Here is a 144,179-nt window from a genome sequence, read left to right as displayed (position 1 = left end):
GCAACACGCAGGCTCCTTAGTTGTGGCCTGTGGGATCTAGTTCCCTGATCAGGAATGGAGCACGGAGTCTTAGCCACTGGACTACCAGGAAAGTGCCCACCTAAGCACATTATTAATGTGAGTGGAAGGAAATGGCAATAATATACTTGATACAGAGAAGAAAATTCAGGTGGGGAGGAGAAATGGGGCACAAGATAGCTTTTCTGATTGGGTGTTCTTGGTCAGGAACCAACTAACAGAGAGGGCATAACAACATCTAACACTGCTTATTCTATGAATGTTAAATTGACTTGCAGCCCCCCACATTATGCTATAGGTCTTCCATTTCAGGCTCCCATTGTACAGAAAAGGAGAACAGAGCCTCAGAGAGTGTCATAAGAGCTAATAATGAGTAAAGTTTGCAGCGAAACCAAATCGAGGAGGCCTACACGGTCAGAGCATAATCCCTAGTCTCCATCCTCAGGCTGTGACTTAACCACTGGACATGGGCACACTGACCCCCTCTCCACTTCTTTTGGGGAACAGACACGCAGCCGAAGAGGAAAGGGAGGAGTAAGAGACCGCACAGGCATTTGCAAAGAGGTAAGCGCCAATCAGAGTGCTGCGCTAGGGCATCTGCTGGGCAATGGGGGGTGGGGCCGCCAAGGCCCCTGAGAGCCAATGGCGTCCAGCCCCTCCCCCCGGGGGTGTGGCCACGGCTGCCAGGACTGCTGCGGCTGCGCAGAGGGCACTCTGGGCAGGCAGCCACCTGGTCGGGCCTTCTGGTCAGGAGGGCACAGCCCGCAGGCACCTTGGCAGGAGCGGGCGCCTGGAACACGGCGGGAGGCAACGGCCCTCACTGCCTGGTTACGAGGGTCTGCAAAAGACAGACACTGTCTGAGTGTGGGTCCACACTCCCCCCACCCTCCCAGACTGGGGGGGCTCTCCTCCCTGACTCCCTCTAGGGTCCCCGCAGGGAGGAGACCAAACGCACTTCTCTCAAGTGCTAACCAGGAAACGAGCTCATTTTCCCCATGGCAGCCCGGTGAGGTTGCCCGTTTTATGAACGGGGTAGTCTAAGTTCAGAGAGGTTAGCCATCTGCCACAGCTATACCGCTAGAAAGTGGCAGAGTGAGGATGTGAACCAGTCTGGAGGTCAATGGTCTTAACTAGGCATTACTGCCTAGGGCAAAGCCATAGGGTCCAGTTTTTCACCTGTATCTGAGGGCTTTTAAGCAAGTCTCTGCCCCTTTATCATTCCCAGAGGGTGGGAATCAGTGAGCTACAGGAGACCCTCCAGCTGGGTGGAGTTCCTGGGCTTCCTGGCCCCTTGGCTTCAAATCTCAGGGAGGAAGGAGCCTGGTACCAGATTCTGGGGATGGCAAGAGGCCATCCATACTGAGGGCCAACTTACCTTTCACCTTCTTGCTTTTGGGGAGGGCATCTTCTGGGGGAGACCTTCTCTTAGCTACACGCTTGGGTGGCATCTTCCTGTCCTGAAAAACCCAGGCAAAGATTCCATGTCAGAAATGGCTCTATTCAGGCAATATTTATCAAAAACCCTAAAAAAAGTGAAAAGAAATGCCTAGCAATTCCACTTCTCGGAATTTATCTGAGAAGAACCAAATAATAAATAAACCCAAAGATTAAGTTCCACTAATATTCTCTACTGTATTCTTCGTAAGATTAAAAAAACAAAAACAACAAAAAATGGAGCAACCCATGTATTTAGGAGTAGGGGATTGGCTAAATAATACGTGGCATACTGATAATAAAACAGTACGAAGCCATTAAAAGTGATGTTTTCAGAGATTTATTTACTGAATCATTGCCAAGTAACATAAGCAGATTGAAAAACAGGCCATCATCCTACTTGTGGAAAAGAAAAAGCATACATATATAAAAATATGTGGAAGGAAATACATTCAATATTAATAATGGTAACCTCTGGCAAATGTGATTATGGACAAATTTTACTTCTTTATATCTTAATCTAAGATACAAACAGCATGACATGTATTTTTAAATTTTATTATTAAAAAATTAATGTAAAGTAACCTCCAATTCAAATAAATTTATATTAAAAAATTAAAAATAAATAATTAAAACACTGAAGAACATTCAATGAACATCACAACTACTCCCAACCCCAACATAACCATAGTAACTCTGGTGATACATTACTGTTATAATCAGACCACACAAACACACATTCACAGCTATTTTCATTAAATAAAACCAAACCACACCATTTTCTCAACAGCAGTCCAGACGTTAGGAATCTACCTACCAATGCAGGGGACACAGGTTCGATCCCTGGTCCGGGAAGACTCCACATGCTGTGAGGCAACTAAGCCATGCACCACAACTACTGTGCCTGCATGCCCTAGAGCCCACACTCACGAGAAGCCACTGCAATAAGCCCATGCAGCGCAACAGCGTAGCCCAGACTCACTGCAACTAGAGAAAGCCTGTAAGCAGTAATGAAAACCCAGCATAGCCAAAATTTAAATAAATTAACAAAACAAAACCATTTGTGCCCTTTGATCCAAAATGCCACCACTCCTAGGAGGAACCTGGCTTTCCTTTAAACCCATCCAACAAGAGATAAACACTGCATATACACTCATACTAACATAGAAACACCCGGTATTACAAAGCGGGAAAGGAAATCACCTCTGGGTGACATGAAGGGTTGTGGCAGCTCGCACGATCCAGGGCAGCTGAGCCGTCAGTGCTGACTGCCTCCTTACTTCAACTAACTGCTGTTGCCTTCTCAAGGCCACTGAGAACAAACACTCTGCCCTAGTGTCTCAATTTCAACCCAGCCCAAATTGGGTCAAAAGCCCTTTTTCCTTCACATAAGCAGTTTCTGAAATAAATCTTTATTGAGCCCTGGTTTTTAAGGTTATGAAAGACGGCTGTCTAAGCCTTAAGGCTCCCAAACTCTGTGATCCCTCTGGAATACAGAGCAGGGCCCAGGCAATTTGCAGCTATCCAGATGCAAAAGCGGTAGAGCAAGTAGTGGTTAAGAGGAGCCAGGCTATGTACTCAGCTACTTTCTGGCTGTTTGACCTTGGACAAAGTTACTTAGTCTCTTCACCATTCAGTTTCCTCCTCAGTAAAATGGGGATAGTAATTACTCAAAATCGCTATGGATGGTGAGTGCTGCCATGAAATAAAAGACCCTGATGCTGAGAAAGATTGAAAGTAAAAGGAGAAGGGGGTGGCAGAGGATGAGATGGTTAGATAGCATCACTGACTCAGTTAAATTCAGTCGCTCAGTTGTGTCCAACTCTTTACAACCCCATGGACTGCAGCACGCCAGGCTTCCCTGTCTATCACCAACTCCTGGAGCTTACTCAAACTCACGTCCATCAAGTCAGTGATGCCATCCAACCAACCATCTCACGCTCTGTCATCCCCTTCTCCTCCCGCATACAATCTTTCCCAGCGTACAGTCTTTCCCAGCACCAGGGTCTTTTCAAATGAGTCAGCTCTTCACATCAGGTGGCCAAAGTATTAAGAGTTTCAGCTTTAACATCAGTCCTCCCAATGAATATTCAGGACTGATTTCCTTTAGGATGGACTGGCTGGATCTCCTTGCAGTCTAAGGGACTCTCAAGAGTCATCTCCAACACCACAGTTCAAAAGTATCAACTCTTCGGCGATCAGCTTTCTTTACAGTCCAACTCTCAATCCATATGTGACTACTGGAAAAACCACAGCCTTGACTAGACGGACCTTTGTTGGCAAAGTAATGTCTCTGCTTTTTAATATGCTGTCTAGGTTGGTCATAACTTTTCTTCCAAGGAGTGTCTTTTAATTTCATGGCTGCAGTCACCATCTGCAATGATTTTGGAGCCCCCAAAAATAAAGTCTGCCACTGTTTCCACATCTATTTGCCATGAAGTGATGGGACCAAATGCCATGATCTTAGTTTTTCTGAATGTTGAGCTTTAAGCCAACTTTTTCACTCTCCTCTTTCACTTTCATCAAGAGGTTCTTTAGTTCTTCTTCGCTTTCTGCCATAAGGGTGGTGTCACTGACTCAAAGGACATGAATTTCAGCAAAGTCCGAGAGATTAGTGGAGGACAGAGGAGCCTGGCGTGCTGCAGTCCATGGGGCTGCAAAGAGACACGATGAGCAACTGAACAACAATAGTATCTACACATTGTTATGACTATGACTAAATGAGCTAATACTGTAAAAGTAATTACAGGGTGGTTTGATCTCTAGGTCAGGAAGATCACCTGGAGGACAGCGTGGCAACCCACTCCAGTATTCTGGCCTGGAGAATCCCATGGACAGAGGAGCCCGGCAGGCTACAGTCCATAGGGTCGCAAAGAGTCAGACATGACTGAAGCGACTTAGCATGCACACATACAATTACAGGGTAGGGTAAGGGCTCAATAAATCAATGCTGGTGTTTAAACATCGGTCTGTTCCAGGTAATGCTTAGGCACAGCTAATCTAATCTAACCACCTTTCCTCCATTTTATAGAAAAGAGATAGAGACTTTAACCAAGGCTATAAATGGCAAGAGAATTCTAAGAACCCTTCTCTGGAGCCTCTATAGCTCCCTGTTCCGAGGTATATGTATATGAGGTCAACAGCCTGGAACCTCCAGGCACATTTCTGCTGGCTGACCTGGGGGAGGAGAACAAAGTGCCGAAGACAAGGAAGCAGCCAAAGGCCTAGAATGCCCCACGGCTGTGTGGGCTGAGCCTCTGCAGGCTGAGCTTCTACAGGCTGAGACTGGCCCAATTTTGACTTTGATGAGGTGGCAGTTCTATGTTTCACCCAACTTTTATTCTCCCAGGGTGGCACTCCTCCCCTCCAACCAGCCTCTTTGAGACCCCTCTTCCCTCACTAGAAATGCGCCCTCACTGGTATCAGTTCAGTTGCGCAGTCGTGTCCAACTCTTTGTGACCCCATGGACTGCAGCATGCCAGGCTTCCCTGTCCATCACCAACTCCCAGGGCTTACTCAAACTCATGTCCATCGAGTCAGTGATGCCATCCAACCATCTCATCCTTTGTCATCCCCTTCTCCTGCCCGCAGTCTTTCCTAGCATGAGGCTCTTTTCCAGCGAGTCAGTTCTTTGCATCAGGGATAAGAGCTGTGGTTTGCTCAACCCTGCTTGTGCGACCATGTTTGGCCTCTCTGGCTGTTCTAGCCTCTCTGAATTGTGTGTATCCTCATGCAAAGGGATGTAATGACCACTTCGAGGGCTGCTGTCCAGACGGAATGAAATGTCTGTGAAGGGTTTTGCAGTGCCAAGCACATGGTACGTAGCAGCATGGACTCAATCCTTCCATGAATGCTTATTACCACTGCTTGGCTCTGGACCAGGGGTAGCAAGGAAAAAGGCAACTAACCTTCTCCCTGCTCTCATGGAGCTTACAGACAGAAATACATACACACGCAGAGAGAGTATTATTACAGATAGTGTGGTGTGATGAATAGGCAAGATGATATAGTAGGAATATTCTAGGGACACAACAATGTAAATGTATTTAATGCCACTGAACCATGTACAGTTAAAAAAGGCTACAATGGTAAATTTTATGTTATGTATAGTTTATCACACACACAAAAAAAGAGAGAGTAACTGGGATAGGGGAGGAGATATAGGTCAGATAGGTGACATCTGGGCTAAGACTTGAAATACTATGCAGAGAAAGCCAGCAGGGGAAGGCCTGGACAAAAGCATGTGATGTGCTCAGGAACCTGGGGAGGCCAGCAGGGCTGCAGCTGGACAGTGATGGATCAGAGGCACATGGGGAGCAGGGGCCGGGTCGTACAAGGCCTAGTAGGGAAAACAGACAAGCCTTAAGAAGACTATCTCATTAACGATTGTTCTGGAAGGGAATGGAAGAGGAGGCAATTGCAAGCATCCAAATGAGAGAAGCTGGTGACATGATTTGGTCTGAGGCAACAAAGAAAAATACACAATTTAGGAGACAGGCTTGCTTTGCCAGTAGATTAGATGTAGGGAATGAGGGTGGGGGAGGAACCCAGATTGACTATTTAATCCTAAAAAATCCAGGGGATCCTGGGCAGGGCCCCTTTAATCCCCCTATGAACTTGGTCCAACACAAGGACTCCTAGCCTTTGGCTTAAGTAACTAGGTAGATGGTAGACTTCCACTTACCAAGAAGACTGGGGGACAAACAGGGAGGAGAGACTGAGAGGTTTTTGTCAAGTGTGAAGTGTGCAGGAACCGATCAAGAAGGGGTATTAAGGTGGCAGAGCTGGATGGGTTAAGGAGTGTGGGATACACCAGGGACCCACTCGTTCCAGTAAACAGCTCATAACCCTTGGCCAGGTTGGCACTGGTTCACTGGGTCTGGGGCCCTGTCCCGCCAAAGGCATATTTCCCGTCAGCTCATCAGAATGACCTGCAGCTGTCAGCTCTGCTGGGGAGGGAGACTGAGAAGGAGCTCGGAAAAGTACTCACAACAAGAAGCGGAAAAAACAAACAAACAGGAAACAGAATGGTATCAGCACATCGGTGCTGCTGTTGGGTTGATCTATGGGAAAGGCCTGGAGTGGAGATCAGAAAAACAAAGGCTATAGGAGGTATTCAGTGTCATGGATCATTAACTCAAAAAACATGATTCGACCACTCATGATCTTTTCAAAAAGACCTCCAGGGTCTGGTACTGACACAACTTCTGGGTTCATCTTATCTGTCACACCCTCCCTTCTCACAATCTTAGACTGCTCACTCTTCTCTCCATACCAGTGCATCTCCATCCCACACCAGCCCTATCCTACTGCAAGAACTTCTATCCAAAGTCGCCTCCATTGGTACACTACCTCGGATCCCTCTCTCAATCCTAAAGGAATCATCCTCTCCAAGAAATGAGGACAGAGTTTGGATCATAATTATTTAACCAATCTGCTCCTTCAGATGAGTCTCTTTGGGGCACTGGCCACACCTACCTTCTAACAACCTTTAACTTCTCACAACAAGCTGAAGAGGGCTCTGTCACTCTTATTTAACAGGTGAGGGAACTGGGGCGCAGAGAAGTAGATTTACTTGCTTAAGTTGGCACAGCCGGAAAGGAGAGCCAGGAATGGAATCCAGGTATATCTGAAAATTAAAAGCAAAAGAACGGTTGGCTAAAGGCGGGTCATGATCCAGGCAGCGATCACGGCAGCCTGGACAGGGCTCCCCAGGATCCCCTGTGAACCTGGCCAAAGGCAAGGAGCAGAGGGTGGGAGCCTGCTGAAAGGGACAAGACGGTGGGTGAGCGCCAAGGGGAGACACGGAAGCAGTGAGGGCCTGGGAGAGTGGGCCGGAAGAGCAACAGATCTGCTGAAGCACGCGCGGAAGGACCACAAGCACAGCTCCAAGCCACGGTGCAGAGCGCACTGGCTTTTAAGTCCAGCCCACCTGAGTCCACTTTGAACTTGAGAGTCTTCATCTCTCAAAGGGAGGACTCCAGGCACTGCAGTGTCTATGAACCATCCCGGAGGCAATGTGGGGGATGAGAGGGCACCTTCTAAAAGGTGGAGCCCTGCACCCATGACCCACATGCATGTTTTCTACTGCACAAATCAGCCCTTTGGACAGACTTCGTCTCTAACCACTCTAGGTTTTATTTATTTATTTTAATTTCTCTTAGTTCCTTGACCAGGGATTGAACCTGTGTCCTCTACAGTGGAAATGTGGTGTCTTAACCACTGGACCACCAGGGAAGTCCCTGGGTGTGTTTTCTTAAGTAGACATCGAGAGTCTGGGCTGGGTATAGGTCCTAGTCTTTTGTCACCACCCCTCACTCCCCAACAGACAAACACAGCTTCCATCTTCAAGGAGTTCAGTCTGGAAGAAAACTGAGATACAATCTCAATAGGTCAGATACAGAGTCAACTTCCACTAACAGGCTTCTAAGGTGAAGAACTGATGCTTTCCAATTATGGTGCTGAAGAAGACCCTCGAGAGTCCTGTGGACTGCAAGGAAATCAAACCAGTCAATCCTAAAGGAGATCAACCCTGAATATTCATTGGAAGGACTGATGCTGAAGCTGAAGCTCCAATACTTTGGGCACCGATGCAAAGAGCCAGCTCACTGGAAAAGACTCTTGGGAGAGATTGGGAAAGATTGAAGGCAAAAGGAGAAGGGGGCAGCAGGGGATGAGATGGTTAGAGAGCAACACCAACACAATGGAAATGAATGTGAGCAACCCCTGGGAGATGGCAGAGGACAGAGGAGCTTGGCATGCTGCAATCCATGGAGTTACAGAGTCGGACATGACTTAGCGACTGAACAACAACATGTGCCAGTCAATCCTGGAATACTTGCATCCTGCCCTCAGAGGTGTGATCATCCTGGTATTCTCAGGGGAAGGGGGCCCAGGCCACACAGAAGTGGGGTGACAGCCCAGGTCTGCTGACCACGCCCCACCAGGACCAGAGCATCCCCCATCCCCACGTCTCCCTGGGCCTGTTTTTCCATTTGGTAGACTAGACAGTCTACCAGGGCCCTCGTGTTCCTGCTATGACCCCCTGTGACCTCATCTCTGCAAAGGGAGACAGAGCCCTCTCCAACCACAGCAGCTGTCCCCACCCAGCCACCCCAGTGTCAGGAGGCAAACACTTGCCAGACAGATGCAAGGGCTGAAGAATCTCTTTGTGAGGGAAGGGAGGAGAGAGGCTCTGTTTGTCAACAAACACTGGGGGAGCAACTCCTTCCTGCCTGATGTCAGGCATTGAGCTGGTAGACCTCACCCAAGAGCTCCTTACCAGGATCCCCCATCAATACAGAGGGGGTGGTGGTGGTTTAAGTCGCTAAGTCGTGTCCGACTCTTGGTGACCCCATGGACTGTAGCCTGCCAGACTCCTCTGTCCATGGGATTTTCCAGGCAAGAATACTGGAGTGGGTTGCCGTTTCCTTCTCCAGGGGATCTTGCCCATCCAGGGATCAAACCTGGGTCTCCTCCATCACAGGCAGATTCTTAACCAACGGAGCTACCAGGGAAGCCCAAAAATACAGAGGGGAGCCTAGGCTTAAGTGCATTCATTTTCCCCAGCAGAATGAGGCTACACCTTACCCCAGGTGTTAGAACCACAGCTTTACAGGATATTAGTAACTCTCTTATCTTCATCTTACAGGTAAGGACAAGGCCCAGGGGGATTAGATGGATGGCCCAGGGGTAGCCAACTAGGCAGTTGCAAAGCTGAACAGGATTCCTGCTCTTGGGATGGCTTCCCAACAAGAGCATGGAGAAATCCTAGTTTACCTTTCCAGACTCCACTCTGATGCCCTTCTTGGGTAAAACCGTCGCTGCCTTCTCCGCCCCACCCAGCACTTGCTCTCCAGACCTCTGGAGACCCAGCCCCTGCTCGATCATCTGGCTCTTCCTCTCCTGGTATCCTGTGTGCCAATCAGACTTAAACACCGTGGCACCTCTGATGACAACACTCACCCACACCTTCCTGCATTTGCACGTGCTGTGTTCCCTGCCTGGATCGCCAGAAACCCTCCACCCTCGGTCAGCCTGAATAACTCCTCTGTTCTTTCAAAACCCTGGCCAAGAGTCACCTCGGCTGGAAAGCCATCACTCATCCTCCTGCCCAGGCTTGGGTGAACATCCGAGATCCCCACCCACACTCCCTACACTCGACTTCTGCTATAGGCACTCAAGTCACACTTGGAGCACCTTGGTTAATATCCGCCAGGAGTAGCGAGCGTCCCGGCTCCATGGGCACACCTTGGGGATCACCCTGGACAGTAATTGTGGCCCCACATGGGCCTCCCCAGGGGAGGCAGGGAGCTCGATCAAGGCCACCCGGGGCCCTTTCACCATTTTCCCCAGCCCTGCACGCGCGGCACGGAGGAGACTGCCAGCGATTAATCTGCTGACAGATGAGTTGATGTGGAGTTCCCGGCACACCTCTCCTACTGGTCAACAGTCGTGGCGGTGCGTGTTGACGCTGAGATTTCACTTCCTACGCAGACCCTCGGCAGCCTACCCTCGAGCTCCTCGAGCCGACCCTTGCCGGGCGGGATTCCCACCCCGCTCCGCAAACCGCACTCTCCAAACCAGTGCTGGACTTTTAAAAATCACTTTCCCGCTCCGGAAATGCTGCACCGCCGGGGCGGCCGCCCCGGTCCGGGAGGCGCGCGGCTCTACGCATCGCGGGCGCCGAGGTCACCGCGGCCGCGCGCAAAACCCCAGCCGGCCGCGCTCGGGCCGTTTGAATCTCCCGCCCCCGCGGGCGGCGCGGGCCGGGCACGCGAGGCGCGGCGGCGGAGGGGCCGCGCGGCCCTCTCTCCGGCGAGGCGGGGCCCGGGCGGGCGGGCTGGCTCCCGGGCGCCCCGCGGGGCGGCAGACCCGCGCGCCCGCACCCGCGCCTCCCAGCCGCGCTGGCTTCACGTGGGGCCGGCGCCGCGCCACACGGACGCGCGCGGGCAACCGCCCCGGCCCGTCGCCGCCCGCCGGCGCTCCCGGGCTGTGCCCGCCCCGCGCGCCGCCCTCCGCCCAGACCCTCCGTGCGTGAGTGGCGCGACCTACCTCGCTGCAGGTCTGCCACAAGGAACTCCTCCGCTCGCCGGCCCGGCCGCGAACTGCCCCAGAGCATGCGCTCTGCGGGCCTCCGGCCCCGACCCCGGGCCAGAAAAGAAAACAAAGAGCCCGGCGCCCCCTGGCGGCCGCCCCGGGAGGTGCCGGTGGCGCGACCCGGCTAAGGCGCTCGCCACCAGGCTCTTTCCGCACCGGCCCGGGGTTACAGAACGGGTGTGCGTCTTGAAGGCCCTAAATTGGAGCGAGTGGACTGACAACCAGAAAGACTGCTTGAAATCAGGGTTTGCCTGGGGAAAAAATATGGTACGGAAGGGACTGTACGGATAAAAGAGACACTGATCGTCCCTGCTCTCAAGGGGCTTTCCGTCAGAGAAAGATGAGAGGTCAGACTGTCAGCAACTACTCAGGGCTGTGACAAGGGCTGTTGTGACAAGGGTGCGCACAGGGTTATCTAGCTCAGCCGGGACTTAAGGAAGGTTTTCCAGGTTAAGCCCAAGAGGGCAGGGCATCCTAGGAGATGCATCCTTGCGAGGACAGGGAGCGATAAAAGCCTCTGGTGGGTTGGGGAAACTGCCCAAGTCTGACTGGGGGCACAGGGTGCCGTGGGAGGGACTTAGCGGTTTAGTCTAACGAGACCGCCTCTATCCTGGGGAAATGGGGAACTCTGGAAGGGATCTGAGCACATGAGTGACAGATTTTTGTTTAGAGAATAGGCTTGGGTGGAGGGGAAACCAAGAGTGAGGCAGGGAGGCCAGATAAGAAAGAAGAGGCTGTGAACTGAGGTTGGGAGCTAGCTAGGTAAGCTAGCTGCCTACCCTTCTCTTGTTAACATGCTCCTTGTTCAGGATGGATTCAGGCAGTTCTTCAGTATTTCAAGTTTCCTGTGGTCACCTTTCAAGCCTTTTCATTGTGTCTGGGGGTCTCCCAGGTCAAAGGAGTGACCTCTGCAGAAGGGTGTTTTCTCCATTTCATGTACTCTTGACTCTGAAAGTCATGCTATCATTCCTGAACTCTAGATGGACACTTTTGATGAGTGTTTGAAGTAAAAGTGTTAGTCGGTCAGTTGTGTCCAACTCTTGGTGACCCCATGAACTGTAGTCCACCAGGCTCCTCTGTCCCTGGGATTTCTCAGGCAAGAATACTGGAGTGGGTTGCCATTTCCTCCTCCAGGGTATCTTCCCAACCCAGGGATTGAACCCAGGTCTCCTACATTGCAGGCAGATGATTTATTTTTTTTTACCATCTGAACCACCAGGGAAGCTCCGGATGAGTCTTTACCAGCTAAATTTCTTCCATACAGAGTCCACCCCAAAGCACGCCCCATTTTCAAGGTTTCTTACCTCCTCAAGTTTACTTCTGCCTCCATCACGGACTCCCCTTTTGGATGATATGCTGTGAAATTCCTCCAAGTTTTAGCCCTGGGATCTCTGTCTCTGCTGTCTTCCTCCAAGATCTTATTCGTTCACATAGCTTGATGTAATTATAAAGATAAGTATTGTTACCTATTTTATAAAACCTCTAACTTGAACTTCAGACACACATCCATCCATTTGTTCCTCACAAAACTCTTGACGGTTGGAAAATGAAAAAAAATGCAGTTCAAAGACGTTAAGCAAGTTGTCTGGGGTCATGATACAAGTGGATGGACTTCAGAAATCTTGTTCGGGGCTGAGCCACCACCTTTTAACTGAGAGGACAGCCCATCTGGTCTGGTACTGACCTCTACGCTGGGTTTTAGTCTTATGGCTCTACGCGGAAGACTCAATATACCAAATAAGACTCATTTTCCATGGATCAAGATCCCCCACCCTCACCCTTCATCCTTCAAGCCAAGGTTAAAAGTTTCTCAAACTTCAATATCTTTTCTGGTTCTTCCCTCTCCTCTCCATGTTTCATTTTTGCCCCTCTGGTCTAAAGCAGCACCTCCTGGCCTTCATTTCATTCCATCAAGATCCCCAAGTTAGTCTCCCTAAATCATGTCTATGAGACTTTGACTTGCTTAAAAATCTGTAGAGATTCACATATTTCTTTTTTCCTTAACTTTTTATTTTGTATTAGAATATAGCTGATTAACAATGTTTGACAGTTTCAAGTGAACAGAGAGGGGACTCAGCCATATATATACATGTATCCATTCTCCCCCAAACTCCATAACACTCTCCCCGTAACACTGAGTTATGTGGCAGAATTCCCTGTGTTACACAGGAGGACCTTGTTGGTTACCCATCTTAGATATAGCAGTGTGTACATGTTCATCCCAGACTCCCTAGCTATCCTTTCCCCCCATCCTTCTCCCCAGCATCCATAAGCTCATTTTCTAAGTCTGAAGACTGACATATCTCTTCAGTGCTGTGCTAGGAGCACCAAATGCCCCAAGCTGTTGTTTTCCCGTCTCCCCCTTGGCTTCTGCACTGTCCTCTCAACGTGCCCATGCTCACTCCTGCTTTCTCACCTTTCTCACCTTTTCTACCAGTGCTTTCTTTCCTGTCTAGCTGAATTCTTGATGTATATATATATATCTGATTTTTACATATATATCAAATATATATATTTAAGGCTAAATTTTATTTGCCATCTCCATGAAGCCTTCTTTGGCCCCATTTATCTTCTTTGAACATAAATATTAATTTTTCACTCTATTATTGTTGTATTTTATTTACTGAACATAAACCATAGTAAGGAGGACAGTTGATTGAATCTGACCTAGAAATGACATAGATGATAGAATTAGAAGTGAATATTAAAAGTTATTCTAACTGTATTCCATATGTCCAAAAGTTAAGTAGAGACATGGAAGATATAAAAAGATCCAAAGTGAACTTCTTGATAATATCTAAGATGATAAATATAGTGGATGGCATTAATAATAGATTAGATATTGGAAAAGCAGTGATTAGTGAACCTCATGCATAGCAAAAGAAACTATCCAAAATGAAACAGAAAAAATTTTAAGTGAAAAGAGTATGAGTGAACTATGGAATAACTTTAATAAGTGGCCTGCTCTGCAGGTAACTGGAGACCCTGAAAATAAGGAGGAACTGGGAATAGAAAATATGTGAAGAAGGGACTTCCCTGGTGGTCCAGTGGCTGGAATTCCATGCTCCCATTGCAGGAGGCCAGGGTTCAATCCCTGGTCAGGAAACTAAGATCCCTCATGCCACAACTAAGAACCCACACAGCCAAATAAATAAAATGCTTTTTGTTTCTTAAAATATATGAAGAAATAATGGCTAAAAAACTGTTCGAAATATAAACCTATAAACTATAAGGCAACAGATGTGTGATAAAAAATAAACGTGGTCTGGAGGCTTCCCTGGTGGTCCAGTGGTTAAGAATCCACCTTGCAATGCGAGGGATGGCGGTTCGATCCCTGGTCCGGAAGATCCCACATGCAGTGGAGCAACTTAGCCTGTGCACCACAGCTACTAAGCCTGTGCTCTAGAGCCCACGAGCCTCGACTACTGAAGCCTATGTGCCCCAGAGCCTGTGCCCCACGAGAGAAGCCACCGCAACGAGAAGCCCTCAAGCTGCAGCAAAAAGTAGCCCCCGCTAGCCGCAACTAGAGAAAGGCTGAGTGCAGCAATGAAGAGCCACCACAGACAGAATGAACTAAAATAAAAATGAACGTGGTTTGAGCACTCCAAATATAAGACAGAGACTGTCATAATGAATAGGAAAAGCGAGACCCGACCACACACTGCCTGCAAGAAATACACATTCAACAGAAACACAGCTGACCCTTGAACAACAGTTTTGAACTGCACAGGTCCACTTACACTCAGACTTTTTTCAATAAATATGAACTATGTACTACAGTACCACACAATCAGAGGTTGGTTAAACTCCAAGTTGCAGAATCACAGATATGGAGGGCCAATACAGGAGCACCCCATTGTTGTTCAAGGGTCAACTCTACACAAATAGAAAAGTAAAAAGACAGAAAAAGAGACTCTGGTAACACTAGGCAAAAAAAAGCTGGAGCAGCTATATTAATAGCAAAGTAAATTTCAGAGCAGAGTATTATTGAAATAAAGAAGGTATCTGAGTCAGTTGTAGTGAGGTGGATGAACCTAGAGTCTGTTATACAGAGTGAAGTAAGTCAGAGAAGAACAAGTATCGTATTTAAATGCATATATATGAAATCTGGAAAAGTGATACTGGTGAACCTATCTGCAGGGCAGGAATAGAGGTGCACACATAGAGACTAGACCTGGGGACACAGCAGGGGAGGGAGGGGGAGGAACTGAGAGAGGAGCATTGAAACCTATACACTGTTGTTGTTGTTTAGTTGCCAAGACTTTTGCAACTCCATGGACTGTAGCCTGCCAGGCTCCTCTGGCCATGGGACTTCCCAGGCAAGAATACTAGAGTGGGTTGCCATTTCCTCCTCCAGGGGATCTTCCCAACCCAGGGACAGAACCTACATCTCTTCCTTCTCCTGCACTGGCAGGCGGATTCTTTATCATTTCTATTACTTGGGAATTACCACATGTAAAATAGATAGCTAGTGGGAAGTTGCTGTATAACACAGGGAGCTCAACCTGGTTCTCTGTGACCACTTAGAGGGGTGGGCTTGGGTGAGGGCGGGGCATGAGAGGGAGGTTCAAGAGAGCGGGGACATATGTATACTTATAGCTGATTCACGTTGTTGTATGACAAACCAACTCAATGCTGTAAAGCAATTATCCTCCAATTAAAAATTTTAAAAAAAGAAGGTACTTTCACTATGGTAAAGGAGAAAATCAAAATGCACAATCCTAAATATATGCAACTAATAACAGAGGTCCCAAATACGTGTAGCGAAAACTGATAGAACTTCTAGAGGAAATAGACAAATCCACAAAGACAGGTGGACATTTCAGTACCTTACTCTCAATATTACTGATAGGTAGGAAGAAAATCAGCCAGGATAGACTTGAACAACACTTTCAATGGATTTGAACTGATTGACATTTACAGAATACGTCATCTTTCACATTCCACCTCGATTTCTTCAGACAGTAACATATTCATGCCTTCTGAGTGCACATGAAACAATTCCCAATATACTGGGTTATAGAAAAAGTCTTGTTAAATTTAAAAAGATTCAATCAAACAAAGTATATAATCAGGCTACAATGGAAAGTAGAAACCAATAAATGAAAGATCTTTGAAAAACTCCCAATTATTTAAAAATACACTTTTGGAATTCCCTGGGGTCTAGTGGTTAGGACTTAGCATTTTCACCACCATGGCCTGGGTTCAGTCCCTGGTGGGAAATTGCAAGCCCTGTGGTATGGCCTGAATAAACAAAAATATAAACAATAAACATGTACTTTTAAGTAGCCCACAGATCAAAGAAGAAATCAAAACAGAATTTGAGAGTATTTTGAACTGAATTAAATGAAAAGAGAACTTAGCAGAACTTGTGGGATACTGTTTCTTTTGTTTTTCACTTATGGGATATTGTCAGAGCAGTATTTAGGGGAAACTCATAGCACTAAATGCCTGTCCTAGAAAAAAAGGAAAGGTCTTAAATTAATTACCTCAGCTTCTACCTTAGGAAACTAGGAAACAGAAGAAAGACCATAATAAAGATCAAAACAGAAATCAATGAAATAGAACACAGAAAAACAAAGTCATCAACCAGTGTTTGCTATGTGCCAAACATCCCATTCTTTGAGGATAACTCAACTAGTAGGTTTGGATAAGGAAATGGCAACCCACTCCAGTGTTCCAGGTTAGATGGACATCAAGTAAAAAGTAATTACATTAGAGTGATAATGTTATCATGATGTAATGCTCAAGGTGCCCACCCTCCCTTCAAGAGAGGCTGTTCTGGGTCCTTAGGGGAAAGGGAGGTAAGGATGGTGGTTGAGTTCAGACTCCAAAGATGCAAACCTTTATCTAAAGATGTGTGACTTTGGGCAACTAATCTAGCCTTGATCTTCCTTTTCTATACATGGACATAAAAAAGAGTCCTTGCATGTATAGGGCTGTTTTAAGGCTTAGAGAATGCCTAGCACTTGGCAAATCATCATCAAATGTCAGATATCTTCATAAAGATACAGGTTCTGGGACTTCCTTGGCAGTACAGTGGTTAAGGCTCCACCCTTCCACTCCATGGGGGCCTGCATTTGATCCCTGGTTGGGGAACTAAGACCCCATCCATCAGAGGGAAAGATGTACACAAAGACAGAAAGTGGTGACAGAGGTTAATAGCCAGGAAGGGCTCTCACTCCCTAGCAAACTGCACTCATGTCTGTCTCAGTTCAGTTCAGTTGCTCAGTGTCCGACTCTTTGTGACCCCATGGATTGCAGTACATCAGGCCTCCCTGTTCATTGACAACTCCTGGAGTTTACTCAAACTCATGTCCATTGAGTTGATGTCATCCAACCATCTCATCCTCTGTCATCCGCTTCTCCTCCTGCCTTCAATCTTTCCCAGCATCAGGGTCTTTTCAAATGAGTCAGTTCTTCACATCAGGTGGCCAAAGTATTGGACTTTCAGCTTCAGCATCAATCCTTCCAATGAATATTCAGGACTGATTTCCTTTAGGATGGATTGGTTGGATCTCCTTGCAGTCCAAGGGACTCTCAAGAGTCTTCTCCAACACCACAGTTCAAAATATCAATTCTTCGGCTCTCCGCTTTCTTTATGGTCCAACTCTCACATCCACACGACTGCTGGAAAAACCACAGCTTTGACTAGACGGACCTTTGTTGGCAAAGTAATGTTTATCTAAGTATTGATATTTTTCAGAGTCAAGTAGACCCAGGCACGTGGCAGATTTATACCTCGTTACAACTGAGACATTTAATGGTGTAGTGGGTACTAATTAGCTGAATACAAAGGGTGAAAACAGCTAAAATTTCCAAAGGCATGGTATGATGTAGTTTGAGTACAGGTTCTGCAGTCAACTTTCTTGCTCAGATGCATGCTTTGCCACTTACTGGCTATGTAAGTTGGGCAAGTTCCTCAACTCCAAGTTCAGTCTCCACTGCAAAATGGGCAAACACTGTACCTACTTTACAGGGGTGCCTGGAGTATTAGACGAAGTAATGCACATACCTTACCACACTGCCTTGTTCAAAGTTAGTAGTATACCTTGATAGTTTTGGAGATGGGTTTAAACCCTGGCTCTGCTATTTCCTAGTTAGCTGATCTTGGATGTTACTAATCCCCCTTTCTCTCCTGGATAGGTAGGGTTCCGAGCAAAACAAGAGCTTGATTTAGTAGGTAATTTACCTGTGGTGCTAAGACTTTATTCAATAAAACTGAATGGATCAACTGGTGTGGTCACTCACATAGAGCCAGACATCCTGCAGTGTGAAGTCAAGTTGGGCCTTGTGAAGTCGCTCAGTCGTGTCCGACTCTTTGCAACCCCATGGACTGTAGCCTACCAGGCTCCTCTGTCCATGGGATTTTCCAGGCAATAGTACTGGAGTGAATTGCCATTTCCTTCTCCAGGGGATCTTCCCAACCCAGGGATGAAACCCGGGTCTCCCACATTGTAGACAGACGCTTAACCATCTGAGCCACCAGGGAAATCCTAAGGAAGTTGGGCCTTAGGAAGCATTACTATGAACAAAGCTAGAGGAGATGATGGAATTCCAGCTGAGCTATTTCAAATCCTTCCAGATTATGCTGTTCAAGCACTGCACTCAAACAGCACTTCAGAGCACTTTATGAAGTCCCTAGTTGTTTGAAGTCAGAGAATTTTCCTACAGGTTCATTGTACTTAGCAAACTAAGTTTTCTACAAACATTAACACTAATTCTCCTTACAAATCCAAGAAGTAGGTACTTTTAGTGTCCCCATGATTCCCAGGTGGTGCAGTTGGTAAAGAATCCGCCTGTCAATGTAGGAGACATGGGTTTGAGCTCTGCGTTGGAAGATCCCCTGGAGAAGGAAATGGCAACCCACTTCAGTATTCTTGCTTGGGAAATTTGACGGACAATAGAGCTGCTTGGCGGGGTACAGCCCATGCGGTCAGTCAGATACAACTGAGCATGTATGCATACATTCTATGCAAGAGCACATGGATTGAGGCAGAAAGAAGTTAAGCAGCTTGCCCAAGGTCACAGGGACTACAAGTGGTATCAGGATTCAAATTCAGGCAGTCTCAGTTTAGCAACAACTGATATGACTATCAAGGCCTATATGCAGAAAAAAGCCAGAAGAACCTGTTTTAGTCTACTGGTAGGTGTGTTGCAACCTGAAGTTTAGCAGAAAGGGTGTGACCTAGAATACTCCTGACAGGTTTGCTTGAGTGAAAAGCCCCTAATGTTGGGAAAGACTGAAGGCAGACGGGGATGACAGAGGATGATGACTCGACAGACAGGAAGTTTGAGCAAGCTCCAGATGGTAAAGTGCAGGGAAGCTTGGTGTGCTGCAGTCCATGGGATTGCAGAGTTGGACACAACTGAGAGACTGATTTGACACTTGGATACTGGAAGAAATCCCACCTAGAACCCTACCCTACCCTGAGAATTTATACTAAAAACACCATTCAGATTTATTGTGCATCTACCATTCAAAAGCATTTATGTGGGAACGAGGCCTATATGCAGGTCAGGAAGCAAGTTAGAACTGGACATGGAACACAGACTGGTTCCAAAAAGGAAAAGGAGTATGTCAAGGCTGCATATTGTCACTCTGCTTATTTAACTTAGATGCAGAGTACGTCATGAGAAACACTGGGCTGGAAGAAGCACAAGGTGGAATGAAGATTGACAGAAGAAATATCAATAATCTCAGATATGCAGATGACACCACCCTTATGGCAGAAAGTGAAGAGGAACTAAAAAGCCTCTTGATGAAAGTGAAAGAGGAGAGTGAAAAAGTTGGCTTAAAGCTCAACATTCAGAAAACGAAGATCTGGTCCCATCACTTCATGGCAAACAGATGAGGAAACAATGGAAACAATATAAGACTTATTTTTCTGGGCTCCAAAATCACTGCAGATGGTGATTGCAGCCATGAAATTAAAAGACGCTTACTCCTTGGAGGGAAAGTTATGACCAACCTAGATAGCATATTCAAAAGCAGAGACATTACTCTTCGCCACCAAAGGCCCATCTAGTCAAGGCTATGGTTTTTCCAGTGGTCATGTATGGATATGAGAGTTGGGACTATGAAGAAAGCTGAGTGCTGAAAAATTCTTTTGAACTGTGGTGTTGGAGAAGACTCTTGAGAGTCCCTTGGACTGCAAGGAGATCCAACCAGTCCATTCTAAATATCAGTCCTGGGTGTTCTTTGGAAGGACTGATGCTAAAGATGAAACTCCAATACTTTGGCCACCTCATGCGAAGAGGTGCCTTCCCTGGTGGCTCAGAGGTTAAAGCGTCTGCCTCCAATGCAGACCTGGGTTCGATCCCTGGGTCGGGAAGATCCCCTGGAGAAGGAAATGGCAACCCACTCCAGTATTCTTGCCTGGAGAATCCCATGGACAGAGGAGCCTGGTAGGCTACAGTCCACACAACTGAGCTACTTCACCTTTCACCTTGGGAGGCATTGGGGGCAGAAGGGGAGAGGATGAGATGGCATCACCAATTAGATGGACATGAGTTTGAGTGAACTCCGGGAGTTGGTGACAGACAGGCAGGCCTGGCTGCAATTCATGGGGTTGCAAAGTCGGAAACTGAGCGACTGAACTGAACTGCGGCCAAAACGTGAACTGGACACAGGGCCAACCCTGGGGAAACAGGACCAGTCTACTTCCTAGTTGTAGATTTAGGCAATTATTTCCCTCTTCCTGAGTTCCCCCATAAAAGCAGTCAGATTAATACCCACCCCCTGGGGCTGTGATTAACATATGCCAAGTACTTAGAATCTGAGTTCAGGCACTTATTTAGGCAATAACTTGTATAAGTAAGTGAAGCCACTCAGTTGTGTCCGACTCCCATGGACTGTAGCTTTCCAGGCCCCTCTGTCCTTGGGATTTTCCAGGCAATAGTACTGGAGTGAATTGCCGTTTCCTTCCCCAGAGGATCTTCCCAACCCAGGGATCAAACCCGGGTCTCCCACATTATAGACAGATGCTTTACCGTCCGATCCACTACAGCTAGCCATAAAGCAACCCAACAGGCTGAGGATGAGTTGGCTAGACAGCATCACCAACTTAATGGACAATAACTTGAGCCAATGGAAGACAGTGGATGACAGAGGAACCTAGGGAGGCAGTCCCAGACAGGACCTATTCTTTTACCCTCTTGAATCTGAATATTTGTGCCACAGCCCACCAAGTTAAAAAAATTCCCTTATACCTGACCCAATGGCTTCTAAACAAGGTATTCCATCTCCCCATCTTGTAAAATTCCCTATTTATGGCCGCACTGAAGATAGACTCTACCTTCCAAATGGCACCCCAATAGTCCCCATCCTTCAGGGTCTCATGACTTTCCTATAATGCTGCAGCCTGTAAAAGGGCTTGACAAAGTTCTATTGTGACTTAAGCACACCCCTTTGACAAAGGAGCAGACCTCTCAACACCTGTAAATTTAGAAAAGTATAAATCTATAAAACTTACAGACAGGTTAAACACTGTGTGCTTCCCAGGTGGCAAGGTGGGAAAGAATCTGCTTGCCAATGTAGGGGGCACAAGAGACATTAGTTCTATCCCTGGGTTAAGATCCACTGAATAGGAAATGGTAACCTCTTTTCCTACCTGGATAACTAGATGGGCTGAGGGGCCCAGCAGGCTACTGTCCATGGGGTACTGAAGAGTCCACAACTTAGTGACAGACCACCTTTGAATTCTCAACCCAGTAAAAAAAAAAAAGACCAACTCAAGCTTTTATCGAGGTCCATGTTGTCAAAGCCAGTTTTTCCAGTAGTCACGTACACCATAAAAAAGGTGGATGCCTTCAAACTGTGGTCCTGCAGATGAGATGGAGAGTCCCTTGGCCAGCAAGATCAAACCAGTCAATGTTACAGGTTATCAACTCTGAATATTCATTTGAAAGACTGATGCTAAAGCTCCAATACAGTAGCCAGGTGGAAAAAAACCTTGATGCTGGCAAAGACTGAAGGCAGAGATCAAATGGTTAAGATAGCATCACTGACACAATGGACCAAAGTCTGAGCAAACTCTGGGAGACAATGGAGGACAGAGGAAGCCTTGTGTGCTACAGTCCACGGGGGTCCTAAAGAATTGGACAGGACTTGCTAACTGAACAATGAATGCATTTCCCAATAGTAGTCGTACACAAATGCCAAAATTTAACACAAGAGCTCCAGACCTTCAGCTACAGCAAAACCTACCAGGATTGACGGAACACTCACAAAGAATTCCCTGGCTGCTTTCACTGCAGGGAATCTGGGTTTGATCCTTAGTTAAGGGACTAAGATTCTACCAGCACAATGATGTGACAAAAACATAACAAGACCACACAAATACATAGTCATCTTTATTTAAGTTCACAATTACATTAGAAATTGATGGATTTCTTTAAGACATGCAGATTCTCATGGGCACCTACTTTCCAGTTTTAAGACCGATAAAGAGGTCAATCTTAAGTGTCGTAACATCAAGTTTTCACCAGATAGGAAACCTGAAAAGGTCTCCTTCCAGGTCACTATACTCTAAAACCTGCCCATACGGTCTCTGACATTTCTTGTAAATTTCAGTAAGTGCCTGGGCAACAAGAATACTAGAACTCATGGGTTTTAAGGTGCAGTTCCAGGGGTTAAATATCGTACCTATACACTTCCAAATCTCCCAGGCTTATGTTCAATGAATATATTACTCATTTTACTTGGTGTTTCAGAAGGTAAAGAATCTACCTGCAATGCAGTAGGATCTAGGTTCAATCCCTGGGTCAGGAAGATTCCCATGGAGAAAGAAATGGGTTCCACTCCAGTAGTTTTGCCTGGAGAATTAATTTTTACTTTACTAATTTCCCTGTCAAAGAAAGACTCCAAAGCATTGCTAACTGCAAAGCTGGTAAGGCTCCTCTTCTCTCCTGAAAATGATATTAAAAGAAAAAAGGATTAGATTCATTTGTACAATCTTAGTTCCCCTCTAAAATTTTTGTATACTGGATGTTTCCTGCATGGTTTGTCTCCTCAGTCATTGTCCAAAGGACTCTGAGAAGCTGTAGGAATATGCAGGCGCAGACTCAAGGCCCGGCTTCATCTCCAACGTTGTGGAAAGGGACTGTACATCACCGGGCAGAGCCCTATGCTCCCGTATGCCACCTGGACAGAGCCCGGGGAGAGTGACCTCCCGGGGTATCCACGTTGGAATATCTGAACAGTGTCAGAATACTAAACCCAAGTTAGCCTATGCACTCAGCTAACACAATGTGCTATACAGTACCATGAAATTGGTTATACTGTAATGCCATGTAATAAGTCTACAACGCTTAGGCTTCTCACAGAAAGGTTGGTATGTAGCAGACTTACTGTACCACTATTGAAGAGATTACACTTTCCTTCATCTTCATCCCTTCACACCTACACTTCAACCAAGTCAAAGTCCACAGGATTATAAACTGCTTCACACAAACTCCAAGTTCTTGTTAGCTATTGACTGTTTTATGCTTTATCTATTAGTTACTTTCATAAGTATGTTGTAGTATATGCCCAATTTCATTTCTAATATCATAGACCCGAATCCTCAGTTCTCCCAGTCTGAGCAGATACACACATTACACAGCTCACGCATGAAAACTTTGCGGACGTTGGTTTAATCACTTTGTCAAAATTAGTCCATTTGTAATATAAAAATTTCCTCTATCACGAATGTTAAAGACGTGAAAATCAATTTCGTGGAACAAAATTAGCAAACACCAATAGGTCAAAAGCAATCCGTAGATCTCCTCACCTCAATCCAGTTGTATTCGAAATCCCAAACGAAATGCTGCAAAAGAAGGAAAACCTTAACCCAACTGCACAGCAAAACAGGTTAAAACAAAGATCCAGACAGACTGCTCTACAGAGCTGTTTCCTGCATGGTTTTTCTCCCCAGTCATTGTCCAGAGGACTCTGAGAAGACGTAGGAATATGCAGGCGCAGACTCAAGGCCCGGCTTCATCTCCAACGTTGTGGAAAGGGACTGTACATCACCGGGCAGAGCCCTATGCTCCCGTACGCCACCTGGACAGAGCCCGGGGAGAGTGACCTCCCGGGTTATCCACGTTGGCCTAAATACTTTTAAGTAGCAAATGCAAGCAATTAAGGACCAATAAGTCTATCATACAAAATTATACAAAATTATACATTACCCCCAAAGAAAAAATAAGTGGCAGTTAAGCCGTTTCTAAATTAGTGAATCAAACAAAATGCCCTGTCTGCAACTCTAGTTGAAGACGCTAACACTCCAGGAGGCGGCATAATGGCCCATTAGGAAATAAGGGCGCTGCGCACTTAAGCTTTTCGGCGTGGAGGACGGCAGTCCTACAGGCCCTTGAGTTCCGTCGCCAGCACTCCTTATTAGCTATGGCCAAGAATGGAGGCGCGCGAGGCCTCTTCGACCCACCCCACGCCATTTTTTGCGAGTTGTAGTTGGCACGAACGCCGAGAATTCGGAATCATTCTAAATAGTACGGTTCCCACAGAAAAGGCAGACTGACCGGATCCCATAGCAGATGAAGCGCCCACGAAGCAGGGAGTTGGTCTCACTGACCTGGAAACAACAACGCAGGACGACAGTCTCTCCCGAAAGGACCCAGCGACGGAAGGCATCGGTATTTATAGCTCCTGGAGCCAGCGGAAGTCAAGAAATGTCTATTGCGCCTGCGCCGCGACATGCGCACTTAGGGAATTAGAATTTCGCTAAGGGTTCTGGGAACCCACTGCAGGTTAACGCCCCTAACCTGTCTCAGGGGCATCTCGCGATACTAGAGTCTTCCGCAGTACCTTGAAGGAGCGTGCATGTTACAGCAAGTGCGTGTTTTTAAGGGTTTAGGCGGATAGTTAGTAGTAGTAGGTCAGTCGCTCAGTCGTGTACAACTCTTTGCGACCCCATGGACTGCAGGACACCCGGCTTCCTTGTCCATCACGAGCTCCCAGAGCTTACTCAAATTTATGTCCATCTCATCGATGATGCCATCCAACCATCTCATCCTCTATCATCCCCTTCTCCTCCTGCCTTCAGTCTTTCCCAGCATCAGGGTCTTTTCCCAGTGAGTCAGTTCTTCACATCAGGTGACCAAAGTATTGGAACTTCATCTTCAGCATCAGTCCTTCCAATGGATATTCAGGGTTGATTTCCTTTAGGATTGACAGGTTTGATCTTGCAGTCCAAGGGACTCTCTAGAGCCTTCTCGAACACCACAGTCCAAAAGCATCAATTCTTGAGCGGTCAGCTTTCTTTATGGTCCAACTCTCATACCTATACATGATTACTGGAAAAGCCGTAACTTTGCCTGGAGGGGCCTTTGTCCGCAAGATAATGTCTCTGCTTTTTAATATGCCGTCTACGTTTGTCATAGCTTTTCTTACAAGGAGCAAGCTTCTTTTAATTTCATGGCTGCAGTCACCATCCGCAGTAATTTTGGAGCCCAAGAAAATAAAGTCTGTCACTGTTTCCATTTTTCTTCATCTGTTTGCCATGCAGAGATGGGACTGGATGCCATGATCTTTGTTTTTTGAATGTCGAGTTTTAAGCCAACTTCTTTCACTGTTCTCTTTCACTTTTATCAAGAGGCTCTTAGTTCCTCTGCTTTCTGCCATAAGGGTGTTGTCATATGCATATGACATATATGCATATGAGTTTACTGATATTTCTCCTGGCAATCTTGATTCCAGCTTGTGCTTCATCCAGCCTGGCATTTCTCATGATGTACTCTGCATATAAGTTAAAGAAGCAGGGTGACAATATGCATCCTTCACGTACTCCTTTCTCAATTTGGAACCAGTGTGTTGTTCCCTGTCTGGTTCTAACTGTTGCTCCTTGACCTGCATACAGATTTCTCAGGAGGCAGGTAAGTGAGTGAAAATCGCTCAGCTGTGTCTGACTCTTTGTGATCCCATGGACTATAGAGTTCATGGAATTCTCCAAGCCAGAATACTGGAGTAGCCTTTTCCTTCTCCACGGGATCTTCCCAACCCAGGGATTGAACCCAGGTCTCCCACATTGCAGGCGAATTCTTTACTAGCTGAGCCACCAGGGAACCCCACTCTTGAAGAATTTTCCACAGTTTGTTGTGATCCACACAGTCAAAGGTTTAGTGTAGTCAGTGAAGCAGATCTTTTTTTTTTCTGGAAGTCTCTAGCTTTTTCTATAATCCAGTGGATGTTGGCTATTTGATTTCTGGTTCGTCTGCCTTTTCTAAATCATCTGAAAGTTCACATACTGTTGAAGCTTAGCTTGGAGGATTTTGAGCATTACTTTGTAAAACAATGCCACTCTTCTCTATTTTTTAAAATAGTTATTTTTAATACAAATATATTATCAATTAATGTAATGGATTATTATTTTGAAATGTATCATAAGTATTTTAAAATCATAAATATTTTAAAATTTTCTCAGTTTTTAGTACAGTAAGTATCAATAGATATCACCTATAGATACAACAGTTCTTTGGGGTTTTGAGTTAATGTTGTAAATTATGAAGGGGTCACAAAACAAAAAGGTTTGAGAACTAGTAGTTTAGAGGAAGAAAGACAAATAATTCGACTTTTCTGGTGATATTATGAGTATTCAGTTGCCTTTCAATCACTCGTTCAATATTTCCATAGTGAGTATGACAATTTGCTAGACATTGTGCTAGACACTGGATATTGAGATGAACCACTTTTTCTGTCCTTGAGAACTCAGAGTGGAGGAAACAGACATGACAGCAAATTATCCTACTACTTGATAAGTGATGTATGGCATAAATACGGTATTCTGAGGATAGAGCAATTGAAAAATTGGCTAAAGGCTGAGAGGGTTTTCCTGGGGAGTTAAAATTTGAGCTAAAACTGGAAGGAATAGTAGAAGAATGTGTTAAGTCACTCAGTCATGTTCAACTCTTTGAGACCCCATGGACTGTAGCCTGCCAGGCTCCTCTCTCCGTGGAATTCTCAGGCAAGGATACTGGAGTGGATTGGCAGTCTCTTCTCTGGGGGATCTTCCCAACCCAGGGACTGAACCCAGGTCTCCTGCATTGCAGGCCTACTCTTTACCATCTGAGCCGTTCTTTACCAGCTGAGGGCTTCCTTTGTGGTTCAGCAGCTCAAGAATCTGCCTGCAATGTGAGAGACCTGGGTCTGATCCCTGGGTTGGGAAGATCCCCTGAAGAAGGGAAAGGCTATCCACTCCAGTATTCTGGCCTGGAGAATTCCATGGATGGTATAGTCCATGGGGTTGCAAAGAGTCAGACACGACTGAGTGATTTTCACGTCACTTCACTTCACTTACCTACCAGCTGAGCCACAAGGGAAGCCCAGAAATACTGGAGTGGGTAGCCTATCCCTTCTCCAGCAGATCTTCTCTTCCTAGGAATTGAACTGGGGTCTTCTCCATTGCAGGCAGATTCTTAGTAGAAGAATAGCAGAAGGTTGTAGAACAGTAGAAGGGTGAAGTGCGAATAATGACAGCATTTTTGGCTGAGGAACTGGCGGGTCTGTGGTCTCCCAGGAAGGGTAAGGGGTCAGCTTAATTAGGAACATCAAAAGGAGAACTGCCTGGCCTTCTCATGAGCATGAGTAGTCAAGAGCTGAATACAAAATATCTTGTAGTCCAAGCAAAGTTTAAATTTTATCCTGTAGGTATCTAAGGGGCAGTAAGGTTTTTTTGTTTTTTTTTTTTTTAATTTACAAAAAATTTCTGACTGTGCTGGGTCTTCATTGTTGGGCTCAGGCTTTCTCTACTTGGGTGAGCAGGGCTACTCTCTAGTTGTGGTGCACAGGTTCTAGGGTGCTCAGGCTTCAGTAGTTGTGGCGCACGGGCTTAGTTGCTCCCAGGTAGGCAGAATCTTCCTGGACCAGGGATTGAACCCATGTTCCTTGCACTGGCAGGCTGAATCGTAACCACTGGACCACCAGGGAAGTCCTAGGGGCTAATAAGTTTTGAAATGATTGCTATGACTCTCTTTGCCTTTTAGAACGGTAACTCTAGTGGCAATATTGGAGGATGGATTGGAAGTTATAAAGTCCCGTTAAATTATCCTGGCTTCCAACTTGAGTGGTAAATAAGGCAAGAGGAGATAAAGGAACGGAGACATTTCTGGGGTAGAGAATTCTGCAAGGTAAGAGAGAAACTTGCAAATATAGTAATACCAAAGTTTCACATTTGGGATGCTGCACATATTATGATCTCTAATTCTGATAATTGATAAAGTAGGCAAGGTCCACACATGAGGTGCATGTTTTTGTTAACCTTATTTTTTATGGAGTTGTGAACTGCTACAAACACTTCTAGAGACAACACATGACTTCAAGAAGGTAATGGCAGTTTGAGGTCTCTTTGGAGGGCTAGTAGAAGGAAGATATGGGAGCAGGTGGAGCCCAATGACTCGAGCAGTTCTGACTCATGGTTTCTCTTAACCCTAGGTAAAGGGTGGTATGCTAATCAAGACCAGCCTCTGAAGTGAAAAGTACAAAGTGAGTCATTGGTGGGGCCACCTGGATTGAAACTGGGCTGCTTGCCAGAGTGGAATACATGAGTTACAAACTGTCGTATTTTTGTGATGTCAGCTTAAGGCCTAATTATATCTGGTCCATATACAGTAAGTCCCTTTAGGGACAATTGGTCAGAATGCACTTGCTCTTCCTTGAATATATGTAAAGGATGATTACATAATTTGCTTTGACTTTGGGGAGGTAACTTCACCTCTGAAGTTCTTCACTGGTTAAATGAGTGTATTTTTACTTACCTCCCAGACTAGGTGGAATTAATAACACCTAGAGGTACATAGTGTAGGGTTCACAGTTGGCTTTCAACTCCAAAGCTTATTCCTTTTCTAGTTTATACAGACATTCACAAACATTACTGACCTTCATCTCTGGCTGTGTTTAATATTCTTACTATAACTTTTCTCCCTCATTTACTTCTCATTTAGGATGTTGAGAAAGCAATGGCAACCCACTCCAGTACTCTTGCCTGGAAAATCCCATGGGCAAAGGAGCCTGGTAGGCTGCGGTCCATGGGGTCGCTAAGAGTTGGACATGACTGAGCGACTTCCCTTTCACTTTTCACTTTCATGCACTGGAGAAGGAAATGGCAACCCACTCCACTGTTCTTGCCTGGAGAATCCCAGGGACGGGGGAGCCTGCAGGGCTGCTGTCTATGGGGTCGCACAGAGTCGGACACGACTGAAGCGACTTAGCAGCAGCAGCAGCAGTATTTTAGGGACTTCCCCTCCCCCCCTTTTCAGCTGTGCTGTGCAGCATGCAGGATCTTAGTTCCTTGAGCAGGATCAAACCTGTGCCCCTGCTTTGGGAGCATGGAAGTCTACACCATTAGACTGCCAGGGAAGTCTCTGAGGAATCATTTTTAACCTACCTTAAAACTTCTGGAATGAGGTAGAACATAAAAAAGAAATACTACATACCAAAATAATATAATTTGTCCTTTTTAATTCTAAAATACATTAATAATTAATATTGATAGGAAGACTGATATACAATGCAATTATTTATTTTACAAGGAGCTTCTGTACATCAGGGAAGCATCTTGAAGTACAATACAACAGATTTCTATTTCTTCTTTACATTATGATTGTGAATTGTTACTTACATGGAAGGAGAACATAAAATCCATTTATATATATATATATATATATATAAACACCTGAAAGGACTTGACTCCCAAAGTATCTTGTTTCAAAAGAACATGAGTGAGATGAAAGATGAATTAGATTCCTTGGTGGCACATAGGAAGCAAACAAGTAGCTCAGGAAATCTAATCCTGTTTCAAGCTTGGCACATTAAGGGAAAGGAAGGGAGTGAATGGGGTATGAAAAGTGTCATTTGAAGCCACAGAGGATGCTGGCAAAAGTCAAGTAGTCTCCAAACCAACAAGATAGAAAGGTTAGAAGAAGTTAACGCTTCATGTGTGGTCACCTTATATACAGACCTCTAACAACTTCATAGAATCATCTCTTTATCTTCCCTCAGTCATCCCAAACGTCAAGGAGCTCCAGGAGATGTAAGCCCAGTGTATCTCCATAGCCATAAAGCACTTGACAGTTACTGAGAAATCCAAACACCTCCCTATTCCCCATACAGAGAGAAGATACTACCTTTTAAGGTCACTTTAGCTTTGTTTTGACCTGATATTCTGATTCTTCAGCAAACCTTACACAGATGCAAAAGGAGGAACAGAGAAAAATCTACTGAAAGAGCACAGACAGGACAAGGACTGGCAGAAAAAGTCAGAAGAAATCTATAAAACAGCCACAATTTTCTGAACATGCAGGGGAAAAAGCCACATTCATCAGTTTAATAGAAACTTTTTTTTCCCTTCTACTTAGAATGGGTAGGAATTAGAGGGACATAGTAAGGCATGTGGTTTTCAACAAAAATTCAAAGAAAGCAACTGAATCGTCTGCTTCAGGAAATCATATTAATATATATTACACATATAAAAGGGTGTAGGGGCGGAGCCAATGCCCAGGCACCAACTGCACTGGCTGCAGCTTGGAAGAGGAGGGCTGAGTGAGGTGGAAGCTGCCAGACAGGGTGAGCAGGAGGGTCAGTGTTGGGAGTTAAGAGGAAGAGCACGGGCAGGAGAGGGCGAACAGTACTGAGGAACAGAGAGGAGCAGTGGGTCATGATTTCGCCCCTCCCACCTGCTTCTCCAAGGACCTTTTTTTGTCTAGTCCCCACACTCCCAGGACCTTGTTGTGATTCTGGCTGGAATTGTGGGGGCTGACAGCACACGAGTGCTCTCGCAGAGTTGCAGCTCTGCTTTAGGGGAGAGAATGCATCTGTTGGTTAGAATGATTTAGAGTTATCATCTGGTACAACAAAAATACAACAGTCTAAACAACTCGCGCCATGAGTCAGTTTTCTACCAAGTTGGCCTTAATATAAAGGCCCTTTTTGTTTTGTTTTGTTTTTATATATAGAAAATATATATGCTGTCTCATTTTCCCAACTTGGAATCTAGTTGCAGCTCAAGACTGTTTAACAGATAGGAAAACTGCTAAGCTCCCATCATTTCTTCATGATTAAAAAAAAAAAAAAAACAAATCAGAATGACTTGTGCCAAAAGAAGAACATGTCAGATCCTGAGCTTCTCCCGGGCTGGGTTGCCTGAAGAGGACTGTATTGCTGTGTTACCAAAAGTACAGTGCAGTGCTTTTAGCTGACATGCCAGTGTGAAATGAAGGCTTCTCCCTGGAGATGGGGGCCCCTTTTCCTAGAAGGTTGGGGGCGTCCAGCAGGTTTCCGCCCTCACCATCTGGATGTGATGGCTAGAATTTAGCATCTATACAGGTGGGTCTCACAATAGGACAGGGCTGGGAAGGCCAATGGTGCAAACTGTGCCTTAGCACAGGCAGTCATCGTGGGTGAGGTTCAGCCAGTAAAACCTGGAACCTGCAAGTGACCCAGAACATTGAGGCTGGTGAGGCAAGACCCCTCAGGTATGCTGCAATATTACAAGGTTCAAAAGCACTGACGAAGTGTTCAGTTTTGCCCAAGGCAGCACATGAGAATCCATTCCAGTGAAATGCTACATTCATCGAAGTGCTGTTCACTCCAGAACTGTAGCCCAGAGGACTCAATTCTGGCTGTGCTGGGAAGTGCTGAAGTTCTCTCCGTGTCTCTCTGCACATTGAAGCAGCCCTGTGTTGGGGGGTTGGTTAGATCCTCTCTCAAACTTCAGCATCACGGACGGTGGTAGCTAAAACAGATGATCAGAAAGAGCCAAGTTACCAGATGCTGTAGACTACTTTGCCATGACAGTTGACTCTTGAACAACAGGGTCTAACAACTGCACAAGTCCAGTCTTATGTACATTTTTTTCAGTAGTAAATACCACAGAACAGGATGTAGAGGAAATGGAACCATGGATACAGAGGAGCCACGTATAGGGAGGGCAGCTACAAATCATATGTGGATTTTCAGCTGAACTGCTTAGAGGGTTGTGGGCACCCCAACTTCTGCACTGTTCACAGGTCAACTGTATTATCTTAAAAGTAATGAAATGCTCTGTTCTAATTTTTAAAAAACTGCCTCTCCTCCACTCTAACCCTACCTGACATTTCTGTAGCATCTGATACTCCTGACCATCTTCTTTTCTTCTTGAAACTTCTTTTGACTTCTGTAACACTATTGTTTTCCCTAGTTTTCCTTCTTTTTCAATTGCTTTTCCTCAATCTGCTTTCCTGATTCATTTTCTTCTGTCTATTATTTACATATAAAGCACTTTTCTCCTGAAGAACCACTATCTTTTCTCATAAATTTGAATCTTTATATCTTCTTTTTCTCCCTGGACTCTAGGCTGAATAGCCAACTGTTTTCTAGGCAGCTCCCTTCAATGTGTCACAGGCTCAACATTTATCATTGACTTTCTAGTTTGTTCACTGTCTGTCTTCTTCTTTTAGAATAAAAGCTCCTTAAGGACAGCGACTTTACCTTATTCTCTGCTAGATCCCAAGCATCTAGCACTGTATCTATCATGTGGTGGGTGCTGAATAAATATTTTCTGAATAAATGTCCTAAACTGTTCACTGAACTCCTTATAGACTAACCAGTCCTCAAAAGTCATGTTAGAAATCAAAGAGTCATTTCAATTACTTCCTTTAAAATTTGTCCCTGGAATCAACAGAGTGCCAAATCTGGTTGATTCTATGCGTGAAATGTCTTTCAAATTTATCTTCCCTGCTTTGCACTAGCAGCATGCTCAGTCTATTTCAGTTGCTTTCTAACTGGTCTCCTTGCTGCTGGTCTCTTCATTCTTCCAAATCCGCTTCCAAACTTCCACCAGGGTTTGTTCCCAAATACACGAACCCCAGAAGTTCCAACATCCTCACATAAGAGTCAAAGCTCTCCAGAACCTGACCGTAACCCATCTTGCTAGTCTCACCTTTACCATGGTGCCCCCATCTGTCCTCTGCACCAGCTCCATGTTCTGTTACAAAGAGCACACATTTTCCTGCCTCTCAAGCCCCACTATAGCTGGCAGGTTTGCTTACAATCTTCCTTCCTTCCTTCCTTTTAATAAAACATTTATGGTGGGGCTAGGACTTCATTGCTGTGCATGGGCTTTCTCTAGTTGTGGTCAGCAGGGGGCTTACTGCAGTGCCTTCTATTATTGCAGAACACAGGCTCTAAGAGCTTGGGCTTAGTGGCTGTGGCACCAGGCTTGGTTGCCCTGGCGGCACATAGAATCTTCCAAGACTGGGGATCAAACCTGGATCCCCTATATTGGCAGGTGGATGCTTAACAACTGGACCACCAGGGAAGTCCCCTTCCTTCCTTCTGGTGCAAATAAATTCTCTTACATAATGTAAGATGTAGCCTAAACGTCACCTTCTTTATGACTTTCTTGCTCACTATGGTACTTCAAAACTCACTATGGTACTTTACTACTACTAAAAATAGCTAATACTGACAAGACCTTCTAGAACTAACACCCAAAAAAGATGTCCTTTTCATTACAGGGAACTGGAATGCAAAAGTAGGAAGTCAAGAAACACCTGGAGTAACAGGCAAATTTGGCCTTGGAGTACAGAATGAAGCAGGGTAAGGCTAATAGAGTTCTGCCGAGAGAACGCACTGGTCATAGCAAACACCCTCTTCCAACACAAGAGAAGACTCTACACATGGACATCACCAGATGGTCGACACCAAAATCAGATTGATTATATTCTTTGCAGCCAAAGATGGAGAAGCTCTATACAGTCAGCAAAAACAAGACCAGGAGCTGACTGTGGCTCAGATCATGAGCTCCTTATTGCCAAATTCAGACTTAAATTGAAGAAAGTGGGGAAAACCACTAGACCATTCAGGTATGACCTAAACCAAATCCCTTTATGATTATACAGTGGAAGTGAGAAATAGATTTAAGGGACTAGACCTGATAGACAGAGTGCCTGATAAACTATGGATGGAGGTTCGTTGACATTGTACAGGAGACAGGGATCAAGACCATCCCCATGGAAAAGAAATGCAAAAAAGCAAAATGGCTGTCTGAGGAGGCCTTACAAATAGCTGTGAAAAGAAGGGAAGCAAAAAGCAAAGGAGAAAAGGAAAGATATACCCATTTAAATGCAGAGTTCCAAAGAATAGCAAGGAGAGATAAGAATGCCTTCCTCAGCGATCAATGCAAAGAAAGAGAGAACAACAGAATGGGAAAGGCTAGAGATATCTTCAAGAAAATCAGAGATACCAAGGGAACATTTCATGCAAAGATGGGCTCAATAAAGGACAGAAATGGTAGGGATCTAACAGAAGCAGAAGATATTATGAAGAGGTGGCAAGAATACACAGAAAAACAGCACAAAAAGATCTTCACGGCCCAGATAATCACAATGGTATGATCACTCACCTAGAGCCAGACATCCTGGAATGTGAAGTCAAGTGAGCCTTAGGAAGCGTCACTAAGAACAAAGCTAGTGGAGGTGATGGAATTCCTATTGAGCTATTTCAAATCCTGAAAGATGATGCTGTGAAAGTGCTGCACTCAAAATGCCAGCAAATTTGGAAAACTCAGCAGTGGCCACAGGACTGGAAAAGGTCCGTTTTCATTCTGATCCCAAAGAAAGGCAATGACAAAGAATGTTCAAACTACCACACAATTGCACTCATCTCACACTCTAGTAAAGTAATGCTCTAAATTCTCCAAGCCAGGCTTCAGCAATATGTGAACCGTGAACTTCCAAATGTTCAAGCTGGTTTTAGAAAAGGCAGAGGAACCAGAGATCAAATTGCTAACATCCGCTCGATCACTGAAAAAGCAAAAGAGAGCCAGAAAAACATCTACTTCTGCTTTATTGACTATGCCAAAGCCTTTGACTGTGTGGATCACAATAAACTGGAAAATTCTGAAAGAGATGGGAAATACCAGACCACCTGACCTACCTCTTGAGAAATCTGTATGCAGGTCAGGAAGCAACAGTTAGAACTGGACATGGAACGACAGACTGGTTCCAAATAGGAAAAAGGAGTACATCAAGGCTGTGTATTGTCACCTTGCTTATTTAACTTTAGATGCAGAGTACATCATGAGAAACGATGGGCTGGAAGAAGCACAAGCTGGAATCAAGATTGCTGGGAGAAATATCAATAACCTCAGATATGCAGATGACACCACCCTTTTGGCAGAAAATGAAGAACTGAAAAGCCTCTTGATGCAAGTGAAAGTGGAGAGTGAAAAAGCTGGCTTAAAGCTCAACATGCAGAAAACAAAGATCATGGCATCCGGTCCCATCACTGCATGGGAAATAGACGGGGAAATGGTGGAAACAGTGTCAGACTTTATTTTTTTGGGCTCCGAAATCACTGTAGCTGGTGACTGCAGCCATGAAATTAAAAGACGCTTGCTCCTTGGAAGCAAAGTTATGTCCAACCTAGACAGCATACTGAAAAGCAGAGACATTACTTTGTCAACAGAGGTCCGTCTAGTCAAGGCTATAGTTTTTCCAGTGGTCATGTATGCATGTGTGAGTTGGACTATAAAGAAAGCTGAGCACTGAAGAATTGATGCTTTGGAACTGTGGTGTTGGAGAAGACTCTTGAGAATCCCTTGGACTGTGAGGAGATCCAACCAGTCCATCCTAAAGGAGATCACTCCTGGGTGTTCACTGGAAGGACTGATGTTGAAGCTGAAACTCCAATACTTTGGCCACCTGATGCGAAGAGCTGACTCATCTGAAAAGACCCTGATGCTGGGAAAGATTGAGGGCAGGAGGAGAAGGGGATGACAGAGGTTGAGATGGTTGGATGGCATCACCGACTCAATGGACATGGGTTTGGGTGGACTCCGGGAGTTGGTGATGGACAGGGAGGCCTGGTGTGCTGCGGTTTACAGGGTCACAAAGAGTCAGACACAACTGAGTGACTGAACTGAACTGAACTGAATACTGACACAGGCAGGAAATGGTGGAGTTGGGACATGAAACCCGACAGATTCAGCCCTCAGAATGGCTAAGGCATTTATCATATTGACTGTACAGAGTGGTACACAGATCTCTTCCCAGCTTAGACTATAATCTCCTTACTGACAAGTATGGCTTGTTATTGAAGTCATATTACAGTGCCCTGAATGGCACAACTGTTGTTCAAAGAAACTGCCTTCTCTAATTCTGTACAAAAAAATTATGTAGTTAAAATAACCATTTGTTCTGTATTTTGATTGAAAAATGTTTAATATTTTGTCTCCCAACTTTGGTTGTTCCTTCTTTTTATAGCAAACTGTAATTGTCATCATACCTTCTTTCATTTAGCCTCTGCTTATAAATGTTTTGAGAGTCACCTAGATACTTCTACAGATTCCATTCGTGGCTACCTGAGTCTTTAGGTATGGGCTGGGGCCTTAATCACAACAGTAATTCCAAATCAAAACGCTTCTTGGCTGCTTTGTGGTTTTTTTCATGATGTTTATACACTAAACTGGTAAGATCAACTGTGCTAGAAAGGACTGAAACCAGAGGGGGCAGGTTCCTTTCCAGCTTAGCAACAATTCCATATCCATAACCTGGGACAGTGAGGTGCAGAAAAGAGAGCACCCAACTGCTTTTAGTCATTCATTGCTTTTCCCACATCCTGGTCGTGCAAGTCAAGCACCTTACTTAACCCTTTTGAGTCTTATTTCCTCATTAATAAAATGGGGATATGAACACACCTGGTATGTTTACTGCAAGTAATAAGTAAGATATAAAATACATAAAACACCGTACGCTGTAAGGCATGAACTATGCCTCTTAGTTCTCATCTCTTTCTCTTAATATAGTCTGTGCAATTAACACCGAGTGTTGTTCTTTTAACTATGTCTTTAGAATCCTTTCAAGCTGAACAACTCTGCCTCGTTTGCTTTTTGGTGGAGTTCTACTTAGCTTCCAGTATTTAGGTCTTACCGTGTAAAATGTTTACTCTCCTCATGAACTTCCATCTCTGAGCTTTTAAACTCATTCAATTCTTTCCTTATGGCAGCCTGTAGAGTAGAAACAAAAATGTTTCAGCATCTTCTGTCTGCTACAACAGCAACAGCATGCTTTGTCATCTGATCTCTACTGTGCTTAATTCTGACCAGGCAACCCAGAAGGGAGGGAGGCAGTCAGGTGAACACAGAGTTCTGTGTGTGGCTCTGAGTCTGATGCACGTTGCCTTCCTGACAACCTTTGTCTCATAATAAACCTGAAATCTCTAGTTAAAACCCTTGAAAAGCTCAAAAGAGAGACTGTAGCTTTTACAGTTTCTGCAGCATGTAAAAATGCTTTCCCTGTTATAAAAGTGAAATATGGGTAATTACTAAAATATACCACCCAAACTCCCTCCAATGAAACAATAACTCCTGTTAAAAAATATGCTTTATTTCCTTACAGCTTTTTGTACCCTGCAATACAGCAGGGATTTTCTCTTCTCTAAGTTTTGGTGAAGAAGTCCATGTTTTAGTTTGCACTTCTTGGTATTTTGTATCATAATTAGATATTTAACACTATACAAGAAGTAGAAATTTTGTTTATGGTTCCCCGTTCTAGTTGATGTCTTATACCCTTGAGATAAAGAGAGACAGACAAATGACAGATACCTTGTCAGCAGGGGTCAGTTTGGTCCAAGGTTTGTCAGCTCGCCGGTCATAGTCGTGAGCATCTGTTACTTCCACGTATTCATTAAACCTCAGAATCTTCCTGGCAAGTAGTTCAGCCACAGTTGGCCTTTGACTGAGCTGAAAGAAATGGAGGCCCTCAGTTCACTATGCCAGGAGTCAGGCATCAATCATGCATTCAAACTGCCTCTAATCCAGAGCTTCAACTTTCACTCTACAACAGAATCATCTTGGGACCTTTAAACACTACTGATCTCTGGGTCCATCCTCAGATTCTGGGTATCAGGAATTTGTTTTTTTTTAAACTCCATGATGCACAGCCAAGATTGAGAACAAAGAATTGCTATTAAACCAGTATAGCCAGTGCTTCTCAAACTTTAACAGGCATACAAACCATCTGGGGATGTGGTTAAAGTGTAGATTCTGACTAAGCAGATTTGGGGTGGGGCCTGAGATTCTGTAGCTCTTGCAAATCCCCGGTGATGCCAATGCTGCTGGTCCGTGGACCACATGTTGGGTAGCAAAAGGGTCCAGGCTACAAATTCATATCTAATACACTAGAAGGTGAACACACTGAATATGAAAGCAATATCTATTAATGATTGACATTAAGGGTGAATTTCCTTTCAACATGAGTAATGCCCAAGATACCAGATTCTGTAACAAATTAAGATTTAAGGGTGAACAATCAGTTAACCTGCTCAATCTGAAGCCTTTAAATCCTGTGATGGCCTTTAGCCACCTGCAATCTATCAAGGATAATTCATCTGGTCCTGGGGAAAGGGAGAAATAGGAAAAATCAGGAGGAGAATGTCTAGTTCCCTCGCTTTCCTGAGGATTCCTGTACATTTAAAAAAATATCTACAGAACTCAGGCCAAGTCTAAGAATCTACAGGAGGTAATTACCAACTGATACTGAGGGAGGCAAAGGAAAAATGGCTTACTCCCAGAGTTTAAGGGCTAAACAAGCCTGCAAGAGAAATGGTTCTACCCTGACTGATTTGGGACCAGTGAGAAATCTTACTCGGTTTTTCACACTTTTCAGGTGTAACTAAGGGTCAATTCAGCTGTTTCTCTCATTAGAATATGACCAGTTTGCCTTGAAAAATCACACTACACACTCTTCCTGTTACTGTTTACATACTCCCACAGGTTTTAGCTGATACCAAAATTCCAGGTCTACTAAAGAAAAGGTCAAAACGTGTGCAAATATTTACTGAACACCTTCCTGTGCCAGGCTTTCTTTAAACAGTTAAAATGAAAAAAAGTTCTTATAATGCTGTATTGTTTTCTAGATTTTCATCATGTGTTCTATTTTCACAGAAATCTATGGCAATTCAAGTCAAATTCATTTCTTTCCAGTCAAACAGGTCATTCACATACCAGACACAGACTGAAACTGAAGACTCGGGGGGCATACCTTTCTGGTGAGCCGACGCTTAATTTCTCGTTTTTCTGCCTGACGATCAGCTTCGTTTTTAGCTACAGTTGATAGCCAGAAACAAAGAATATTACTTCAGAATGGCAATCGGCATATCAAACTTTTCAGTGATTACACACAGATAATTCTTACAGGCTCCGAGTGAGAATAAATACTAACTTTGGGACTCAAGACAATTTTCTTCTCAACTGGTGTAGTCAAACATTGGGTGGGCCAAATGCCCAAGGCAGGTGCAGGATACTATGAGAATATTAAAATACAGTTTTCTGGAGCATTCCAGTACATAAAACAATATCATAATCATTTTCTGTAAAGGAAGCTTGGGGAACTATGTTCCTTCAGGGGAAAAAATTATGAATACTCCTTCCTTGGCTGGAATACTCTCTGCTCTGCCCTTGTTGAAAAATGCTTCTCTTCTCTGTTATGTATATTAAGTCAGAAATACACAAAGAAACTCTACACAACTTCACTCCCGTATCTGGACTCACGCTGTAGTATGTTCCGTTGTTCTAGTTCTTCTGGTGTTGGTCTCTGACTCAGTCGTCTAAAAAGGAGAGAAATAAGAGTTTTGTCTATGTTAAACCACCCAATCCTGTTTATACAGATCTGTTTTGGTCTTAGTTTATGTTAGCCCCTACACTAGAAAGAAATCAAAAAATTTTCAGAGTCTTGATATTTCATTTGGTTAACTGATTGTTTATGAACATTTTTCACACTGAAAGTGTTAATACATACATTACAATGTAAAAAGGGACTGTACCAGCAAACAGAAGACTAGTTTTGATGCCAGCAAGTTCTGTCACCACAAAAAAGCTTAGTTAGACTCTGAGTGTACTCATGTGTAAAATGAACATTTGGACTGCTTTTGTGACTCCCAAACAGGTCTGCTCCTTCAGCACATGGGTTAACACAGATCCTCAAAGATATTAATAAAGATTCTGATTTTGAGGACTGAGATTTTATATGAGTATGTATGTACATATATAAATATTTTTAATGCTTCCCATAAGACTCTGATTCCCCTCTTTTTACTTATTTAAACTTTTACTTTTTGGCCATGCCTTGTAGCATGTGGGATTTTAGTTCCCCAACCAGGACCCAAACCTGTATCCCTTGCATTGGTAGCATGGAGTCTTAACCACTGGATCACCAGGGAAGCCCCTCTCTTTTTTAAATTTTTATTTTGAAGCACTACTTTTTATTATTTATTTCCTTTTGCCTGTGCTGGGTCTTCATTGCTGTGGGCAGGGGCTTCTCACTGCGGTGGTTTCTCTTGCTGGGGAGTATGGGCTCTAGGACACAAAGGCTCAGTAGATGTGGCCCATGGGCTTAGTTGCCCTGAGGCATGTGAGACCTTCATTCCCTGAACGGTGAAGCTCTGTACCCTCCACTGGCAGGAAGATTCTTATCAATTGGTCCACCAGGGAAGTCTTTCTTTTGATTTTTAAACCAGTGGTTTAGGAACCACTGGAATTTAAACTTGTCTCTTTGGGGGTTATATTCTGTAAAACCTATGATTTCAATTTTGGTCCTCTCGGAAATATTGATAAAATTTCTTATTTCCTTACCAGATCTGAGATGTTAGTCACCAATGAAAACTTGTCACTTCTAGAATCAGAAAGTTCTTCAATTCTTACTCTTAATGTATAATTCTCAACAGTATCTAATTATGTGCTGCTGCTGCTAACTCACTTCAGTTGTGTCCAACTCTGTGTGAGCCTCATAGACGGCAGCCCACCAGGCTCCCCTGTCCCTGGGATTCTCCAGGTAAGAACACTGGAGTGGGTTGCCATTTCCTTCTCCAATGCATGAAAGTGAAAAGTGAAGGTGAAGTCACTCAGTCGTGTCTGACTCTTCATGACCCCATGGACTGCAGCCTACCAGGCTCCTCCATCCATGGGATTTTCCAGGCAAGAGTACTGGAGTGGGGTGCCATCGCCTTCTCTGAATTATGTGCTAGTAATGGTATGGACCTAACAGAAGCAGAAGATATTAAGAAGAGGTGGCAAGAATACACAGAAGAACTGTACAAAAAAGATCTTCACGACCCAGATAATCATGATGATGTGATCACTAATCCAGAGCCAGACATCCTGGAATGTGAAGTCAAGTGGCCCTTAGAAAGCATCACTACGAACAATAGCTAGTGGAGGTGATGGAATTCCTGTTGAGCTGTTTCCAATCCTGAAAGATGATGCTGTGAAAGTGCTGCACTCAAAATGCCAGCAAATTTTGAAAACTCAGCAGTGGCCACAGGACTGGAAAAGGTCCGTTTTCATTCCAATCCCAAAAAAAGGCAATGACAAAGAATGTTCAAACTATCGCACAGTTGCACTCATCTCACATGCTAGTAAAGTAATGCTCAAAATTCTCCAAGCCAGGCTTCAGCAATACATGAACCGTGAACTTCCTGATGTTCAAGCTGGTTTTAGAAAAGGCAGAGGAACCAGAGATCAAATTGCCAACATCTGCTGAATTATGGAAAAAGCAAGAGAGTTCCAGAAAAACATCTATTTCTGCTTTATTGACTATGCCAAAGCCTTTGAATGTGTGGATCACAATAAACTGTGGAAAATTCTGAAAGAGATGGGAATACCAGACCACCTGACCTGCCTCTTGAGAAATCTGTATGCAGGTCAGGAAGAAACAATTAGAACTGGACATGGAACAACAGACTGATTTCAAATAGGAAAAGGAGTATGTCAAGGCTGTATATTGTCACCCTGCTTATTTAACTTATAGGCAGAGTACATCATGAGAAACGCTGGACTGGAAGAAACACAAGGTGGAATCAAGATTGCTGGGAGAAATATCAATAACCTCAGATATGCAGATGACACCACCCTTATGGCAGAAAGTGAAGAGGAACTAAAAAGCCTCTTGATGAAAGTGAAAGTGGAGAGTGAAAAAGTTGGACTAAAGCTCAACATTCAGAAAATGAAGATCATGGCATCCGGTCCCATCACTTTGTGGGAAATAGATGGGGAAACAGTGGAAACAGTGTCAGACTTTATTTTTTTGGGCTCCAAAATCACCACAGATGGTGACTGCAGCCATGAAATTAAAAGACGCTTACTCCTTGGAAGGAAAGTTATGACCAACCTAGATAGCATGTTAAAAAGCAGAGACATTACTTTGCCGACTAAGGTCTGTCTAGTCAAGGCTATGGTTTTTCCTGTGGTCATGTATGGTTGTGAGAGTTGGACTGTGAAGAAGGCTGAGCACCGAAGAATTGATGCTTTTGAACTGTGGTGTTGGAGAAGACTCTTGAGAGTCCCTTGGACTCCAAGGAGATCCAACCAATCCATTCTCAAGGAGATCAGCCCTGGAATTTCTTTGGAAGGAATGATGCTAAAGCTGAAACTCCAGTACTTTGGCCACCTCATGCAAAGAGTTGCCTCATTGGAAAAGACTCTGATGCTCGGAGAGATTGGGGGCAGGAGGAGAAGGGGACTACAGAGGATGAGATGGCTGGATGGCATCACTGACTCAATGGACGTGTCTCAGTGAACTCCGGGAGTTGGTGATAGACAGGGAGGCCTGGCGTGCTGTGACTCATGGGGTTGCAAAGGGTCGGAGACGACTGAGAGACTGAACTGAACTGAACTCTTTAGTTGCACAGAAAACTCCCAGGCCCATTTTTTATACAATTTACAATTATCTGTATTTCAGAGTTTTTCTTGTCTCTCTGAACAAGACCATCTTTTTTCAACAAGTATTAAAAGACACAACACCACAGCTTTACTAAGGTATAAATGACATACAATAAATTGCATGATTTGATATCCTGACATATGTATGTACCTATAATCTCATCACTACAATCAAGGGAAGGAACACAGCCATCATCCTTGCAATGATTCCCAGGGCTGCTGTAACAAGTCACCACAGAGTGGATGGCTTATAACAGGTGCTCACTCTCTCCCAGCTCTGGAGGCCAGAGCCCAGAGCCCAGGCGTCGTCAGGCTGGCTCCTTCCGCAGGCTCCCAGCCCCTCTCCCGGCTCTGGAGGCCAGAGCCCAGAGCCCAGGCGTGGTCAGGCTGGCCCCTTCCGCAGGCTCCCTGCCTCTCTCCCGGCTCTGGAGCCCAGAGCCCAGGCGTGGTCAGGCTGGCCCCTTCCGCAGGCTCCCTGCCTCTCTCCCGGCTCTGGAGGCCGGAGCCCAGGCGTGGTCAGGCTGGCCCCCTCCGCAGGCTCCCTGCCTCTCTCCCGGCTCTGGAGGCCGGAGCCCAGGCGTGGTCAGGCTGGCCCCCTCCGCAGGCTCCCTGCCTCTCTCCCGGCTCTGGAGGCCGGAGCCCAGGCGTGGTCAGGCTGGCCCCATCCGCAGGCTCCCTGCCTCTCTCCCGGCTCTGGAGGCCGGAGCCCAGGTGTGGTCAGGCTGGCCCCTTCCGCAGGCTCCCTGCCTCTCCCGGCTCTGGGGCTCTTCAGCTTTCAGATGCATCACCCTAGCTTCTGCGCTAGTCTCCTCGCATTCGCCCTACGTGTGTCTGAGTCTCTGCGTCCCAATTTCCCTCCCCTTATGAGGACACGAGTCACTGGATCAGAGCCTACCCTAACTAATCTAGGATGTTGTTATTTTTCACTCGCTAAGTCATGTCCAACTGTATGCAACCCCATGGACGGCAGCATGCCAGGCTCCGCTGTATTTCACTTTCTTCCCAGAGTTTGCCCAAATTCCTGTCCGCTGAGTTGGTGATGCTTTCTATCCATTTCATCCTCTGTCGCCCCCTTCTCAGGCCTTCAATCTTTCGCAGCATCAGGATCTTTTCCAGTGAGTTGGCTCTTCACATCAGATGGCCAATGTACTGGAGCTTCAGCTTCATCATCAGTCCTTCCAATGAGTATTCAGGGTTGATTTCCTTTAGGATTGACCTGGTTTGATCTTGCAGCCCAAGAGACTCTTGAGAGTCTCAATTCAAAATCATCCATTCTTCAGTGTTCAGCCTTCTGTATGGCTGCACTCTTATTGTGTACATGATCACTGGTAAAACCATAGCTTTGACTATATGGACACTTTGTTGTCAGTAAAGTGATGTCTCTGCTTTTTAATGTGCTGTCTAGGTTTGTCATAGCTTTTCGTTCAAAGAGCAAGCATCTTTTAATTTCATGGCTGCAGTCACCATTCACAGTGATTTTGGAGCCCAAGAAAATCCAGTATGACTTCAACTTAAATTGATTATATCTACATAGACCCCCTATCCAAATAAGGTCACATTCATAGGTACCATCTTTCCAGGCAGAGCAGTGGTAAAGAATCATCTGCAATGAAGGAGTCATGGAGTCATGGGTTTGATCTCTGGGTTGGGAAGATCCTCTAGAGGAGGAAATGGCACCCCACTCCAGTACTCTTGCTTGGAAAATCCCATGGACAGGGGAGCCTGGTGGGCTACAGTCCATGAGGTGGCGAAGAGTCAGACACAACAGAGCAGGTATGTACCATACGTACCAGAGATCAGGATTCATTTTGGGAGGTACAACTCTACCTACTATGACCTTCCTGACAAAGTCTCATTTCCTTTGTAATCACTACCTCCCTGCCTCCAGGCAAACACTCATCTGCTCTATTTACTCTCAACCCTCCTGCCCCCAGGCAAACAATGACCTGTTTTATGTATAGTTTCCATTTTCTAAAATTTTATATAAAACCATAGAGTATGCACTCTTTTTGTCTATTTTTTTCACTCAGGATAATTACTGAGATCCATATAAGCAAAGGCATTATTAGTAGTTCATTCCTATTTACTGCACTGTAGTATTCCATCATTCCTTTCCATTTCACATTACGCTCAAAATCCTTCAAGCTAGGCTTCAGCAGTACATGAACCGGGATTTAGAAAAGGCAGAAGAACCAGAGCTCAAACTGCCAGCATTCGCTGAATCATAGATAAAGCAAGGGAGTTCCACAAAAACATCCACTTCTTCACAGGGGCTTCCCTGGTGGCTCAGGCGGTAAAGACTGCCTCACATGCTGGGAGACCTGGGTGTAATCCCTGGGTCGGGAAGATCCCCTGGGAAAGAAAATGGCAACACACTCCAGTATTCTTGCCTGGAGAATCCTATGGACAGAGGAGCCTGGTGGGCTACAGTCCATGGGGTTGCAAAGAGTCGAACACGCCTGAGTGACTGACACTCACTTTTCTACTTCACTGACTAGGCTAAAGCCTCTGACTGTGTGGATCATAACAAGTTGGAAAATTCTTAGAGATGGGAATACCAGACTACCTTACCTATCTCTTGAGAAACCAGTATGCGAGTTAAAAAGCAACAGAACCAGACATGGAACAACTGACTGGTTCAAAATTGGGAAAGGGGTACGTTAAGGCTGTATATTATCACCCTGCTTATATAACTTACATGCAGAGTACATCATATGAAATGCTGGACTTGATGTATCATAAGCTGGAATCAATACTGTTGGGAGAAATACCAGAAACTTCCGATATGCAGATGATACGATTCTAATGGCAGAAGGTGAAGAGGCACTGAACAGCCTCTTGATGAGGGTGAAAGAGGAGAGTGAAAAAGCTGGTTTAAAACTCAACATTCAGCTTTGCGCAGTGGCAGTATCGTAGCCAATGAGATTTATCCGAGGCGCGATTATTGCTAATTGAAAAAAAAAAAAAACAAAACCCTCAACATTCAAAAAACTAAGATCAAAGCATCTAGTCCCATCACTTCATGGCAAATAGAAGGGGAAGAAGTGCAAACAGTGACAGATTTTATTTTCTTAGGCTCCAAAATCACTGTGGACGGTGACTGCAGCCATGAAATTAAAAGATGCTTGCTCCTTGGAAGGAAATCTATGAGAAACCTAGAGACTGTATTAAAAAGCAGAGACATTACGTTGCTGACAAAGATCCGTCTAGTGAAAGCTATGGTTTTTCTAGTAATCATATATTGATGTGAGAGCTGGGCCATAAAGAAGGCTGAGCACTGAAGAACTGATCCTTTTGAACTGTGGTGCTGTAGAAGACTTTTTTTTTTTTTCAGCATTTTCATTTATTTGGCTGCTGCTGCTGCTAAGTCGCTTCAGTCGTGTCCAACTCTGTGCGACCCCATCGACGGCAGCCCACCAAGCTTCCTCGTCCCTGGGATTCTCCAGGCAAGAACACTGGAGTGGGTTGCCATTTCCTTCTCAGGGATCTAGATCCCTGACCAGGGATCTAGTTCCCTGACCAGGGATCAAAGCCAGGCCCCCTGCTCTGGGAGCAGAGAATTTTAGCGACTGGACCACCAGGGAGGTCCCTGGAGCACACTCTTGAGAGTCCCTTGGGCTGCAAGGAGATCAATCTAGTCCATCCTAAAGGAAATCAATCCTGAATATTCACTGGAAGGAGTAATGCTAAAGCTGAAGCTCCAATACTCTGGCTACCTGATATGAGGAGCTGACTCACTGGAAAAGACCCTGATGCTAGGAAAGACTGAAGGCAGGAGGAGCAGGGGCTGACGCAGGATGGGATGGTTGGATGGCATCACTGACTCAATGGATGCGAGTTTGAGCAAAGTCCAGGAGATAGTGGAGGACAGGGAAGCCTGGTGTGCCAAGGGGTCACAAAGAGTCAGACACAACTGAGCAACCAAACAACAAATGACTAATGATGTTGAACATCTTTCCATATTCTTACTTGTCATCTGTGTATCTTTTTTCATGATGTGTCTTTTAAAGTCTTCTGCTTCCCCCACCTTTCTGTTTCTAAATTAAAAAAATATATATTCTTCTTTATTTTTGGCTGAGCTGGGTCTTTGTTGCTGCATGTGGGCTTTCTCTAGTTGTGGTGAGTGGGGACTGCTCTCTAGTTGTGGTGTGCAAACTTCTCGTTGCTGTGGCTTCTCTTGTTGTGGAGCACGGGCTCTAGGGTTTGCGGGCTCTGTAGCTGTGTTGCACGGACTTAGTTCCCCTGGGGCATGTGGAAAAAGTAGCTTTCAGAGAACAAAAAATTTTGATGAAGTGCAATTTATCAATGTTTTTCTCTTAAGAATCATGCTTTGAGATCATATCTAAGAAAATTTTGTCTAAACCAGATTCTTCTATATGAGTGAGTCTCTTCCTGGGCTCCCTCTTCTGTTCCATTGATTTCTTTGTTCATCCTCCTTATGTCAATTTCATAGTGTTTAGGTAACTTTAGCTTTATAATATGTCTTAAAATAAGACAGTGTTAGTCCTCCAATCCTGTTCTTTTTCATAGTTGCTTTATATTTCTGACAACTGTAGAATCAGTTTGTCAGTTAAAGTCCACTAAGGGGCATTTTGATTGGAACTGCATTAAATCTGATGTCTTGATAATACTGAGACTTGTGATCCATGAAAATGTTATTTCTCTCCATATATTTAGGTTTTCTTTACTTTCTTTACCATTATTTTATATTTTACAAGGCACAGGTCTTACATAATCTTTCATCAGGTTTATCCACAATATTTAAAGGTTTTTTTTTTATGGTATTGTAAATTGTTATTATAAATGTTAGTCTCTCATATTTCTGCATTTCAATTTCAGACTATTCATGGCCAATGTTCAACAAGCTCTTCTAAAACTATTACGACCTGGGAAAAAACACTCAACGATGAGCAATGTAATAAAGCAAAAAGGAATCTATTATCAAAGATTGCCATTTTTGGATAAAATGTACAATTTGTCAGGAATACAGTCAATAATAATGTAATATCTTTGTATTGAGACAGATGGTAACTAGATTCATTGTGGTGAGCATTTTGCGATGTACAGAAATATTAAACCACTATGCTGTGTACCAGGAACTAACATAGTATTGTTATTGGAGAAGGAAATGGCAACCCACTCCAGTGTTCTTGCCTGGAGAATCCCAGGGACGGGGGAGCCTGGTGGGCTGCCGTCTATGGGGTCGCGTAGAGTCGGACACGACTGAAGCGACTTAGCATGCTCTGTACCAGGAACTAACATAGTATTGTAGGTCAACTATACTCCCAAAACCAAACAAATTCATGGAAAAAGAGATCAGATTTGTGGTTACCAGAGGCAGGGGGTGGGAGAGAGGGAAGGAACTGATAAAGGTGGTCAAAAGGTATAAACTTTCAGTTATAAAATAAATACTAGGGAGGTAATATACAATGTGATTAATTAATATCTATGTTATATATATATATCAAAATCATTAAGAGAGTAAGTCCTAAGAGTTCTCATCACAAGGAAAAAATATTTTTCCTATTTCTTTTATTGTGTATCTATAGATGATGGATATTCATTAAACTTATTGTGATAATCATTTTATGATGTATGTAAGTCAAATCATTATGCTCATTAATATAAATCATTATGTTAAACTTATATAGTGTTGTATGCCAAATATGTCTCAATAAAATTAAAAAGAAAAAAATCCCCATTTTTAACTAATTGCTAATCTTGATGACCTCCTGGTAATACTCAGAGAGCCACAGGTCTGCATTAAGATTGCCATCTTGGCCAACAGCAGAGCCTGGTGTCTGAGGTAGGAGAGGAGAATGTATTTTAATGAACAGGCATCCTTACTTAAATATTTTTAAGGACTATACCAAAAGTTCCACCTTTTTTTCCTTACTCTACCTAGAGAAACATCTGAGGTGGGCAAACACTTGTCTGTCTACCTGGGCTCTACTTGTAGTACATATGCAGGAAGCTGGCTTGCATTCAGTTTCTCTATGCTTTTGGTTCCAGCGACTTGAAAAATACATTAATACTTACACTTTGAAAGGAGGCAGTTACATGGAACATGTGAAATAGATACAATGGAAATTGTGGGTGTGATATTTAACTGGGCTGGGACCTCAGGTCTGAACAACAGGATAAATGCCAGAAAAGCCTTGCTGTCCTAGGAACCACCTGAATTCTTAGAAACTAAAATTTAAAAAAAAAACACTTATGTCTATCTTGGGGCTTCCCTGGTGGCTGAGTAAAGAATCCACCTGTCAATGCAGAAGATGTGGATTCCATCCCTGAGTCAGGAAGGTCCGTTGGAGAAGGAAACGGCAACCCACTCCGGTATTCTTGCCTGGGAAATCCATGGACAGAGGAGTCTGGCAGGCTACAATCCACGAGGTCACAAAGGAGTCGGACGTGACTCAGTGACTAAACAACAGCAGCAGCAGCATGTCTATCTTATGGTGTAAAGCTACGGCAGCCATCTAGTTCCTTAATTTCCAAATTCATTGAAGATACCCATCTGTGCACAACATGTACTTTTTTTTTTAACTATGCTTTTCTTTTTAACTAACTTTTTAAAAAAACTGTTTCTAAAATTAAAAAAAAAAAGGATATATGAATGCTCCACCACCAAGTAAGTCTCTAAGACATTCTCCAGGCTAGAATACTGGATTGGTTAGCCTTTCCCTTCTCCAGGGGATCTTCTGAACCCAGGGATCGAACCCAGGTCTCCCAGGTTGCCTGGGTTGCAGGCAGATTCTTTACCAGCTGAGCCACAAGGAAAGTGCAAGAATACTGGAGTGGGTAGCCCAGTCCTTCTCTAGGGGATCTTCCCCACTCAGGAACTGAACCAGTGTCTCCTGCATTGCAGGCAGATTCTTTACCAACTGAGCTATCAGGGAAGCCCATATATACTGGCATAATCAAATCAAATCAATATATTCTAAGAAAAGGCCTACCTGATCAGTGTGTTCCCAATCTGGTGCCGGATTTCATTCCACTCCTCTTTGCTTTTTCGAGGCCAAGAATTCATGTTTATTTCTGGTTCACTAGGTTTGTGGTTCAACTTCATGGCCAGCGTGTCTTTCCTCTTCACTTTGTTGGCCAGAGCACCTTTGCACAAGAGAAAGAAAAACATGTAGAAGCTTCAGGCTCAACCTTACCTGGAGCTAGGTAAGGATCTGAGCAAACATTATCAGAATCCCAGCTTTCTAATTGGCCTCCAATGAGTCACCTAACATAGAGGTGGGGGTAAAGCTAACGATATCTAAAAACCTTTGCAGCAGATGGACTCAGATGGGTTAACTATACCTTTTCTCTTCTACCAGTTCTCTCTCTACATTTTCTTCTTAGTAAGAGTTGCTCGAGGAGGGATCATCTAAGCAGGGGACAGCCTCTGAATTACAACAGAGAGGCGTTCGAACTAACACACCTCAGATGGTTCTCCTCCTAAAATTGCTTTCCATTTTCAGGAATCAGGATTCTATTATTTGCAGATGGGTATATATGAACCTTTTTTTTTTTTTTTCCTTTGCCCCATGAACATAGTTAAGTTTATAAGGCTGAAGGGGAGTATCACTTTTGTCTTTTCCACAAAGCCCAAACACCAACATTCCTTTACTCCACATTTTTTAATACCATCAAGATAAACATTTTTTAAATCAAAACTAAACACATAAAAACCTGATTGATTCAATCTATTGGGCTCCCTCTCACTGGCTTGTATGATGGGAACAGCAAGGACAAGTGTCTTTCCCAGAGGCTTCCAACAGCAGTCAGCCAGACGACTGGGTGGGAGAGGGTGTCTGCATCCATGCATCTCACAATTGCTAAGACCACACATAGCTGTATCTGTAAGAGAGCCTCCTTTCTCTTTCTCTCCCCTTCTTACTATGATGGCTTTCATCTTCATCCTCTTCATCTCGGTACTGAATGGGACCTTCTGAATCAGAGTCACTCTCTTTCCCTTCTTCTTCCTCCTGCAGACACTGCGGTAGTTTAGGAACGACTGAGGTAGATGGTACATCTTCATCGAATGCAAATATGTGGCTTTGCTCCTCCTCTTCTTCATCGGCTGGACTAACAAATTAACATAATTACATTTCCCTTTCAGAGACAAAGAGTAATTGATTTGCAAGTCAAAGTATTAAATAACTGAAAAAGCTCATGAATGAAATAATTTATAGTTCTTTTCCTTATTTTTTCCAATTTGCTAAGAAACTTTTTAGCAGCTATTAATCTGAAGGGTTCTGGGTTCAAATCCCAGAGCTACAACTTATTTACTAGACTGTAAGTGACCTAATTTTTCTGTAAATGGGGATGATACCTACCTTGTTAGCTTGTTACGAGAATGAAATAGACAAATTCTAGAATGCACTAGTGTCTGGCACACAGGGCCTCGATGATCTATATATAAGAGGCAAGTCTGCTTTGGTCTGATTAAACGAGAAGACTACACAGCATCTAACACAGTATTTGGCTCATGGAAGATACTCAATAAAAATACTGAACCCATTTCTTAAACCAAGGAAGCAAAGAGAAGTAAAGATGAAAGCTAACTTTTCCCTTTACATTCTGGAGGCATAAAACTATGACTTAACCTACTTCAAATTCCTAAACTGTCTCTTTCCAGGATATGAAATAAATAAGACCAGGAAGAACAAGAAATTATGGCAGAACAAATAAAAAGGAGGATACTGAAACAGCTCTACAACAATGCTTTTAGTAAGACAAGTTTCCAGCTTGCCAAGAAATGTTACTCTTCAGTCACAATTTGTCTGAATTTTAAAAAGACAAAGTAGGAATAAGTACCGATGCTACTTTGAACAGACTGGGTGGGGACAGATGAACTAGAGAAAAGATGAGCGGTTCCAGTCTATGGAGCTGGAATACTGAGCCATCTTTCAGAGCTCCCTTCTTTTTCTTTAGGTTTCTCTGCCCTCTCTACCAAGATTATACGCCAGGCACTTGAGCTTTCAGGTTTGCCTAACTGCATTCTCACAAGCTTATGAGGTGGGAATTATTCCTGTTTACAGGCTGGACAACTCAGGAGCAGGAAGGCAAAGTGACACACACTGCTGTAAGCTCGTAGTAAGGGGCAGAGCTGGGATGGGAACCCAGAGCTACCTTGCTCCAGGGCCAGTGTTCTTCAGCACCATGTTACACTACTCCCTCTATATGACATAAAAGTGCACAGTGGCCTTAATTTTGAAGTAGAGAAGTTTGTAATTTCTGTATTATGGAAATTTCTGCCATGGAAACAATGTTATAGAAATCAGGAGGGTAAAAGTCCAAATTCAAGAACGTGTCTTATTTGTTGAGTACTCTTCCTAAGTTTGTTCACATTTTCTCTATAAGTAATTTTTTCCAACAAAGGCTAGCTAGAGTAAAGAGGGAACAAGAAGCAAGCTTGAAAGGCACTCACACTTTCAGCATTTCAATAGTGATGGGAAGTGACCTGGTCCGACCCAGGGTACTGCTGTCCTCAGAAAAGTTGTCACTGTTCTCGAAGAGCAACGAATGAGCTCTATGAGAGCCCTCCAAGGGAGGAGTCATGGGAAGTGGGCTGGTCAGGGCCTGCTGGATTCGGATGTGCAGCGGGACTGGGGGCAGCCTAGGGGGTACCTGGGGCTCCCCGAAGCTGTGGTCCAACATCCTCTTGGGTACTTCCCTTTTCTGGCTTTCCTGCTGGGGAATCTCCTGGGGTAGGTCTAAGGAAGGTGGAAACTCAATTTCTGGCACAACTTGAAAAGTCTTAGCAGGGAATGGAGGGGACCGAGGGGGTTCTGGAGGTATATGAGCAGGCAGTGGGGATGAGGAGGAGGGAGTCAGCAGGGGTTCAGAGCCCACAGAGCATACGCTCTTCTCTCTCTGATCACTCGGTGCTTTTGTGGCGGTGGTGGCGGCAGCAGCAGACTCTGAGGTGGGTACCAAGGCTGATGGGATGCCTCTCTTCGGTGGTAAAGGTGGGGATGGCTTTGATAACAACGTACCACTGTTTATTGCTTGGGACAGTTCAGCTGGAAGAGAGAAAGCAGTACCTCAATTTAAGATGGTTTTATAGTGCTTTGAGGGGCCAGCCCAGGACCTAGAATTAGAGCTGAGTTCAGTCTTCATCTTCCGTGCTAATTATATCATTTTATGGCTTTGCCATTCTCTACCTCATCATGAAACAAAAAATTAATATTTAAATATGTAGAAGATCCAATAGACATATAGAGGTGTAAGAAGACCACTACCTTAATACTCTAATGAGAAATTTCTCACTTTTTTAATAGCAGACATGACAACTTTTTATGACTTGATCTTGGTATAGATGAAGTTAATACAAAAAGAAACAACAACAACAACAAGTGGCTAATAAGTTCTTTTGTCTAACAACACTTCATATTCTTATACAAGAGATCATCTTTACCATCTTACAGAAGGAAAAACTGTGGCCCCAAAAGTTAGGTGGCTTGCCCAAGATCACACTACAAACTGGTAAGGACTCAGCTAGTTCCCAGGACTCAATCTTAGGAGGTTCCATCCTCTGGGTTCCCTGACTTTGTTTTCCACTAGTAGCCACACCTCTTCCTGTCCTTTGCCTCCAATCTGCTGTCTCCACTTTTCAGTACACACGGGGTCCTTGATGACAGGCCATGCCTTGTCTCCATCAGTATATTCACAGGGGCACAGTGCCTGGCACACAGTGGTCCTCAACACATGTTTATTAGATGAGAGGCCCCTCCCCTGTACCATGGCAGTATATATCCTTATGTGACCCCCCCAAGCCCACACATCTCAGGTGTCGATTGAGCGAAGTCCCTTTTAGAACTCCAAATGGCTTTTAAGAAGTGGATCGTCACGTCACAAAAGGTCAACCTGGCAGAATAATTTAATAGCAGTTCTCTCTCTCTCTCTTTTTTAACTTTCTAAACAGTAGTTCTCTTGGTCACCAACCTCCGACCCTTGACCCAAACCCCTCACTTTGGTCTCACCAATTGTTTACAAAGGTTTTATATGTCTTACCTAGACAGCAACACCTCAAGTTTCCCTAAAATAAAAAAAATTAATTGCTCTAAATCCCATTCCATTGGCAGCATTCAAAGTAAAAGTCTAGCTAATATGATAATGTTTTAATGTTATTCTTCGTAAGTAAAATTTTAAAAGGTATTTCTAGAAAAATACTACATATACTTATAAAAAAGGATTCAAAAAATGGAAATTTTAGGAGCAATGAAAGAGATATATTCTGGTAGATTGGATTTTTGCTGGCTGGCTAAAAATTGTTGCTGTTCAGTTGCTGGAAATGGCTAAAAACAGTGGTTAGCTATTCCATCTACAACAAAATCCAACCCTGACAAGATCAAATCTGAGTATTTTAACAACTGAATTGATAAAGTAAGTTACCTTTAGTGATTTAAGGGAAACACTTTCCTGAAAAGGAAAGGACCTCTGGTACACACACTGTGATAATGGCATTTGGCATGGGAAAGCTGCAAAATGTTCACTGGAGGGGTTACAACTCCCTTCATGAGCTATTTATGGAGGTCCTTCCTTAGTCTCAATACTCCTAACCACTCCTTAGTCCTAATTCTATCATGCCTGTTAGCAGACACAGCAATATCTAAATACTGGTTTCCAAATGTTTGTGTTTCATGGACCAACATTATTAAAAGGACATTCTCAACCAATCTCAGGTTGTTAATCTTTACATTTTAATTATTTTCAACCAAGGGTTTTTTTGGCCATGCTGCATTGCTTTTGAGATCTTAGTTCCCCGACCAGGGATTGAACCCAGGCCCCCAGCAGTGGAAGCATGGACCTAATCACTAGACCATAAGGGAATTCCCTCAACTAAGCCTTGATATTCAGTAAACCGCTCATTAGCATAACCCTTTCATGAAAGACATGGCCTTTTAACACCAAAGAATCAAGAAGATCCATAATTTCAGAATAAAGAGTAAATTCTTTTTTTTTTTTGGCCATGTCCTGCAGTCCGTAGGATCTCAGTTTCTTGACCATGAATTGAACCCATGCCATAGCAGTGAAAGCCTGGAATCTTAACCATTAGGCCAACAGGGAACTCCCTAAAGAACAGTTCTTTAAATCTATTTAACTTTAATAAAAACTCTGTGAACTATCCTATTTTTCTCTTTCAGCTGAGGACTGCTCATGGACTGCTGGACTCATGGACCCTCAGTCACAGGGCCTACTGCTTTGGGCTATTCACCTGAGGCCAAGAGTGGCCTCTATAGTTTAGCCCAGGATACAGTATAGACAGCAGTGGTTCCTGATGTGTGCTGCCCATATACAGAGCATCAGCAGCATCTGCGAACTCATCAGAAATGTAAATTCTCAGGCACTACCCCACACTTACTGAATCAGAAACTCTAAGGGCAGAGCCCAGCACTCTGTGTTTTAACAAGCCCTCCAGGTGACCACAATGAGAACCCCTATATAAACAGCAGTTTGAAAACACAAATGTACAGAGGCCTGCACTCCAGAGTTGAAAGGCCTGTATTTGGTTTCTATCTCTCACTAACTGCAACCCTGAGTCAATCACAACTTCTTCACTTTCTTATTGCCCTAACTGTACACTAGATAAAATAGATAAAACTTCATATGGAGGTTTTGAAAGTAAGTGTATGAAAGTTCCTTGATCCTCAGAGATAAGTTAACATGGCACTATCCATCCAAGGTGGTGATAATAATAATAACCTCCATCCTGTTTTTCTCAAGCTACTCCAACCTGTTATACTCGCAATGAATTCTAAGCCCGTTTTTCAAGGTTCTAGTCACTCCACCTAATTTGGTTAATTAGCCATTTAATGAGCATACTTTTTATTTCTTCATTCAATCATTAACAAAAACTTTAAGCAGTACTAAACCTAATATCATTTTTCTTGAGAAACTACTTTTTTCTTCTCCTCCCTTTCTTGAAAATTCCTCTAAATTTATATAAGGAAAGCCAATCTAAATATAATTCCTGTACATATAAAAAGCTTACTAAACCAATAAAAAGTTACTATCTTCCCTGCTTTAATTCTTCTACCACTCATTTTATTACGAGTAGCATCCTTAACTCTCCCAAGACAAAACGTGATTTTATCAGGACAGTTTAAGTAGCTTTGCAGTTCCCCATGAACATGCTATGCTAGATACTGAACCACAAGCTACACAGGCACCTCTACAATCATCATTTTATCTACTGGGTTTATGTTGAAGGAAGGCATGCACTGGCAGTTGAAAGTGGGTTAAAAAAACACACAAAAAACAAACCCTCTCACCATGTAGGTCAAACCCACTGTGGTCTGTTCATATGTCTAGTCCCCCAACTATAAACAGCAGTTAAGAAACACTGCTTTAGGAAAAATAAATATTAATCTCCTAAACCTTGAACCTAATTTCAGTGATATCTGACCCCACTCTGTTTCCATTCATAGCCATCTGTCTCATTTTTAAGACTTTTTTCTATACTGAGGGCATTCAAAGGGACAAGCTATGGAGAACTCTCTCACAGACCAAATCAATATTGTACCAATTATCCAATAAGACCACCATCTAAAACCAAACCAAACCCCAAACTTTGGGAAGCTAAAGACTTACGTACCAATGACAGGGTTGCTGTTTCTGTGAGTCGGTTTCGGGGGTGGAATAGGGGGCTGCTTGGCAGGGCCTGTGTGAGTAAGGCTCAGGGTAGCAGAGGTGTGAGTGCTGGCAGGAGCAGCGGGCAGAGCTCTGGGTGCTTGGGAAGGGGGGCCAGAGCAATGGACAGTTTTTCCTGGGTTCGTGGCAGCCATGGTAGCAGCAGGTGTTGTGGTGATGGCAGAGGTGGAGGTGGACGAGCTGGGTCTTGCTGAGCTGCCCAAGGAAGTGGCATCCTTTGCTTGCCCTTCATTTGCTTCTTGAGAAGAGGACAAGTGTCTTTTAGGGGGAAGTAAAGGTTGTTTGGGTATACTCTCAGGAACAAACTCTGCTTCAGAATGAGGCTGGCTTCCATTGGAGCCTGTGAAATAATAGATGGGATTTAAAAGGAAAGAGAGTTATAAGACAGGCTGAAAAAGGTAACACACCTACTGCTTGTGGTCAACTCCATCTATTATTTAATGTACAGGCTGGTTTACAAAGTTTCCCAACCTCGCACACTTTAGGTATGTAACACTTTCTCAATCAGTAAGAGAGGCTTGTTATGATAGTGATTTTTCACACGAGAGCCAGGCAACTGGACACAGAGTTCCTCGGGTGAAGGAGGAGGGATGTTTAGCCTGAAAAATCCCACACACATCTGATATTTAATAGCCTCTTCCCAGCTGGCTCAGATGGTAAAGAATCTGCCTGCAATACGGGAGACCTGGGTTTGATCTCTGGGTCGGGAAGGTCCTCTGGAGAAGGAAATGGCAACCCACTCCAGTATTCTTGCCTGGAGAAATCCATGGACAGAGGAGCCTGGCAGGCTACGGACCATGGGGTTGCAAAGAGTTTGACATGACTGAACAACTAACACACCTCAGTCCTTGAGAATCACAAATTTAGGTATTTTGTAAATATAAGAATGAGGGGAGAAATTCTATTTCAAGCACTAACTAGTTGAAGAATTGCTAGAGGGAAACAGAAGTCCCTCTGGATTTTACTTCTCCCCTGGCTCCTGCAATCCCCTGAGATAAATGAGAATGACTGGTCCATGGCTCTTAAACTAAAAAATTCAGAGTTAATTTACCTAGTCGCTTCTTCGGCTCCTCTTCTGGAACAGGCTTCCTAGGACTTGCTATTCTTCCCGACTCTTCCTCTACCTGGACTGGGCTAGAAGATCTGGTGCTCCCTATAAGGGTGGTATGGCCATTCTTTAATGTGGCATGGCTCAGCTTCCCTGGATCCTCACCACCTGCAAGGTCCAAAGAAAGAGCAAACTGGTGGACTGGTGTTGTCAGGCAGGGAGAAGAGTCGGCAATTTCTAACCTTTCTTACCCCCTTTATCCAACCCTCTTCCTGTTTTAGCTTATTATCGAGATCTAAATTATTTGGATTTATAGTAGTAATGAAAATAAGTAATTCCTTTCTCCAATAAACATTTGATTGTCTATTATGCACTTTGCTACATGAATAAGACAGATTCATTATACACAGGTAATCACTAGGTTAAATGTTAAGAGCTATAATGGATAAAGAAGGTAGGAATGAAGAAACAATTCTCCTGGGGGTGGCAATGGGGTTAGAAAAGCTTCACAGAAAGTGGTAGCTAAACTGGGTCTTAAAGGGGGAGCAGTAGCCTACCACTTGATGACAAGATAAGGAAAGACATGTAGGAAGAAAGAACAGCATGTATGAAGGTATGAGATTATCTGACATGTTTGGGAACTGACAACTAGTTTGGCCTGGTAGGAGAACAGCTGCCCAGAAGAAAACGTTAACAGGAATGAAAACACAAGCAAGAACAGAGAATGGAAAAGTAAGCAAGAGCCAGGCTATGAAGGGTACCAAACACCAGGTAAAGGAGTCTGGACTGAATCCTGTAGGTAACAGGAGGCCAAAGAATTCAAGTAGGAGAGAGATATAATCTGCTCTGTCTTCTAGAAGATTAACTCTGAGAAGGATGAGAAGGATGCATTAGGCAGTGATTGGAACGGGAAAGCTAATAATGAGCAGAAGCCAGGTGAGAAATAGCAGAGGTGCCTGAGGGCATCAGGAGTGGACAGCAAGAGGGAGAACTGATAGACAGATCAAAGGTAAACATAACATACATGACGGATTCCTATAAGCTAAATGGCAGGAATGATCACCGGGCTGCAGGGTTTGCGATGACCACTCATCGCTATTACACTTGTAGGTTAAGAACTTTTCATGGAACAATTACACAAGTGTTCCCGGTTATTGCTGAGGTTACCTAGACTCCTTCAGAGGAGAGAACTGAAAAACTGAGGTTGGAGTCTGAAAACTGTCTCACCTCCTAGTGTCATGGGAACTGGAACTAATTACTCTCCAGTTAACTCTCTTCATATTTCAGAGGGGGATACTCCTTGCAGATTCCTGCACCCCAACCCAGCATTTCCTACTAAGAAATTAGACGGTATCATTCTTCACACAGTCTCAATAACAGGTGGAGCTTGGGTTAAAAATAGTGAAAAAAAAGTCAAATGAGTACTGAATGAAAATGTACTTCTAAAGTGAAAGTATTCTGACAAGTTTTTTTTTTTTTTTAATTTTACAACAGAGGAGGGGGCAAGATGACAACAGCTATGCAAATATAGTAAGTTACTACTCATGTCAATACAGCTCAGCTTTAACAAAAATCAGGGCTTTTTAGAATGTAAAGCAATGAATCACTTCAAAGCCTACAAAGACCCCTACTTTTGAAAAACACGTAGTCAAAGTTTAAGACACATTATTAACTAGTTTCTACTCAGCACATACCAGCAAAAGTGATCAGTCATTTCTCAAGCTACTTAATCAGGACTGTCTACTTTGAAGTAAAATTTCTTATATTTAATGCAAAGAGTCTGTGCTGAATGCTAATGGAGTAGAATAGAAATATTAATAGAATCTGGCCTGAACATCTATGAGTGGTTTGCAACCCCCAACTCAGAAAGTCCATGATATATTTTATAATACAGTCAAGTCAGAACCATAATCAAGCCAAAAGCCATTTCTGAGTATGAAAAGAATTGCAAGGTTCAAATACTGCTTTTAACCTAAACTGGAGATCCATAAGCAGGCTGTAAGACCCATCTCAGTTTCTTCTTACAGAATAAAGCTTAGGTCAGTTCTCTGGTTAGCATAGGGGCATCTTGTCCAATGGTTACAATTCCCTTATCAATTAGACCTTCAAGCTTGCTTCTAGGCTAAAAATAACTTGGATCAAAAGCCAGTAGGAAGCATATAGCAAAATTGACTGAATAAAGGTGAAAAACAAGAAGGAAGTAATGTATGGGGTTTGGCGAGTGAGCAAGAAAGGTGAGAGACAGGAGAGGGCATGGGGTAAGGAATAGTTATTATCAAGAAAGCAATGGCCAAAGGTGCTGTAAAAGAGGCATTATAATTGTAGTTACCCACCTAAACACCTAGAAGATTTTGTGTCCTACTGTAAAAAACAAATAGACTCATGAAAAAACAAGTTATACACGCTCATTACTCACCATGCAGAAAATTTAGAAAAACAGAAAGAAAAAATCTTCTATACTCCCATTCTAACATCCAGAAATAACTAATGCTAATAATATTTTAGTATATTTCCTTCAAGTTTGTTTTCTCTGCTTAGTTTTTATATAGTTGAGATAATAAATACATAATTTAATTAAAATTTGCAAATAAGCAACACAATCACATGGTTCAAAACCTAGAGTATAATATTCCATCAGTTTGGTTCCTTTCTCCCACCAACCAAAGAATATGATATATTTTTAAAACTTTGCTTTCAGATTTTGCCTTTCGCAAAGTAGCTCTAATGAAGAGAAATGAAATGCAACCAGCGTATTATAGTCTTACTTTTCTGATAAGCTGCTTCATATAAGTCACACATTGGAGAAAGTTCTGACATTATTAAGCCAGCAGTGAGTGTTGAAATACCAAAGCATGATCTTCATGACAGACTAACAAGAAAGATTAGGGCAGCAGCAGGGGCGTGGAGATGTAGTTGATAAAAAAAGAAAAGAAAATGACACAGCTCTATAGCTAGCACAAAGCTGAGGATGTACAAACAGAAAGAGAATGCTTGCCCCAAGGATCCTTCACCAACCACTAAACTGCAATTCCAGAGTTAAAGACCACAGCCAGATAAGGAAGGCACTTTGGAGGGAAGATTGAGGGAAGTTTATTCCCCCCTCTTCAGTAAGAAAACAGACTTTAATATAGAAAATTAGAAGGTAATTATTGGAAGAAATAAAATCATTTTACGTTTACCCCTTAAGTTGACATTCTTAAAAAAAAAAATCAATTATCCTTTTTATGTTTTATTTAATATTTTTTCTTTACTAGATGTTTTCATTCCCACAAAAAATATATGCCTCCTTATATGTAATAACAGAGAAGGCAATGGCACCCCACTCCAGTAGGCGGTGGCAGCCTACTCCAGTACTCTTGCCTGGAAAATCCCATGGACAGAGGAGCCTGGTAGGCTGCAGTCCATGACGTTGCTAAGAGTCGAACACGACTTAGGGACTTCACTTTCACTTTTCACTTTCATGCATTGGAGGAGGAAATGGCAACCCACTCCAGTGTTCTTGCCTGGAGAATCCCAGGGACAGAGGAGCCTAGTAGGAGGCTGGCTCTGGGGTCGCACAGAGTCGGACACAACTGAAGCGATTTAGCAGCAGCATGTGCAATAAAGAGGTGTGGAGTGGGAGGTACAATTGTGGGGCATAAGATAGGCTCAAGGATATATTGTACAACAAGGGGAATATAGCCAATATTTTGAAATAACTCTAAACCTTTAAAATTATATTCAAAAAGGTTTCTTTAAATAAATACAATATAGATGGTATGGCATTGAATTTTACAGAAATATCTTAATCATTATTTAGTATTTTTCATTGTCAAGTTTAACACCAGTAGAGAAAACGGTACAAAATAGAAATGTAAATTTCAAAAACATATTACCAGGAAAACACTTGAGTGAGCATCATGGACATTAAGAAATATTATAAAATGTTTCTCCTTCCCCCACAAAACAATTACTCTTCTAACTCTTAGATAATCCTTTCTTTGTGTTTTTATTATAGTTTAACCATATAATCATATATTTTCAAACACTGTTCTTTCTTTATACTTACAGAAATAATACAATATATATTCTTTCATGACTGACTTCAATTGCTCAGTATTACTGATGAAATTCACATTAAAGGAAGTAGGTATAGTTTGTATTGCCATATAATATTTCATCTTATCAATGTATATCCCAAGTTACTTATATATTTTACTACTGAGGACATTTGGCTTGTTTCTAGTTTTGCTCTGTTAATACACATTGCGGCTATGAGCATATTTATATATATTTCCTGATACACGTGTATACATATGTTTTTGTTCCATATATACCAAAGACTGTACATAGGTTTTGGAGAAAGCAATGGCAACCCACTCCAGCACTCTTGCCTGGCAAATCCCATGGACTGAGGAGCCTGGTAGGCTGCAGTCCATGGGGTTGCTAAGAGTCGGACACGGCTGAGCAACTTCACTTTCACTTTTCACTTTCATGCACTGGAGAAGGAAATGGCAACCCACTCGTGTTCTGCCTGGAGAATCCGAGGGATGGGGGAGCCTGGTGGGCTGCCATCTATGAGGTCACACAGAGTCGGACACGAATGAAGTGACTTAGCAGCAGCAGCAGTACATAGGTTTACATATTTCCAGCTTTTGTAGATTACGTTAAACTATTTTTCAATGTGATCATTCCACTTTAACACTTATACCAATAGTTGTATGTAAATTCCACTTATTTCATACCCTCATCAGTTCTTGTTCTTGGTCATTTGGTTAATTTTAGGTTTTCTAGTTTATGCGTAGAGCTCTTTTATTTTGGTTTTAATTTGCATCTCTTAATTACTAATGAAGTAAGAAACCCACCTTTTTCTCTGTTTATTGGGCATCTGTATGCACTCTTCAGTGAACTGTCTGTTCAGTGCTTTTGCCGACTTTCCTACTGATTGCCTTTTCTTTTTTAATCAAAGTTTTAAAAATATATATGCTAGATGATGAAAGTTTTTTAAAGTCCCCTCCCCTCTCAACAACAGCAATAATAAAGAAAGAAAATTCAAATGCCTAGTCAGAACTAAAGACCAAGTGTACAGAGACAGGCATATGCTATTTGAGTGTATGCATACTTACCCTGCTCAGAGTCTTCCAACAGAACCCCTCTTTTAACCAGCTCTTCTCTCGGTTTTCGCATAGATATTTTTCTCTCTAAAACTAACATTAAATTAGAAAACAATATTCAGAAATGTGTGGACAAAAGTCAACATCTTAGGTAAAAGAATACAGTGGTTCAATTTCTATTCTTAGGAAAGAAAAGAATACAAAACCAACCTTCAAATTTTAAAACTTAATTTCTCTGGCATCCTGTGCTATTGGGAAAGTATCATTTCCAAAAGGAACTACACAAGTTCAGCTTTACAGCACCTCCCCCCCCTTTTTTTCACGCCATGAGGCTTATGGAACCTTAGTTCCCTGACCAAGGATTGAACTCTGGCCTTTGGCAGTGAGGGGGAGGAATCCTAACCACTGGACTGCCACGGAATGCCTTCCTTTTTTTTAAGAATTATTTGTTTATTTGGCTACACAGGGCTCAGTTGCTCTGTGGCAAGTGGGATCTTAATTCCCCAACCAGGGATGGAACCTGAGTCCTCTGCATTCCTTCCTTTTTAATGGAAATTTCAATAATGAGATATTATGGACGAACTTTCTCTGGGAGGAAGTAGCCAGAATAGGAAAAAAGAAGCATCTCAGGGCTTCCCTGGTGGTCCAGTGGTTAAGAATCTGTCTGCCAATACAGGAAAAATGGGTTTGATTCCTGGTCTGGGAAGATCCCACATGCCACAAGGCAACTAAGTGCGTATGCCACCGCTGAGACCAGGCTCTGGAGGCTATGCTCCCCAACAGGAGAAGCCGCTGCAGTGAGAAGCCTGCGCATGGCAACTAGAGAAACCCCACAAACAGCAATGAAGACCCAGTGCGGCCAAAAAAAAAAAGCATCTTAGACTTGCTGTAGTTCAGGAGCTCCATTCACCACTCAATTGATAAACATTAATCCCATCAAAATACTCAGTGAGTGACTACTTGGTTTTTTAATTCTAAAAGATTCAATTTCCTATTCAAATAGGGGGTTAGAGAAAATTGGGAAGAGAATGAAAAAGTTAGGTACTTCCAATGGGGAACTCTTTGACTCAGAACATATACATCAATTTTACCATCTCACCTTCTGATGTCTCTTTGAATTTATCACTTTTTTTTTTCCGCCATTTCCACGGCTTGAAGATCTTGCCAAAGCCCGAGAACTTGCTCTTCCTTTTGGTAGGAGGCGTTATGTCTCCTGCTTCCACGCAGTCCATGACCATGCCTAGGTCTGCACTGGGCTGACCTATTTCTTCTGTTGCATGAGAGGGAGAGAGGGAAGACAACAGCCAATTTATTATTTCAACATAATCTTGAAAATGTCCCTTCCCCTCTCTTCCTGTGGTAGTTGGAAAGGATCAGAGCAATGATGAACAATCATGCAGACAGACTCCCTGACATCACATGGACACCAGACATCAAAATCCATAACAGATAAATTACTAAGGGGAAAAAGAACCAAATGGAGCTGACACATCATCTTAGGACAAAAATTCAATGAGATGATCATAATCAGCTCAGATGTCTTAAAGGCACATGCACACACCAATGTGAATCTCTTCCTAATATGCAGGAGATCTTGCCTCACTGTAGGCTTCTTGGCATGGGGGAAGGCCAGTTAACAATACTATCTCTTGTGTCACTGAAGCAGAGAATTCCACCATTGGTGAGTGAGTCATTTTCTCTGTTAAACACTGCCCTCTCCCTGCTCTCCTTTCTCAGGATAAACAGTCAGGGAGGGGATAACACTTTCTTGCGTATGTTATCAGATTATTTTCTCCCTTTGCAAAAAAGACCTTAGGTCATTTGGGAGTACTAGAAGGGACTTTCGGGGTGGGACAGGGGTATTAGAGATGCTTCAAAACAAAGGAAAAATTTTAAGTAGAGATGAGAGTCCAGTTTGCTTATCATAAGGTTGCTTTAGGGACAAAACTGATTCTAAAGATTTGACAAGAAACATAACTGACATGATAAATGTGCAGGACTGAAATGAAAGGCCATGAGTCCCTCATAATGACCATACATGCAGGGTTTAGTGAGTGAGCTTTAGTGGCAGAGAAAGAAGCAGCCAAGACTGGGCCAAGAATAACAATAATAATAAAAAGCAGGAAGGCAACAACAAAAAAAAAGCAGGAAGGCAGCACAATACAACTTTGCACTCCACCTACGGTCCCAGGGCTCTCTGGAGAAGTCTAGAGGAGAAGAAAAAAAAGAGTCATGTGGAATAACAATCCTGGAATTCAAGTGGGGCCTTGACTTTGCAGAAATACATCAAGGGCCACATACTATATAGTTACATCTAATAAGTTAACATATTTATTGTAAATAACCTCACATTTGAAGCAAATAATGCATTTGGAGGTGGGGAGAAACAAAGGAGCATAATATAGGCACTAAAAAACCACTTAATAGATATTTTTTCACAAGAGAAAACACACAAGCAACCAAGCATTAATTTTTTTTAAGAAACACATGCCAATTCAATCTTTTTTCAGTTGGTAGGTGTTGAGTCTAGGGAAGTCTGTTGATAAAGGTCAGATTTACACAATCATAATTAGAATGACTGCAGTGATGGCTGCTGTTACATTATTTTGCCTAAAATGACAAGGGCAAAACAGGGGCCCGGTTCCTGAAGTGCAAGAGATGAAAAGGACACCACTGACGTCTTTACTTGAGGGCATCTTGGGTCTCGACTATTCTAATTCTTTACATGAAATGCAATAGAATATAACACTGGATCATATTTTTTCAAGGTTGGTTGCTCCTGTCCTGGGACAGACCACCAAGAGTAGCACTAGCGTGAACACGTGGTACTGCTTTTAAGAGTGAGTGCTTTAACTAAGACAGTATTCTATCAGTTACAGAATGTCAGTGAGACCTGAAGACACTGCAGAGCATCCATTATATAATATTTAACATATGTTTATGATAACACTTTCAGGAATGGGGCTAAGTAAAATAAGCTGTTCTTTCTCAAATATTAGCCTTCCTTACTGAGGCAGGGATAGACTAAAACTTTAAATCTCTTGCTAACCCACCCAATGATTGAACTTCACTCAGTTCCAAAAGACACACAGGAAAATGCCTGTTTGGTTAAAAGTAATAGAGAAGATAATATAAAAAAAACAAAAACCAAGCCAAGACAAACAAAAAACCCTCAAACTAACAATGTGAAAGTAAAAATTCTAAGTGCTATGTGATGCTTTTACAAAGAAAAATAGCCAAAAAACTTTATAGAAATCTTAAACAAAATCTTTAACAAAATCACAGAAAGTTGTCTGTAAAGTCTTAAAATGAAAATACATCCAATGTAGCCTGCTTCCACTATCTTTTTGATACCTTACCACCTTCTTGGCAAATAGAGGGGGAAAAATGGCAGATTTTATTTTCTTGAGCTCCAAAATCACTGCAGATGGTGACTGCAATCATGAAATGAAAAGATGCTTATTCCTTGGAAGAAAGGCTATGACAAACCTTAACAGCATATTAAAAAGCAGAGACATCACTTTGTGACAAAGGTCAGTATAGTCAAAGCTATGGTTTTTCCAGAAGTCATATATGGGTGTGAGAGTTGGACCATAAAGAAGGCTGAGCACCAAAGAATTGATGCTTTTGAACTGTGGTGTTGGAAAGACTCTTGAGAGTCCCTTGGACAGCAAGGAGATCCAACCAGTCCATCCTAAAGGAAATCAACCCTGAATATTATTGGAAGGACTGATGCTGAAGCTCCAATACTTTGAACACCTGATGCGAAGAGTCAGTGCATTGGAAAAGATCCTAATGCCGGGAAAGATTGTATGCGGGAAGAGAAGGAGGTGTCAGAGGATGAGATGGTGGGATGGCATCACTGGCTCAATGGCCATGAGTTTGAGCAAACTCTAGGAGATAAAGGACAGGGAAGCCTGGCGTGCTGCAGTCCAAGGGGTGACAGAGTCAGACACAACAACTGGACAACAAGAAATCGCCTTCTAAAGTAGGACTTAGTTTATCTGTTTTAGTTCTTCATTACATTAAACAATATGTATCCCTTTTCTTATACATTCAAAACAACAAAATCATGATATCCTTTCAAATATATTTATGCCTGCTAACATATGAGCTCAAAGTAAGTTCCATTTATATTAAGTCACAGTGTATCTGGAAAATACCAACAGCTTATGATAAAAAGGAATGCATCTGCCATCCAGTCACTGAATACAAAAAGCAAAGACAGCAGTTTTTCCTTTGATGCTTTATGCAAATGTGCTTAATCTTTACATCCATAAAACTTTCAGAAGCGGGTATGCCTCTTGCATCATGCAGTGAGCCTCAGCCACACCCAGTCCTAACCCAGTTATTATTATCCCCAATTCATTCATATTCTCACATTCTCCTTTCCATATTTTCACATTCTCCCTTCTCTCCTCTCCTCACTGTCATGACAAACAGAACATTATTTCCGTGACTCCCAAGGCTGTTCAAATACTTGGAATCAGTTCAGTTGCCTTTTCAAAACATGGAATCTGCAGGAGGTGGGCCCTAGAAATCTGTTTTCAAAAAATTTCCCAGGTGATTCTTAAGATCAGTCAGGTTGCTAAATTTAAATCCAGATACTATCTGGAAAGCTTCTGCATGTTAAGAGAGACAGAGGCAGACATCTGCACGTAACCTAATTCTTTGTTGAAGAAAAATAAACCAGAAAATCATGGCACCATTCTAGAGTTTCTGACTCAGGTAAATTATTCCTACAGAAGAATTGGGAGGATCTTCCCTGTGAGTTTCCTGGACTCAGATAGAATTTAAATTATAAATAAATAAAAAGTTTATATTAATTTTTCCCCTAGATTTTAAAGAGAATTAGTCATTTATTATTAATTTTTTTAGAGACTAGCCACTTATTATTGTTTCTTTTTTCCTTTTTCTTCTCTAGATTTATAACATACTATGTTCCATGTGTACTTGGGAATATAGTGTATTAGTGTATCAGTTAGTGACTGTAGTGGTCTATATAAGCCAGTTACGTCAGGTTGGTTTATCATGTTATACAAATCATTAATAAATATTCCTTTTGATATGTTGTCAGCTTGTTCTATCAGTTACTGAGAGAGGTATGTTGTTATTTATACCTATGAAAGTGGATCTGTCTCTTTACTTTTATTAATTCTTGCTTTATATACTTTAAACCTGTATCTTCCTGTTGAATTGACCCTTTTATCATTATGAAATTCTCTAAATTGCTCTAATAACATCCTTGCTTTGTTTTCCTCTCTAGTTTAAACCTGGTGTCTTTTAGAGTGTTCAGTCCATTTATACCTAATGCTTTCACACACAGCTGGCGGTTAGAGGCCTACCATTTTGCTGTTTATTTTCCATTTGTCTCATTTGTTCTGTGCATCCTTGACTTGTAGTCTACATTTAAGTTAGTACTTTCACAACATATAAAACAAGGCAAGAACTTTACATTTCAACTCCATTATTCGTGTTGTCATATTTTACTTATACATACATATAACAATCAGCCACAGAACACATTATTGTGGTTTTAACAAATACTATTCTTTTGTATTTCCTGCATACTTGCTTTTTCAGATATTCTTCATTTCTTCCTGCAATTCTCCGCTTCCAAGTAGAATAATTTTATTCCATTTATTTTGAAGGATATTTTCACTGGGTATAGTAGTTTCAGTTGGGGACTGAGTTTTTTAATTTATTTCAGGACTTTATACATGTAATTTCATTGGTTTTCGCTCCCCCCTGCCCCCCACCATTGGACTGCTTTTTGTTGTATGTTTCATTCTTTGGATATTTTCTATCAAAATATATAAAGGGTACAAATAGTAAAGCTAGGTATCTTATTAGAGCTTCCTTATAAACTAATTTGAGCTTCCCAGGTGGCTCAGTGGTAAAGAATCCTCCTGCTAATGCAGGAGATGCAGGAGGCTTTGGTTTGATACTTGGGTCGGGAAGATCCCCTGGAGGAGGAAATGGCAACCCACTCCAGTATTCCTGCTGGGATAATCTCATAGACAGAGGAGGCTGGTGGGCTACAGTCCAGGGGGTTGCAAGGAATCGGACACAACTGAGAGTCTTAGCACATAAACTAATTTGCCACCCACTTACAATGACTTCAAATTTCAACAGGTACTTTATCAGTCCTTTGTTCATTTCTGTTAGAAGTCATTACTTTGGCAGCATTTTACAATAGCCAGGACATGGAAGCAACCTAGATGTCCATCAACAGATGAATGGATAAAGAAAAACAAGAATGGATAAAGAAAAACAAATATTGTATATTAATGTGTATATATGGAATCTAGAAAAATGGTACTGATGAAACTATCTGCAGGGAAGGAATTAAGATGCACGTAGAGAACAGACTTGTGGACAGAGAAGGAGAAGGTGGGATGAACTGAGAAGGTCGCACTGACACATATATACTATCGTATGTAAAACAGACGGCTGGGGGGAAGTTGCTATGTAACACAGGGAAACCAGCCCGATGCTCTGTGATGACCTAGCACGTAGAGAACAGACTTGTGGACAGAGAAGGAGAAGGTGGGATGAACTGAGAAGGTCGCACTGACACATATATACTATCGTATGTAAAACAGACGGCTGGGGGGAAGTTGCTATGTAACACAGGGAAACCAGCCCGATGCTCTGTGATGACCTAGAGGGGTGGGATGGTTGGAAGAGAGGGAGGTTCAAGAAGTTCAATCAAAACTAATGATTTGCATTAGTTTTATGGCAAAAACCAACACAACATTGTAAAGCAATTTTCAATTAAAAAATAAATTTAAAAAATGAACTTATTCCTTTGTACTTAAATTGGATATAGCAATCAATTTTTATGATTTAGATCATTATTGTACACTATTTTTACATTGGATTACAGATTTTTCTTTCTTATTTATGAATCATATCCTGTATTTGGAGTCTTCACTGACTGTTGTGCATCTTATTTCTTTACATCTTGTTTCAGGACTTTCCTGGCAATCCAGTAGTTAAGACTCTGCGCTTCCAGGGAAGGGGGTGTGGGTTTGAACCCTGGTAGGGGAACTAAGATCCCACGTGCCACTATAGCACAGCTGAAAAACAAAAAAAGATTCTGCTTCAAGCTGAAACAGATTCTTCATGTTGTTGATAAGATATGTGGGAGAGAGGACTCTGAAGTCACACTCTTGGGCATTTCTAGAGGAGACTAGTTTGAGAGTGCTCTAGAAACTCAACTTTTAGCCATTATTCAAAAGTAACACCTATAACTGATTAAAATGAAGTATTGATAAAGTTATTCCCATGTACTCTTTGCCTGCTGAAAGAAATAAATTCTGAATCAATGGAATCTTTCTCATGCATGAAAGATTTCAGAAAAAGAAGAAAGAGAAGCAGATTAATCATTCTTAATGAAAAGGGAAAGGGGTAACTCATCTCTTTTCCCCCAAAATCAACTATACTGACACCAAAGGGAATTCACAAAAACTTCATTCCATCAAATGTCCTACATATGAAGAGTAGGATCTTTAAGTAATTAAATGGTAGTAAGAGGTAGCCTGGAGAAGGCAATGACACCCCACTCCAGTCCTCTTGCCTGGAAAATCCCATGGATGGAGGATGCAGTCCATGGGGTTGCTAAGAGTTGGACACAACTGAGCGACTTCACTTTCACTTTTCACTTTCATGCATTGGAGAAGGAAATGGCAACGCACTCCAGGGTTCTTGCCTGGAGAATCCCAGGGACGGGGGAGCCTGGTGGGCTGCCATCTATGAGGTTGCACAGAGTTGAACACGACTGAAGTGACTTAGCAGCAGCAGCAGCAAGAGGTAGCCAGTCAAGCCTTCCCTACTTACATTCAAGAATATTCCCAAGAAGGGAAGGTAGCTGACTGAAAGTAGACTTATAATAACATTCTTTGGAAAGACCTACTCAGCCATCTGCCTAAATCCAACTTTGAAGAGTATGAAACAGGTATTAGCCTCCCATTATCAAACTCCATTTGGGCATATATTCTTCTTTAAAAAACAAAACCAAAAACTAACAAAGTATTATTTAGAACTAGAGGGACCAGGATCAAAAAGCTTAAGTTCTCATTAACATTCACACAAAAATCTAGTAGACTCAGCTTTGGAAGATGGAAGCTGCCTAAAGATATTATTTCTGACAGTGTTATTTAGAGTGGTATATAACTGTGAATATCTTAATGTATAACAATGGGTATATAAATAAACTTAAAATTTTATATAAAACTATATCATTATTAAAACTAGGTTTCTAGAGTAATTAATAATTCAAGGTTAAAAATGGTATATATTTATTTACATTTACATTATTTACATATTACATTATCTAAACTATACTACACATTAAAAAGGAGAATGGATGGAACCAGTCTAAAATGTAAACATAATTTGATGGTAGGATTATGGGATATTTGCTTTTCTCCTTTCTAGCTTCTTATATATTTTTTGTGTGTGTTTTCCTTTACAATGAACATGGATGGCTTTTATAATTGGAACAAAAACAAATTCACTTTGAAAGTGGGAGCCCATGACAGTTAATAAAGTCCAGCATATACATAAATACACAATGGAAAACAACTCTTCCTAAACAATGAAAGTGAAGTTGCTCAGTCATGTCTGACTCTTTGTGACCCCATGGACTGTAGCCTACCAGGCTCTTCTGTCCATGGGATTTTCCAGGCAATAGTACTGGAGTGCCATTTCCTTCTCCAGGGGATCTTCCCGACCCAGGGATTGAACCCAGGTCTCCCGCATTGTAGACAGACTACTGTCTGAGCCACCAGGGAAGTCCTAAAAAGCTTTATATTTTTGTGTTATTGATGTTATGCTACATCAATCATGTTAATATAATTTTCATTAATTCACTTCAATTAAAAACCAACTGTCTACAGAAAACTAGGTTCCCATAAAAATGAATTATTTCCCACATAAAAATCACAGTCTGAACTATTAAGCAAATTAAACCACTCAAGGCCATTTTCTTTGGTATCTGGAATAGTGTTACATGAAGCTAGAGAACAAAGTTAATGGTAATCTAAATTCACCAGGTGTAAGCTTTTCAGCTGTGGAATGAAGCATTTTAAAGTATGCACAAATCCTTGATGGGGGTGGTTGATTAGATCTAATTGAAGCCACTAATCTCCATAGCATTCTTGAATCCATTAAAACTGTTCAGGTTTCTTACTATGAATTTTTGTCTGACATGAAGAAAATTCAATTGCACCACTTAGAAAACTGCAAAAGAGAGAAAGAAAAACTGATGGATGAATAAATGATACAACAAAAAGTATAATTCAGATGTCTAGAAACCATTTTAAAAAATTTTAATGATACAATTACACCTCAAATATTGTTTCTGTACTCCTAAATAAAGGACTTAGAGCGTGAGTTTGAAACCACTCATAAGCAAATTCGCACATCAACCAAACATTTGTTCTCAACAACTCTGATTTTACAACCATCTCCCTCCTATTGTCAATTTCACAGAAGAAATACAGGAGTCACATTTGGGTATCTCATTGTTTAAATTAATTACGGAACTTAAAATGTATTTATGGTCTCATTCTGTTTTCCATGAGAGCCAAAAGAAGGTGGTTTCCCTCCTTGTTTCCCTTTGTTTGCCAGAAAACAGGGTGTAGAATGCTGCTTATAGTTTTATGGTTGTGTGTTCCAAAGGAGTCACGTAACTGCAGGCCACTAGGAAAGCTGTGGAGGTCCTGGTGCTTTCTAAAGCGGGTGGAGGTTAGGAGTGCAAGATACCTAACTAAATTACAGTCTGGAGTTTGAAGCTTCAGTAGTATCTTGAAACTGTGTCCCAGTGTTTAAACTACTTACTTCCTCCTTCAAGTTGTAGTACCTCACATTTCATCGACTTCTTTTTGTAAATTTAACTAATTAAATTATGCATTCTCTTTGGCTGTGCTAGGTCTTTGTTGCTGCGTGCTAGCTTTCTCTAGGTGCGGTGAGTGGGGGCTACTCTCTAGCTGCTGTACATTGTGGGCTTTTTCACTGCAGCGGCTTCTCCTGTTGTGGAGCACAAGCTCTAGGTGCATGAGCTTCAGGAGTTGTAGCCAACGGGCTCAGCAGTTGAGGCTCACGGGCCCTAGAGCGTGCAGGCTTCAGTAGTTATGGCGCACAGGCTTAGCTGCTTTATAGCACGTGGGATCCTCTCGGATCAGGGATTGAATCTGTGTCCCCTACACTGCAAAGCACCTTCTTAACCAATGGGCCATGAGGGAAGTCCTAGACTTATTTCTTATGTATTATGTAGAGTTCTAGCAGTTTCCTTTTCAATCCTCAGTTTTTTCCTGGTTGGTATTTAACTCAATGTTTTTAGTTCAGGCTCAGTTGATCCAGGTGAATTTCTGAGGTGATTTTTAAATAAATGTATAGTATTATTAAAAAATTACTTAGTACTTTTCATCTTCAGATAAAGTATTCATTGACTAGTTGCTGTGGATACATATTATACCTATATTACTTGCTAGAGATAAAGGATAAAACAGGGTTAAACAGTAAGCCTAGTTTATTTTAGAATTGGATTTACAACCAATTCTTGGTCATCCAAGTTGGAAGCCAAGTTAAGGCACAGGCAACTGCAGTTGACAGATAACTTAGTTTTCCAGACAGTCTTCTTTATTCACTAGGTTTAGTAATAAGCAACAAACTTACTGGGACTGTCTTAGTTCGAGCTCTATTTCTTATACCTTATTGAGTTTTAAAAAAATGTATAGAATTTAAAGTGTATAAAATTCTCCTTTTACCCACAAAGCTTTTAATAATCAGTTATTGTCCAAAACTTAAAAATACATAGCTTTGTGCAATGAGATACACACACTCCATTATCAAGAGGCACCAATTATCTTTTTTTTAAGTTCAAGGAATACAGCATAATGATCTGATTTACATATATAGTGAGCAATTACTTTTATAATCTCATGATTCTGTTTAATTTCCTTTTATGCCCATCTAACAGCATTTTAACAGCATTAGAACTCTGTAAATGGAGAACACTAATTTGTGGTACTTACACTATTGTACTTGCTTTTGCCTTCGAAAAGAGGATTATTATTGGATTTAAAAAACTGTTTTAGAAAACTGCAACAAAATTACAGAAGGCAAAACTTGCCACTAATGAACAAAGCAGGCTTTGTCTGCAACAGGTCCATAACTTCCCTTGGAAATACTGCATAGTTCTGACCTTTGGGAAATAGAATTGGGAAAGCACTCAAGAAGACAGCTCTTTTCTGTACCTTTCTCTGTACCTGCAGGTAAATTAGGTCTGAGATTCCAGCTCTAGGAAAACAGTTCTTTGACCATAATTGCACCAAGAAATTATGGTGCTTTACTCTGGCAAATTGGATGTGTACAGTTTTTTGATAAAAGTTGCAAGTTGAAAGTTTTTATAGTGAGGTGCAAGATAATATATTCTCTCATGGAAAAAAACTTTAAACCTCTCAAAATTAACCAGCAAGTAGAAAGAAGGAATACATTATTGTGACAATGGGCCATTCAGAAAATAATTTTTGATTGGTATTCTACATTCAATAACAGAAAATCCTTTAAGGAGTTCATGACAGACCCCTACACTTTCTCCTGATTCTTGCATCACATGAAGAAAGTAATCCTGTTCCTTCTTTCTCAGAAGCATTTATTTTTAGGTCTAGATAGGTATGAGAGACGTCTAATAATTCTGATGACCAAGTAGTGACAAGTGTTCTTTCAAGTCTCATGAAGAAGTTTATTTTTAATTAGTCCATCTATTATTCATTTCTATGTTAATACTGTTATATAACTATATTAAAATTTGTCTATCCACCAATCTCCTGACATTGCTTCCAAATAACATATTTTTTCTAAAGCACCTTTCCCCAAACCACTCCTATTTTCATGTCTAAGAACCAACAACAACAAATTTAAGAGCAAAATGAATCAAATACTGATGGAAAAGGAATGAAGGGAAAATATGACAATATAATATCTTTTGATTCAGCATATCCTTATACATCAATAACCTCAGATATGCAGATGACACCACCCTTATGGCAGAAAGTGAAGAGGAACGAAAAAAGCCTCTTGATGAAAGTGAAAGAGGAGAGTCAAAAAGTTGGCTTAAAGCTCAACATTCAGAAAACGAAGATCATGGCATCTGGTCCCATCACTTCATGGGAAATAGATGGGGAAACAGTGGAAACAGTGTCAGTGCCTTTATTTTTTTGGGCTCCAAAATCACTGCAGATGGTGACTGCAGCCATGAAATTAAAAGACACTTACTCCTTGGAAGGAAAGTTATGACCAACCTAGATAGCATATTGAAAAGCAGAGACATTACTTTGCCAACAAAGGTCCGTCTAGTCAAGGCTATGGTTTTTCCAGTAGTCATGTATGGATGTGGAGTTGGACTGTGAAGAAAGCTGAGCGCCGAGGAATTGATGCTTTTGAACTGTGGTGTTGGAGAAGACTCTTGCGAGTCCCTTGGCTGCAAGGAGATCCAACGAGTCCATTCTGAAGGAGTTCAGCCCTGGGATTTCTTTGGAGGGAATAATGCTGAAGCTGAAACTCCAGTACTTTGGCCACCTCATGAGAAGAGTTGACTCACTGGAAAAGACTCTGATGCTGGGAGGGATTGAGGGCAGAAGGAGAAGGGGACGACAGAGGATGAGATGGCTGGATGGCATCACTTACTTGATGGACATGAGTCTGAGTGAACTCTGGGAGTTGGTGATGGACGGGAGGCCTGGCACGCTGCGATTCATGGGGTTGCAAAGAGTCGGACACGACTGACTGAACTGAACTGAACTGATCCTTATACAGAGGAAAAGTGGCAAGGGGGAGAGGGCAATTAGTGAGTGAAAGGTACATGCTGGGGCCAAAAAGAAAAAAAAAGAGCTAGACAGGGGGAATGGAAAGGCAAAAAGAGAAGGGCAGCTCTAGACTAAATGGCTGGGTAGAATTTATTAAAATTCTTTCTGCCTAATTTAGGGATATGTGATAATTAGCTATTTGTTTTAATATGATAACATAGTAAAGGATTCCAGTGAACACAGAAATAGTTTTTACATTGATTGAGAATTACAGAGTATTATTTGAAAGTTTTATCTCAGTAATTTTTATTTTTGGCCACAGAGCATGGCTTACAGGATCTTAGTTCCTTAACCAGTGATCGAATCCACACCTACCCTGCAGTGGGAGCATGGAGTCTTAACCACTGGACTGCCAGGAAAGCCCCTATCTCAGTAAACCTACAGACCTCTCCTATAGATATATTTCATTTTAGGATTTTTTTTTTTAATATGAACTGCTGAGGAAAACTGTTTATTTCCTTGAATGGACATCATAGCATAAATTCTTACTCTGCAGAGTAAGAATTCAAATTCTCTACTGGCTCACCTGTTGTTAGAGAGAACCTACAGTAAAAATACTTGTTTTTACATAACATCTCATAAATTTGCATGTGAGTTCTCCTGCAAAGTTATTTATTTGAAAGCAGACTCTTCTTGGTTAACACCTCGATACTTCCATTATAAGCCATGGGCGGCTAACAACCTTAAAAAATGGAATATGTCTTAGACAAATTTTAAAATATGTAAAGCTTTTACTTTTAATATTTTGCATTCTTTTAAGATTTACTTGTTTGTTTGTTTTTGGCTGTGCTGGGTCTTTGTTGCTGCGCAGGCTTTTCTCCCGTTGCAGCAAGCAGGGCCCACTCTAGCTGTGGTACTTGAGGTACTTGGGCTTCTCATTGTGGTGGCTTTTCTTGCTGGGGAGCATGGGGGCTCTAGGCGCTCAAGCTTCAGAAACTGCAGCTCCTGGGCTCTACAGCGCAGGCTCAACAGTTGTGGTGCATGGGCTTAGTTGCTCCGCGGAATGTGGGGTCTTCCTGGATCAGGGATTGAAGCTGTGTTTCCTGCATCGGCAGGCAGATTCTTTACCAATGAGCCACCAGGGAAGCCCAATATTATAAATTCTTAACTAGAAAGTAAACTTCTTAAAGGCACAGACAGGAATTATACCCATAGAGTCTGCCACATTCACAGTGCCTCGAAAATAATAAGATAGCAATACATTCATCTGTTTATTTTTGCATCATTTGGCTTGCCAAACCCAGTACCATCAAGTTTGAAGCTTAAAACTAACTACTGTCTTACAGGCCGAGAACTTTGAACAAATGACTTAGCTCTTAATTTACTTTCTACATTTATCTTTCCAAAGATTCTGGTAAAATATTCTTACCAGACACCTACACATTGAAATGCTTTTAAAATTTCATGAAGAAACTGTTTGGTAAAAGACTTTATAGTAATGGTATACTCCTCAAAGTCATCAATGTTGAGCCTTCAAGACCTGGTCCTGATTTGCTCAAATAGAATACATCCTGAATTCTAAATGATAGAATTATAAATGATAAAATTAAGTCTGTCCATGAAAATAGCTTATCGTTACCTTTGAATTACATAGATAATAGGAAATAAAATCCAAAAATTAAACTCAGAATATAAAAGCCTTAGTTAGGTACCCGAGTGATCGCTATTTCTTCTTCATAGGTCTTTTTTTTTTCCCGGCTGCACTGTGCGTCTTGTAGGATCTCAGTTCAAGAACCAGGGATTAAACCCAGATCATAGCAGTGAAAACTCAGAACCGTAGCCACTAGGCCACCAGGGAAATCCCTACTTCAGAAATCTTTTATTAGGGTTGTTGGTAGGCAGAAAAACTGATGAATGATGAGTCCTACTTTTTTTATAGGCAGAAAAGATTATGAATTTTATCTACTGAGATGAAATTTTTTGTCTAGTATTAGATGTTAAATGAGCATTCTGCATAAATATCACCACTCATTAGTAAGTAGTACCTGCTTACCCATCTTGCTTTTCAAAGACCTTTCATTTCCATCTCATAGATAAATGCCTAGCATGATTTACATCCTGACTTATTAACAAAGAACTATCTTTGTAGTAGAAACCACAGGAAAATTTAGTGGCCCAAAAGGGAATTGACTAAATTCTGGAGAGTGGTTACCTCTGGGAGCAAAGAAGCAAAATGCTATCATAAGGGAATGTGGGCATAGAGAGAGGGGATGGGGGAAATATCTCCATTTTTAATTTTATCTCTTAAGATAAGTAGAAACCCCAGAAGGTCTTTTATATTTTCCTCTATACCCTTTTCTACCTATAAAATATTTCATTAAGAAAAAAAAGTGAGCTACTGAATTGATATGGACTCAGCCCTGGTGATCAAAGTAAAGTCAGTCAAGTTCTGATCTCAGTTCTAAAAATCTGTGGCTGAATCGCTTACTTTGCAACTGATGTACCCAAGTTTCAATAAAACATGAAAATTATTTTGTAGGAATTTCATCTGGCAAGTTCTCAGGGGAAAACACACCTCTAGAAATGAAATTACATTAAATCACAAGACATATTTGGGAGTGTTACCTGTGTTCCCACACTTCATGGCTTTCTTTAAAGTCACTAACATTTTTTATTTCGGGGGGAAAAAAGAGTAGCCTGGGACTGAACATATTTTATGGTGTTTCATAAATCAAAGAGAAGGTATAAGAAGGTATAAACCTTTTTTTAAAAAAGTATAATGTCAAGAAATGATTCACAGGTTTTCCCCCACTCTGTTTATATTTAACAACCCTTTAATGAATATCCACTTAAATCTATTTTTTTCACCTTTCCATCTTCATCTTATATAAAACTGCACAATGTTAGGAAAATGAGTCTCAGTGACAGTGAACTTCCATTTCACTTATATTCTTTGAAACTCTGGCTACACTTACAATGATCAGCCTGGTCTCCAGCTATTTCTGAGACAATAACACTTCAAATGCATAGCACTGACTTCAGAAATATTTATACCAAGTGTTGCCTTATGAGAAACGGAAACACCAGCACAATGGAAGAAGCTTGAGACTTATCTGGAAAATGTACAACTGAGTCTCAAACATTAACTTAAATCTTAAAAATGGTCCTGTTGGGAATTCCCCAGCAGTCCAGTGGTTAGGATTCTGTGCTTCCACTGTAGGGGGCACAGTGGAACTGGTTCGGGAACTAAGATCCCTCATGCCATGGCCAGAAAAACAAATCAAACCAAAACAAAACATGTCCTGTTTACAGAAGTCAACAACTCTAGTTCTATACCACTGTATATATCAACCGTTCAAGTCCTGTGAAACAGCAGTAAAATACCACTGATTTCTAAACAACCATGAGTTCTTATAGCACTTATTTTCTGCAAGGGTAAGAAATTAACAGATGGTTTCCTAGCAATATTATCTTAAAAGTCCAAAAGGATCAAGTAAAACAAAACTATGAGTTGTAAATTAATATAACTGAATGAAAAATTAACATATTTTTCTTCATTTATTCTTCACAAAGTGATTAAACACCCTAAAGTTAAAAACATCAAAATCCTCACACTCAAATTCCTATAAAATATTCAACCTGTAAACCTGCCTTGCCTCTGTCGAGAGTTTGTTTTATTGCCTTCTATTACTCACCAACTCCATCTGGATTTACCGGTCTGGAGATGTCAGCTTGCCCCATGATTATGTTGTCTGAAGTGTCTCACAACAGCAAATTGTCCCGGACCAAAGCAAACTTTTCTTAAATGATAAATCCACATAAGGAGGGGTCGTGCATTCCTCTCTCAGTGTCACCGCCAGACATCAGAACACGGCACCAGGTCAGTTAGTCTACGGGAGTTTCTGTTTCCCTGTATCCCGCCCGGACCAGGCACTGGTGGTTCTCACAAATATGTCTTCACGCTGGCTCTCTTCACACAGGAATGCCTGTCATTCCAGAGTGCACACTGTGAAGAGCTCCAGGGCAGGAAGGGGAGGAGACTGCCAACCACATTCTAGTTGCTGAGAGGCACAGCCCTGAAAGTCCACACCTACTTTTTCTGACACTGAGCTGGGTTACAACTTTCCAGACTCCCAGTCACGAAGCGAGACTACCAAAGACTTCAATTTAATTTTAATTTAATCACACAAAAAACATCAGGGTTATGCATAAGCAGGCTGATGGGAGCAGAAGTCCATTCAAAGGTATGTTCTAGACACAGGCTTGCCTCAAAATCAGACCATTCTGACTCTTCACTGCTTGCTCTAAAACTGTATCTCCTACCTGTGAGAGCATACTCAGAGCAGAATGAGATTTGTGTACTGGGAATTAATAACATTAGAGACAATATTTTAGAACTAAATAGACTTTTTCTAAAAATAAAAAGAAATATATCTGAAAATCTGGCTCACTAAAATAGTAAAACTGAAATAAACATTTGTAAGATATTATGTAATACTTCAGGTTTCCTTAGTGACTCAATGGTGAAGAATCCACCTGTCAATGCAGAAGATGTGGGTTTGATCTCTGGGTTGAGAAGATCTCTTGGAGAAGGCAACTCACTCCAGTATTCTTGCCTGGGAAATCCCAGGACAGAGGAGCCTGGAGGGCTTAAAGTTCATGGGGTCGCAAAAGAGTCAGACATGACTTAGCAACTGAACAACAACAACTTGTAGTACTTTTCTTCCTGTTTAAATTCAATAATAATATTGAGGAATCAGGATTGCTGGGAGAAATAACAATAACCTCAGATATGCAGATGACACCACCCTTATGGCAGAAAGTGAAGAGGAACTAAAAAGCCTCTTGATGAAAGTGAAAGAGGAGAGTCAAAAAGTTGGCTTAAAAGCTCAACATTCAGAAGACGAAGATCATGGCATCTGGTCCCATCACTTCATGGGAAATAGATGGGGAAACAGTGGAAACAGTGTCAGTGCCTTTATTTTTTTGGGCTCCAAAATCACTGCAGATGGTGACTGCAGCCATGAAATGAAAAGACGCTTACTCCTTGGAAGGAAAGTTATGACCAATCTAGACAGCATATTAAAAAGCAGAGACATTACTTTGCGAACAAAGGTCCGTCTAGTCAAGGCTATGGTTTTTCCAGTGGTCATGTATGGGTGTGAGAGTTGGATTGCAAAGAAAGCTGAGCGCCAAAGAATTGATGCTTTTGAACTGTGGTGTTGGTGAAGACTCTTGAGAGTCCCCTGGACTGCAAGGAGATCCAACCAGTCCATTCTAAAGGAGATCAGCCCTGGGATTTCTTTGGAAGGAATGATGCTAAAGCTGAAACTCCAGTACTTTGACCACCTCATGCAAAGAGCTGACTCACTGGAAAAGACTCTGATGCTGGGAGGGATTGAAGGTGGAGGAGAAGGGGACGACAGAGGATGAGATGGCTGGATGGCATCACTGACTTGATGGATATGAGTTTGAGTAAACTCTGGGAGTTGGTGATGGACAGGGAGGCCTGGCGTGCTGCGATTCATGGGGTCACAAAGAGTCGGACACGACTGAGTGACTGAACTGAATAATTTTGAGCACTATATTAAGGAGCTTTACCTGTCTATATCCTTTAATTATCACCACAACTAAACAGGAATTGTGAAGAATATATTATTTATCTTATTATCAGATAAGAATACTAAAGCTAGTGAGGTCAAATCCTGTGTTTGTCAAAGCTCTAATATTCCTTTAATAAAAGACAGCTACCCCTGAAAATGAGCTTTTAGCTTAAATCTTTGTTCTGCAAACTCAGATTCCAGGAAGATTTCTAGTATTTGGATTTTTCCCTTTGCCTTTCATTAGCACTGCTCTTCTTTCCCCATTATCTTATCTCTATTATCTGTTTTTTTTTTTTTTTTAATTTTGTGGCCATGCTTCCTAGCATGAGGATCTTAGTCCCCCCACCAGGGACTGAACCTATGCCCCCATGGTGGAAATGTGGTGTCTTAACCACTGGACCTTCAAGAAATTCCCTCTATTATCTGCTCTTGATTAAATAGCAAAGGTAAGGAATAAGAGGCTGCCCTCGTAGCTCAATTGGTAAAAGAATCTGCCTGCAATGCAGGAGACTTGGATTTGATTCCTGGGTTAGAGAAGATCTCCTGGAGAAGGATATGACAACCCACTCCAGTATTCTTGCCTGGAGAATCCCATGAACAGAGGAGTCTGGCAGACTGCAGTCCCTGGGGTTGCAAGAGTTGGACACAACTCAGTGACTAAACCACCACCAAGGAATAAGAAAATGACAATGCTAAGGCATCAGTAAGAAAAAAATGTGTACACTTGGACAAAAACTAGTTGTTAGTAATAGTAGTAAAAAAAAATATGATACTGACCTTTAAAATTGGAAAGAATTAAAAGAAAAATACATTGAAATTTTACATTGAAAGAATGCTCCAACCTAAGAAATGTCAAATACCTTCAAAGCTGGCCCTTACATTTATTAGCCTAAAAGAACACCATGTGCAATAGCACCTCTGACTACTGGAAAATGCAGAAGGAAAAGGTGGGAAAAACATTCCCCAGCACCTAGTAGACGCTCAACATATCATAGTTATCATCATCATGAAGAAAACACAGTATATAGTTTAAGAAGATGAGCTTTGGCGGCAGACTACCATTTTAATTCCAGCTCTATTACAGGGTGTGAACACTAGGCAAGTTACTTCATCTCCCTGGGCCTCAGTTACCTAATCTGTAAAGTGGGCATAACAATACTTAGCAGTACAAGGCAGTAGTAAGGATTAAATGACACAAACAGAAATAAAGCACTTTATAATGTGTCTGGCTCATGGGAAGCGCTCAGTAAATGCAAGCAATACTCATCATTGTTGTTACAGTGAAAAAACAAGTCAAAAAAGGAGAGCTTAGGCCAGAAAACCCAGCCATTACCAAAAAGTTAAGTCAGAAACGGAAGAGGATGACATTTCTGTACCATGAATCCAGAGAGCAAACTGGAAAAAGCAGGCCAAGGAGGAAGTCTGAACACAATCAGGGTTGGTGCACAGAAACATTAAGCAGATGCAATAGCCCAGACATGTGGACTATCATGAATTAGTTCAAAACAGGCACATTATAACACACACACACACACATACACAGAGCCTGGAAACTGTACTACAGAATCTAGTTCATGCTGACAGAACCATACAAGAACAGAACAGACAGGGAGTTTCTAAATGGCCCAGTGATTAAGAATCTACCTGGCAATGCAGGGGACATGGGCTCAATCCCTGGGTCAGGGAAGATCTCACATGCCACAGAGCAACAAAGCCCGCAGGCTGCAAATACTGAGTTTGTGCTCTAGGGCTCCACAAGAGAAGCCGCTGCAGTGAGGAGCCCACACACCTTGGGAAGAGTAGCCCTCGCCCACCTCAACTAGAGAAATCCTGTATGCAGCAACAAAAACCCAGCATAGCCAAAAATAAATTTTTTAAAAAAGAGTAGAACAGATAGATTTAAGGATCCTTATCTCATATGGCTACTGTTTACCATCTGCCAAATTTAAATGCCCAGCTTGACTTGGCTCACTGCTAATCTTGGGTATTTGAAAATAGTAATAAATCCAAGGCCTCCAAGGTGGCTCAGAGATCAAGAATCTGCCTGCCAGTGCCGGAGCTTCAGGAGACTCGGATTTGATTCCTGGATTGGGAAGATCTCCTAGAGGAGGAAATGGCAACCCACTCCAGTATTCTTGTGGGGATAACCCCATGGACAGAGGAGACTGGAGGGCTACAGTCCACGGGGTCACCAAGAGTCAGACATGACTGAGTGACTGAGCATGCATGCACAATAAACAAAAGATTAAATATAGAATCTTAGTGATCATCTGGCTCAATCTCCTACTCTCTATAAAAGAAAGACTGAAGGTTCAAGAGGTTAAATGCTTTGCTCAGAGACAGCACTAAAACCCAAGTCTCCTGATTCTAACTCCAGGACTCACTTTGGTTCTTGTAAAAATGGCTAAGGATATATTTATTTCCTAAAGATAGAGTCATTTCCCAAGGAAATCCATACTCTACAACAATCACAAATCTCTCAGAAATTCTAATTCTGTCACCTATGTACCAAACCAGACTGGGAAAGGAGTACGTCAAAGCTGTATACTGTCACCCTGCTTATTTAACTTATATGTAGAGTACATCATGCAAAATGCCGGGATGGACGAAGCACAAGCTGGAATCAAGATTGCCAGCAGAAATATCCATGACTTCAGATATGCAGATGACACCACCCTTAAGGCAGAAAGCGAAGAGGAACTAAAGAATCTATTGATGAAAGTGAAAGAGGAGAGTGAAAAATTTGGCTTAAAACTCAACATTCAAAAAGCAAAGATGATGGCATCTGCTCCCATCACTTCATGGCAAACAGATGGGGAAACAATGGAAGGAGTGACAGACTTTATTTTCTTGGTCTCCAAAATCACTATGGATGGTGACTGCAGCCATGAAAGTAAAAGACGCTTGCTCCTTGGGAGAAAAGCTATGAAAAACCTAGACAGCATATTAAAAAGCAGAGACATTACTTTGCCGACAAAGGTCTGTCTAGTCAAAGCTATGGTATGGTTTTTCCAGTAGTCATGTATGGATATGAGAGTTGGACCATAAAGAAAGCCGAGTACCAAAGAAATGATGTTTTTGAAATGTGGTGTTGGAGAAGACTCTTGAGAGTCCCTTGGACAGCAAGGAGATCAAACCAGTCCATCCTAAAGGAAATAAACCCTGAATATTCATTGGCAGGACTGATGCTAAAGCTGATACTCCAGTACTTTGGCCACCTGATGGGAAGAACTGACTTACTGGAAAAGACCCTGATGCTAGGAAAGATTGAAGGCAGGAGGAGAAGGGGACAACAGAGGATGAGATGGTTGGATGGCATCACTGACTCACTGGACACGAGTTTGAGCAAGCTCCGGGAGTTGGTGATGCACAGGGAAGCCTGGCCTGCTGCAGTCTGTGATGTTGCAAAGAGTCGAACACAATTGAGCGACTGTACTGAACTGATGTACCAAACCAACAAATGTTCCCTAACCAGCATGTCTCAGTTTCATTCTAACAATCAATATTTATGTTAAGGGCTTTTTTTTTTTTTAATGTGGACCCTTTTTAAAGTCTTTATTGAATTTGTTACAATATTGATTTTACGCTTTGGTTTTGTGGTGGTGATGCATATGGGATCCCAGCTCCCTGACCAGGGATCAAACCTGTACCCCTTGCATTGGAAAGCAAAGTCTTAATCCCTAGAGAGCTAGAGAGTCTTCAATATTTACTCTGTAACAACAAAAGTAGACAAGTGGGGAGAGGGGAAGATATTGGCCCGCTGATGGCTTTAAAACTTAACAATAAGGCCTTGAGTTCATTCTAGCTTTCCATGCGTTATATTTTAGAAATACAAAGGCAACTCTCACTTCAACTTTGTAGAAGTAGACAACTCTCTCTTAAGAGTCACCTAATAAGCTTCTCTTGTAGTTCAGTTGGTAAAGAATCTGCCTGCAGTGCAGGAGACCTGGGTTCGATCCCTGCGTTGGGAAGATCTCCTGGAGAAGGAAATAGCAACCCACTCAAGTATCCTTGCATGGAAAATTTTCATGGACAGAGGAGCCTGGTGGGCTACAGTCCATGGGGTCGCAAAGAGTCGGCTACGACTGAACGACTAACACTTACTTACTTAATAAGATACTTTTAGAATACTTTTCTTCCACCGATTATTGCCTCAAGGAATGGGACAGGTTGTTGACTTAAATTTGTGAATCTCTTCCAATTTTACTTAGGGAAAGAGCAGAAGAGGCCTTATGAAGTTTAGTACACAAAGGAATCTCAGCTACAGTTTAGATTTGAGTGTGTGCGCGCTGTCACTCAGTCGTATCCAACTCTTTGCAACCCCATGGACTGCCGCCCTCAGTTCCTCTGCCCATGAGATTTCCCAGGCAAGAATACTGGAGTGGGCTGCCATTTCCTCCTCCAGGGGATCTTCCTGACCCAGAAATAGAACCTGTGTCTCCTGCATTGTCAGGCGGATTCTTTACCACTGAGCCACCTCGGAAACCCCACAGCTTAGATTTACAGAGAAACTGAAGCCCTCTAACCAGTCTCACTTTATTGAAGAACTGTTTCTAAGCAAACAAGGGTGAGCACTCAAAACCTTTAGTGACGTTTACAACAGGTTCAATTCCTGCTGGCCAGCACATCAGACAATAATGTGACAACATGCTTTATATTTTCAACAGTTTACAAGATCAATCAAAAAGGTGTAATGCTTCCATATAAATTCGATTACCTAGGAGAGTGAGCTTTTCACTATTTCAATCACATTTCCCTCAGCTTAATTCAGTATACCACTTTCTTAAGTTTGAGATGTCTCAAGAAGGAACTTTAGTGAGAGACTGGGAAGAAAATCACTTTCCTCTGGGAAAGGTTCACGGAGAGAAATTAACAGCTCAAACAGACACATATTCAAATGAAAGACTAATTTTCAACTTCTGGATATATAATTGAGGGAGGGAGCAGCTTTCTATTCTTATTCCACCACCTAATTCTATCTACTCTGGCTGGCTCTGAACAGGACATCAGTTCAGTTCAGTTGCTCAGTCATGTCCAACTCTTCGAGACCCCATGGACTGCAGCACGCCAGGCCTCCCTGTCCATCACCAGCTGCAGGAGTTTACCCAAACCTATGTCCATTGGGTCGATGATTCCATCCAACCACCTCATCCTCTGTGGTCCCCTTCTCTCGCCTTCAATCTTTCCCAGCATCAGGGTCTTTTCAAATGAGTCAGCTCTTCACATCAGGTGGCCAAAGTATTGGAGTTTCAGCTTCAAACATCAGTCTGAACAGGAGAGAACATCCTACAATAACCTATATCTCAAATTCCAAGTGGAAATTAGAAAGCTCTGCGAGTTACTTGTAAACTTGTTTCATTGTCTCATCTATTTGTATAAACCTCTCCCTTGGTTTGGAATTTCTTTTCCTTATCCACCTAGGGAGCTCCTACTCATCCTTTAAGAATTGGTTCAAATGTTGCTTCCACTATTACAAGCCTTTTCTTAGTTACTCAAGCAGAATTCAAACAAAGACATACTGATCACTGATTGTGTGCCCAGCAATGTGTTGGAACTAAAAACAATAGTTTTTTGTCCTTAAGGTGCTTACAGTTCAAAGAAATAGGATCTACAATAGAGCATGATAAGTACCTAGGTGCTACACAAACACATACTAGTGGATGTGGAGGTATCTAATTTCTCCTCAGTGAACAGAGAAAATATCGTGAATTAAGTGACTTCTAAAATCTGAGTCAGTCATAGAAGTAACAGAGGTGAGAAAAATATCAAGGCAGCAAGAGAGAACACTGGAAGAGTAAAGAGCCAACTACGACTGACCATGCCAGATATATCACCCTAAATTTGCCAACAAAGGTCTGTATACTCAAAACTATGGTTTTCCCAGTTGTCATGTATGGATGTGAGAGTTGGACCATAAAGAAGGCTGAGTGCCAAAGAATTGATGCTTTCTAAGTGTGGTGCTGAAGAAGACTCTTGAGAGTCCCTTGGATAGCAAGGAGATCAAACCAGTCAATCCTAAAGGAAATCAACCCTGAATATTCACTGGAAGGACTGATGCTGAACCTAAAGCTCCAATACTTTGGCCACCTGACCTGAAGAGCTGACTCACTGGAAAAGATCCTGATGCTGGGAAAGACTGAGGGCAGGAGGAAAAGGGGTTGACAGAGGATGAGATGGCTGGATGGTTTCACCAACTCAATGGACATAGTTTGAGCAAATTCCAGGAGGTAGTGAAGGACAGGGAAGCCTGGCATGCTGCAGTCCATGAGGTTGCAAAGAATGAGAAACAACTTAGCAACTGAACAACAACTACCACAAAAAACAAACTGTAATGATCTTCAGACTTCTCTACTGAGCAGGAACCATGATGTATTTATACTGAAACCCTCAATGCCTGGTACAACTTAGTGCACAGTAGACATGCAAAAAGTATTTATTAATCTTCAGTACAATGGAAGAAACAGCATTCCTCAACTTTAAGCTTTGCTCATTGAATGAAAAGTTCATTAGGTCTTTTCCATACGATGGCTCTGCTGCTGCTGCTGCTAATTCGCTTCAGTCATGTCCGACTCTGTGCGACCCCATAGACGGCAGCTCACCAGGCTCCCCTGTCCCTGGGATTCTCCAGGCAAGAACACTGGAGTGGGCTGCCATTTCCTTCTCCAATGCATGAAAGTGAAAAGTGAAAGTGAAGTCGCTCAGTCCTGTCCGACTCCTAGCGACCCCATGGACTGCAGCCCACCAGGCTCCTCCGTCCATGGGATTTTCCAGGCAAGAGTACTGGAGTAGGGGTGCCATTGCCTTCTCCAAGATGGCTCTAGTAGCACTCAATTGTCTTTAACATCATTGGAAACAATTTTGTTGGCTTGCACTGTGACAGCTGTTAAATCAGTACGCATTAAAAAAAATCAGAATTGGTGAATTTTTGTGTAGCCATTTTAATATTAAAAATGGAATAAAAAACAATATTTTAACATATTACGCTTTATTATTTCAAGAAAGGTAAAAATGTAACTGAAATGCAAGAAGAGATTTGTGCAGTGTATGTAGAAAATGCTGTGACTGACTGAATGTGTCAAAAGTGGTTTGGGAAGTTTTGTGCTGGAGATTTCTCCTTGGACAATGTTCCAAGGTCAAGTAGACGAGTTGAAGTTGTCAGCAATCAAACTGAGATGTGACTTGAGAACAATTAATGCTCTACCAGGTGAAGGATACCTGACATACTCAAAATATCCAAATCAACCACTGAAAAGTCATTTGCACCAGCTTGATTATGTCAATCAATTTGACATTTGGGTTCCACAGAAGTTAAACAAACAAAAAAAAACCTTCTTGATTCTATTTTGGCATGTGATTATCCACTTAAATGTAATGAAAATGTTCCCTTTTTAAAACAAATGAGGAGGGGTGATGAAAAGTGAACACTGCAAAGTAATGTAGAATGGAAGAGATCGTGGGGCAAGTGAAATGAACCACCATCACCCACACTGAAGGCTGGTCTTTTTCCAAAGAAGGTGATGCTGCGTATATAATGAGATTGACAGGGAGTCCTCTATTATGAGCTCCTTCCAGAAGACCAAACGATTAACTATGACAAGTACTGCTCCCAATCAGATCAAATGAAAGTAGCACTCGATGAAAAGCATCTGGAATTAAATCAACAGAAAACGCACAATCTTCCATCAGAATAACGCAAGACCATGTTTCTTTGATGACTAGGCAAAAATTGTTACAGCTTAGCTGGGAAGTTCTGATTTATCTAGACACTGCACCTTCGGACATCCATTTATACCAATCTTTACAAAATTCTCTAAATGGAAAAAATTTCAGTTCCCTGGAAGACTGTAAAAGGCACCTGGAAAAGTTCTTTGCTCAGAAAGACAAAAAGTTTTGAGAAGATGGAATTATAAGGTTGCCTGAAAAATAGTAGAAGGCAGTGGAACAAAATGGTGAACATGTTGTTCAATAAAGTTCTTGGTGAAAATGAGAAATGTGTCTTTTAGTTTCACCTTAAAACCAAAGGAACTTTTTGGCCAACCCCATAGTAACAAAAGGCAGTTAAGGTGAAAAGTATCACAGATGTAGTATGAAATAAATATAAAGACCACAGACTAATCCATCATTCTAAACAATCCTGAGAATTGCTGTGAAACTCTCAATTCCATGGGGGGAGGGGGGGGAAATGGCATCTTAGGATGGTTTTTGAGAATTTACTGCTTTGCAAGTGGTAACAACTTTCAAAGAAGACAAACGTGTCAGGTAATGTTTACATAGATCCTCATATAATCACAACTGCTAGGCTCACGCAGAAAGCACATCTACTTCAAGTGAACTAACTGAAACAGGCTGAAAGACATAGGCTAAAGCTAAGGGTACTGCCATCCTTGACTCCCAGTAACACTGCTTTCTTTCTGTGGCTCACTCATTGGAGGCAAAAAATGAATACCCTGGCCACCTATTCTACATCAAATATGGCAACTGTTGTCCCTTGCCTGCCCCCACTTCCAGAAGGCTGCATGGCTTACCAGAGAGAAAAGCAAGGTTTTGGAATTATATATATGTAACTGTGGAAAATTTCAGCTTTTCCATTTACTGATTAAGAGACTCTGAACAAGTTACTCAACTTACATGATATAGAGATAATTACGCAGAGTTTTTGTGAGGATTAAATAAGAGAAATTTCTAAATTATAGTCTGATGATTGAAGGTGCTTAACATATTTGGCTTCTTCTTGCCCCACTTGAGATTCTTTACATATTTCAATGACCCCACAATGTTTACATTTAAGCATCAGTTTCTTATAAAATGGGAGAGGTTCTGACGTGCTTCTACATCACCAAGGCTATATATATGACGTGAAGAAATGTAATGTTTACAAGCCTACAGTATGTTGGACTGTGTTTATGGGAAAAAGAAACTGAAATTATGCCAGCAGGACTGCTTTCAGATCCATGGAACAAAAGACCTCAGGCTAGGGAATGGGAGCTATTGAAATTCTTTCTGTTTTCTCTTAAAGCTTTTTTTTTTTTTTTCAAAGCCAGTAAGTACTTAAGGGTGCCCTAGTGGTCAGAAGATGTTTCTAGATTTGAGGAGTTAGTTATAAAAATTATAGTGAACAGAAAGTTTCAGTTAAGAAAGACAAAGGGTTTCTCTCTGCCTAGGTAGACTAGGTAGGTCTTCACAGCACAGTAGAGTCAGCGGGAAAGGTAAGCCTAGATGAAAATGAGAATTAGCTGAATGGAAATGAGCGGATGTGGAAAAAAATAATTGAGCAAAAAGATTCACAGGTTGTGTGGATGAGGGAAAAAGGGAAATGAGAAGAGGATAAAAATGACATTGATGAAACTTTAACCCACTATGTGACATCAGGTATTTGGAACAAATTATTGCCAAGCTTCCTTCGAGTTCTGAAATTCTACAGCAGAGTTAAAAATGACTTAACCAATTCAGTGTTCTGTTTCAAATAATGGTCCCAAGAAATGTTTTATTACAGAGAACAGTGGCCATGGTGCACTGAATATAGCTAACTCAACTCAATGCTTGCCACAGAATGCAAAGTAAGTGCTTAATGAATTGGGGAATTATTATTGGGAAGCCACAAGCCTCATTTCTTCATCCCACAAACATTTCCTGAGCACCTCTAAAGTATTAGGTATTGTTCTAGGTGTTGGAAACACTGCACTAGATATAAAGAGGGAAAAATCCATGCCTTCTTTCTAGTGTGTTTGATGGTGATAACGGCTATAAAAAAAATTATTCCGGGAAAGGAAATAGGACGGGCTGAGAGAGAGGGAATAAATTATAAAGAGTGCAAGCAGAAGGGCCTCATTGGGAAGATGATATGTAAACAGAGACCTTTGCAACACATTCTTCAATTAATGTACCAAAAATAAAAATTAATTGCAGCTATGGTTTTTCCAGTGGTCATGTATGGATGTGAGAGTTGGACTATAAAGAAAGCTGAGCGCCAAAGAACTGATGCTTTTGAACTGTGGTGTTGGAGAAGACTCTTGAGAGTCCCTTGGACTGCAAGGAGATCCAATCAGTCCATCGTAAAGGAGATCAGTCCTGGGTGTTCATTGGAAGGACTGATGTTGAAGCTGGAACTCCAATACACTGGCCACCTGATGTGAAGAACTGACTCATTTGAAAAGACCCTGATGCTGGGAAAGATTGAGGGCAGGAGGAGAAGGGGACAACAGAGGATGAGACGGTTGGATGGCATCGTTGACTCAATGGACATGGGTTTGGGTGAACTCCGGGAGTTGGCGATGGACAGGGAGGCCTGGCGTGCTGCAGTTCATGGGGCTGCAAAGAGTCGGACACGACCAAGAGACTGAACTGAACTGAACTGAATGACTGGTCAGTGAAGTAAGGGTTATCAAATGGGCTGGTCAGTTCTCAAATACTTAAAAGATGTGCTATCACTGCGGTCCCTCTTACATATGATTATTTATCTACATTAATATTAATACATTTATATTAAACACAATTTGCAGTTCAGTTTCTCAACTGTATTACCCACATTTCACACACAGCTACCACAGTGGCCAGTGCAGATCTAGAACATTTCTATCACTGCACAAAGTTCTATCAGACAGGGTGAACCCAAAGGATTTTCATAGCACACTTATAAGTCTTCCACTAACACCCAGAGTATTTCATCAGCATGTGGTATCTATTTTCCATGCCACCAACTACTAAACATCAAGTACTAAAGGCAGTATACACTGAAGAAACATTGACAGTTTTAAAAAGTTTCCTTTTATTCAGTTACAAACTACTGAGCTATTTATACTCACAATCTTTGATACTCTTCCTTTAACAGCTGAATTACTGTTTCCTTTCCTAGTAACACACAAGTAAAGCCTTTGACTATTAATAACAACTTAAAGCCTAAAGAAGGATGGTTTTATCTCAGTGTAAAGATCTATGTAGAATTATATCCATTTGCTATTGCTTGAAAATCAGCAACCTCCATCTTACTGAACATCCATTCAATATTCTTTCTACTCCAAATAGTACTTTTTTCATGTAGTTATAGTGAAAGTGGTTGAGAAATCTCATCTTAAAGACAAAAATACTTCATAAAACCACATAAAATCCATAAAAACTAAGTCCCAAATGGCCTCCACTAAGGAACCTGGAGGTATCAATGATGTGTAGAAACTAACCAGTCAGAAATTAAGGAGCTGCCCATCACAGGGTTTTTGACACACTGGATGTTCTCCAGTAAAGTGGCATTCATTGCTGATGACTCAGAGAGATGACTCTGAGCCAGTATCACTCCTCTCCTTCCTTCTCTCTCTTTCATAACTCTAACTTCTTTGGCCTTCAGTTTCATTTTAAGGCAGTAAGAGAGAAATCTAATTACCAATACTCAGCCATATATCCAGTGGAAATATAATTCATGCCTGATGATAGCTACAACATTAGTAACAGTTATTCAGAAATTTCCAACAGGAAATCTCCTTAAACATTCTTTTCTGGTACATGTGCAGGAGAATACATACTTCATCTTCTACTAACTAAAAATTCTGAGTAATGAACACCTGGTTACACCATGAGTCAACAGTAATTCCACAAAAGAACCAAGGGTGACTACACGAATGGTGTTTCTATCAAACTTGCTCCATCCAGTAATTCAGTGTACTGTATTCTGTTTTCTATGTTAAGAGATATCCATCTCTTTTATACCATTCTCTTCCCTCAAAACTCTCAAACTTTAACAACCACAGAACCTAGGAGGTGAGGCACTAGAGGAAAAATTGGTTATATTTATAATTTCTAAATTCAAAGAGAAGAAGTGTTTTGGATTACACATACCTTTGCTTCTAAATCTTATTTTTTTTAAAGTAACAGTAAAACATATTAACACTTTAGGGAAACAATGCATGAAGTCAGAGGAAGTAGGAACAAACTAAACTGTCCCTTCCCTCATCAGACAGAGCAATGAGACCAATCCTAGTTTTGTAGTTGTTAAGTTGCTAAGTCACGTTTGACTCCCTGCAGACCCCACGGACTGCAGCACGCCTGGCTTCCCTAATCCTTCACTATCTTCTGCAGTTTGCTCAGACTCATGCTCATTGAGTTGGTGATGCCATCCAACCATGTCATCCTCTGTTGCCTCCTTTTCTTCCTGCTCTGGATCTTTCCCAGCATCAAGGTCTTTTCCAGTAAGTCAGCTCTTCACATCAGGTGGCCAAAGTACTGAAGCTTCAGCTTCAGCATCAGTCCTTCCAATGAATATTCAGGGTTGATTTCCTTTAGGATTGACTGGTTTGATCTCTTTGCTGTCCAAGAGACTTTCAAGGTTATTCTTCAGCACCACACTTCAAAAGCATCAGTTTTTCAGCACTCAGCCTTCTTTATGGTCCAACTCTCAAATCCATACATACATGACTACTGGAAAAACTACAGCTTTGACTATATGGACCTTTGTCAGCAAAGTGATTTCTCTGCTTTTTAATACACTCTCTAGGATAGCTTTTCTCCCAAGGAGTAAGTGTCTTTTAATTTCATGGCTGCAGTCACTGTCCACAGTGATTCTGGAGCCCAAGAAAACAAAATCTACCACAGTTTCCACTTCTCCCCCATCTATCTGCCATGAATTGATATGACCGGATGCCATGATCTTCATTTTTTGAATGCTGAATTTTAAGCCAACTCTTTTACTCTCCTTCTTCACCCTCATCAAAAGGCTCTTTAGTTCCTCTTTGCTTTCTCTCTTTAGAGCAGTATCATCTGCATATCTGAGTCTGTTCATATTTTTCTTGGCAATCTTAATTCCAGCTTGTGATTCATCTAGCCTGGCATTTCTCACGATGTATTCTGCATATAAGTTAAATAAGCAGGGTGACGATATATAGCCTTGTCACACTCCTTTCCCAATTTCAAACCAGTCTGTTGTTCCATGTCCAGTTCTAACTGCTGCTTCTTGTCCTGCATACAGGTGTCTGAGCAGACAGGTCAGGTGGCCTGGTATTCCCATCTCTTTAAGAATTTTCCACAGTTTGTTGTAACCCACACAGTCAAAGGCTTCTGCATAGTCAGTGAAGCAGATGTTTTTCTTTAGAATTCCCTTGCTTTTTCTATGATCCAGTGGATGTTGGCAATTTGATCTCTGGTTCCTCTGCCTTTTCTAAAACCAGCTTGTACATCTGGAAGTTCTTGGTTCACGTACTGCTGAAGCCTGGCCTGAAGGATTTGGAACATTACCTTGCTAGCGTGTGAGATGAGCACAACTGTATACTAGTCTGAGCATTCTTTGGCATTGCCTTTCTTTGGGGTTGGAATGAAAACTGACTTTTTCCAGTCCTGTGGCCACTGCTGAGTTTTTCAAATTTTTTGGCATATTGAGTGCAGCACTTGAACAGCATCATCTTTTAGGATTTAAAATTCCTCAGCTGGAATTCCATCCCCTGCACTAGCTTTGTTTGTAGTAATGCTTCCTAAGTCCCACTTGCCTTCACACTCCAGGATGTCTGACTCTAGGTGACTGACCACACCACTGTGCTTATCTGGGTCATTAAGACCTTTCTTGTACAATTCTTCTGCGTATTCTTGCCAATCTCTTCTGATTCTGTTAGGTCCTTGTCATTTCTCTCCTTGGTTGTGCCCATCTTTGCATGAAATGTTCCTTTGGTATCTCTAATTTTCTTGAAGAGATCTCTAGTCTTTCCCATTCTTTTGTTCTCCTCTGTTTCTTTGCATTGTTCACTTAAGAAGGCTTTCTTATCTCTCCTGGATATTCTCTGGAACTCTGCATTCAGTTGAGCATATCTTTCCCTTTCTTCTTGGCCTTTCACTTCTCTTCTTTTCTCAGCTATTTGTAAGGCCTCCTCAGACAACCACTTTGGCTTCTTGTTTAACCTTTCCTAGTTTAACCTTTCTGAAAAGCTAATCTTTATTAGGGCTACTACCAAGTCTATAAAAATGAAGTCACCAAATAAAATCTTTCAAGAGGCAAATTTGATTATTGTTTTTCATTCTAAAAATAAAATAATGTCTTTTGTTGAAAAAGCCCTAAATCAAACAAGATCCAATTAGCTGTTGGATCTATAAGTACTTTACTCATTTTCACCTTGTTCCCAGACCTAGGCACCAAGAGCCTTCAGAATACCACCTATCCTAAAACCCAATTGCTGATAACCAAATCTGCTGTGTTAATTTGTAGTGAATGAAAAAGAAAAAAGATAAAATGATTCTTCTGGGATTTATTCACTTGGGCCAAAAATCTTCTATATCCTTAAAAAAATCTTACAAATCTTCCCAGTCTGGCAGAATTTGTGGATCACAGGGTTCGAAAGTGACATCTTCTATGTGTGTTTGGGACACTAATAATTTCCCTCTTACCTGCCTCAGTTTTGTCCCATTCTGATCTAGTCTCAACAGCGGTGCCACCATGACCTTTATAAAAACACAAATCTGATAGGGTTCTTCAGAGTTCATAAACAATACTTCGATGCCTGGCCCAATGCCTTTCCTTTTAGATTATATATTGGTCTTTCTCTGTCTTACTTGCCTCAGTATGAAAACCTCTAGGTCCGTCCACGTTGCTGCCCCAGCGCCTCATCTTTCTACCTAAACTTTTCTCTCACCACTCTCCTATGGCTGCTGTTGTTAGTCCTGTTCCAAACCATGTGGAATTCCTAAACTATGACATATTTGCCCAGGTCTTCCTACCCATGCACTTGCTGTTCTAGCTGCCTAAAATGTCTTTCCATCTATTTCTTGATCTGGCTAACTTCTACTCCTACCAAATTCAGCTTATGTACCACTTCTTCTAGGAAGCCTTCCATGAACATCTACCTTTCTGTACTTTAGATTGAATTATGCACCATTCTTCTGTGCTTCAAAGTCACTTTGTATATATTTCTACATACAGGGGTAGGTATAAATCATTTTTGTTATAATTATCCACATATTTGTCTTACATTCTCTGAAAGCAGAAATTGTCTATATATTCTCAGCAAGTAACATACTTCTCAGGACACAGCAGGCATTCGATAAATGTATTTTTTTTAATGGAGGGGGGCAAAGGGAAAAGTAAGATCTTTCACTAGGTTAGTCTCTAAGTGTCCCTTTCAGGTTATGGAGTATTTGTGTTGGGAAACATGCCAGGCCTGTAGGTACTGAACATATAATAATCACTGAACAGTTTCATGACAAACAGAAAAGAAAAAGACGTAATTGAGATTATCTTGCAAGCTTGGTTATACATTACATGTTATTATAAATTCACTTCCATAGACACAGCAACACAATCTTTTCATTATTGTTGCTTTTAGATTTATAAAAAACATTTTTTAAAAAAGCTCAGCTTTTCTTCTAGTTCCTAAGAGAAACACAAGAACTAAAGTAGCCATGCCGTGCCCTGCTAAGTCGCTTCAGTCATGTGACCCTGTGGACTGTAGCCTGCCAGGTTCCTCTGTCCATGGGATTCACCAGGCAAGAATACTGGAGTGGGCTGAAAGAAGCACTACCAGTTTCTAATCACTCAAAGCCGATTTCTGGTCTTTGCTTCTTCTCCCCTTCATTCCTGTTCCCTGGTTTCTGATCATTTCACTAAACGGGGCTTCCCAGGTGGTGCTAGTGGTAGAGAATCTGCCTGGGAATGCAGGAGATGCAAGAGACACGGGTTTGACCCCTGGGTGGGGAACAAACAGCAACCCCCTGAGCACATCTGGCTTCCTGACCTCTGTGCTTTTCTGCTGTGCTCACTGCTGCTGCTCAGATAGTAGAAGGTTCCATCAAAAAAAAAAAAAAAAAAATCAAAACATAAATTATACTACACAAAATGGTGAACATATGAACATCTCTAACAAAAGATTTGATGAAAAAGAAAGCTAAAATTCAGGGAAGATAAATTAAGTTCAACTTCTTTGCATTCCTCCTCCCCATTCTCTCAGAATAACAACAACTAGCATTAATTGAGCATGTATTATAATTCCAGGGACTATCCTAAGCACTGAGTTTTGTCTAACTCTTACCACAAGCCTATAAGAAGGATAACATTTATTATCCCCATTTAATAGTTGAGGAAACTGAGTCACCCAGGGGTAAACTTGTCCAAGGAGTTCATAGCTAAAAAATGGCAAAGCTAGGCTTCATACCTAAGTAATCTTCATTACTAAACAGACTTTGAATTCACACAATACCTCCTAGGTGTCAGATAAGAACATTTATTTTTAACCTTAGAAAAACTTTAGGAGGTAGTACTTTAACAAAAGTAAAATTCAGATACTGAAGAGTTATATCAATTGCCTAAAATGACAATGTTAAATTTAAAAACACCAAAAATTAATTCCCTCAGCTTATTTCTGATTATTTTCCAGCATGACACCAACAAGAATGATGTTTCGTATTTCAAAATCAATTTTAAAGGGATTTCTTAGAAAATAAGTGAAAGGTCTACAATAAAGAAAAGTTGATTACATGGGAAAGAACCATTTCTACTGCTCCTCAAACCAAATCTAGAACAAAAATACTTCAGTCCTAGTATTTCATGAGAAATCCAAATTTTACCACCATGTCCTGTCTACCCATACTACCTAAGACACTTAGGAAGCCCCTAGTTCTTCCTATTTTGCCATGTTCACCAATTTTTCCTGTTAGATTCAAGACAAAACCAACAAGACAAACTGTCCTTAAAGTCATCACTTCTAAAGTGTTCAAAGAACACAGGTATAGAAAAGGCAATGTTAATGCTATAAAGCAAGTTTTGTTTTAACAATTTCCTTAAGTACAAGTTGAAAAATGTGGCATGAAATTTCAATAACAATTATTTTTATCTATATAAAAACATTCATGCATTCTGTGTAGCATTAATAGTTTTAATCTCTTTGAGTGCTGAAACTATATTTTATTGTTTTTTTCTCCCCTTTCATGGCAGCTAGGGTAATGTGTCTAAGAAAATTTATTAAATGAATTAATGAATCATTCAGCCAAGCAATCAACCATCCATCTACTTTTTCTCCTTTTGATTGGCTAGGGTATGTTGTAAGTATGACAATAAATCATCAAGCAAAGCTAAGTGGACGTCACTGTTAAACATTAAGCTACTGGCCCTGGATGCATTATGGGGTTATAACTAGAAGTAACAAGCACACCCCAAAGTGCTTCACCCCAGCCAAGAATGTCCTTCCTTTGCTGCCACTTTTCTCTTTTACTACTAAGACATAATTCTTAAGGGTTCTTGCTACTCAAGCGCTTTGATTATTAAGCTCTGGACTGAAAAGGGAAAGGACGGGGTGGGGGTTGAAGGTGCGGCAAAATGGACAAAACGAAGCAGGCAGATCCATCTGCTTTATAGCATTTAAGATCTTTTCAGAGATCAAAGAAGAAAAACAAAATATACAATCATCAAAAGAAGCCTGAATATGAAGTTTTAAGATGTTTAAACAGTCAAGTAAAATGTAGTATTTATTTTATCTTATGCAGTGAAACAAAGGAAAGCTATACCTATAGACTGAAATCTGATATGATGTCACCCTGGCCAGCAATGGATACACACTAGTATGATGAGGAAAAAAAAAAACACCAGTCTTCAATGAGGAATTGAAGGCCATTAACACCATCTACAAGACAGTCCATTATACTACTATCCCCTTCTTTTAATGGAAGCCTCTGATATGGGGTGTGTATGTGTGTGCACATGTGTGTGCATGTGTGTGCACATGTGTGTGCGTTCTGGACTCCAATGATGTTTCAAATTGCAGTCTTGTAAAACCTATCCTGTCTTTGAGTCAAGTTAAGGCTCTATCATGAAAGGCCATTTTTAATATGATAGAACTCTAGAGGCCCAAGAAGCCAACCATTGAGGTTGTTTTGAAACTAATGGTCCCCTGCCTAATGCGAAATGTTCATACTAGCTTTACTTTCAACTTTTAAATCTCACTGATCATATGTAATCTGAATTTGAAGTAAAGTTGAGATTTTTTTTTTGCCATGCCACCTGGCTTGTGGAATCTTAGTATCCAATCGTGGATTAAACCCATGCCCCCTGCAGTGGAAGCATGGAGTCTTAACCACTAGACCCCCAGGAAAGTCCCACTTATCACTGACTATTAAACCATAAAAATGTCAAGAACTTTAAAGTTTTCTTTAATAAAAGTAATACACACTTTTAAATGGAAATATGCTAATACACTGCGCTGTGCACACTGCTCTTTATCAAAGTAAATAGTTAAGGACAATAAGGAATATTCTCTTAGATCTTAAAATGACTATGATAATAAATACAATGTAGAACTGGTGTAAAAACTGACAGATAGTTCAACAGAACAGACTATATGATCCAAAAAACACACTTGAGACCTTTTAAAACTTAGCTTGAGCAAAATGGCATCATAAATCAATAAAAAGGGCAGACTAACACTATTTCTTATTAAGATCATTCATAGGTATTTTATAATTTTAGTTGTAAATACTTTCAAATCCCCTTGGTTTTTAAGATATTTATTCTACATACATGAAAAAATTTTAATGATTCATTTTTGAACATTTAAGTTGCATTTAGTCAGCCTTTTACTGAACTTTTTTTCAGTTGATTCTTTTGGGACTGTTTTTCTAAAGGGAAAATAATATTAGCCAGTAAGTATATACTTATTCTATTCATTATTGGAACCATATCTCTAATGATTGCTCATCTTACTGTACCAAGAACCCCCAAAATAATGTTAAACAAAGTAACAGTGGGCGTTCTTTTCTTGTTCTTGCTCTAGCAGACATTTCTTCAGTATTTCATGGTAACTGCAATAGTGTCTCTTGGTTTCACATAGCTGTTCTTTATTAAAGGGTTATATAAGCACACTGTAAAAGAAAAAATGAACTAAAAGGATATATACAACATTTATGTTATAGGTCGTCACTGTAGTAGTAAAAGGAGATTAGATCTAATTTTTATAAAACATGTCCTAATGTGAAGCAACGGTTAGAACTGGACATGGAACAACAGACTGGTTCCAAATAGGAAAAGGAGTCCGTCAAGGCTGTATATTGTCACCCTGCTTATTTAACTTATATGCAGAGTACATCATGAGAAACGCTGGGCTGGAAGAAGCACAAGCTGGAATCAAGATTGCCAGGAGAAATATCAATAACCTCAGATATGCAGATGATACCACCCTTATGGCAGAAAGTGAAGAGGAACTAAAAAGCCTCTTGATGAAAGTGAAAGAGGAGACTGAAAAGGCTGGCTTAAAGCTCAACATTCAGAAAACGAAGATCATGGCATCTGGTCCCATCACTTCATGGAAAGTAGATGGGGAAACAGTGGAAACAGTGTAAAACTTAATTTTTGGGGGCTCCAAAATCACTGCAGATGGTGACTGCAGCCATGAAATTAAGATGCTTACTCCTTGGAAGGAAAGTTATGACCAACCTAGATAACATATTAAAGAGCAGGGACATTACTTTGCCAACAAAGGTCCATCTAGTCAAGGCTATGGTTTTTCCAGTGGTAGTGCATGGATGTGAAAGTTGGACTGTGAAGAAAGCTGAGTGCCAAAGAATTGATGCTTTTGAACGGTGGTGTTGGAGAAGACTCTTGAGAGTCCCTTGGACTGCAAGGAGATCCAACCAGCCCATTCTAAAGGAGATCAGTCCCAGGTGTTCATTGGAAGGACTGATGCTGAAGCTGAAACTCCAATACTTTGGCCACCTCATGCAAAGAGCTGACTCACTGGAAAAGACCCTGATGCTGGGAGGGACTGGGGGCAGGAGGAGAAGGGGACGACAGAGGATGAGATGGCTGGATGGAATCACTGACTTGATGGACATGAGTTTGAGTGAACTCCAGGAGTTGGTGATGGACAGGGAGGCCTGGCATGCTGTGATTCATGGGGTTGCAGAGTTGGACACAACTGAGCGAATGAACTGAACTGAATGTTACCAATTTTAAAATCAATTGAGTAAAAAGAAAAGAAAAAGGAAAAAATTGAGTAAAAAATGTGCTTGCTATTTTTTTTAAAATTTTATTTCTTTATTTAGCTGTGCCAGGTCTTAGTTGCCGTGTGTGGGAGCTTTCCCTGCAGCATGTGGGATCTAGTTCCCCAGCCAGGGATCAAACCTGTGCACTGGGAGCATGCAGTCTTAACCACTGGGCCATCAGCAAAGTCCCTAAAAGGGTATATGATCTATCGTCTTCTCTACTGTAGTTGATATAGCATTATAACTACCTGCTTCTTCAAAATATGAATGAAACTGTCCATGAAACCCACTGTGTTTTACCTTTTTTATCATGCCTATTAGTCTATATGGGATTTTCAAATATTGAGTCACTTTGGCAAATTGTATTTCCCTAGAAAATTACCTACTTCATCAGGAATTTATTAATAATGATGTCAAAGTATTCAGGGGACAATGAAGAGTATTTTCAACTTCACACCATATCCAAAAGTTAACTCAAAAAGAACCATTGACCTAAATGTAAAACCTGAAACTATAAAACATTTTGAAGGAAAAACAAAAATACCTTTCTAATCTTGAGTTAAATAAAGATTTCTTAGAAGACAAGGAACAGTAACCTTAAAAAAACAAAAAACAAAAAACTGGACTTCATCAAAGTAAAACATCTGCTAATAAGAGAAACCACAGGCTGGGAAGAAACATTTGTAATAACATATATAAAGAATTTATATGTGAGCCATGTAAAAAACATTCACAACTCAAAAAAACAAGCCAATTTTGAAAAAGACCAAAATTTGAACAGTTATTTCATCAAAGAAAAGATATGAATGGCAAATAAACATATGAAAAGTTACTCAATATTATTACTCATGAGGGAACTGCATATTAAAATCACAATGAGATACCACTATACACCTATTAATTATTAGACTGGCCAAAATCCAAAACATTGACAGCACCAAATGCTGGTAAAGGTGTGGAGCAACAGGAACTCTCATTCACTGCTGATGGGAATGCCAAATGGTACAGCCACTCAGGAAGACAATATGGGGTATTATATTTATTTATTTTGGTGGTGCTGGGTCTTTGTTGCTGTGCACAGGCTTTCTCTAGATCCGGCAACCATAGGCTACTCTCTAATTGCAGTGCACAGGCTTCCCATAGTGCTGGCTTCTCTTACTGAGGGACACAGGCTCTGCGGGGCGGGGGCTTCGACAGTTGTGACACACCGGTTTAGTTACCCCATGTCACATGGAATCTTCCCGGACCAGGGATTGAACCCCTGTCCCCTGCACTGGCAGGTGGATTCTTTACCACTGGCCTACCACGGAAGTCCTGGGAGTTTCTTTAAAAAGCTAAACATACTCTTACACATTTTAAGTATGGTACCTCTTGGTATTTACCCAAAGAACTGAAAACTAATGTCCATACAAAACCTACACACAGATGTTTATACCAACTTTATTCATAACTGCCGTTAACTTGGAAGCAAAGTGATGCTCTTCAGTAGGTAAAAGGATAAATAAGTCACAATACATCCAAACAAAGGAATATTTTTTAGTGCTAAAAAGGAAAGAGCTACCAAGTCACGAAAAGACACTAGAGGAGCCATGAACGCATACCACTAGGCGCCAGAAGTCAATCTGAGAAACAATGTATGAAAAAGCTACTGCATGATTCCGGCGTTATCACATTCTGGAAAAGGTATGAAAGGAATGAACCACTGATACACGCAACAATATCTATGAATCTTGACAGCTTTATGCTAAGCGGGAACACCAAACAAAGGCTACGTATTGTATAACTCTGATTATAAAAGGTAAGCAGGGGACTTTCGGCAGTGAAGGAAATACTCTACATCTTGATTGTGGTGGTAGTTACACGATTTTATATGTTTGTCAAACAGCACTATCACATACTTTAAAAGGTAATTTTACTGCATATAAAATTTATTCTCTTTGTTTTATATATCTTAATTTTTAACAGAGAAATATAAAGAAGGAACTAAAATGCCAATAACCCTTCAATCCAGATAAAATCCTTTTCTATGTTAAAAAACAAGATACATTCGCAAACCATACGGGAATATACAAAATGTTAACTGAAAACCATCCATCCTTCCCATCCTCCCCCCTCTTTTTTTTTTTTTGCCATGCTGCGTAGTCTGGGGGAATCATAGTGCCCTGATCAGGGATTGAACCCCAGCCCATGGTAGTGAAAGCTCTAAGTCTTAACCACTAGAGGCTGGGGAATTCCCACTATCCCTCCCTTTTAATTTTCATTCTTATAATCATTGCCTATGTAGTGTCCAAGACACACTGATAAAGTGCTCAGAATGCAGAAATAAATTCAGATGGAAAATCACCTACACGTTCAGTCCTCCTACTACACTTTCTATACTTTTCTAGGGAGTAAGCGGTGGCCAGAAGTGATGAAAAGTGGTGAGAGGATATGGGAGGTGGTCCAGAAAGTCAGCATCACTACTTTTCGGCTGGCCTTACTAGAGATGGCTCTTTTTCTATTGACAGAAAAAATAGGGCATCTATGTTATTAACATCCATAGTGTTCTACTACAAACTTAGGTTCTCTGTACTCTATTTCCCTTAAGTTCATCAAATCTATTTCATGCTGAAAATTTAAAACCACTATAAGAAATACAGATAAATATTATTACACAGTGGGATAGAACAGTAAAAAGATCTTGCCCTCCATAAGTTTATACTCTTATCAGGAAATAATATGACAGAAGATATTTAATTTTATAATAATGCTATATTAAATTTCTACTGAACACCACAGGAGGAAAAAAAAACAGAATTAATGTCATTTTTGGCATTGTTTAATTCCAGAGGCATTTACCTCCTACACCTTAGGAATATCAAAACTAATTAAGTTCGTATTTTGTCCTTCATTCTTAAAGAGAAGGGAGGAAAGGACTGTGTTATTAGCACATTTTGAGCTTCAAGTGGTAACAACATGATATTACAAAAAATGTTCCCATTAACTTAAGTGAAACGCATTAGTCTTGAGCATGGCTCCTCAACAAATGTCCTTGAAAGGTTAGGAATACCCCCTTTAAAACATAATAATAATTTATAAATTCAGATTTAGAATAGGAATAACTGACTTTAAGTTTGTTTAGGATATGGCTTCTGTTTTCTGCTTCAAAAAACTGATTCTCATATTTCCTATATGATACAAATTCTAATCAAAAGGAGCTGCTGCTGCTAAGTCACTTTAGTCGTGTCTGACTCTGTGGGACCCCACAGACGGCAGCCCACCAGGCTCCCCCATCCCTGGGATTCTCCAGGCAAGAACACTGGAGTGGGTTGCCATTTCCTTCTCCAACGCATGAAAGTGAAAAGTGAAAGTGAAGTCGCTCAGTCGTGTCCGACTCTTAGCGACCCCATGGACTGCAGCCTTCCAGGCTCCTCCATCCATGGGATTTTCCAGGCAAGAGTGCTGGAGTGGGGTGCCATTGCCTTCTCCAATCAAAAGGAGCTATTACCTTGTAAATCTATTCAATCTGTTCCCTGAATAACATACACATGAATGAAAGCTTTTGAAACTAGCTTTAAACTCAGGCTTCACACCAACAATCTTTCTCATTAAATAACTATTTCATCAAACACAACCAAAAACTTTTTTCAACGAACTGTGCTCACTTCTGTGGAAGGGAGGGTATACAGAAACTTAATGAAGTTGTTAGAAAATTTAAAACATTTTGAGAAGTCAATTTAGTATACACAGTTCCTCTCCTCCTGGGTCTGCTATTAGAAGAATGACTGCTAACCCATAAACATTTGCGAAGGGAGGAAGAAAGAAAGCAGAAGCAGGAATAAGCCATTTTAAAAAAGCAGTGGGGTAAGAAGCATCACATTAGCTCAAACTATACACATGTCTTCTCTGGACTCTTCCTTCCCCCAGCACTTATGTATAGTATAGCCCTTACTTTAAAAAAAAAAAAAACTCTAGTAGCTTAAACCAATATAAGTTGATAGTTAATACTTTCACTGTATTCTACCACAGGTCCCTTTGAAAGAAAAGGGAATAAAATAAGGAGATTTAGGGTAAAAGCTGTTTGATTCCTTTATCACCTTCCCCATTCCATGATCCTGAATGTCTGTCCCATATGAATTCTGGCAGAACTCTGGAGACTTGTTTTCTGGAAGGGATAAAACTAAATGGTCTCTGGACTGGGGGACTCAAAAGGTGGTTGATGATGGGAATAGCGCATGGAAAACACAGGGCAATTGAGCGAACATAATGAATACTGATTACAGCAACCCTCCCAGTCACCCCTCACCATCCAGTGCTGAGAGGACTCCACCTCCGAACCCTTTTACTGATAAAAAGAGATATTCCTCAACAATCAACTGAGCTAGATAGCTCAGCTGGTAAAGAATCCGCCTGCAATGCAGGAGATCCCAGTTGGATTCCTGAGAAGGGAAGATCCCCTGCAGAAGGGAAAGGCTACCCACTCCAGTATTCTGGCCTGGAGAATTCCATGGACTGTATAGTCCATGGGGTTGCAAAGAGTTGGACACAACTGAGTGATTTTCATTTTCACTTTCTTCAACAATAGGGACAAGAAGCTCACCCTACAGTAAGGCCCAAAGGCGACCAGCCTATGCACTTAGAGCTAATTTAAAGCTCACTCACCACTCTTAATCATAAGCATACAGCTAATTATTACTGGATGTCAGAAGAAAACTCCTACATGAGATCAAAACAAAGAAAGGAACTTTGGAGGAAAAGAACCTATGCAGAGCAAAGTAAATCTGTTGAAAACAATAAAGAATATTATGACAAATATTCAGAGCATAAAAGAAATCTCCTAGAAATTAAAAACATAATAGTATGAAAGAAAAATTTAATAGAATATAAAGATGAAGAAATCTTACAAGAGCTAGAGAAAAAAAGACATGAAAACTAGAAAACTATTTCATGAGGTCCATCACCGAGCAGTTATTGGCAATCAATAAAGAGGAAGACATGGGATTTAGGAAACAAAAGAGTTAATACAGGAAAGAAACAGAGTTCCCAGGTGAATAAGGTTACCCCAGGATGACAGCTGTGTACCACACACAGGGACACATGTCCATATTGGAGCAGTGCGCCCCAACAGACATTCTGAAGGCTGTCATACCAACATCTCTGCTGCCGTTTATTCTCCTTTGTAAAGAAGATAATGCTCAGGTGAGCTGGTCTTGACTAAATGCTGGTGAATTTCTTCTCAAAATACTGAGCTTCCTGATGAGATCAGAAGACTCATTTCATCCTATACAAGTATTCTTTAACCTATTCCTAAAAGCTGCAGGTCGCAGAAGGAAATGGCAAGCCAGTATTCTTGCCTGGAGAATCCCAGGGATGGAGGAGCCTGGTGGGCTGCCATCTGTGGGACAGCACAGAGTTGGACATGACTGAAGCAACTTAGCAGCAGCAGCACCAAAAGCTGTAGGCAGGTGCAGGTCATGATCAGCTTAGGAGAGACCACAGAGTTGCTCACTCCCTCTGACCATTATTCTTCTGCCAAGTGTCCAAGATTGAAGCCCTGCCCAAAACAATTTCCAGGACTAAGTCTTGACTTGTCCATGACTTCCACAGAAGGGACGCTGTGAAAATTAGGAATCTGAAGCAAGTGTGGCCCACTGATGCCTGCGGGTCCCTAAGATCCTTTTAGGACCCAAGAGGTACAACGATCTACTTAATAATACTAAAGAATGAGTTGCATTTTTCACTGTGCTGACACTTGTACTGAGGGTACAAAAGCAAAGGCAAGCAAAACTGCTGGTACCTTCACACAAATCAAGGCAGTGGCACCAAACTCTAGTGGGATGCAGAATCTTCACCACTGTATAGTTATAGTTAAAAATAATGAAAATTTAAGAAATAAAATCCTTGATAGTTTGTAAAAACTATTATTAGTTTTTCTGAGACGGCAATGGCACTCCACTCCAGTACTCTTGCCTGGAAAATCCCATGGGCGGAGGAGCCTGGTGGGCTGCAGTCCATGGTGTTGCGAGGAGTCAGATACAACTGAGTGACTTCACTTTCACTTTTCACTTTCATGCCTTGGAGAAGGAAATGGCAACCCACTCCAGTGTTCTTGCCTGGAGAATCCCAGGGACGGGGGAGCCTGGTAGGCTGCCGTCTATAGGGTTGCACAGAGTTGGACACGACTAAAGTGACTTAGCAGCATTATTAGTTTTAATAAATCTCAAGCCTTCTATATGTCTTTTTACTGCTTTGCATGATGAAATGATAAATACAATGGTCACCTTCACAAAAGGCACTTGTATACTTGAACTGCAAGACGAACTAGTCATTTTTTTCATGAAATACCATTTTTATTGAAAAGATTACATGAAAAACTATGTTAAGCTTAGATGCTGCACAGATATTTTCTTAAAAATGAATGAAATCTGTCACTCTAAGTAAAACTGACAGTACTTGCTGCCAGTGAGATACATCAAGCTTTCAAGAGAAAATTTGAATTTTGGAAAACATACCTACTAGAGTGAGCTTGCCAACTTCCCAATACCTAAAGACTTTGCACAGAGACCAGTGGTGGTATTAACAAATGTAATGTTAAAATAAACTGTGGAAACATCTGTCCATGTAAGTAAAAAATGTCCTAGAGGCCTTAGGTCTGTCCCACTAAATCTCTCACTTTAATTTTCAGAATGCAACAAATAATTCTTTTTCAATGTATCTACATAACTGTTAGTTAATCTAACTGTGACAAAATTCTCAACCATCTTTTAAAGGCTCCATCTTCTTAGAAACAAACTCATTTTGCATTCAGAATTCTTATTCTCTGTTAATGGCACTGAGTAGACCGTAACCAGTAAACCAAATTCTTATCATATGTACATTTTGTGAGCAATTAAAAAACCCTACAAACTATTCTATAAAAATAAGCTCAAGGATATACTATACAATGCAGGGAATATAACCAAATTAAATTAAAAAAAAATGATAAAAGGGGGAAAAAAATCCTCTCACTAGCACAGAAGACAAACCTTTTCTCATATTAGTGATCAAAAGCACATATTAATTTATATTTCAACTGACTAGTAGCCAACTATAACTTTCATAGCAACTGCCCCTTTGGAATTCTCTAGTAAATTTAAGTTATTGTTGTTTAGTCGATAAGCCATGTCTGACTCTTTTGTGACCTCCATGGACTACAGGCTCCTCTCTCCAGGGGATTTCCCAGGCAAGAATACTGGAGTGGACTGCCATTTCCTTCACCAGGGGATCTTCCTGACCCAGGGATCGAACCTGTGTCTCCTGCATTGGCAGGCGGAGTCTTTACCGCTAAGTCACCAAGGGAGCCCAAATTTAAGTTACATTTAATTTTAAGTTGAATTTAATTAGCTTAATAGTAAGTTTACTCAGATTAAAGTCTATTTACGATATGCTTAAATTAGGTGAGGTAAAGAGGTCACTCAAAGAGAAAAAAAAATATTCCCCATAAAAGCCTTTGGAATTGTCATATGTTACACTAGTTTATCATATGGACATGTTCTTTAGGATTTGTCACCAGGCAACTATTAACATATCAACTCAATTTACCAAAGCGTTCATAAATAACGCCCCAGAAGCTACAAATTTATGAATAAAATACTAACTGCCCTCTAGTGTTCAAACTAAGAATTTCACCTATGAGCTACATGTAAGGTACACTTCAGAGTGAAAAAAAGCCAAAGCCCTAAAGAAGCCATTTAGGGTCGTTAAAATCAGAGGAGAAATTCTGATCTGACAAGGTTTAAAACAGCAGTCTTTTCAAAATAAGGCAACAGCTATTAATATGAGCGGTCTGATTACTTAATTGCACCAGGAGCCCAAAGAGCCTAATTTCAGTCATCTATGGTAACTGTGGGCTTCCCTGGTGGCCCCGCGGTAAAGAACCCACCTGCCAATGCAGAGCACGCAGGGTCGGGAAGAGCCGCTGGAGAAGGAAATGGCAACCCACTCCAGTATTCTCACCAGGGAAATCCCATGGACAGAGGAGCCTACAGTCCATGGGGTTGCAAAAGAGTCAGACACAACGGTGAAGTTTTGCTTCACTATGTGTGAATAGAATAGAAACTTGGAACACTTTAACTATACTATTTCAAGTTATGTGCTTCCCAGATGGTGCTAGTGGTAAAGAATCCGCCTGCCAATGCAGGAGACATAAGAGATGCAGGTTCAATCCTTGGGTTGGGAAGATCCCCTGGAGGAGGGCATGGCATCCCATTCTGGTATTCCTGCCTAGAGAATTCCCATGGACAGAGGAGCCTGCTGGGTTACAGTCCATGGGTCAAAAAGAGTCGGACACGACTGAAGTTAACTGAGCACACACTTCAAAAGTTACTCTGCCATTAAATGAGATTCAGATTTTCCCCATTTGGTGAAGAATCACAAAATGTTCAAATCAAAACCTGCCTCTAGCAGGCTGAGGTTAATCAAGGAAAACTGTCTCTGGTTGCTTTTTTTTCTGCTGATGCGTATTTTATTTTAATTTATTTTTTATTATTTACCGTCGGGTGTGCTGGCTCTTAGTTGCAGTCTCGGGCTCCTGGTTGTGGTGAGCACGAGTGCTCAGTAGCTGCAGTGTGCAGGCTTAGCGGTAAGCTTCCAGGCACATAGGATCTTATTTCCCCAAGGACCAGGGATCAAATCCAAGTCGCCTGCATTGGAAGCCAGATTCTTAACCACTGACTATCAGTGGTGAATATTTTAAGTGGAAAGCACTTCCTAACTAGTCTTCCCAGTGCATAGTTTGGATTTGTTTTTTTTCTTTTTTGGCTGTTATACTTTTAATGGAGGGAGGTATAATATTCATCAGTGTGCAAGAATGTTTTACATACTCATCAGCATACTGATTAATGTAAATTTAGGGATATACAATGTGTTAAACCCAAAAAACTGTATCTGCACTCTAACTACAGAGCCCGTGCACCACAACCAAGATCCCACTCGCTCACCACAACTAAGACCCAATGCAGGCAAATAAATAAATAAATATTTTTAAAATAAATAAATAAAACTACAAAGTTGCCTGCAACCTAAGATAATGGAAAGGCTCCTTTTACAGTTTTTACCCATCATCTTTACTTTTAAATTTCTCAACGGTATCTGGGAGAAGTAAAAAGGAATAGAAGGCTCATTTCAGCTATGCCTCAAGAATTCTAATGAAGCTGTATGGCAATGACACTGGAACTATGACGTTTCCCCCAAAGGGCTTTCTAGATGACCACATCACAAACTTCTAAAAGTATTTCCAGTAACATGTAGGCAAGTGGTGGCTTAATATTTAAAAGCCTGGAAAACAGCTAAGGTGTCTCATCCTAGAGAATTATAAAGCATGGTAGTAATACCATTTCTCTCCTACAGAGACACTTTTTAAAGCATGGAGGCAACCTTAAGGATACTAAAGAGACATCAATAGTTTTCATAAAGCTTAAATAAACACCGCAAGGCACAAATGTTCAAAATGGTCCACTAATTATCCCAGACAGTACCTCTCTTTGTTTTCAGTAGGAAAACAGAGTTGAGTACACAGTGACTGACTTTCTAATCAAAAAGGTAAATATAAAACCTTTGTGTATCTAGATTTATACGCTCTCAGGTGGTGCTAGTGGTAAAGAACCCACCTTGCAATGCAGGAAACTTAAAAGATGCGGGTTTGATCCCTGGGTGGAAAAGATCCCCTGGAGAAGGGCATGGCAACCCACTCCAGTATTCTTGCCTACAGAATCCTATGGAAAGAGGAACCCGGTGGGCTACAGTCCATAGAACTGCAAAGAGCTGGATACGATTGAAGTGATCTAGATAGTCACTAGTTGCTAGTTACAGAATTTAAAACTTATTGTAACTTGTCAAATGGTTCTTTGCTTTATTTGAAGTAACTAACATTCTAGGGCACCTGATCTCAAAGTCTGAGTGCCTCACAGCAATGTCAGAATTATTTTTTATAATACAAAAATGTTATATGCCTTTTCACTCTCATTAGCTCCAAACTGTACAGTCAGTTCTCCAAACTGCCGGGTATGTGACAACAAAAAAGATTAAATGCAAGAAGCCAATACATGAATTCAGCTGTCTTCTATTAAACTAGACACTAAAGAGATTTGCAAAAATATAAAACAATGCCACTCTTCTTGTTAATCTTTTTTATTTGGGGGGCTATTTTTCATTAAGATTTTTTATTTATGTAACACATGATTGGTTTATTAATGTTATTTTTAAATGAATTAATATTCTAAAAAGTCTCTATTTTAATTTTTAATATAGTAAATATCAATAGATATATGTTATACAAACAAAACTCTTTGGGGCCCTCAATTAGACATAAGAGTATAAACGGATGCTGAGGTCAAAAAGTTTGAGAACTGATAGAAAGTTTAGCACAATAAACATGAAAAAAAATCAATTTACTCTCAAAGCTTTAATGGAGGTAAGGATAAAACACAAATATCATTTACTAAGAAAAATGCAGGTGATACTTACCAAATGGATCTTCCATGCCACTATTAACCAGTTTAGGAAGGTGACAAATAGTTTCTAAAGAGAGAAAAAGGCAAATGATATACTTAAAACATAATATCCATCACCTTTTATATTCCTTAAAAAATAACCCAATTAAGTTACATTGATTATAGTTTAAACTGGAATTTAGTTTAAGGGAGTTGAGATACACACATATAAAAATATCATAAAACATTCAAGGCTACTTTTCATTGAAAAATATACATCATCCTCAGTTTCCTCAAATAAGTTCCCTTTCCAATCTCCATCCTGAATATTACCAGAGTGTAAGGGAAAAAGGCAAGTTAAAAAAAAATTTTTAGGAAGGGGGACAAAGAGAAAAAGGGAGGGGTGAGGAGGGGGAGAAGGAAGAGAGGGAGGAATAGAGAGCAGCGGGAAAAGGCCAAGCTTCTTTTTAAAGATTATTTATTTATTTGTGTCTGCTTGATGGGCTTCTCTCTAGTTGCGGTGTGCAGGCTTCTCACTGCGGTGGCTTCTCTAGTAGCAGAGCCCAGGCTTTAGAGTGTGGGCTCCGTAGCTGCGGCACACAAGCTTAGTACCCTCGCGGCACATGGAATCCTCCAGGTCCCCTGCACTTGCAGGCAGACTCTCAACCACTCCACAACCAGGGAAGTCCAAAAGTAAAGCGTTTTATGCAAAAAACAAACAAACAAATAAACCCCACAGAACTCACATAAATATCTGGGAAAGAATATGAGGATATCATAGAACGAAGGAATTGGTTTTGCCTGAAGAAAATAGAAAGTAGTTTAGTAAGTTAAGAATGCTCAAATTTGAAAACAAAACAAAGAAAGTTTTGAAAAAAGTTGAGTAAATATAGATATTCAACATCCCTCACCCTTAATCAAAACAAGGACCAAATCTGCTCAATCTTGCTTTTTATCTCTTTCCTAGCTTTGATCCCAAGAGTACTTATTAGTTAACAATTTGAATACTACAGTCTGCTTTTAAGTGAATACAACTAACAGCTGGGGCCAGCAGTGATCTGAGAAAATAAGGAGTGTGACAGGGTTTTGGAGTTGAATCACTCACAGACTAGCTGGCACTGAGGACCCACTCAGTGGTAGGTGTAACAGAAATAATCCCTTGCACAAGGTGCTGGTCCAGTTAAACTTTCACTAGTGGTGAAGACTGATGATCTATCTGTGGACAGAATGCTCTAGTTGATTGGATTTATGAGGCACCTGAAGAGTAAGGGGGAAATAATAATTATAATGATAATGTAATTGAATCGCCGACAAAGGTCCATCTAGTCAAAGCTACGGTTTTTCCAATAGTGATGTACAGATGTGAGAGTTGGACCATAAAGAAAGCTGAGCACCGAAGAACTGATGCTTTTGAACTGTGGTGTTGGAGAAGACTCTTGAGAGTCCCTTGGACTGCAAGGAGATCAAACCAGTTAATCCTAAAGGAAAGCAACCCCGAATATTCACTGGAAGGACTGATGCTGAAGCTCCAATACTTCACCCACCTGATGCAAGGAACTGACTCATTTGAAAAGACCTTGATGCTGGGAAAGACTAAAGGCAGGAGGAGAAGGGGATGATAGAGGATGAGGTAGTTGGATGGCATCACCAACTTGATGGACATGAGCTTAAACAAGCTCCGGGAGTTGGTGATGGACAGGGAGGCCTGGTGTGCTGCAGGCCATGGGTTCGCAAAGAGTTGGACATGACTGAGCGACTAACTGCACTGAACTAAATCGAATGGCTATTGCTAAACTCTACTGATGCTCTAGAAAAAGACAACAAAAAGCTGAGTGATTAACGGTCAATTGAAAGTCAAATATGGGGAATTCGCTGGTGGTCTAGCTCAGCCGATAAAGAATCTGCCTGCAATGCGGGAGAGCTGGGCTCAGTCCCTGGGTTGGGAAGATCCCTGGAGAAAGGAATGACTGCCCGTTCCAGTCTGAGAATTCCACAGAGAGAGGAGCGACTTTCACTTTCCAGCACGGCCTTGGTTCAAGTCCTGGTTGGGGAGCTAAACTCCCATAAGTCCTGTTCAGTTCAATTCAGTTCAGTCGCTCAGTCGTGTCCGACTCTTTGTGACTCCAAGCACTGCAGCACGCCAGGCCTCCCTGTCCATCACCAACTCCCAGGGTTTACCCAAAGTCCTGTGGTGTTCCCTAAATAAAGAAATAAGTAAGCAAAAAGAAATAAGAAAATCAAATATGAAGGCCACAGGACCTTTTACAAAGAAGCTCTTTTCTGTGGCAGCAGGAGGAGAGAAGAAGCTAGAAACCAGGCCCAGGAGTTAATCAACTGGTGCTGTGTAGCCCAGTACCACAGAAGGTTAACTCTCGGCCAAGGGAGGTATGCTATGCCAACATCAGGGTCCTGATTGGGAAAGAATGAGACTCTAACACAAGAGATGGAGACAGTGGAGTTGATCCCCCTCCAAAATTTTGAATGTGAAAGTGTCCCCAGAAAGAAAAGGCGCCCATCATCCCTATATGATCTGGTCCTCTCCCCTCACCGGAAGATAACGCAGAGGCCTTCCCACCCTGCCCAGTAAACAATGTCTCCTCAGCACCTGCCACCTCCATGCCTCCTAGGTAGGAGGCCTTTAACTTGCAGTAGGTCACGACGTAACCGAGTCCAGATGTGCTATGCCTGATAAGGTCTGAAAGGAACTATAACCCAAGGGCGATGCAAGACTTAGCCAGCATGTACCCAACAGGGGTCAGGTGAGAGTGAATGTGAATTCTGAGGGGGCTTGAACATGAGAACCAGAACATAAGGTTCCTGATCACTCTCTGAAGATAGAAGATCTAACACCCTGGCAAAAATCTCAGAATATGGTATGAACTTACAATTAGGATGGTTCCTAAAAGCTGGAAAAGCCATGGTCCATGATAAATAGCAACATCAAAACTGCACAGGCAGACAGAGGAGGAAGGGATTAAAAAGCTCACATAGTGAAGCTGGCTTGCTGAAATGGCCAGAAAATCCATCCAAGTATTATGTTACTTGAAGTTTCAAAGCTGTTCTCTGTAAGAGTTTGGTACAAAACTAATACCACTGATAGCAATGGTGATGACATGATCCTAAAACAAAGACCAGGCTGTGGTACTTAATGTTTGAAGCCAGGTGGACACAATTACTATAAAGATCACCAAAGTCAGGGTGGCAGTCAAAGGGATCTGACTCACAGATTTATGGAGATAGTTAATAAAGCCCGATATCACTTGAAGCAAAACAGACTAGCAGCTAATAAGAGTACTTCTCTATCTGTTCACGTCAAAAGAAATCAGGGATGGAAGATCAGGATGCTGAGGGCAGTTGCCTCAATTAAAAAAAAAAATCAGAATCAGTGCCCAATTGCTGAACCTGAACCAGTTTCAGATTCTGACCCCTATGACTGAAGCAGGCCAGGTACCCAAGAAAAAAGAACTTGTAACACCAAAGCAAGTATAAAAATTCCCTAAGAAACCTATGGCCTAAGAGTAGTGTTAGTCGCTCAGTTGTGTCCAACTCTTTGTGACCCCACAGAATGTAGCCCGTCAGGCTCTGTCCATGGGATTCTCCAGGCAAGACTACTGGAGGGAGTTGCCATTCCCTTCTCCAATGGCCTAAGAGACCCATATGCTATAGGTCTCAGGGACTCCACTCAGGAGGTTTCTACATTTGAAGTTTAACGCTCTGCAGTCACTGTATTGGCTTTCCTGATAGCTCTGTTGGTAAAGAATCTGCCGGCAATGCAGGAGACGCTGGTTCGATTCCTGGGTTGGGAAGATCCGCTGGAGAAGGGACAAGCTACCCACTCCAGTATTGTGGCCTGGAGAATTCCATGGACTGTATAGTCCGTGGGGTTGCAAAGAGTCAGACATGACTGAGTGACTTTGGATCTTCCCTGTAGCTCAGATGATAAAGAATCTGCCTGCAATGCAGGAGACCCGGGTTTGATCCCTGAGTTGGAAGATCCTCTGGAGAAGGGAATGGCAATCCACTTCAGTATTCTTGCCTGGAGAATCTCATGAACAGAGCAGCCTGTCCGTGGGGTCACAAAGAGTTGGACACAACTGAGCGACTAACACACTTTGTCACTGTCTTAAAATCCTTAATAATTTTATCTATGAATTTCGGTTCCATAGTGAAATCTGATAGTGAAAATGAAGCATGTGCTCAGTTCACACTCAGTCCACCTCTTCATGTCTTTCCAGGAGGGGTCTCTTGGCCCCTCCCTCTGGCCCCACCTGGCCATCCTTTCCCTGCTCAGGCTAGGAGTGCTATGGCACTTCTGATGGGCAGTTTCTCTTGACCATTCTCGATCCAGGAGTACCCAGCACACAAATAATGCTGTCAGCTCTGTCTATGGTGATCTACTCAGGCAACTGTAAACTGCATAAACAGGAATGCTAACTTTCTAAGGGAAGGCTGACATCAACATCTGGGGTCTGGAAGTATCATCACGCACTTACGAGGACCAGGAAATAAACGAGTCCTGCCTAAGATCCAGTTCACAATGGGCCCGCAGGGTGTGTGGACCCCCTGGTGGTCATTTTCCTGGACCCCAAATGTATACTAAAATAGACACGCTTGGAAATTAGTTAGTCCTTGGTCCAAGGGGTAAGAGTTATTATACTGGGAAAGGTCAAGTGGAAGAAAGCCTCTAAAAGTGGGTGCCCCATCCCACTTTCCAAGATAATACATACAAAAGACAAAATTGTATTCTGGGGGCAAGGGAGGGGAGATGACAGAAATTAGTGCTGTACTCCTACAGGATGCAGGATTTACCATGTGGGTTCTGCAGGAACCAGACACATCCTGCAGGAAGGTAGGAGATTATCACAAAATCTAATAGTAGGCACAACTGCAGCTGCCATGCCAGATGCGGTATCCTTGCTAGAGCCGACTAACACAGCCACAAGCAAAGTAAGTAGACAAACATGGAAGGATTAACTCTTTTTCTCTTACTCCTCCCAAGGAGGTAGGATCAAAAACAATTCACATGGAATGGATTACACCATACTTTTACAGGACTATGTCAATTTTGCCACCATCTCATATAGTCCAGTCCTATGATAATATGGACTTCCTAAAAAAATCACACTGACCTACTATATTAATGGTGGTGATAGTTTAGTCGCTAAGTTGTGCCCGATTCTAAGCTGTGCGACCGCGTGGACTGTAGCCCATCAGGCTTCTCTGTCCATGGGATTTCCCAGGCAAAAATACTGGAGTGGGTTGCTATTTCCTTCTCCAGGGGATCTTCCTAACCGAGGGGTCAAACCTATGTCTCCTGCACTGGCAGGTGGATTCTTTACCTGCCGAGTCGATCAGCACAGAATGAGCTCTCAATGCATGAGAAGCTCTGTCCAGGCTGGGTGAAGTGGGGGCAGGGACTAGCAAAGCTGAGGCTCAGCCCTGCCTTCAGAATCCAGTTGTTCTGCAGGAGAGTTCATTAATCAGCAGATATAGAACACCTGGAGATGTGATACCAAGTTGACCATTCATCCAGAATCATCCGCCATGACCTAGATTCTATGAGATATACCAAGTCGTAAGGTTGGGTGGGTCCAGCCTTTAGGTGAAGGTGATACATCCAGTATCATGCACAAGGACCAGAAGTCATGAGCATGAGCAGACAGCCAAACCCTGGTATCATCTACCACTGCTGGAAAGTGTCCCTGCCTTAGTATATACCTTTGGCCACTGGGGGGCCCTCATAGCCAGCTGACAAAGGAAAAGCTCTCCCCTTCACAGATGGCTGCAACAGAGTCCAAGTCAAAACTGGACAGTGGCTGCACTACAGTCTCATCAGGATGTGGCACTGAAAGGCAGCGCCCTATGGGCAGAGCTTTAGACAGCAGCTTTGCCAACGAAGGTCCATCTAGTCAAGGCTATGGTTTTTCCAGTGGTCACGTATGGATGTGAGAGTTGGACTATAAAGAAAGCTGAGTGTCGAAGAATTGATGCTTTTGAACTGTGGTGTTGGAGAAGACTCTTGAGAGTCCCTTGGACTGCAAGGAGATCCAACCAGTCCATCCTAAAGGAGATCAGTCCTGGGCATTCATTGGAGGGATTGATGTTGAAGCTGAAACTCCAATCCTTTGGTCACCTGATGCGAAGAGCTGACTCATTTGAAAAGACCTTGATGCTGGGAAAGATTGAGGGCAGGAGGAGAAGGGGACGACAGAGGATGAGATGGTTGTATGGCATCACCGACTCAATGGACATGGGTTTGGGAGAACTCCGGGAGTTTGTGATGGACAAGGAGGCCTGGCGTGCTGCAGTGCACGGGGTTGCAAAGAGTTGGACACGACTGAGTGACTGAACTGAACTCTGGAAGAAACAGAGATATTTTCTGGGTGTACATTTGACTTTCCTCCAGTGAACACTACATGAGAGTTACTGAAATGTTTAATGTACCAGTAAGCATCATCCCAAGGCTTCCTTGGCTCAGTGGTAAAGAATTGTTTATTATCAAACCTTGTTTATTATCAAACCCCAAGACCCACCTGGGATCCCTGAAACTCTGAGTTCTGCAGAGTTAAAGATCTAGGTCATCAAAAAAAGGAATACTTCCACAGGAGACAAAAAGAGTCCCAAGAGGCTATAAGCTATGGCTATTGCCTGGGCATTGTGGAGTCCTTGCATCCAGGGATCACCAGGCAAGAAGAGGAACTACCATCTTGGCAGGGGTAACTAAACCTCCTTATCAGAAAGAAGGTTGCTATTCCACACCACAAAGGAGACAGTGAACGTATATTTAGAATCCAGATGATCCACTTGGGTGCCTACTGGTATTCCTTTCCCAATTCTGATAGTATGGTAAACAGACAAGCTGGAAAACTAATCTGAGAAGAGCATGTATGTAACCAGTGGTTCAGATTCCTCAGGAATGAGGGTTTGGGTCCTACCACCAAGTAAAGTCATTGAGACTGGCAGAGATGATAGCTGAGGGCAAGGGGAATCTGAAATGGAGAGTGGAAGGAAGTAAAAATTACCAGTTGTAACCCTGAGACAGTTGCAGCAGCAGGAGATAAAGTACTAACCTTTCTAAGTATTCCCCAGGAAGAGGCCTTCTAGCTACACTCCCAACATATACAAAGTAGATGAGATTAATGAAAATGAAAACACAAAATACCAAACTTTACGGGCTACAGCTAGAGAGAGCAGTACTTTCGTTTGTGTGCTCAGTTGTTCAGTGCTTAGAGGGAAATTTATAGCTGTAGAAAGAAAACCAAAATAAACCAAAAGGAAGGAAATAATAAGAATTACAGTGGAAATCAGTGAAATAGAAAATACAAAAATTAGCTCAAAATAGGACGTCCCTGGTAGTCCAGTGGCTAAGACTCCAAGATCCCAATGCAGGGAACCTGGGTTCGATTCCTGGTCAGGGAACAAGATCCCACATGCCACAACTAAAGATCCCACATACTGCAACAGAGATCAAAGATCCTGCATGACACACCTGAGACGGGGCACAGCCCAATAAATAAACATAATAAAACAGAAAAAACTGACCTGTGCCTATATATAGTAGGTACTTAATAACTGTTGAGCTAAGCAAGTCACTATTAAGAGCCAATTACATGCTAAGTACCACGCCAGATAGTATACAAAGGAGAGTAAATTTAACTTTAACCTTAAAAGCAATACCAGTAGAGAAAAACAGATGGTCAGATTAAGGAGAAAGTATTAATACAATATATGTGTAATAATGGAAATACAGGTAGCAAAGAAGAGAGTCTTCCCTTTCTAACCAGGTGAGAAATAGGGCTCTACTTCTACATAATGCTAAAGCTCACCTCACTCCTTGATTTTAGTTCCAAAACAAAACTCAAGGCAGATTTTAGCTAGCAAGAGGTCAAACTTGATCAAAATGAGTAGTATCTAAAAATATTATCAAGATGATGAAACCACTATATATTAGCAGAGAAGGGACAATTTAAAATATTATTTCCATTTATTTCTTGGACTTGACTAAAAAGCTAACCATTAGAGGAATAAATAAGATTAAGAAACAGTGGCCTTTTCATGAAGATGGCGCCGAAGCCAAAGCAAAGGCTTTGAAGGCCAAGAGAGCAATGTCAAAAGGTGTCCACAGCCACACACACACACACACACACACACACGAAAGATCCAGACCAAAACTCTGCGGCTCAGGAGGCAGCCCAAATATCCTCACAAGAGCGCCCCTAGGAGAAACAAATTTGACCACTATGCCATCATCAGATTCCCCCTCACCACCGAGTCAGCCATGAAGAAAACAGAAGACAACACCACACTGGTGTTCGCTGTGGATGTCAGGGCCAACAAGCACCGAACTGAACAGCTGCGAGAAGCTCTATGACACTGACGTGGCTCAAGCCAGCACCCTGATCAGGCCTGACGGAGGGAAGAAGGCGTACATTCAACTGGCTCCTGGCTATGATGCTTTGGATGTTGCCTATGAAACTGGGCTCATCTATCTACACTGAGTCCAACTGGCTAATTCCAAATACAAAAGTTTTCACCATAAAAAAAAGAAACAGTGCATCAACTGCTCTTCTAGTCAGTCAGCCAGTCAGTTCAGTCTCCCACCTGTCCCACTCTTCGCCACCCCGTGAACTGCAGCACGCCAGGCCTCCCTGTCCATCACCAACTCCCGGAGTGATCTACAACTGTTCAGACAGACGCTACTACTTAACACAAGGAGTTAACACTGTAATCTACATGTACCTTTATTATCCGACACCACAGAATCTACCCTTTTGATTGGTAAACTTTTCGTTTCTTAAAATTACTTTCTTTGCTATTTCTCGATTATTCTTGTTAATACTACATAGAAATTTGGTAGCTACAAACAGTTAGTTCATAAGAACTTCATTTGTTTTTGCTTTTTTGGGAAAACGGAATGTTATAAAGAGATATAGATAAATTAAAAATGTAAATAGGATTTTGCAGAATTAAAAAATACTGAAAATTTTAAAATAGAGATTAACAGTCACACTCTCAGTAAAACAATTTCACAAATGTCTTTTAAAAGGTCTGTTCAGGGACTTCCCTGGTAGTCCAGTGGTTAAGAATCTGCCTTGCAATCCAGGGGGCTTAGGTTCAGTCCCTGGTCGGGGAACTTCCACAGGTCCGATGGTGTGGCCAAGAAAAAAAAAGATCCCACATGCCTTAGAGCAACTAAGCCTGCACGGCACAACGAGAGAGTCCATGAGCCACAACTAAAGATTCCATTTGCTGCAACTAAGACCCAACACAACCAAATAAAATAAATATTAAAAAAAGAATAAAATTAGAAGGTCTGTTTAGTAAAAGTTATACTTGTAAAAAGATTACTTAATTTTAAACACATATAATGAACATCTAACATTAATTAAGGGTAAAGACAAAAATGAAACTAATTTTCCATTTCAAGAAAAACTGTGACCTCCTCCTCCTGGTTAAACAGTCCTCTGTCACACTAAGCAGCATGAATCAGCTTTGAAATAGAGGTGCGGCCTACTGATAAGCAAAAGTACTCTCAAGAAATATATTAGTGAGTTATAAAGGACAGGCCTCAGCAAAGGCAATTCATCATCACTGATCATGACAAAATCTGCACCTAGAAAAATGTAGCATGGTTTCTTTCTTTACTACATTATGAGAAAATCCCCCAGAACAAAACATATTTTTAAAAAGCTACGGTACTCAGTGACATGTCAAATCTTTCCAAAAAACAATTTTGGCAGTAAACACTAACTCTGATGAAAATACCACTTATAAAATCTCCAAAAATAATTTAACCCCAAACTAAACATGTAAAGAAATGAAATTCCCTATTTGTTGTCAACTCAACCTTTTAAAATAGCTTTGTGATTGACACACATGAACAGATAAATGGGAATGAAGAGAAGGAATTCACTGAAGAAATAAAAACAGTTAATAAAAATGAAAATATGTTCAGCCTGATTGCTAACAAGGAAAATGCCAATGTAAAGTGAGTTTTATTTTGGTTTTTCTTGCCTATCAGAATGGCTAAAAATTTGAGACTTCCTTGCTGATACAGTGGATAAGAATCCACCTAACAATGCAGGGGACATGGGTTTGATCCCTGGTCGGAAAGATTCTATGTGCTGAGGGGTAACTAAGCCCACATGCCACAGTTACTGAAGCCTGCACACCCCAGGGCCTGAGAGCCACAAGCAATGAGCCCCCTGTACTGAAGCCCAAGGGCCCAGAGCCTGTGTACTGCAACCAGAGAAAGCCTGCACATAGCAACAAAGACCCAGTGCAGCCACAAATAAATAAATGAATAAAAAAACAGAATAAAATACTTAGTTTTGGGGGAAGAGAAAGGAGAAGAGGAAAGGCACTGATGAAAGGGTATAAGATGAGTATGTTCTGGAGACCTAAAGTACAGCCTGATGACTATAGTTAATAACAAAGTACTGCATACTTGAAATCTGCTAAGAGTAGATCTGTGAAGCACTACATATTTTTAAATATCATACATTAATGGACATATAGGGAATTTAGAAAAACGGTACCAACAATACTACGTGCAGGGCAGCAAAGGAGACAGAGACATAAAGAACAGGCTTTTGAACTCAGTGGGAGAAGGAGAGGGTGGAATGATTTGAGAGAACAGCACTGAAACATATTCACTGCCATATATAAAACAGACAGCTGCTGCTGAGTGGCTTCAGTCGTGTCCAACTCTGTGTGACCCCACAGACGGCAGCCCACCAGGATCCCCCATCCCTGGGATTCTCCAGGAAAGAACACTGGAGTGGGTTGCCATTGCCTTCTCCAATGCATGAAGGTAAAGTCACTCAGTCGTGTCCGACTCTTAGCAACCCCATGGACTGCAGCCCACCAGGCTCCTCCGTCCATGGGATTTTCCAGGCAAGACTATATATGATGCGGGGAACCCAAAGTCGGTGCTCTGTGACAATCTGGAGGGATGTGGCGGGGAGGGAGGTGAGAGGAGGTTTCAGGAGGGAGGGGACACACGTATGCCTATGGCCAATTCATGTTGCTATATGGCAAAAACCATCACAATATTGTAATTATCCTCTAATTAAAATAAATAAATAAAATTAAGGCGTTCCCTGCTGGCCCAGTGGTTAGAATTCCAGACTTTCACTGCTGTGGCCTGGTTTCAATCCCTGGCGGGGAAACTACCACAAACTGCGCAGCACGGCCAAAAAAAGGAAATTTAAAAAAATTTAAACAACAAAGCTCTATATAAATATTCATATCTGCTGATCCAGTGATTTCATTCTTTTTTTACATTTATTTTTATTGCAGTATAGTTGAATTACAATGCTGTATTACTGCTATACAGCAAAGTGACTCAGCTATATATACATACATACACATACATTATTTTTCATATTCTTTTCCACTATGGTTTATCATAGGATACTGAATGTAACAGTAATTTCATTTTAAAAGAAGAAAGTAACATGTGCAAAACCTGTGTGGCAGCATTAAGCCTAATGGTTATATAATTTGAAACCAACAACAAAGGAATCCTTAGCTCAGTTGTTAACTTTGGGGGAGGCGGGGGCATGACACATGGCTTGCAGGACCTTAGTTTCCCCACCAGGGATAGAACCTGGGCTGATGGCAGTGAAAGTGCCAAGTCCTAATCACTAGACCACCAGGGAATCCCCCTTAGTTCAGTTTATTTTCATAAACAGTCACTGTTCAGTGGGGAGAATAAAGAGGTAAATAAGCTACAGAGGGAAAAGTGCCCTGCAGAGACAGGACAAAGTGCTTTGGGATCACTCAAGGTAAAGATGAATCATTAACCTTTTCTGCCAATTTCTGACACTGTATTTCCAACCTAAGTACAAAGAAGAGAGCAGGCAGCTGGGTAGACAGAATCCAGTATTTTGGTTATCTGCTAGATGAGACTTGCAGGGTCATGGTGGGCTAAGACAGTTCTCTATAAGAGATGATGTTGAGTTCCATCAGAATCAGCCATCTACAAAGGAAACAAACAAACTAAGCAATGTAAGTTCTGTCAGATAATCATAAAATTGCTATTTATCCTTCAAACACAGTCAAGGGCTATTTTAAAAATACTCCTGGAAATGTGGCTAACAAACTCACATCTGAGAGAATAAATACAGAGAATATTTAACAATGGAGGCTGTTTTATTAAGTCACAGATTTGATTCAAAATAAAATTTGATTTTAAATGTACACTTGAAAAAATCCAGTAACATCACATACTACAAATAAATTTCTAAATTCAATGCACTGACAGTACGTACCCTGAGAGGTTTGTCTTACCACTAGCACCCTGGAACTGAAGGATGCCCTCTAAACCAGAGTTCACTCCCTTGTACAGCACTGATCACAGTATTAATCCTTTTCCTTGCCAGGTATAATCATATCTTTTCTCATATTTACTAAACACTCTACAGTTTTACAAAGACCTCTCGCATACATCATCCTGATACTTTTGAAGAAATGGTTACTAGCTCCATTTTATAAATGAGGAAACTAAAGCTTAGCTGACTTGGATATTCACATCTAGGAAGTGATGGAGCTGAAATTAGGATCCAGGTTTTCAGACTCCAAAGGTAGTAAATACATTACTTTGAATAAATGTCAGGACTTTCAGACTGTAAAAACAAACATCTGGTACTTAAATATAACAGAGAAGTTAAACTGAAAACTAAGCTTGAATCTGAAAGCTGTGTGGTTTCAACCATCTCTTCCCTAAAAAATAAAAAAAATCAATCACTAGACACACTTCCTCTCTTAAAACTCCTCGGAATACCATAGAAGTCCTAGAATTTGAGAAATCAACTAACCCAGACCCTTACAGAGATGAGAAAATTGAAGCACAAGACATGTGACTTGCTCTGAGTCTCCCATTACAACACAGTGTGTCTTCTTCTCAGGCCCACATCAACAGAATTCAAAAACATCTGAGAATTGGTGGAGACAGAATGGATAGCTGACTGGGTAATCTGTCCAACCTCAGTAGGGCCCTGAGGTTCGACGGCCCTTTTGCTCATCTGCTCATCTCTGGTGGCTCCCTTACTTTTTCCATGACTGCTACTCCAAACTTTTAACACTCTTTGGAGTGGCTTGCTTCAGGGTCAGAGGCACTGACTGCAGCAACGCATGTAGGAGACCTTTTGAAGGAGGTCGCCATTATCTTCATTACCTCCACCACAGTTTGGCCTCAGGTCAAGCAATAGAGAACTAACACAGCTTCGCCCATCAACAGAAAATCGGATTAAAGATTTACTGAACATGGCCCCGCGCATCAGAACAAGACCGGTTTCCCTCTCAGTCAGTCTCTCCCATCAGGAAGCTTCCATAAGCCTCTTACCCTTCTCCATCAGAGGGAAGACAGAATGAAAACCACAATCACAGAAAACTAACCAATCTGATCACATGGACCACAGCCTTGTCTAGCTCAAAGAAACTATGAGCTATGCTGTATAGGGCCACCCAAGACAGACAGGTTATAGCAGAGAGTTCTGACAAAACATGGTCCACTGGAGAAGGGAATGGCAAACCACTTCAGTATTCTTGTCTTGAGAACCCCATGAACAGAATGAAAAGGCAAAAAGGTATGACACTGAAAGATGAACTCCCCAGGTTGGTAGGTGCCCAATACTCAAGAAGAGTGGAGAAATAACTCCCGAAACAGTGAAGAGACGGAGCCAAAGCAAAACCAACATCCAGCTGTGGATGTGATTGGTGATGGAAGTAAAGTCTGATGCTGTAAAAAGCAATATTGCATAGGAACCTGGAATGTTAGGTCCATGAATCAAGGAGAATTGGAAATGGTCAAACAGGAGATAGCAAGAGTGAACGTCAACATTCTAGGAATCAGTGAACTAAAATGGACTGGAATGGGTGAATTTAACTCAGATGACCATTATATCTACTACTGTGGGCAGGAATCCCTTAGAAGAAATGGAGTAGCCATCACAGTCAACAACTGTCCAAAATGCAGTACTTGGATGCAATCTCAAAAACGACAGAATGATCTCTGTTCATTTCCAAGGCAAACCATTCAATATCACCGTAATCCAAGTCTATGCCCTGAACAGTAATGCTGAAGAAGCTGAAGTTGAATGGTTCTATGAAGACCCACAAGACCTTCTAGAACTAACATCCAAAAAAGATGTCCTCCTCATTATAGGGGAATGGAATGCAAAAGTAGGAAGTCAAGAGCTACCTGGAGTAACAGGCAAATTTGGCCTTGGAGTACAAGATGAAGCAGGTCAAAGGCTAACAGAGTTTTGCCAAGAGAACGCACTGGTCATAGCAAACACTCTCTTCCAACAACACAAGAGAAGACTCTACACATGGACATCACCAGATGGTCAATACCAAATCAGATTGTTTATATTCTTTGCAGCCAAAGATGGAGAAGCTCTATATAGTCAGAAAAAAAAGACCAGGAACTGACTGTGGCTCAGATCATGAACTCCTTACTGCTAAATTCAGACTTAAATTGAAGAAAGTAGGGAAAACCACTAGACCATTCAGGTATGACCTAAATCAAATCCTTTACAATTATACAGTGGAAGTGAGAAATAGATTCAAGGGATTAGATCTGATAGACAGAGTGTCTGAAGAACTATAGATGGAAGTTCGTGACACTGTACAGGAGGCAGTGATCAAGACCATCCCCAAGAAAAAGAAATGCAAAAAGGCAAAATGGTTGTCTGGCAAGGCCTTACAAATAGCTGAGAAAAGAAGAGAAGCTAAAGGCAAAGGAGAAAAGGAAAGATACACCTATTTGAATGCAGAGTTCCAAAGAATAGCAAGGAGAGATAAGAAAGCCCTTCTCAGTGACCAATGCAAAGAAACAGAGGAAAATAATAGAATGGGAAAGACTAGAGATCTCTTCAAGAAAGTTAGAGATACCAAGGGAACAGTTCATGCAAAATTGAGCACAATAGAGGACAGAAATTGGTGTGGACTTAACAAAAGCAGAAGATTTTAAGAAGATGTCGCAAGAATACACAGAAGAACTATCCAAAAACAACTTCATGACCCAGATAACCACAATGGTGTGATCACTCACCTAGAGCCAGACATCCTGGAATGTGAAGTCAAATGGGCCTTAGGAAGCATTACTATGAACAATAGCTAGTGGAGGTGATGGAGTTCCAGTTGAGCTATTTCAAATCCTAAAAGATAATGCTATTAAAGTGCTGCACTCAATAAGCCAGCAAATCTGGAAAACTCAGCAGTGGCCACAGGACTAGAAAAGGTCAGTTTTCATTCCAATACCAAAGAAAGGCAATGCCAAAGAATGCTCAAACTACCACACAATTGCACTCATCTCACAAGCTGGCAAACTAATGCTCAAAATTCTCCAAGCCAGGCTTCAACAGTGTAAACCGTGAACTTCCAGCAGTATGTGAACTATGAACTTCCAGATGTTCAAGCTGGATTCAGAAAAGGCAGAGGAACCAGAGATCAAACTTCTAACATCCACTGGATCATAGAAACAGCAAGAGAGTTTCAGAAAAACATCTACTTTTGCTTTATTGACTATACCAAAGCCTTAGACTGTGTGGATCACAACAAACTGGAAAATTCTGAAAGAGATGGGAATACCAGCCCACCTGATCTGCCTCCTGAGAAATGTGTATGCAGGTCAAGAAGCAACTTAGAACTGGACATGGAACAAAAGACTGGTTCCAAATCAGGAAAGGACTACGTCAAGGCTGTATACAGTCACTCTGCTTATTTAACTTATATGCAGAGTACATCATGCAAAATGCCAGGCTGGATGAAGCACAAGCTGGAATCAAGATTGCCAGAAGAAATACCAATAACCTCAGATACGTAGATGACACCACCCTCATGGCAGAAAGTGAAAACTAAAGAGCCTCTTGATGAAAGTGAAAGAAGAGAGTGAAAAAGTTGGCTTAAAGCTCAACATTCAGAAAACTAAGATCATGGCATCCAGTCCCATCACTTCATGGCAAATAGATGGGGAAACAATGGAAACAGGGACAGACTTTATTTTGGGGGGCTCCAAAATCACTGCAGATGGTGACTGCAGCCATGAAATTAAAAGACGCTTGCTCCTTGGAAGAAAAGCTATGACCAACCTAAACAGAGTGTTAAAAAGCAGAGACATTACTTTGCTGACAAAGGTCCGTCTAGTCAAAACTATAGTTTTCCCAGGAGTCATGTATGGACGTGAGAGTTGAACCATAAAGAAGGCTGAGCATCGAAGAATTGATGCTTTTGAACTGTGGTGTTGGAGAAGACCCTTGAGAGTCCCTTGGACTGCAAGGAGATCCAACCAGTCCATCCTAAAGGAAATCAATCCTGAATATTCATTGGAAGGACTGATGCTAAAGCTGAAACTCCAATACTTTGGCCACCTGATGCAAAGAAAAGACTCTGATGCTGGGAAAGATTGAAGGTGGGAGGAGAAGGGGATGACAGAGGATGAGATAGTTGGACGGCATCACCAACTTGATGGACGTTTGTTTGAGTGGCTCCAAGAGTTAGTGATGGACAGGGAAGCCTTGCGTGCTGCAGTCCATGGGGTCACAAAAAGCTGGACACAACTGAGTGACTGAACTGAACTGGAGTCCTCTAGCCCACTCTATCCTTTGATCATTCTCCAGATAACTTAACTCATTCATTCAAAAAGGAAAATATTACAAAATAAAAAATCATAAAGCATTAACAGACCCTATAAAGGTAGAAATTATTAAACTTTGAAGTCAAATATATATCTAGGTTCCAGATTTCTTCAGTTCCATAAAGATGTCTTGGGAAATTTAATCTCTCTGAGCCATAGCTCCCTTCAGCTGTCAAATGGGAATATCCAACCAAGCTATGGGCTTCCCAGATGGCGCCTGTGGGAAAGAACCCACCTGTCAATGCAGGAGACACAAGAGACATGGGCTCCATCTCTGAGTCAGGAAGATCCCTTGGAGGAGAGCATGACAACCTACTCTAGTATTCTTGCCTGGAGAATCCCATGGACAGAGGAGCCTGGAGGGCTACAGTCCACATGGTCACAAAGAGTCAGACGTGACTTAGCACTCAGGCAAGCAATAGAATTTTTGTAAAATTAAATGTAATAGCACACAGAAAAGTACCTAGATCACTGTCTGGGAACAAAATAGGCTGATGGGAAGACTTTCCTGGCAGTCCAGTGGTTAAGACTTTTTCTTCCAGTGTAGGGAGTCCAGGTTCAATCCCTGGTTGGGGAGAGGAGATCCCAGGTGTCTCTCAGCCAAAAAAAAAAAAAAAAGAACCAAAAACAGAAACAATTTTCTAATGAATTAAAAATCAGCTGTTGGTAACTTACTCCAAATTCAACTTCCACCTTGATGATTTCCAAATATATCTTCTTCCATCCCTTCTTCATGTTTCCTTTTCAAGGATCACCTCTCTATGAGCTTTGATTTTATCTCCTCCCAAGGTTTCTCTATTCTCTTCCTTTTCTTGTGCGTAGAACTTCAATACCTGCTTTTCTGCTGGCTCCTTTTCCTTTCTTTAAACATGTCAAGTCTCTCTCATCCTTTAAAATCAAAACAAAACAAACAAAAAAAATAAAAGCCCTCAATCCTACCTCCTATTTAGCACTTATTCTAAATGTACTCCTAAACCCTCTAACCTATCCTGAAAATAGCAAACAATTACTTGTCAAAACAGATCAGATTATATGAATTTCCTGCCAATAAACTTTTGATGGTTTTCAGTTCAGTTCAGTCGCTCAGTCGTGTCCAACTCTTTGCGACCCCATGAATCGCAGCACACCAGGCCTCCCTGTCCATCACCATCTCCCGGAGTTCACTCAGACTCACGTCCATCGAGTCCGTGATGCCATCCAGCCATCTCATCCTCTGTCGTCCCCTTCTCCTCCTGCCCCCAATCCCTCCCAGCATCAGAGTCTTTTCCAATGAGTCAACTCTTCGCATGAGGTGGCCAAAGTACTAGAGCTTCAGCTTTAGCATCATTCCTTCCAAAGAAATCCCAGGGTTGATCTCCTTCAGAATGGACTGGTTGGACCTCCTTTGATGGTTTAGCAATTCCTTAATCATAAAGGCTAGTGTCATTTTTTGGCCAAGCCTTTGCACGATTTGCAGGATCTTAGTTCCCTGACTAGAGATTGAACCCAGGTCACAGCACTGAAAGTGCTATACCCTAATCACTGAGCTTCCAGGGAACTCCCATAGCCTGAAGTCTTCAACAAGCATTCAGAATCTTTCTCAGCATCCAGCCATCAACTGTTCCTTTCACCAGCCATTGCACTTTTCAACTGCTCAGTCCCACTGGTCCAGAGATCCCTAAGAACTGCCTAACTTTCTAGAATGATGTGCATATGCTTGCTCATATGCATTTTTCTGGGATGAAAAATCTATTGCTATTCTCAAATTTTCTAGACAGGGACAGGTACCTGAATCAAAAAAAAAAAAAAAAAGTAAAAACCAACTGTAACTACCTTTAGGCATATCAGACACACACCTTATACTTTAGCATCTCCATTCCTATGCTCAAACTGCCCCCTCTGGCTGGAATAACTTTAACAGTAACTGTTATTAATCCCTCCAGAACAAGTGCAAAAAAAAAAAAAAAAATTACTTCCTCTCTAATGCCTTCTTTCACTGTCTAGCAGAACAAAATCATTCAGTTCCTTATCTCATCAATATAGGGCTTCCCTCGTGGCTCACCCCTATTTAACACTCACCAGACTATTAGCTGTTGTAATGCTGTAAGCTTTAGGCAGAAGCTGTATACCTTCACATCTTTGTTCAGCCAGAACATAACCTCAGTCCAAGCACATGATGGGCAAAACAAAAATATCTGCTGAGTAAAAGATCCATTTTGGCACTCAACTGTTGTCTATTTTTGTTACTCATTCACTCATTCACCAAACATTTATGAAGTTCCAATGCAATACCTAAGCTGTGTGCTAAGCAGTAAGGATGCAGACTAGGGCATGGCACCTGACATTAAGACAGCTATTATTAACTGTAACAATACAGAATAATAATGGTCTTATTTGATAGTGCTGTTTAAAAAGGCCTACATGAAGGGTTATGGTAGCCTTGTGTGAAGATGTGTCTAACAGCCACAGAAGGTTTACCAATGGGACATCAGGTTCTCTCAGAACAGAGAATCAGCCATTCTGTCTTTTCTTTACAAACAACTTTCCCCCAGTGTTCCTTTTCCTTTTCTAATAGTAGTAACAATAACTTACCACAGGAATGTGGAAAGGTGCAATGTAACCAAATTTTTATCCTACTTGATTCTGGAAACAATTCAAGCTAGGTAGAATAGGAATCATTACACCTATGGTAAAGATGAGAAAACTAAAGCTCAAAGAGCTTACTGCTCAAAACTGCACACTAAATAAGAGAGGATTTATTTAATATTTATTTACAGTCTTACTACGACATTCTCACCACCGCCACCACCACACCCCCGCCCAATCCACCCGCAATCAGCTTGTAAGCCCCAAAGAAAAAAGATTTTTGTTTTTTGTTTTTTTTTAGAAAAAAGATTTTTGTTCTCATTGCTTTCTTCTCAGGCACTACAAAAAACACAACAGGCTCTCAATAAATATTCATTGACTGAACTGATTTGAAACAGAGTAGACCAACAACAAAAAACACAAGGTAAAAAACTCCTTTCCATTATGATGGTTTAATAAAAAGATTTAAAACAGGCTTCTACTAGTTAGAAAGGCTAGACTAACTGTATTGACTCAATTCCACTGGCATGTAATGCATTTTATCTAAGAAGAATTTAAGGAGGTGAAGTAGGTTTCTATTTCTGATGTCATATTCATGGCATGTACTGACATAAACCCAAGGCTTAAACTGCAAGTCTGAAACTGATCAAAAGTTTTTATTAAGAGCAAAAACTAAGAAAGCACTTTCTTGAGTCCTGACTCTTTGACTAGAAAAATATCTGAATGTCAGTCTTTCTTCAATAGCCAAAGCTGCTGTAAATATGTTCTCCAACATACTTCTTAATATGTCTTTAAGCAAAGATTAGTCAAAACCTTTTAGTAAATAAAACTTTGAATAACCATTAGTCAAAACCACAGCTCAATAACTCACCATCCTTCCCCAACTCCAGGGCCCCATAAAACTGCCATTCTGCCTAGGCACAAGGATCCCGGCAGACCATAAGACAAGGTGACAGAAGCAAGGTTCAGCATGTCTTTTCAGCGTGACATTGTGATTCTAGAAACTCCAGCTCCTTATAAACCAGGGGCTCCAATTGAAAATATTTCCATTATTTTTCTCCAATATTTAAATTTCAGCAAATCACAAGCTGTTGGTGGTGTTATGATAAATAACTGCAGTAAGTGTGAGATAACGCTAAAGAATGCTCAAACTACCGCACAATTGCACTCATCTCACATGCTAGTGAAGTAATGCTCAAAATTCTCCAAGCCAGGCTTCAGCAATATGTGAACCGTGAACTTCCAGATGTTCAAGCTGGTTTTAGAAAAGGCAGAGGAACCAGAGATCAAATTGCCAACATCTGCTGGATCATCAAAAAAGCAAGAGAGTTCCAGAAAAACATCTATTTCTGCTTTATTGACTATGCCAAAGCCTTTGACTGTGTGGATCACAATAAACTGTGGAAAATTCTGAAAGAGATGCGAATACCAGACCACTTGACCTGCCACTTGAGAAATCTGTATGCAGGTCAGGAAGCAACAGTTAGAACTGGACATGGAACAACAGACTGGTGGTTCCAAATAGGAAAAGGAGTACATCAAGGCTGTATACTGTCACCCTGCTTATTTAACTTATATGCGGAGTACATCATGAGAAACGCTGGGCTGGAAGAAGCACGGGCTGGAAGAAGCACAAGCTGGGATCAAGATTGCCAGCAGAAATATCAATAACCTCAGATATGCAGATGACACCACCCTTATGGCAGAAAGTGAAGAAGAACTAAAGAGCCTCTTGATGAAAGTGAAAGAAGAGAGTGAAAAAGTTGGCTTAAAGCTCAACATTCAGAAAACGAAGATCATGGGATCTGGTCCCATCACTTCATGGCAAATAGATGGGGAAACAGTGGAAAAACTGCAGCTGACTTTATTTTTCTGGGCTCCAAAATCACTGCAGATGGTGATTACAGCCATGAAATTAAAAGATGCTTGTTCCTTGGAAGGAAAGTTATGACTAACCTAGACAGCATATTGAAAAGCAGAGACATTACTTTGCCAACAAAGGTCCGTCTAGTCAAGGCTATGGTTTTTCCAGTGGTCATGTATGGGTGTGAGACTGCGAAGAAAGCTGAGAGCCGAAGAATTGATGCTTTTGAACTGTGGTGTTGGAGAAGACTCTTGAGAGTCACTTGGACTGCAAGGAGATCCAACCAGTCCATCCTAAAGGAGATCAGCCGTGGGTATTCATTGGTGGGACTGATGCTGAAGCTGAAACTCCAATACTTTGGCCACCTGATGCAGAGAGCTGACCTATATCTGAAAAGACCCTGATGCTGGGAAAGATTGAGGGCAGGAGAAGGGGATGACAGAGGATGAGATGGTTGGATGGCATCACCTACACAATGGACATGGGTTTGGGTGGACTCTGGGAGTTGGTGATGGACAAGGAGGCCTGGCATAGTGCGGTTCATGGGATTGCAAAGAGTCAGACACGACTGAGTGACTGAACTGAACTGAATGTATGATAGAGTATTGGATCTGGAGTAAGGTTCACTCGACTGTATCCTACCCAGGTTAACTGTGTCACCTCCAGCAAGTCACTTAATGTTTCAGAGGCTGTAAACTTAACACTTTATAGCTATAAAATGAGAGAACCACCATCTTGAAGTGAGAATTCAATCATATAATGTAGGTTTTTCCTGGTGGTACAGTTGATAAGAATCTGCCTGCCAACACAAGGGACACGGGTTCGATCCCTGGTCTGGGAAGATTCTATATAACTCAGAGCAACAAAGCCTACAACCCATGCTCTGCAACAAGAAAAGCCACTGCAATGAGAAACTGTCACATTGTAACGAAGAATAGCCCCTGCAGCACAGCTAAAAAATATATATATATATATAATGTATATGAACTGCTTTTAAAAAACAGCACTGTATGAATTCACTGGCAATCCAGTCATTAGGACTCTGTACTTCCACTGCAGGGGGCATGGGTTTGAGCCTTGGTGAAGTGAAGTGAAGTGACTCAGTCGTGTCCGACTCTTTGCGACCCCATGGACCGTAGCCTACCAGGCTCCTCTGTCCATGGGATTTTCCAGGCAATAGTCCTGGAGTGGATTGCCATTTCCTTCTCCAGGGGATCTTCCCAACCCAGGAATTGAACCCGGGTCTCCCAAATTGTAGACAGACGCTTTACCGTCTGAGCCACCAGGAGCCCTGGTAGGGGAATTAATCTTGCAAGCCAGGTGGCGAGGCTTCAAAAAAGGCACTGATAGCACTGTCATGTTTGAACAAATAATTAACAGTCAAGTTCTAGAGTAATTCTGTGGATGCTTCTTCAAAGCAGAGTCAGAAAAACAAAATCCCCACTCACTGACAGATTACAAATCGAACATTTCCTATTTCCAGTAGTCAGGTATGGATGAGTTGGGCCATAAAGAAGGTTGAGCTCGGAAGAATTCATGCTTTCAAACTTGGGTGCTGGAGGAGACTATTGAGAGTACCTTGGACAGCAAGGAGATCAAACCAATCAATCTTAAAGGAAATCAACCCTGAATATTCATTGGAAGGATTGATGCTGAAGCTGAAGATGCAATACTCTGGCCACCTGATGCGAAGAGCCAACTCATTGGAAAAGACCCTGACGCTGGGAAAGACTGAAGGCAGGAGGAGAAGGGGACGACAGAGGATGAGATGGTTGGATAACACCACCAACTCAATGGACATGAATTTGAGCAAACTCCGGAAAATAGTAAAGGACAGGAAAGCCTGGCGTGCTGCAGTCCAAGGGGTCGCAAAGAGTCCAACCAACTGGATTTAGCGACTGAACAACAACAAACCCCTACACGATATCAGTAACACAATTTGGGATTCTCAGCGGTAAATCACTTCTATAGTAGGAGTTAGCTTTCTAGAAGCCACTAGGTTTTTGGTTTCTCTATAAAGCAAGTCCTTCTACTAATGGACGTCTGCTTTCAACTTTTGTTTTAAGCAGAAGTAAAACATGGATTTGAGGGGAATAGGGGGCGATTGGATGAACTACTGTAGACATTTTTTTTGCGTGCTGTGATGAAGAGGCTGCTCGTTGCCCTAGAAATCACTTTCTCTTCTCCGAGATTCTAGAGGTATGTGAACTACCATTCTGGCCATTCGCATAGATTCTGTAATTTCCTCGATCACAGCCGCGACCCATACAGACAGAGCAGCAAATCCGATCCTTTCCCGGTTTCTCTGGGAGCGGGGCTCGCTTCTTTCCCATAGGCCCATCCCCCTATCGAGAAACATGCCTGGAGCAGATTAGTGTCGTGAAGCCACCCGGGGCTGACGTTTAAGAGTTGGACAATAAACTCGAGGTTTTCGGCAGAAACTCCGTCTGCCTCGCCTGTGCTCCGAAGCCTTCGAGCTGCCCAGCTGGGATGCAGAAGTATGAGGGAGGGCAGGTTTGAAAAATGGACTTCGACCCGATCTGGTTACAGTGACCGGATTCCCAGGGACCGGCCCCCGTCAGGGAATGGCCCGGAGGGCTCCCCCGAGGAGGTGACTCCACGCCCGGGCACAAAGGGGCGCAAAGTTGCCGAGACAAAAGGGCCCCGCCAAGTCGGTGGGCGGAGAGGGCAAGCCCGCGCGGGGCGCGCCGCAGGCGGAGAAGCCACGGGGAACGGTTGTGGGAGGGCGGAGGAGGAGGCGGCGGCCATCGCCCGCCCCGCCCTGGCTCGAAGCGACCCCAGCCCGGCCGTTACCCTGGCCCGCACCGCAAGCCCCTCGCGGAGCCGAGAGCGCGGCCCGAGCCTACCGGGCACCCGCAGGGCGACCCTGCGCACTTCCCGCTCACTTTCCTTTACTCGCCGAACTCACCCGGGGCGCCGCCGCCGCCTCCTCAGCCTCCACAGCAGTTTCCCCCGGAAATCCTACCTGGCCTGCCGGCCGCCAGGCTGCAGCCACAGGCTTCGGCCCCCAGGAGGGGGGAAAGGCAGCGGGCGGGACGGCGAGGGGTAGGAAGTGCCGCCGCGGGGGCTCATGGGACTTGTAGTCTCCGAGAGGAGCCGGCCACGGCGGGGGCCGGACAAAATGGCGGGAACCTCTCTCTCACCTCGGGGCTGGTCGTTCCCGCACGGCGTCTCGCAGCCTGCCCCGCACTTTTCCTGGTCCGGAGGAGGACAAAGGTATTTGGACTTGGAAGGAGAATTCAATACTGGGCTCCAGGGAGTGCTCAGGGTGCAGGTGTGCTGTTACAGAAATCTGTGTCCAGCCTCGGTCCTGCTGAATTTCAATTATGAAGTGAAGTCGCCAACTCTGCGACCCCATGGACTGTAGCCTACCAGGTTCCTCCTTCCATGGGATTTTCCAGGCAGGAATAATCTTCCCAAAGTGGTGGCGCGGGGTGAGGGGTTGGGGGGGCGCGTGTGCAGCAAAACTATTGAGGGTCAATTTGAAATGCAGTACACTTAAAAGCAAGTTATCCTCAATTTTTGTGCATAAGGAAGAAACCCAGGATTCATTTTTATTATCTCCTTCAGCCGCTTAAGTCCAGTCATCCCAGTTCCTTATCAGTTTTCCCACTACTGTCTAGGGGAACGCACCAGCACCTTTCCAAATGTCTTTAGTTTCAGGCCTCCAGGCAGTCGACACCCTTCAAACACCTTCCTTCCCACTGCCAGAGGATCTTTCTAAATGCCAAACCCATTGTGTCACAAATAAGTTAGACCTAAATGTAAAACTCTGAGCTACAAACCTTCTAGGAGAAAATTCGTGTGACTTTCAAACACACAATAAAGGAGACAAACTGATAAACTGCACATCATCAGAATTAACACTTCTGCTCTTTAAAACACGATTATGAAAATGAAAAGGCAAGCCAAAGACCTGGGTGAAATGGTAGCAAAACCTATAGCTAACAAAGGACTAGTATCTACAACACACAAAGAACTCTTTCAACTCAAGACAAACAGCCTAGTTAAAAATGAAAAAAAGATTTGACAGAGACACTTTATCAAAGATGATAAATGGATGGCAGATGAATGCATAAAAGATGTTAAGGAAATGCAAATTAAAACCACAGTAAGGTAACATTACACACCCACTGAAATGGCTAACATTAAAAAAACTGGCAGTTATCAAGTGTTAGCAAGACTGTAGCGCAACAGGAATTCTCATTCATTGCTGGTGGGATTGTAAGATGATACAGCCACTCTGAGAAACAGTCTGGCAGTTTCTCTAAAAATTAAATATACATCTACCATATGGCCCAACCATTTACCTACGTTAGGTATTTACGCAAGAAAATGAAAGCGTACATCTGCAGAAAGACTTGCAGGTGAATGTTCACAGCAGCTTTATTTGTAACTAGCCAAAGACTGGAAACAACTCAAATGTCCTACAGAAGGTAAATGGAAGGACTTCCCTGGTGGTCCAGTGGCTAAGACTCCATGCACCCAGTGCAGAGGGTCCTGGTTCAATCCCCAGTCAGGGAACTAGATCTAACATGTTATAGCTAAGAGTTCTCATCTGCAACTGAAAGATCCTGAGTGCCACAACTAAGACGAGGCACAGCCAAGTAAATACATGTATATTTTAAAGTAAATGGGCATTTCCCCGATGGTACAGTGAATAAGAATCTCCCTGCCAATGCAGGGGAAAGAGGTTCGATCCCTGGTCTGGGAAGATTCCATGTGCTGCAGAGCAACTAAACCTGGATGCCACAACTACTGAGCCTTTATCCTGCAGCTACTGAAGTCTGTGGGCCTAGAGCCTACTCGCAGCAACAAGAGACAGCCTTGTAATGCGAAGCCCTCGCACCGTAACTGGAGAGTACTTCGCTTTTCTGCAACAGAGAAAAGCCAGCACAGCAACAGACTCAGCACAACCAAAACATAAATAAATAAATTTATAGTAAAAAAGTAAATGAATATTTATACAAGGGAATACTCTTCAGTAATAAAAAGGAATGAGCTACTAATACATATGATTTAATGATGAATCAATTACTGAGTGAAAGAAGTCAGACGTGAAAGAGTATATCTGATATGGTTACAATTACATAAATTCTAGGAATTATCCTGAAAAAAAGCAGAATAAGTGGTTGCCTGGGGTCAAAGAAGCAGGAGCACAACAGGGTGGGATAATAAAGGAATTGAGGAAACTTTTGGGGTGACAGGTGTTGACGGAAAAAAAATGCCCAACATAAAAGTTAACAGTAATGTTTTATTTGGTGGATAAAACTGAAGACTTAACCCTGGGACACAATATTCAGATAACTGTGAGAGACTGTTCTGAAGCGGCAAGGAGGGAGCCAGGATATGCAGGAGTTTTTGCAACAAAGACTGAGTAGTGGGAACATCAAAAGGTTCAGTTCAGTTCAATTCAGTTTAGTCGCTCAGTTGTGCCCAACTCTTTGCGACCCCATGGGCTGCAGCACCCGAGGCTTCCCTGTCCATCACCAACTCCTGGAGCTTACTCAAACTCATGTCCATCGAGTCAGTGATGCCATCCAACCATCTCATCATCTGTTGTCCCCTTCTCCTCCTGCCTTCAATCTTTTCCAGCATCAGGGTCTTTTCTAATAAGTCAGTTCTTCGCATCAGGTGGTCAAAGTATTAGAGCTTCAGCTTCAGCCCTTCCAATGAATATTCAGGACTGATTTCTTTTAGGATTGACTGGTTTGATCTCCTTGCTGTCCAAATGACTCGAGAGTCTTCTGCAACACCACAGGTCAAAAGCATCAATTCTCCCATGCTCTGCTTTCTTTATGGTTCAACTTTCACATCCATACATGACTACTGGTAAAAAACATAGCTTTGACTAGATGAACCTTTGTTGGCAGAGTAATGTCTCTGCTTTTTAGTATGCTATCTAGGTTGGTCATAACTTTTCTTCCAGGGAGCAAGAGTCTTTTAATTTCATGGCAGCAGTCACCATCTACAGTAATTTTGGAGCCCAAGGAAAGAAAGTCTATCACTGTTTCCATTGTTTCCCCATCTATTTGCCATGAAGTGATAGGAATGGGTGCCATGATCTTAGTTTTCTGAATGTTGAGTTTTAAGCCATCTTTTTCACTCTCCTCTTTCACTTTCATCAAGAGGCTCTTTAGTTCCTCTGCTTTCTGCCATAAGGGTGGTGTCATCTGCATATCTGAGGTTATTGATATTTCTGCTGGCAATCTTGATTCCAGCTTGTGCTTCATCCAGTCCAGCATTTCGCATGATTTACTCTGCATGTAAGTTAAATAAGTAAGGTGAGAATATACAGCCTTGACGTACTCCTTTCCCAATTGCAACCGGTCCGTTATTCCATGTCCGGTTCCGCTGCTTCTTGACCTGCATACAGATTTCTCAGGAGGCAGGTCAGGTGGTCTGGTATTCCCATCTCCTTAAAAATTTTTCACAGTTTGTGGTGATCCACACAGTCAAAGGCTTTATCATAGTCAATGAAATAATCAAGATTACTGTTAATTAAAGAAAACCAGATGTCCCGGGGAATTTAGTGGCTTTCTACATATGAGAAGATGAAAGAGTTTGGGCCCACTGAAATCATTTCTTTGATCAGCACTTCAGGTTTCTAGGTCTAGCATCCTGTGCTTTCTCATCCCGAGTTGCCTCAGGGTGCTAGATGGCTGGCGGGCATCCTTTCTCTATCTTGCGTTCCCTCGGGGCTCACCATCCAGGAGACTTGATGGCAGCAACATCCTTTGTTGCCTTGATATGGCAGGCAATAGTTTTCATTCACACAGGTGTGTTAACTTTCTTGATTGTGGTTATGGTTTCAAAGGTATATGATGAATTTTAAATAAACCAAAACTGGGAATTCTGACTGGGGCTTTCACTGTCTAGGGTGCAGGTTCAGTCACTGGTGGAGGAGCTGAGATCTTGTAAGCGTCACAGTGTTGGGGGGCGGGGGCGGTGATAAAACAACTCATCAAACTGCATGCTTTAAATATATGCTGTTTATTGTTTGCCAGTTATATGCCATTAAACCTGAAAAATAATATAATAAAAAATTGTTTTTAAAAAAGGAGAACTTCAGTGGCTTCCCAGTACCCTAGGACAAAAGCAAAAGTCAGGAGATGTGGATTCAATCCCTAGGTTGGAAGATCCCCTGGAGAAGGAAATGGCAACCCACTCCAGTATTCTTGCCTGGGAAATCCCGTGGACAGAGGAGCCTAGCCGGCTACAGTCCATGGGATCACAAAGAGTCGGACGTGACTGAGTGACTAAGCAATAATGACTACACAATAATGGTGGTAACAGTAATAGTAATAATGAAACTGCTACTTTTTCTTGAACATCTGCCAAGAACCAGCTATTTTACATATGTCTTAATTAGAATTTCCCCCCGAAAACCGAACCCAAGACAACGGCTAGTTGCTGATAATTTAATTGGAACGTGACCTCAAGGATTTAATGTAAAAATAAACAGTAAAATAGGGAAAGAAGAAAAGTCAACACAAAAATTCATTACCAAGATGTTCACTGCTGCGGGTGCCTGGGGCTAGATCCTACCAGTATCATCTGAGGATTTCCTAGAAAGCTTCTCAGTGTAGTCAACCTGAGCACTGTCACAAAGAAGCATTTATCCATTGACTCCCATCCCCCTTTGCTTAGGATGGCCCAAGGGCATCAGCTTTCCTCCCACTTCCAGGTAGGCTCCCACCAGTGTCTTATGTCCTGGTTTAGGGAAAGTTCCAGAACAGATTGCAGAAGGAGCCAGGAGAGTTGACGCCCCCGCCCAACTGTTTTCTGCAGTTTCAGCTAGAATCTAAGGTCAGACTGAGATGACAGGAGGCAAAAGAGGTCCCACACCATCTGTTGCAAGACTCAGATTTGCCCATTCTCTACATTCGAATCCATTGTATCATCTCATCTTCAGTCATAGCTGGCTACAATCTCACTGATGCTCATAATTCTTTGCAAAATGTACATTGTTCCATATGCCTTTTGTGCCCTTTAACACACTATACTCAACTATATGGATGAGTCTCACAAATAATATTAAATGAAAGAAGCCAGGCCAAGTAGTGTATACTTGTACAATTTCACAAATAAAAAACAAAGCAGGCAAAAATGGTCTGTTGAAAGCTGGGATAGCAGCTACCTTTCCAAATGGAAAGGAGAGGGGATTTTCTAAATGCTGATGATATTCTGGGTTTTGATCTGTGTGCTGGTTACATGTGTATATTCAGTTTATCAAAATTAATCAATAGGATGTATATGCTTTTCTGCACACATATACTTCTGATAAAATTTTTAAGTGGGAGGTGGCCCAAGCAAGTCCTCTCTTGTCTTCTGAGTGATGAACTAACAGTAAAGACTATTTCCAACTATTAGCTTTTCTGGATTTGGGGCTTTGGGACACTATTGGAGCATAATATTAATTTAAAGGCACAACCTTTGGCAACAGAGAGCTGTTGCGTCACTTTCTATTTGGGTGCCATTGGCCAAGTTATTTAAACCTAGAAAGATTCAATCTCTACACTCCTGTTTCTATTCAGATCAAATAAATTTTTTTAAAAAGAATTCAGTTTCCTCATTTAAACATAATACTAACAGTACCTAATATATATGTTGGTGTGAGAATTAAAGTAACATATATAAGGTACTCAGCACAATACCTGGTTAAAATAATAATATCTATTTATTATTACACGGTACCAGCTCAAAAAAAAAGTTATGATGAGTAATATTAGTTTTCATCTTCTTTTTTTTTTTTTTTGAGTAGTTTTCATCTTTCTATTTTTTTTAAGCTTCCAATTTTTCAGCAGGGAACACTGACTCAGGCTGCAGGTACAAGCTTGATCATTGTAGCACTGTTAGAAATAAAGAAAAAATGTGGAGACAATCTAAATATCCATCTACCTGGAGAATGGGGAAGTTAGTTGTGATCTATTTGTAATCCAGAATACATCAAAACAGTTAAAATGAATAATCTAAAGCTAGTGGTTATCAATATGGATAAAACAAAATATTGAGGGGGACAAAAACTGTAGAAGGATAGAAACATCTTGATACCTTGTGTATAAAATTTTTAAATGTGCCAAACAACATTGTGTATTGTTTGTGTTCACATATACATTGTCAAAATACAAAATTGTATGTATAAATAAAATATTCAGGTAAGTGATTATTTTTTTAAACCCTGTTCTACCACCTTAAAAATTTTTTTTATTCATTTATTTTTGGCTGTGCTGGGTCTTCATTGATTGAACGGGCTCTCTCTAGTTTCGGAGAGCAGGGGCTACTCTCTAGTTGCAGTACTCAAGCCTCTCGTTCTCTTCAGAGGACAGGCTGTAGAGCACGTAGCCATTCATAGTTCCGGCACATGGGCCGTCGTTGTGATGTGTGGGCTTAGCAGCCCTGAGGCATGTGAGATCTTCCCAGGCCAGGGACTGAACCTATGTCCCCTGCATTGGCAGGCAGATTCTTAACCGCTGGACCTCCAGAGAAGCCCTGGAAAGTGATTACTTCTTGATGAGAAAGGAAAGAGGGAGGTGAAAGGAAGGATACTTTGGGGCTTAAAACATGTCTCTGATTTTTTTTTTTCCTTGAAAAAACTGCAAGGAAATAAGGCAAAATGCTAAAATTTAACAAAGTTGATGAAGGGTACTTGAGTGTTACATAAAAGGTTGAAATGTTTCAGCCTGCCTGAAATATTTCTCTATTAAAAAAAAAAGCTTAACCATTCAAAAGAATGAAATAATGGCATTTACAGCAACATGGATGGATCCAGAGATGATCATCTTGAGTGAAGCCAGTCAGTCACAATATCATGTGATGTTGCGTACATATGGAATCTTAAAAAAAAGAAACAGACTCAGAGACTTTTTTTTTCCAATTTAAAAAAGTATTTATTGTGAGTCCCTCTTTAAAAACAAACATACTGCCAACAATTCTACTTTATTTAGAGAGAGAATATACTTAAAGATTATTTTTCATGACTGCATGGATATACAAAACCTCTTTTAAGATACCCAAACACTTAAGGTTCAAATGCACTGTTAATATAATAATTTTTAGCAATACATTTACTTCATAAAATCAATCCTTCATTTACCACATTATTTAATAATGGGATTTTTACCACACTAAGAGCATTAAGATATCAATCTAGTACTGTTTCATACAAGTCTACAAATGAGATAGACTTTAATAATATCAAGTAGCCTATATAAAAGAATTGCTAGTTTAAAATGAGATGAACTAGGTTTAAGCAGTTAAATGTTTACTGATGGCCTCACTGTGCTCGTTGTGGGGACACAAAGGTGCTGCTTTCAGGGGGTCTCCTGGTCCAGGAAGGATGAGGTTAGCTCCGACATGCTCAGGAGAGGGGTGGGCTGGCAAGGTTGCTGCCTTCAGGGTGCAGTCAGCTGCACATCAAGTGTCTCGTGGCATGGTTATTTTTCATTTTCTCAAAGTTGTACTTCCTCATCTGGTCGTGCCGCCGGCAGTACAGGTAGAGCATGCCGATGCTGCTGCCCACGGCGATGTAGTCCCCGTTGGTGTCGAGGGCCGTGAGGTAGACCACCAGCGAGCGGAACCCCTTCTGGATCTTCGTGGGGATGGCATTGAGCAGGTAGTACAGAGGGCAGAACTCTCTGAAGGTAACAGGCTCCGACACAGACGCCATGGCCAAGGTCTCCACCGCTGATCATCAGGCAAGACGAGGGATTTTAGCCGGCATCTGGGGAAACCTGGGGCTCCCGCGGCAGCCCCTCCAGACTCGTCGGCCCGGCAGGGCCGGAGGAGGTGGGGATGGACTCCGGGCCGCCGACTCAGAGACTTAAGAGAACGAATTTATGGTTGCAAGAGGGGAAGGAGGGCAGAGAGGGAGAGAGGTTAGGAGTTTAGGCTTGACGTGTCGCACACTGCTATCTTTAAAATAGGGAACTGGGGAATTCCCTGGTGGTCCAGTGAACTCCACGCTTCCACTGCAGGAGGTGCACATTCAATCCCTGGTTGGAGAACTAAGCTCCTGAAAACTCCCACAAAGGCACATCCAAAAATAATAAATAAATACTACATACATATAGAGAGATACACACACACACATACATATATACATGTTGTGTCCGACTCTTCGTGACCCCATGGACTGCAGCACACCAGATTTCCCTATCCCTCACCTCTCAGAGTTTGCCCAAGTTCATGCCCATTAAATCAGTGGTGCCATCCAACCATTTCATCCTGTTGCCTCTTCTCCGCCTGCCTTCAATTTTTCCCAGCATCATAGTTGGCTCTTTGCATCAGGTGGCCAAAGTATTGGAGTTTCAGCCTCAGCATCAGTCCTTCCAATGAGTGTTCAAGGTTGATTTCCTTTAGGATTGACTGATTTGATCTCCTTGCTGTCCAAGGAGATCCATATATACATACATACATAAAACAGATAACCAACAAAGACCGATGGTATAGCTATTTACAAAAAAGCTGTTAATTAAAACAAAAACAAAAAAACGTGGACTTCCTGCGTGGAAGACTGTGCTCCCAGTGCAGAGGGCCCGGGTTCAGTTCCTGGTTGGGGAACTAGATCCCACATGCTGCAACTAAGACCAAGTGCAATCAAATAAAAATAAATAAATTTAATTATTTTTTAGAAAAGCAACATGGGAGCAGATGACTGTGCAAAATACTTTTAAAAAACATTTCTGGTAAGGAAAAAATTTATTTATATCAATAAGTGCTGTTATGTCCACTTGAAATCAATGACTTTGGTGAGGAGGTGAAGTACGAGGTTTTGTCTTATTTCGTTCTTTCAGTTCAGTTCAGTTCAGTCTCAGTCGTGTCCGACTCTTTGCGACCGCATGAATTGCATCACGCCAGGCCTCCCTGTCCATCACCAACTCCCAGAGTTCACTCAAACTCACGTCCATCAAGTCGGTGATGCCATCCAGCCATCTCATCCTCTGTCGTCCCCTTCTCCTCCTGCGCTCAATCCCTCCCAGCATCAGTCTTTTCCAGTAAGTCAACTCTTCGCACATGGTGGCCAAAGTATTGGAGTTTCAGCTTTAGCATCAGTCCTTCCAAAGAACACCCAGGACTGATCTCCTTTAGAATGGACTGGTTGGATCTCCGTGCAGTCCAAGGGACTCTCAAGAGTCTTCTCCAACACCACAGTTCAAAAGCATCAATTCTTCAGCACTCAGCTTTCTTCACAGTCCAACTTTCACATCCATGCACGACCACTGGAAAAACCATAGCCTTGGCTAGACGGACCTTTGTT

General features: G+C 41.9%; 2 protein-coding genes and 1 long non-coding RNA gene across 10 annotated transcripts in view; all 3 read right to left on the bottom strand.

Moving 5' to 3' along the window:
- Nucleotides 1-10,613, bottom strand: part of RCC1 (regulator of chromosome condensation 1) — a 17,881-nt gene extending 7,268 nt beyond the window's left edge. The window contains exons 1-4 of one of the 5 annotated variants that reach the window (XM_018056912.1): nt 10,507-10,612; nt 6,931-7,081; nt 1,394-1,475; nt 791-856 (exon numbers count right to left, since the gene is read on the bottom strand). In XM_018056912.1, the coding sequence (XP_017912401.1) occupies nt 791-856; nt 1,394-1,466 (139 nt within the window). In that variant the 5' untranslated portion in view covers nt 1,467-1,475; nt 6,931-7,081; nt 10,507-10,612. Of the gene's footprint in view, nt 1-790; nt 857-1,393; nt 1,476-6,930; nt 7,082-7,384; nt 7,545-10,506 lie in introns of those variants that run through there. The other 4 variants (XM_005676769.3, XM_018056922.1, XM_018056927.1 and 1 more) reach the window with 4 other exon arrangements.
- On the bottom strand, nt 21,892-24,206 carry LOC102180089. Its single transcript, XR_309827.3, has 3 exons — nt 24,073-24,206; nt 23,325-23,360; nt 21,892-22,461 (listed from the first exon to the last, which is right to left on the bottom strand). It is a non-coding gene; the product is annotated as an uncharacterized LOC102180089 (long non-coding RNA).
- Nucleotides 28,986-134,951, bottom strand: PHACTR4 (phosphatase and actin regulator 4). Of its 4 annotated transcripts, none has more exons than XM_018056902.1 (14): nt 134,886-134,951; nt 110,860-110,913; nt 63,127-63,297; nt 62,040-62,120; nt 56,938-57,102; nt 55,831-56,226; nt 51,661-52,255; nt 50,128-50,315; nt 49,196-49,349; nt 39,075-39,130; nt 38,566-38,627; nt 37,128-37,265; nt 36,454-36,530; nt 28,989-31,277 (listed from the first exon to the last, which is right to left on the bottom strand). In XM_018056902.1, the coding sequence occupies exons 2-14, from the start codon at nt 110,873-110,875 to the stop codon at nt 31,262-31,264; spliced, it is 2,115 nt and encodes a 704-aa protein (XP_017912391.1). In that variant the 5' UTR covers nt 110,876-110,913; nt 134,886-134,951; the 3' UTR covers nt 28,989-31,261. The 4 variants fall into 4 exon arrangements, with proteins under 4 accessions (XP_005676828.1, XP_017912391.1, XP_017912388.1 ...); XM_018056899.1 differs by having other exon boundaries at nt 134,829-134,932; XM_005676771.3 differs by lacking the exons at nt 110,860-110,913; nt 134,886-134,951 and adding an exon at nt 78,538-78,853 and having other exon boundaries at nt 28,986-31,277.

Source organism: Capra hircus, chromosome 2 (genome assembly GCF_001704415.2).
Source record: "Capra hircus breed San Clemente chromosome 2, ASM170441v1, whole genome shotgun sequence".
Classification (NCBI taxonomy): domain Eukaryota; kingdom Metazoa; phylum Chordata; class Mammalia; order Artiodactyla; family Bovidae; genus Capra; species Capra hircus.
Note: the sequence above shows the minus strand (reverse complement) of the source record. Positions and strands in the feature narration are given on the sequence as shown.

What these genes read in the sequence shown, in the direction of transcription:
- PHACTR4 (XM_005676771.3), bottom strand. Translation starts at nt 78,583, where the DNA reads ATGGGGCAAGCTGACATCTCCAGACCGGTAAATCCAGATGGAGTTG. An exon ending in GGAGCCGAAGAAGCGACTAG is followed by an intron (nt 56,227 to 56,937) that starts GTAAATTAACTC and finishes ATTATTTCACAG; the next exon opens with GCTCCAATGGAAGCCAGCCT. An exon ending in ACTATTGAAATGCTGAAAGT is followed by an intron (nt 50,316 to 51,660) that starts GTGAGTGCCTTT and finishes TTAATTTGTTAG; the next exon opens with TCCAGCCGATGAAGAAGAGG.